The 105,074-nt window shown below is 37.4% G+C and overlaps 3 protein-coding genes and 2 pseudogenes across 3 annotated transcripts; 1 reads left to right on the top strand and 4 right to left on the bottom strand.

Annotated features, from left to right (window-relative positions):
- Positions 1 to 279: 279 nt before the first annotated feature.
- On the bottom strand, positions 280 to 13,976 carry LOC130220588 (ketosamine-3-kinase-like; annotated as a pseudogene).
- A 524-nt stretch (positions 13,977 to 14,500) lies between these two features.
- LOC130220587 (zinc finger protein 750-like) lies at positions 14,501 to 16,386 on the top strand (annotated as a pseudogene).
- Positions 16,387 to 18,639: 2,253 nt separating this feature from the next.
- On the bottom strand, positions 18,640 to 29,611 carry LOC130221651 (tubulin-specific chaperone D-like). Its single transcript, XM_056454212.1, has 11 exons — positions 29,136 to 29,611; positions 27,049 to 27,099; positions 26,461 to 26,558; positions 26,258 to 26,359; positions 25,734 to 25,880; positions 25,528 to 25,583; positions 23,656 to 23,788; positions 19,182 to 19,227; positions 18,973 to 19,106; positions 18,741 to 18,884; positions 18,640 to 18,656 (listed from the first exon to the last, which is right to left on the bottom strand). Exons 1-10 carry the CDS (start codon positions 29,293 to 29,295, stop codon positions 18,852 to 18,854), a joined length of 960 nt encoding a protein of 319 aa, XP_056310187.1. The 5' UTR covers positions 29,296 to 29,611; the 3' UTR covers positions 18,640 to 18,656; positions 18,741 to 18,851.
- A 1,998-nt stretch (positions 29,612 to 31,609) lies between these two features.
- Positions 31,610 to 46,982, bottom strand: fn3krp (fructosamine 3 kinase related protein). The gene is made up of 6 exons (XM_056454209.1): positions 46,670 to 46,982; positions 43,707 to 43,858; positions 40,701 to 40,792; positions 40,545 to 40,615; positions 39,417 to 39,539; positions 31,610 to 34,838 (listed from the first exon to the last, which is right to left on the bottom strand). The coding sequence occupies exons 1-6, from the start codon at positions 46,943 to 46,945 to the stop codon at positions 34,500 to 34,502; spliced, it is 1,053 nt and encodes a 350-aa protein (XP_056310184.1). The 5' UTR covers positions 46,946 to 46,982; the 3' UTR covers positions 31,610 to 34,499.
- A 1,220-nt stretch (positions 46,983 to 48,202) lies between these two features.
- si:ch211-207b24.4 (cytolytic toxin-alpha) lies at positions 48,203 to 75,443 on the bottom strand. Its single transcript, XM_056454208.1, is given in 7 exon segments — positions 48,203 to 49,506; positions 49,600 to 49,629; positions 49,744 to 49,850; positions 66,353 to 66,733; positions 66,736 to 68,046; positions 68,230 to 68,694; positions 75,352 to 75,443. Coding segments are annotated over 6 exon segments (2,265 nt in total). The 5' UTR covers positions 68,321 to 68,694; positions 75,352 to 75,443; the 3' UTR covers positions 48,203 to 49,161.
- Positions 75,444 to 105,074: the final 29,631 nt, after the last annotated feature.

Here is a 105,074-nt window from a genome sequence, read left to right as displayed (position 1 = left end):
TGTACATGCAAAGCATAATGATTCATTGTGCTTTCTATGAAAAAGGTCTATATTTAATCTCAAAAACAGGCTGACTTGCATAATACAAAATCACCAAAACCACAGATTCAGCTAAAAATATTCATTAATGTTCTACTGAAGCAAAAAAAAAGGCTTGACAGTGAGTAAATTAACTGTAAATTGTCAAGTTTGGTGAAACTATCCCTTTAAGACTTTAGAGTTCCTCACCATGTCAATGCATTTTCATTAGACTGGTGAAGCTATATTAAAATTCTGTTGGTCATGCTCACAGTGTGTGGCTTAATTTAACATCCACCTTTATTAATGAAGACTTAAGGTGATCTGTTATTGAATCACGCTGTTAGAATCTACTTTGTTAGATCCTTCATAATGCGTAGAGAAGACCCCCTGTAGCCTCCACCAAAATGATTCCAGTGATTCAGATAGTGAAACAGCTGATATAGCTGATGCCTCTTTGCAAGCCAGCGGTCTTGGGGATCTTCTCGTGGTAGGCATTGTAAAACGAGCTCCCAAAACCACCAAACATGCCGGCAATAGCCAGCTCGTACTCCGAATGGCCATAAAATGAGGCGGGGTCAAAGATGACGGGACCATCAGTGCATTCGGCTACCGTTTCCTCCTCCCCACAGATCTCCATGCAGCAGAGCAGGAACCAGCTCTACGTCTGTAAATAGCAGAGGAATCTTCAGCTAAACAAAGAGAAAAAGAGAGATTTGTGTGCCATATACACATGCAGCATTAAACACTGGCTTGCTGACTATATTACTTAAAGTGTCTTCAGGCAAATCCAAACAGTGTGTGTGTGTGTTTCTTTTACACAAGAGAAGACAAGTGGCTAACCAAAGACTGTTCTTTTCCACTTTTCCTCTCCACAAGACTTTATTATAATTTATGTGCACACAATAATAATAATAAAAATAGATTTGTATATAGCGCCTTTAAAACTTAATTCTCCAATCGCTTTAAACAAAAAAGATACAGATATAAAACAGTTAGAACATTCAAAACATTAAAATATCTAGAATCATAAAACAAACCAAAAATACCACATCTCACGAATAGGCGAGGATAAAGTAGTGTGTTTTCAAGGATGATTTAAACAATCTAAAGTCTCGTACACACCGGGACGCTTTCGTTTGCATTTATCATCAGCGTTTTTTGATACATTTTTTAAGATTCAAACCCAAGCGATATTTTTTAATGGCCGTCGTGCAGAAGAGTTTGCTAATCACTCCTTGACGTTATATGGCGCTACACAACGTCTGACACCCGCTTTGTAACACAGAAGAAGAAGGCAAAAAGTTGACACGCTTGTTGTTAAAGTTACTGGCGATTCAAACAAGCATGGATGGTTCAAGTAGCAGCTCCAGCTCTAGCGATAAGGAAATGATTATTGTTCACCAGTGCAATGTGCACTCGCATTGACAATTTTGCACTTGAGCGCCTCCAGGTGCTGTTTACCAAAACTTCAGCAGCTCCATGCACGTAAACAAAAGAGCCAATCTGATTGGTGAAGGTTTTGACGCGGCGCGTATGAGGCGTTTCTTTAAAAAATTACACTTTTACGCCTGGCGCATTGGTGTGCACGACCACATTTGCGCCCTTTATTAATCACGAGGCGTTAAAACGTTGACGGAAAACGCGAGTTAAAAGCTTTTCGTTTACGCTTATCGTCAGCATTTTTCGAGAAGTATTTCTGCATTCAAACCCAAACGATTTTTAACTGCCGTCGAGCAGAAGAGTATGCTAAATCACTCCTTGAAGTAAGATAGCGCTACACAACTTTAAACTTCCGACAACCCGCTTGTATCACAGAAAAAGAAGACAAAGTAGACAAGCTTGTTGTTATGGAGGGTTTAAGCAGCTCCAGCTCTAGCAATGAAGAAATGATTACTGTTCAACCAGAGCAATAAGCAGCTCCACGTTCATATCGCCTCTGGGTATCTTCTTCAATGTGCGCTTGCATTGACAGTTTTGCACTTGAGCGCCTCCAAGGGCTGTTTACTGTAACTTCAGCAGCTCCGTGCACATGAACGAAAGTGCCGATCTGAATGGTGGAGAAGGTTTTGGCGCGGGGAGTCAAAACAAAAAAAAACAATCATGAGGCATTTCTTTAACAATGAATTCAACAGTGTTGGTGTGCACGACACATTGGCGCCCTTTATTTAGTCACGAGGCATTAAACATTGACAGAAAACGCAAGCAAAATGCGTCCCGGTGTGCACAGTAGGGATGGCTGACGTGAAACTGACGTCTCGACACAGTGTCGAGATCCCGAAGCGCAAGTGTTTCGAAACACTGTACCGAAGCATGATCCGAAACAACCCAGGTCACATGACTAAAGTGTTTCGAAAACACCTGGTCACGTGACTAAAGCAATTCAAAGCATTGATCAGTTCAGAAGCGTTTCGAGACCTGGAGAATCTGCATTTGACTGACAGAGTCAGTTGAAAATTTCTGTCTTGTATGGCCTAGTGGACCGTCCATGTGCGTGTTGTTACAGGCTTCAAGTGACTTTTGGGTTCGATTCCCGACTTGTACGAATACTCCAAAATCATGATTTTATGTATTTTAATCATGTTACTGTTATGGTGTAGTCTAAATAGGATACAGTTGCAGATACGCAATCAATTTAGAGCATCATTTTTAACTGTAAAACAATAATTAATATTTTTACAGTACTGTGATGGTTGGGTTTAGGGTTGGGGTAGACGTTCATAAAATACAATAAATGGGAAATTTAATGAATAATATAAATAATTCTTGTTAACTTCTGTCCACAACTGTATCTGATCTATCAACAGCCTGTTTTATGACCAAAACAAGCCATATTTATTCACAAAGTGTTTTTTTCGGATGTCAGACCAATGTTGAAAACAGAACGATGCACGAACAAAGAATCTCAAACTGATATTAAAGCATTCAAAACAGCTATATCAGCCAGGATTCGAACCAACAATCCCTTATGGTAGTCAGGAAACCCTAACCACTCCACTATATCACTTGAGGGGTCATTCTTACAAAGTGGGGTTTAATACCTCAATCTGCTCAATTGTTCTTTGCTGAAGCTGTTCCAGTGCAATACATAAAAAAATGACCACTAGGTGTCACCGTAGAGTGGGGTTTCGAAACATTTCGAAGCTTCGACACATTTGCTTCAACTGTTTCAGTGTTTCATGAAGCCTCGCTTTGCCCACCACTAGTGCACAGCCTTTAGGCTGCATTTACACTGCATGGGTTAAGTGACCCAATTCCGATTTTTTTCTCCCATGTGGCACAGATCGAATATGGCCCATGTACGTGCAAGCAGGAAAAAATCATATGGATTCAGATCAGATTCAGGCCTTGTTCATATGTGGAAATTTATTCAATATGAATCGGATCTGTGCCCTCGTGTCTGCAGTGTAAGCAGATAGATCAGATTTTCACCAGTAAATGCGAGTCGGGCGTCATTAAAAACGTAGCGAATGAGTCCTAAATCTTAAATGTCGTATACTAAACAAAAAAGCTTTTATATTGTCATATAGCTAGGCATGGGTCAATAACTGTTTTCAAGGTATACCGCGGTTAGAAAAGTCAAGGTTTTAAAACCGCAAAATTTCCTGTAATATCATTCCTAAGGTATGTGTAAATTTTTTATTCACATTTTTCAGTTTGTTTTACTGCTCAAAACATATTAAATCTTTAAAAAAATAAATATATTGTTTTTAAAGGGGAAAAAAGTTTTGTTTTTTACCCAGACATTTAAAAAGAAGATATGTTAGAGCAGTATTCACAATATAGTGATACTGTGATATTTTTATCCAAGGTTGTCATACCATCAGAATCTTATACCGGCCCATGCCTACATATAACACGAGTATTTAAGCGTGTCAACAAAAGAAAGAAGAGAGAATGAGAGAGAGCGCAATATACGCCACGTAACAATATAAACTAAAACTGTTGCATACATCACCTACATAAATCACGTAATGGAAATGACATTAAGATTCCTACTGGTTTAAAAAAAAATCTTAGAAGTTTTTTGCCATAAACTATAGCAAAATGTCAAAAAGAATAATAAAAAAATGAAACCCTGCAAACAAGTTAAATACAGGAATGAAGAAAAGAGCACACTTTAATTATCAGCGGTCAGTCAGCGCCTGCTATTTTTTTCCTGGTTATTGCACCTTTGCATTGTGCTGTGTAAATGCAGTCAATCGGATACGAGTCACTTTTAAATGATGATGTAAGTGGGCCGTCAAAAAAATCAGATACAATCCAAAAAAAATCTGAATTGACCATCAAGATCTGCAGTGTAAATGCAGCCAAAAAAGATTCAAATGGAAGCAAATCTGTATGGTTGCCAAATATCCTATCTTCTTTTATGTTCCCAGAAAAAAAAAAAACATAAGAATGTGAAACTATTGACATTTTAGATTTTTAATAAAGACTAAATTCTTGTCAATTAATAATATTTTTTTAATTGTATTATTAAGCATCATTGCATAATTCATGTGGTTTTAGACTGATTTGGGATTTTAAGTAGTAACTGACTGGATTTGGAAAAGTGCTCATTTTATACTAGAAAAACGTCTGATGATTGGAGTGGAAATGTTGGAAAGTAAGCTAATTTGAGATGATTTGTTAAAAATAATTATTTGGTTAAAATTCTTTTATTTACCTGACATTTTTATGGCTTTTAGAATTGTATTTATGTTTTGTTTTTATCTAATTTGTATTTTTTTATTTATATTATCTATTTATTTTTTATTATTTACATTTTAATTAAAATTAACTAATTTATTACATTTTGTGTTGCTTATTTACTGAATCATTTCTTTGAATCTGATATTTTATGGTGGGTAGCGCTTCGCCAAAAGCAAGAAGGTCGCTGGCTTTCATCTTTTTATTTTACATAAATTTGTGCTAGTCTTCTAGTTTATTTATTTAGTTTTTAACATTTATTAGTTTATAACATCTATATAAATCTTATTTATTGAATTATATACATTTTGTTTACCCTTTCTCCAGACTTTCCTTGAACAATCCCCTTTGGTGATTACAAAAACGAAGGTATTTCACAAAGCGAAACATGTAAAAAAGTTTACATTTGGGTTTTACGTCGACTTGCTATGCTTGTGTAATATATATATCAATGATTATAATTATTATTTTTTTAATCCAAAGTTTTATCCATGCGTGTTTTCATTGAAAACTAGATACAAATGTGTGTGTATGTTCATTATTAATCTGGTTTACTTGGAGTTTGGCCCACAGTTCTCTGGCCTCTCGGTCTCCATATGACTGCTCCACCAAACCCAGCTGATGCTGCAGCCTCTGCTGGGAGTAAAAGGACACCCAATCCTCCTGCCAATCATTCACCTGAAAACCAGTAGATGGATCAAAACCGCTCACTGCAAACATCAATATAAAATCACACTGCATTTGTTTAAAGGAACACTCCACTTTTTGGGAAGAGGCTCATTTTACAAGTCACCTATAGTTAAACAGTTCAGTTTTACCATTTTTGAATCCATCCAGTTGGTCTCCTGGTCTGGGAGGAGCACCCTACTGAAAAAACAGCTTAAACCAGCCTAGGCTGGTTGGCTGGTTTTAGCTGGTCAATCAGCCTGGTTTTAGAGGGGTTTTGGCCATTTCCACCCTGGTCTTAGCTGGTCAGGCTGGAAAATGACCAGCTAAAACCAACTTGACCAGCCTAGCCAGGCTGGGAGCCCAGCCAAAACCAGCTATGTCCAGCTTAAACCAGGCTGGTCAAGCTGGTTTTAACTGGTCATTTTCCAGCCTGACCAGCTAAGATCAGGGTGGAAATGGCCAAAACCCCTCTAAAACCAGGCTGGTCAACCAGCTAAAACCAGCCAACCAGCCTAGGCTGGTTTAAGCTGGATTTTTTAGCAGGGCATTTATAGCTTATTTTACCATAGATCATTCAATTAGATTAGACCATTAGGATCTCACTCCAAAAAAAAAAATCCAAAAAAGATTTTGATAATTTACCTATTAAAAACTTGACTCTTTGGTAGTTACGTTGTGTACTACGACTGACTGCTGTAGGAACTACACATTTACATATATATATATATATATTATATATATATATATATATATATATATATATATATATATATATATATATATATATATATATATATACTTTTCAAGAACTATACTTATACTATACTATACTTTTCAAGAACTATAACTAAGCTAAGTTAAAAGTGCTCCGGCCAGACCCAGAGATCAACTGAATGAATAAAAAAAGGTACAACACAAGTTTATAACTCTAAGGTACTTCTAAAATAAGTCTATCTGCAAATAAAAAGAGGGGAATGTTTCTTTAAATTATGATATGGGCTGACCTGAGGGATATAACCACAGCATGTAGCCACCTCAAATCCAAACTTGTTGACTGCTACAACTTCAGACTTTCCTTAGTTAATACAAAAATGATAGTGAATAATTATATCACTGAGAAGTGTACTAAGAAATGCCTACAAATAACAAAATAGCATTACCAACAGTCTGCTGCTCCTTCCTTTGTTTCTCCATCTGTCTCTTGTTGTAAAGATGCAGGTCAGCCAGCTGTTCCCCCAATTTTGATGAGTATCTACATACATAAACATTAAATATTTTAAAAAGCAAATTTTTTAAGCTAAATACAGGTGCAAGCTTTGAGCTAAACTGAATCCAGCACCTTATTTTGGTCACATTTATTTATTTATTTGCCACATCAGCAACTTATGGCTATTTCGTGGCAAGATGGATATACAGTACATAAAAATACTACATGATAAAAACAATTTTGTATTACAATAAAAAGTTACTTAAATAAATATATAAATAAAATAAATACAATTCACACACAAAATATATCCAAAGTTAAATATGATTTTTCAGTTCAATGTTTGATAAATAATTTTTTTTCTTCCTGTTGGTACCTTTTTAAAAATGTCCATCACAGTACTCTCCTTATAAAAATTGTGTCTAATTGTATTCAAACTTCCACATTCCAACAGAATCTGTTTGATAGTAAGAGCAGCCTGGCAGTAATTACATTTAGGTGGGTCTTCGTTATTGAGTAGATACAAATGAGTCAACCTAGAATGTCCAATTCGACATCTACTGTAGTATTGACAGTTTGATCATGCCTGGTCTCAAAATTATAATTTTCTTAGTGTTTTATTTATTTTCAGGTTAATTTCATGTAATTGTGGGTTTCAAGTCCTCAGGAGGAGTTAAACATTCTGTCACATTCAAGGAGATAGCCTGTTTTGCTGCTTCATCTGCCAGTTCATTTCCATGTAGTCCCATATGGCCTGGAATCCAACAGAAGATAATGTTGAACTTCTTATTTTCCAGCGTTTTCATTTTCTTTACAATCATGGAAATTATGGGGTGATCACACTTTGAAGCTTCAAGTGCTTGAAGATTTAGAATCTGCAGATTAAAAAGTTATGGTACTGTGTCCTTTCCATTTGTTCTAACGTCATATTTATTGCGTAAGCTTCTGCTGTGTAAAATTAGCTTTCTCCTGGAATCCAAAACCTCATCTTTAAAAACTACTGCTGCAGTTACTCCTTTATCTGTTTTCAATCCATCTGTATATATGGGTTCATGATGAGGGAGACTGTCTGTTATTTGTTTGATTTCTTGTTTGTAATCATTTGGGTGAGTCAAGGACTTTCTGTTTGGTTAAGTTCTATAAGATTTTTGTCACACTTTATTTTGATGGTCCGTTTGTTGAATTTAAATTACATTGCATCTACAGTACATGCCAACTAATTCTCAATAGATTATCAGAATCAAGTGATTTGAATCTTCAAGATCCTTGAAATGAGCTAATAAATCCCTGATCAATCTTTTAACATAGGTTGATCCCCTACACTGTTATTAAAATTGCATTTAATATTTTTCTCAAACTTACTAATTTTGGGTTTACTAATATTTAGACTGTCATTTATCCATTTTCCTTCAGCTTGCCTCTATTTTAGAGGTCACAACGCGAAATGAACCCCCAACTATCCAGCATATATTTTACGCAGCGTCTTTCAGCTGCAACCCAGTATTAGGAATCACCCATACACACTCACACAAACATACACTACGGCCAATTTAGTTTATTCAATTCACCTATAGTGCATGTCTTTGGGCTGTGGGGGAAACCGGAGCACCTGGAGCAAACCCACGCAAACTCCACACAGAAACGCCAACTGGCCCAGCCAGAACTTTCTTGCTGTGAGTGACAGTGCCTACCACTGTGTCACTATGCCGCCCTTTTTTGGAACTGTGATCTTTTTTCTTTGATTAGTTCCGGTTTTGGCTTTGGTTTTTAAAAGGCATCTCTCACAAAAATGCATGCGGTTTTATTGGAGTCAAGGCTTTTGGCAAGGTGATGAACAAGCACTGCCAAGACAACAATCAATATATTTTTAAAGGCAAATGATGTATCATTTAAAAGTTTAGTGCCCACATCTTAATATTGTGCATGGTCATTATTATAACATACTGATTGCATATCTGCATACATCTACCTTCATCTCTTCACTAATTCAATTCCTGAACTCATTTAATAATGCTTGCAGATGCCAATAACTAAGCAGCACTCAGTGGCACGTTATTGCAATTGCCATGTGAATCAAAAGTAAAGTTGGTGTAGTTAGGGCTGGATGATATGGCCAAAACTGATCACAATATACATTTTCTTTCATCCACACTCAGAATATAATAATTATAACAATGATTTCCACAGCTCTATTTCATTCCAGTTTAAAGTCATCAAGTCTTTAATCTTTTCATGTAAAGAGCATTTCACATATCTGAGATATACTTATAATGGTAAACATTTATAAATCTTGTATTGTCAAATCATAAAATTTCGGAAGCATTTTTTTCATACGAAAACATCTTAAAAGGAGAAACTTTCTTAACTTGCTTTCTGGTCTCTGCATGTCGTAACGGGTGATGATAAATCAAGAACAGGTTTTGTTCTCTGACTAAAGCTGCATTTACACTTTAGATCTTGATGAATAATTCAGATTTTTTTGGATGACCCGCATATACCTTTTAAAAGTGACTCCTATCTAATTTCTGCATTTATACTGCACACACAAAGATGCAACATCCCAGAAATGAAAAGTTAATTTTTCTCCATTTTTTTTTCTAATTTCTCCATTTCTGAATTTAATCTGTTTGCAGGGTTTCATGTTTTATTTTCTTTAACAAGTTGTTTTGCTATAGAAAGTTCTCATTTGGCCATATTTGTTTAATCTAGGCTTTTTGAAACCAGTAGCATTTTAATGTCATGTCCATGACATAATATATGCACTTTATGTATGCAATGGTTTTTATTAGTTTATTTTGCCAACACAGCAGATTTTGTGCTTGCACATGCTTTCTTTCTTGTTAACGTGCTTAAAGGAATTAACTTGTGCTACATGGCAATTGAAAAGCTTTTTTGTTGTCCTTCTATATGAGATTTAAAGTTTGGGAAATGAAAACATCAGAGTTTACACACCATTTTTAATGATAGGTGACTCGCATTGACGAGAAAATCAGATATACCTGCTTACATTGCAAACGCAAGGGCACGTATCTGATTCATATCAGATAAATTTCCACCATGAACAAGTCCTGAATCTGATCTGAGTAAATCGGAAACCAATGTGATTTTTTTGTCCTGCTTACATGTACAGTATGGTGGGCCACATCCGATCTGTGCCACACGGGGATACAAACAAATGGAGTTATTTGGGTTACTTGAACCATGCAGTGTAAATGCAGCATAAAAGACAAACGCAGAAGTAAAATTATTTTAATTTAATTTTTCCATTTCATGCGCTGTACTCAATTTGGCCAAAAGCGAGTTTTCATTTGCAGACCCTTAGCAGATAATCTATAATTACCTGCCAACATAAAAAGTTTATTATTAAATTAATATTGTCATCGTCTGAGAAATGGAACCCCTAACGCCAGGGGAGCACGAGCACAAAGCGCATTGAAAATGGTGGAGGAAACCACGGCCTCGCACTTTTCACATGCTTTTAGACACAATATGTAAACGGACTCAGGTTGGGTGTCGCCATCGCCACTTCAGGTCAGAATAACACACGTGAAAAATAGTGTCGTGACTAGCAGCAGTGAGGAGATTGTAAATAAAAAAAAGAATGTAAGGGATGTCGCCAGAGTGGCTTTTTGGTTTCTTTTCTTGTGGATCCCAGCCACTAGCACCTCATCTGAAAGATTTTTTTAGCATTGAGGTAATGTAGTCACTCAACTTCACAATTTGTAATGCTGCAATATGTATTTGAACAATGATGGTTGGTTCCTTCACTTGAAAGCTCAGGTTTGATTATCATAATCTGTGTTTTGACAGAGTTTGAGGTTTACTGTATCATTATTATTCACACCTTAAAGTTTTGCTTTGATTGTTCAGCATTTACACTTTACCATTGCACACACTTTGTAACATTTAATTTGTCAAGTTTAAGGTCTCTTGAACACTTGTGTTTATTTTATTTTAAGACATAAGAGACGTTTTTTTTTTTTTTTGACTATTTGCCTTAGTAATGTTGGCAAATTAAAATGAAGTGGTTAAATAAATAAAAAATCTTAATATTCCTGGATTGAAACAAAAATACTGAATGATATAAAAAGATTATATGATATATATATATATATATATATATATATATATATATATATAATATATTATATATTTTTATTTATTTATTTTTTGCTGTATCGCCCAGCCCTAGTACTATACTGTATGTGATTTTGGACGCAGTCATTATACATTTTAAACATTTGGCAGGCATGTGTATTTTAGGTTCGTAACACTTGTTGTAAACATTAGTCGTCTACAACAGTTCAAATAAAATCAAATTACATTAAATTTTAAAGCTTGTTATCATTGACTTTATTTCAGGGATTGCAAAGATGGTGTTGGCATGAGAATGAAATCATGAACTGCTTGTGCTTAATTTGTAAAAAAAAAAAAAAGTCACTCATCAAGCACTAAAGCTTTGTCATTTCTGCTTGTATAATCAACTTCTTTCAGGTCTGTCCAAGCACAAAATTACAGTATAGGCACAACTTAAATGTACATTACAGTTAATGGTCTAATGTTCTAGCTGTACTTCCTCAGCAGGGAGAGGTTGTGAGCTGTGAGAGGTGTATAAACTGGTTTTAAGCGGTAAATAACTACAGGCGGGCAAACAGGTATGAGAAGTGGCTGTTGAGCATTCTTGCACATTTATAATCCTAGCCCTAACTTCCCTAAAATCCAACTTCCGCAGATGTTCAAGAAGTGAAAAAGAATACCAAATGTTGGGATGAAAAAAAAAAGCTTTCTTTTAAATATAATCCGCTTTGACAGCAGAGAGGGATTTTTTTGCTTATAGCTAACAAGCAGTGTGGAGAAAAAGGTCAATTTTTCTTACCACATATCGTGGGGCTTACTGACTAAAAAACAGACAACCCTCAGTACGTGGGCTGCAGATTAGTTGCCAGCCACACTAGTCAAATTCTACAGCTTAACCTCACTTACTTAAAAAAAATATTTTTATTGGAGAAACGAGATTGAGCCCATGTCCATGTGTTGTGCGATAAGTCCACATATTGATTATTGTGACAGGCCTAATAAGAAGTATTATGTTTCAGTGAAGCACAATGGTTGATGTGGTGATATTGGGTGCATACCTGGCAATCTGGTTGACATAAGGCTTTAGTTCAGTTGGGTCATAGGCACGAGCGAAAGCCCAGCACACGTAGCAGCCTGCATCTCGCACATTCGATCCCAAGCTGCACGCTCCCCTTTTCTCATCATATGTCAAGCTTTCAGAATCAGAGGCACCACTGGAAGATACATGAGGACGAAACATTAGTATGCAATAATCATTTGATTTGAAATGTTGTGAAATTTGGAATAACTGATTATTTAAAGAATAAACAAGGTAAATACATTATAATTTGTAACCAAATCACAGTATATTTAAAATATAATTTTTTCTTGTGATGCCAAACGCTTGCCAACATTTTCAGCAGTATCACGGAATTGTGACTTAACCCTTCCAATGTAACTGTAATGTCTATTTAGTCCATTTCAGGGTTTTTTGTTTTTGTTTTCCATGTTATATATATTAGGGATTGCATAGACTAGTCGACTAGTCGAGCAGTAAACTACTTCAACCACTAGTTCTCGCTGTCAGAAACAATCAACTACTCGAGCGTGCATTTACCATAAACGAAATCAAAATGACAAAAGTAACAATCATCACGATCCAAGGTTGAAGCAGCCAACTACAACTGAGGATTAATTTCAAGAGTATTTTTGACATTTCTGACATTAACATCATGGGGAACCCTCTCGAATGGTGGTCATGTAATGAACACTGGTTTCCTCTATTATCCAAGCTGGCGAAATCATTTCTAGCTGCCCCTGCCACCAGACGAAGTGAAAGAATTTTTCTTTGGCCGGCAACACTGTAACATGGCAAAGAACAAGTCTGCATCCCTCTCACGTGGATGCACTTGTATTTCTAAATGCAAACCAGCAAACCCATATACATATATACATATATGTATTGAATGTACTAAACATGGTACATAAAAAGTGGTACATACAAGTAGACAAACATGAAAACACTAAAATTAAATACTCATCATTTTTTTGCAAAGACATTACAAGGAACAATTTTCCTAAAATGTAGGTGGGGCTAAAATGAACATTATTCATGGTTTATGATTCATGCTGTATATGCAAGTACAGTATTGTAAATAAATGTGAACGTATTTCAAATAAAACTAACCCCTTTTGTACACACTACGATCCAGATGCAGCATATATAACTGTAAGCTCAGAACAAGAATTTTCATAATCACTCTGAAAGACACTTCACATCAAGCGCAGCACACATGCAAATCTCACTGGTTGTCCTGAATATTTCCACACCCCTCTGACAACATCCTCAAACCTGCTTCACACCTAACTCCACCACTCCTGAGCTAATTCAACCATTTAGGCAAACAAAAGGCTCAAACAGTCTTGTCTGGATTTTTAAAGTCCATGTGGACTGTCACAAGCAGGTGAGACAGGGAAGCAAACTAGCAACGTATCGTGGCTTGGGGCTTGCCTAATAGCAGGCGCATTGATGCTGCCTCAGGGCTCTACTGCTTGGGCACAGACTCCACCCCACAGAGTCAACACCTAAGTGAGAAAGCGAGAGACTCATCAGACTCATCAGAATCAGACGGAGCACCCAAACGAACAGATACTCGATTTCGAGGACAAGCACGCCAGACAAACTCTTTCACTTCAGAGACTTCTGGATGACCACTGTGGATCTACATCCATCAACTACATCCAACATCGTGAACGCAGAGTCCGACAATAGGTAAGACTTGACAACGTCGTTAAGATTTTGTTCCTGTTGTTCATATGTACATGTGTATGTTCAAGCTGTAACATTTCTTAAGGCTGATCTGTTGATGTCATATCAGCAGGTTTTCAGATGCACCTGTTAGACTACACCTTGTAAAAAAGTTCTTGTCATGTGGTTGTACACACATGTACTGTTCAGGCTATGCTTAAATAACCAAAGTCTTTCATTTAGAACAGAAAACGTTTTCCATTTCACAAAAAAAAAAAAAAAAAAAAAAAACTCAATATATCGGGTTATTTACAGAATTAAAACCAGGAAACAATAGATAATGCAGCAAAATTAAATTTCACAATGCAGCAAAAATGTCTTTTAATTTGTGCCTTGAGGAGGGGCGGCTTCGTATGAAACATGGGAGCCAAAACCTGAGCCACCACTTCTTGCGACAGCGTGTGACAAACAGGTTCCTTAAGGTGGAGTCATTTTCTGCATAACTTGCCTGACAATCTCTTTCTTCAATCTTCTGTGCACCAATACAAACCTTCAGGCCTCAAAATCTTTGCACACTTACCAGACCATTACGTATCCTCATTGTAGTGATGAACTGTACAAGTAAATAGTCCAAGCACTGAAGAAGTCCATGTTGTTCTAGTGTTATAACATCAGATTTCAAGTTAACCGTTCTGGTAGCTTCTCTACATTTACAGTGCGAGTTAGATCAACATTTAAATATCTTGTATCCTGCAGGTAAGGTCATGGGAAACAGGTGTATGAGGTTTCCCACGCCATCAAATTTTGAAGAAGGGGAGCATGTTTCTACAGGCCTACACTTCAGGCTTCGGTAGTGCAGCTAGAGTGTGTCATGCTCAAACGCAGTCCAGCAAACATTAGAGAGCAGCTAGATGCTAGATAAAAAGTTTAAGAGACAATGAATTTGCTATATTTATTTCCATTACTAGTAGTGTGACCCAAAAACAAATGAAGAGTGCTGCTCTTATGGGTGTGGCAGAACTGTTAATCATATATATATATATTTTTTTTATTTCCCATTTGCAGATAGGACTGACAAACCAAGCAGCAGTGGATTGAACAACTGCACCACTATGGATAACCTTCAAGGAAGAAAACCGAAAGAAACCCCATTACATTCCTCGTCCTCCTGGCAAACCTTTCAAATATCAGTGTTTCCAATGTCCATTCACCTGCAACATCAAGTCTCACTCTTCAACCACATGAACGGTATAACCTGTGCAAGAACTCCATCTCTCTGGTGTCTCAGCGCATGGAGCAGACAGGGAAAGCATCCAGAGCTTCCCAGCATAATCTAGCTTTCAGTCACAACAGCAAAGAGCTACCACTGGATCTGAATCCAGCAAGCCATTAGAAAATGTCAAGATTGAGAAAGCGGTGATTAAGGAAGCAAGAGAAAAGCCTCAAAGTCCCACCAAGGAGGTCACTAAAGACATCCCTGAGCCAGCTCTTGAGGCCAAGGACAAAAGTGAAGACATGGACACTGCACAGAACAAAATATCTTCAGCCTTCTCGCCAGTTGCAACGGACATGTGAAAGCGAAAGTTCTTTCTTTGTCTCCACATAAGGATGATCAATCAGCCATTCCTCAGTTCTACCAACAAATTGCACCTTGGGTAACATCTGCTTCCCCAGCACAGCTTCTTCCTCCAATACCAGACTATCCTCCATTCATGGTACCTGAAAGGTCCTTGCCTTCCCTCTATGCACCCTAACCACATAACCAAGCAAGCACTCCAGCCTACCAAGTCACGCCTCGAGAGACCCAGAGACCACTAGTGCCATCACCTTTAATCCCACCTAATTCTTCTCTACTCCACCCTTATCAACTACAGATATAGTCACTCTGTTTTCCCCAGTCCACCTCTACCCTACAGCTTCTATCAACACCCTGAACTCTCTATGTCCCTTACAGAGATCCAGGTATCTTCCTCTAGATGTGTACAGCAGCAGATTTTATCCTCGAGAGTATGGAGGGCACCTGGTCCCCCTAACGCATCCTGAATCTTACAGCAGGCTTGCTGAGGACAGGGCAGTCCAGGAGCATAATACAGGAGACAAAGGTACTCGTGAGAGTCCTTTAGAAGGATGTGAATGCCTCTGGGTCTCCAGACAGGCCCAGTACTGGCAGATGTCACCCAGCGTATACCTGTTGGACTCCTGCTTGCTTCCCATGGGGAGTCTCTCTCAGGCAAGCCAATCACATATTATATCAGGGCCGACTAAAGCAACTGATAACTTACCCAAAATGCCACGTGGACAAATTCAAGAGAAAGTGTTACAAAAGACCGAAAGGTAGCTAAATCTAAGTGGTACAAATAAATATGATATGAACATGATTAATTTCATCTTAAATTCATTAATTAACATCTTGTCTCCTCTTTATAGGTATGATTCACAAACCACAATTTCTCAAGAAGCAGTGACATTTCAGACAAGGAGGAGGATGAAGAAACCGAAGAGGAGATAGGTCCCCTTAACCTTTCAAAAAGGGACCAGGCCACATCCAGCACATGACACATCATCACTACCCTGACCGAGAGCTGCATTATGATTCAGAAAGTAGTCAAGAAGAGGCACCGCTCACCTCTGCCTCAGGGTACAGTCCAACAACCAAGCCTTGCCCAACACCTCTGAAACTCCAGAAAGAGAAACCATCAAGCAATGCTGAGTATCCACAACTGAGTCACCCAGTGAACACGATCTAGACCCATGTGACCAAAGGCAGACAGCAGCCTTTGCTTTATGCCAGTTAGCTAGCTCTAGGCACATCATTAATGACACTTCTGTTAGCCAACAAGACGCAACCGAGAGCCAGAACACTCAGTGTCTTCCTTCTCCTGACAACTACTCTGTCAAAGACAGTCCTAACATACTCAATCCAAGCACGCAAACACAGGGACAAAAAAGGGCAAATAATAGACCCTTAAGACACACTAACAAACGAGGCAAAGGTTAAAGAACCATCCCGTCCTCAAGAAAGAGGTCACAGAACTGCTGATAAGAGATGTTAAATAGTGGACTGCTGCAATTCAGATGGTTGAGAGAAAAGCGGTCCAGTGAAAATATCAACACTAAAGAGAGACTTTGCAGAAATATGGCCAGCAGCTACTATCCAGTCTTGAAATATTATAGTATTTATGGCTGTAAAAATTACTTGAGTTATGAATTTCAAAGTTATGAATGAACTAGCAAAGTGTATACCTTCAATGTAAGTTACTTTGAATAAAAGCATCTTCCTTATGCATATATGTAAATAAACATATTTAACACAAGTATTCTTGATGTATAAACATTATGCACTGACTGGAAAAAGACAGCACCCCAGATTACTGAAAAGCTTGTTCGCTTTGACAAATATACAATCTAATGTACAAAAAGTGAGTGGGTGGTGGCATTTAATGTTTTCAATAAAGAATCAAGCCAAACTTGTAATATTGAATAAAGTGTTTGAATAAATTTTATTTGATTTTTCACTGAGTATTTCTGAAGTGGAGCATGATAGGTACAAAGAACGTACATTATACTCAGATTAAGATTAATGACAATTTGACTACTTATTACCGTGGCCTAGAGAGCTTAACATGCTGCAATTTAAGAAAACACATGCAATTACAAAAAATGCCAGCAAAATTAGGGAAAAGATCTTCATCTGTTGACAGCACACGGTGGCAAACTTCCCACAACACATACAGTGAAGTCAGAATTATTAGCCCCCCCTTCAATTTTTTTTCTTCTTTTTTAATATTTCCCAATTTTGTTTAACATAGCAAGGAAATTTTCACAGTATATATGATAATATTTTTCTTCTGGACAAAGTCTTCAAAGACAAAGGGTCAAAATTATTAGCCTCTTTAAGCTAATTTTTTTTTTCTATAGTCTACAGAACAAACCATGATTATACAGTACTTGCCTAATTACCCTAACCTGCCTAGTTAACCTAATTAACCTAGTTAAGCCTTTAAATGTCACTTTAATCTGTATAGAAGTGTCCTGAAAAATATCTAGTAAAATATTATTTACTGTAATCATGTCAAAGATAAAAGAAATCAGTTATTAGAAATGAGTTATTAAAACTGTGTGTTTAGAAATGTGTTGAAAAAATCTTCGCTCCGTTAACAAAGATTGCGGAAAAAGTAACAGGAGGGCTAATAATTCTGACTTCAACTGTATATATTAATAAATGTGCTGCATTTTCTCACAACACAACATTTTACAATAACGCACTTCATTTCTCTGACAACGCAAACAATTTACCAAAACTTACTGCATTTTCTCACAACACAACGTAAATGTTTCAAGGGGACCCAAAAACGTGACGGATGCCATTGTGCCATGACTATTGCTTAGTGAAAGGTGAATTTTTTGTTGTTTTCTTTAATTTAATATCCCAATTCCCAAGTCTTTTGTATTTATTAGCCTAAATAACTACTACCTGTATAGCCGGGTCTGTCACGTTTTAGGGTCTCTTTACAACATTTCTGTAGTGTTCCGAGCTATTTGAAAGTGTAATCCAGAAAATGTTTTATTAATATGTTTGCCTTGTGTGAAATTGCAATGCATTTTTTATGCGCTTGCATTGTGACAATTTGCAGCACGTGTGCTGTCAAACAGATGAAGATCTTCTCAATTTGCTGGCGTTTTTTGTAATTGCATGTGTTTTGCAGCACATTAAGCTCACTCAGCCAACATTCCTTATGTTGGTATGGCAGTTTTAAAATATAACAGGATAAAATAACTAACCATCTGACAGACGTGAAGGAAGCAGGAGTCCTCTTCGGCCTAGCTCTGCCAGAGCCAGGCAGCCCCCATGCCAGGCATTATCTGTTTCCTGAAAACTGCATATAGCACAATACAAATATATAGTGTAATATAATAAAATTCCATATTTGATAATGCTTCAACCATAACCTCACATCTCAGCTATGTAATTTCATACCTGAAACACTCTAAAACAGATTCAACCACGTCATCAGCAAGCTCTTTAGGCAGTCTACCAGTAACCCTTCCAATCCTGCAGGCAGATAAAAAGAAGAATACTGGTTAAAAAATAATAATAATAATTTGCTTTTGCTAGACATATTTTAGAGAGAAACATGGCACTATGATATCCAGCTCATGTAGGCCATGTAAAACAGTGTAATTTAAGAACGTGACTATTCTCACCCTTTGGGCAGAAGACCATCGAACTATTGTCCTCTTTGTCTTTCAGTCCTAACAACAGTTGTTCTACAACAGAATAGGCGAATTAGCTTTATAAGAGAACGTTTATTTTATTTTTCAAGAGAATGTTAAAAACAAATAGTTACTTACCAATGACAGTCTCGACCTCCTGAGGTATGTCATAGTCTTCATCTTGGCTCACAGGACTCTAGATCAGGTTTTGTAGCCTCTACACTTTCAGTGACAGAAGACTGGGCCAGGTTAACAGCAAGTGACCGACTTCCTCTCTGGTACCTGTTCATGAAAAAACACTTTTTGACACACATTTTTTTTGTTTTTGTTGATTTCTTCATGTTGTGTCAATCCTTTACTCTTCAATTACCTCCATTTGGCCAAACGTGGTTTCAGAAAAGTTAAGCCAAGTCTCTGGACAACTTTTACTCCAAGTTTTACGCAATGTGGCCTGGTTACTTTCAGCTATTTTCTTCTGGTTCAGGCACTGCAGAACTGTGGGGGCTGCGATTGTGAAGAGATTGGTAAACATTTGTCTAAATATATTTTGGTATGATAGAAATTAAAAAAGATACACACCATACTGGAGAAAGTCATCCCGTTTCCCATGTTTGAAGAGCTGGGCCTGGTAGGAAATCATCACTTGATTAGGATTATGAAACATTTGTTCTATACCATGTGTTTAAGTTATTTTATGCAGACTCTGCATAACTACTTGAGGCCCTGTTTGGGAAATGCATAACTTCCATAGCTAACTTTAAAAATCTTGCAATGCATCAAACGTTGATGTGAAGTCAAATTTATTAAACACATTTGCAAAATCCAGTTAAGCTTAATGCCAGCAGCAGTGCCTTAAAAAGCATTTATCGAGCATAAAAGTGCACCGCACATGTTTCTGCTCATTGACCCCGTGGCATTTAAAGCTAATATGCAAAACGTCGATGGCAGTTTTAGCACCTCAGGCATTCCCAACACACAGAGCCAGTTTTGTGAGCCTCGAGCAACAGAGATGCGCTTCACAAAAGAATTACAATAGCAGGATCAATTTCACGTGCATGATGTCCCAATGCAAAGTAACAAACTCTGATAAAGATCAGGCATTAAATGAGCAATTACCAGTGCTTTATCTTGCAATGTAACCCTCTTCTGGCTTTGGCAGGTATCAACTGATATTTAGCTATTATTAAACAATGCAGGAATTACAAGCTTTAAAACCCATTCACAACAAGCATGCTAACTATAAAACCTAATGATAACATTACGTTTCATATTCATACATATCCAACCATATCATTTCTGTGTCTGTCATATTGTAAAATCTGCTGTTGGCTCCCCTATTCTTAATATATTAGATCAATGTTCCTCAACCAGGAGTATGTGGACCCCTAGTGGCTCTTAAAGCAATTGCAGTGGGACCAAAAGGTCATGAGACCTAAACCCTTTTGTAATTCATGTCAACATATGAACGCTTCAATGATTGATATATTCATGCCACATAATAAGTAAATTGCTTTTAATAGGGGACCTATTATGCCACTTTTAACAAGATGTAGAATACGTCTTTGGTGTCCCTACAGCAGGGGTGTCCAAAACTCGGTCCTGGGGGTCAAGTGTCCTGCAATATTTTAGTTCCAACCCCAATTAAACACACCTGAACCAGCTAGTCAAGCTCTTTCAATGTATACTAGACACTTCCAGGGAGGTGTCTTGAAGGAAGTTGGAGCTAAACTATGCAGGACACCGGACCTCCAGGACCATGTTTGGACACCCCTGCCCTAGAGTGTGTATGTGAAGTAATCTTCACACGAATAATCTTTTATAACTTTTGAAACTGTCCATTTTAGGCTTCAATCTAAATTGTACCATTTTGGTGACTGAGATTGTGCTCCTAGCCCTCTTTTCTATAAACCGAAAGCACCAACTGTCAAAAAGGGGAAAATCTGCATCCCAATGCTGAGATCTGACAGTTCTTCAAATTAAGCAACATAATTTAAAGAAACTGTTCATGCAACATATACATTTGAATTATGATTTAATTACATCGTTTACCTCTAATTTCAAACGAGCAGATGCATTTGGCTTGAGGCCAGAGATCTAAAGCATTTAGTTCCTAGTTCTACCAAGAAAAACATATATAATTTTGAATCAAGTATATTTTTGAGAGCATGAAAAAAAGTTTCAGATTTAAAGGTGCTCCAGAACTGAAAAAAGGTTGAGAAGCACTGTATTATATTGCTTATTAAAACATTACAGTTCCAATTACCTCTGCATTTGTTGTTTTGCCCATATACATCTATGGAACAAAATATGAAACCATGTGACATTTCTTAAGATTTTATGGCTGTATTGAAGTTAGTTGATTTGTGCAAAATTGAGTAAAATGCTACATTTTATTTTATTCTGTAAAAAACTGATAACATTTCTTTTCTTTTTGCCTTTAAAAAAAAAGTTTTGCCTTTTTAGTAGAAAATTACAATTGTTCATGATCGCAAATGTTTTCATTTGTTGTGATTGACAGTGTTAGAACACTGGTATTGTGTCCAATAAAAATTAATACAGTGCTTCCCAAAGGTTTGTAATACACTTGCGGTGGTAGCTGGATTGAAACATACCATTTACCCACATCACATAAATAGTTAACTACAGCTGAAGTTGTGCTACAGTTGAATAATTAAACCCCCTGAATTATTAGCCCCCCAGTTTACTTTTCCCCCCAATTTCTGTTTAACAAAGACCAGATTTTTTCAACACATTTCTAAACATAATAGTTTTAATAACTCATTTCTAATAACTGATTTCTTTTATCTTTGCCATGATGACAGTAAATAATATTTGAGTAGATATTTTTCAAGACACTTCTATACAGCTTAAAGTGACATTTAAAGGCTTAACTAAGTTAATAAGGTTAACTAGGCAGGTTAGGGTAATTAGGCAAGTTATTGTATAACGATGGTTTGTTCTGTAGAAAAATATTATAATAATAATAGCTTAAAATAATAGCTGAAAGGGGGTAATAATTTTGACCTTAAAATGGATTTCAAAAAATTTAAAACTGCTTTTTTTTCTAGCCGAAATAAAACAAATAAGACAAATAAGAAAAAATATTATCAGACATACTGTGAAAATTTTCTTGCACTGTTAAACATCATTTTGGAAATATTTAAAAAAGAAAAAAAAATCAAATGGGGTTTAATAATTCTAATTTCAACTGTATATGCAACAAACAAAAGATAATTTAATTTTTAACAATAATTTTATTTATTATGACAGTGCTTTACACTTTCTTTTCAATGGGTTTAAGTAAAAAAAGACTATTGAGATAAAAAAAATCCACTATTTCTGTTACTTTTATGCTATTCAGGAGTAGGCATGGGACGATAACCGGTTTCAAGGTTTACCGTGGTTTGATAAAGTCAAGGTATTAAAACCGCAAAAATGTTTTGTTATACCGTTTCTAAGGTCTATGTAGAGGTTTTTTTAAGTGTTTTTAACATGTTGTAAAAAAATCTGTGTTTTTGAAACTAATGAAGATAATAGAAGTCAATGGCTTATTTTAATTATGTAACCTGACATGTTTACTGATCCAAAATATTTTAAATGTTTCCTAAAATGTAATATATTGTGTTAAATGAAAAAAAAAGTTGTTGTTTTTTAACTCAGACATTTTTACTAAGACATTTTTACAGCAGTAAACACAATACCGTGATACTGTGATACCGTGAAACTGTGATATTTTTATCTAAGGTTAACATACCGTCAGAAACTTATACCGGCCCATACCTATTCAGGAGCCATGTGCACCCACTGACAGGTCAAATCTGCTTCTCTCTCTCTCTTTCAAGTTCAAAGTAAACTTGAATCCCAAAGCATTTTAGTATGTTTTAGTATCTTTTATGTGAAGCTGCTTTGACACAATCTACATTGTATAAGCGCTATACAAATAAAGGTGAATTGAATTGAATTGAATTGAATGTATATAAAATATGACAGAAAAAGGAATAAAAAAGACAATATCTCTAAAAATTATCTATCACTTGTGAAGCAAGCGGAAAGTAGTTTAGAAAGTAGCTTTAGAAAGCAAAAGCAAAAGTTGAATCCTGGACATTTTAGGAGATTCAGAAACCCGGGCCGGATGAAATTTGAAGTCCTAAAAAAGCACGCCTCTGTGTGTCTGCAAAGCATGTGGAACTGTCTGTAGGAGTTCTGACAACGAAACGGGTAAACAAGAGAAGATTTTCCACTACTTAATCGATCATGGATGTTTGGTTATATTAAGCGGATACAATAAAGTGTAAAAGGATGTTAATAATAGTAAAAAACCATGTCACTAAATATACTTGGGCGGCCGTTAACATACCTGGGGGGCCTGCTCAAGTAAAGATTATGTGTGGGAAGCACTGGTATTTGTCAGAAAACCTAAAAAACAGCAATCCTGGATGAGCCCCCAATTGTTACGAATTATATCAAGAATCCTTAATCAAAAAGAAGTTAGACTAAAGATGTAACAAGAAACAAATTAAAAACATAATCCCCCTCACTCCCCAAGATCTCAAAAACCAAACTCACAGACCACTGAGAATTATCAAGAAAAGATTAGTTATTTACATAAAAATAAGAACGTCCGAAGGGGTTAAGCCAAAGTAAATGACAATAAACAAAAGTAAATTACAGAAAACTTCCCTGGAAAATAGATTTTAAATAAAACATGGAAAATTTACCTCCCTACCAACAACACAAAAGAAAATGAAAATAATAAACAAGGCACCAACCTTGTTAATGCTGTTGTTATTTTGACCAATTGTACGTTTATGCTCTAAATGACATTTGTATTTTAACAGCAAAAATGTCATCAGTAGAAAAAAACTCAAAAACAAATCTATTATCGAAAAATACAAAGAAAAAAGTGGAATCTCTTTTTTCCTGTAGCTGTAAATGTGTCCGTTTATAGACCAACATTCATTACATCTACACCCACGCTTTTTATGTTACTGCAAGTGGAAGTTGTACTGTACGCAGCCCTATATGTGAAATAAACAGTGGTTTGGAGGCTCACCAGAGATTGTAGAGCTCCATCAAGGATCACAGTCCCCTCCATGGTCATCTCACTGCTCTGAGAAATGGTGGTCAAACACCAGTCCAGAAAATCACCCAGACGCTTCTGCTTCACATCTGGACGGGTCACAAACCTTTGCAGACAACATACAAACTCTTAAAACAAAGAGATCAAGTGTTCAAACAGCGCCCTCTACTGTTCAGTGAGTAAACTAGTCAATACAGAGCACCTCAACACCTGCTTTTATTTCCCACATATAAGGACAAGATAAAATTGCTAACACAAAAAGAAAATCCTGTAAACACTTACTTACTGTAACGGTGTTCCAAACATATAAAACTTTTTTTTTCATAATTCTAATTTTACAAAATGGTTTCTTTTTTAATAAAATCTGAGAGATTTCATAGCACTGGAATTCTATACACCCAGGAAGTTGCTAAGACTTTTACCTTCCACGTTTTGCACTATTTTGCCCTTTTTCAGTTTTTCTTTTTCAATAAATCTGCAAAAATGTCAACAATTCTGTGTTTTTCTGTCAATACGGGATGCTGTGTGTACATTAAGGGTTCAGTTCTGGGTCATCTGCTATTCATCATCTACTTCTTTCACTTGGTTATATTTTCCACAAACACCAAATTCATTTTCATTGCTATGCAGAAGACACACAGCTCTACCTATCAACCAAACCTAACCTCAAACTACCACCATCATCCCTTACCAACTGCTTCTCTGACATCAAATCCTGGTTCACCTCAAACTTCTTGCAATTAAACTATAATAAAACCGAACTTCTTCTCATAGGTACGTGATCCACTTTAAACAAATCACATAACTTTTCTATTTTCACAGATGATTCTGTCATTACCCCCTACCTTCAGGGTAAGATTCTGGGGGTCATCTTTGACAGCACCCTTTCAATCACTTCACATGTTAATAATGTCACCCGGTCCGCTTATTTCCACCTTCGAAATATAAATTGTATAAGTTCTTCCCTCACACCTCATTCAACTGCCATTGTTCATAGTTCAATTCAATTCACCTTTATTTGTATAGCGCTTTTACAATGTAGGTTGTGTCAAAGCAGCTTCACATAGAAGATTATAGTGAATTGAAACAGTGCAGTTATGTTTTCAGAGCTTAAGTTCAGTCCAGTTTAGCTCAGTTCAGTGTGGTTTAATATTCACTGCTGAGAATCCAAACACTGAAGAGCAACCATTTCCCCGTCTGGCCAAACGTCTTGTGCAGAGCTGCAGTCTAGGCACCGGAGTTAAGTCACATCCCATTGACCTCCGTAATAAAATCTTCAATAAATTACAACTGGTACAAAAATGCTGCAGCCCATTGGATTCCCATCTTTTTTAGAATTATAATTATTTATTAACTAAATATTTTTCATATCAACACACCTCAAACAATCAGATCTTCTTCTTCCATTCCCCCTGTCTGCCTTGTCACCATTGGGAGCAGAGCCTTCAGCCACTCTGCTCCTCAGCTTTGAAATTTACTTCCGCCTGATCTCGTAATCTAAACTCTCTTTTACAATTTAAATCTAAACTCAAAACACATTTGTTTAGAACAACTTACTCTCTTTAACTGCATTTCTTTTTTAATTGTATTGTATTCTATTGACTTTTATATTTTTTATTTGAACTGACTGTCCTTGCTGTCTTGTACGATGACATTGAGTCTCAAGAAAGGCGCCTTTAAATAAAATGCATAATTATTATTATTATTATTATTATTATTATTAAGGAACTTTAATGATTTTAGCATATGGCTGCAATATAAAACATATGATTGAAAAATTTAAGAGGGTCTGAATACTTTCCGTACCCACTGTATATATAATAAAAATATTCTTATAGCACTTACTTTGATACCAGCACTGATGCAGCGTCTCGAGATTTGTCACTGACTCTAAGAAAGGACTGGCAAAAAAATAAAATAAATTAAAAATCAAACAACTGCTTCAGTCATCAATTTATAAAATTAATAAAACTAAATACAGTTATTACTAAAATTATTGATATTAATCAACATGCTCAAGTAAATGAGTGATGTGTTGCTGGGGGCTTTACCTTGGCAACCTCCAGAATACGATCCATGATGGGCTCTCTGTTTGTCCCCGGGACAGTGGACAGATGGCCATCCAGACGAGACAAGTCAAAGGGAATAAGACATGTCATAGACAGCCAGAGGAGGAGTATGTAGCGCGTTTCCCACGTCTAATAGAGAAAATTACAATCATTAAATGATGAACAACTTTTGTGCTTTTAGAAATTTAAACAGCAGAAAAAAAAGATACTGTAGTTTGTTTTAAACCAGAAATTACTGACTGCATTTGTTTTTCCTACTAAGGAAATCAGTGGTAACATAATTGAAAATATCTTATTTCGTGTTCAACTGAAAATTAAAAATACACCTAAAGGTTTGGAACCACTTGAGGGTGATAAAATTCACTTTTGGGTGAATTATCCATCTAAAAAAGATAAATGCATTTGTGCATGTAATACTTAATTGTTTCACTTGAGTAAATAACATATTGTTTAATCTACTGGATCAGATAGAGGAAAAAAGAGCCAATAACCAGTGATTAACTCACCTCAGTGTCTTTTTGGTCCTGTCTGCATAAGAGGTCCAGAACTGGCTGAACATCTGACACTTCATGAGGGAAAAGCTGCATGAAGATTTTGTAGCCTCTGACCTGCAAAAACACCAGAAATTTAGCCACAAATCAAAACGATTCTCAAGTGGAACTTATATAGAGAGAGTATATAGTGCTTATAGTGCTGTGCATCATCTTGCCTTTGAGATGATGTAAAGGAATTTAAAACAGAGATGGACCAGAAGAGGTGGCGACTTCTCACTGCGGATCATCTCCAAAAGCATGTTTAGCATCCACTCTGCACAGCGGCAAATCCAGAATTATTAATAGGGTATATGCAGCAGAGCTTTTCATTTTCAGTAATTTAGTTAAAGCTCTTCCAGTGGACTGTATGCCATTATAAAATCGCCATGCCTAAGGTCTGTTTTCTTTAAAAACCAATGATCTTCACTGCCTGATTTATATACAATATAAATTGGGTTTCAGACCGGACAAGAAGCACTGTATTAAATGACATTTTTCAGCACCATGTTTTTAAAATATGAAAATTAATTTTACTTCAGTATTTTCAATGGAGTTCTGCGATAGCCTGCTGATATTGACAGCATGTGCATGTAAACGGCTTTACACTTGAGCAACTAAATGAATGCTTAAGTCTATTTAACTTATTGTACTTTAATTACATTACAAAATTGATGCTGTAAAGAAACCCTATAAAAAAGTGAGTGTTCAGTCAGAAAGCACATGCATTATGTCCATTACACAGTGTACATGAAGCTTTATCTCACCTAGATGAGGGTCCAGTAGATGTGGCTGCTCCTGGTAGCGATCCATGATAACTGCAATTACAAGCCAATGCACACTAATTGTTTTGTCATTTTATGTAATAGGGTAGTATACAAAATATAGCAGAACAAAAAAAGCAAACCGACAAGACAGACACAGGAAAAAGACAAACTACAGACAGACAGCGGACTGACGCACACCACAAAGCAACAACAGCAGTGCTTCCCACAGGTTTGAAATATACTTGCGGTGAAACACACCTTTTACCCACAGCACATAAATAGTCAACTATATGAAACAAAGAAAACGTACTTAGATTTTTAACACTATTTTTTTTTTCTGTTTTAAACTTTTTTGTCTTTTCAATAGGTCAAAGCTAAAAAAAAAAAAAAAACATGCTGAAATAAATGCAAAAAAATCCACTATTTCTCTTTTATGCTATTCAGGAGCCATGTGCCCCCACTGACAGATAAAAAAATATGCATCTCTCTATCTCTCACTCAAGTTCAAGTTGCTTTATTGGCATGACATTTTGGGATGAAAACAGACAATATCTCTAAAAATAATAATAATTACAAAAATAAAACATGTAGATTGTTTAAATAAGACGAATGAGTTGATTAGCCATTTCTAACGGTGCACAAATATTCTGCAGTCAATTTAGATGTAATTACATCCTCTCTGACTATATAGATATAGTTTAGATTAAAGAATGAATTATTTAATGTCTCTCTCGCTCTCGTGGATGTGCACATAAAATTAACGATGAAAATGAAAGTAAAACCAAATCCCGGACATTTTAGTAGATTTAGAAACCCCGGCCAGATGCAAAAAGGTGCGCGTGTTGGTATGCAGAGCTCATGAGATTGTCTGTGCAGTATGCATTGACAGTTGACAGTGCGCACACAGAACAAGCAGCATGAAACAGGTAAACGAGAGAAAATGTTCCACTAATCGCTTGCGGATGTTTGGTTACATTGGCCGGATACAAAAAAGTGTAAAAGGATAATAATCATAGCAAACAACAAAAAACTTTGGCCTGCCGAAGTAAAGTCTATGTGTGGGAAGCACTGAACAGACAGACAAAACAAAAATAAATACCAACAATAGACAGACACACACTACAGACTGCTAGACAGACACAGACAACAGACAGACAACTAGACAGACAATTGACTGACAAACACAATAGACAGATTTAGAATGTATATCAGCATGTCAGACAACTGACAAGTACCCACATCAGACAGACACAACAAAAAGACAGACCAAAAACGGATAGACACAATAAAATAACAGACAGACAAAAGACAGACACACCACAAAGACAGACTGAAATCAGACAGACACAACAAAATGACAAACCGACATGGTCTTGCATGTATTTAGCCCTTTTTTTTTTACATATAACAACTTATAGTTCTGTGTTTTTGACATTATTGCAAGTTCACTAAAAGCTGAAATTATTAGATAAATAAAACTTAAAATATATATTTACCTTCCTGCAATATCCTTATTGCAATAAACAGTAGTTTTTAGGCCTGTTTCATTTTAGTAAAGAAGTATTAGATTCATAGGTGTGCATTTTAAGTTATTATGTATCAAATGTGCACTCCAAACTTGTTCTTGATTGAGACATGTTCAATTCTTCTTTCATCATTTGCAATGTTTCCAAATTACATGTTTGTAATTTTTAAATTAAGTACATTAATTGTAAGTAATGTAAAAGCTGCACACGTTGTGGATAAAAAGATATACAAATAAATGTTCATTTTTAGCTTGTACAGTTCAAATAATTGTTCAGTTTTTTTTATTGCTGTCATTAAAAAAATCAAATTAACACAATGACACCTTGTGTTTGTGTCAGTCTGAACAGCCGCGCAAAAAAAACTATAAACCTAGGGGAAACAATGTTATTATTATTATTGTTAATCCCAGAATGTGGATTGTTAAATACACTGTTAATTGTAAATTACCAATTATATGTCATTTCTTTTCATATGTTATGTGTTCATACGTTATGAATGTTACAGTTATCATGCTAATAAAGCAAGTTTGAATTGAATTAGACAGACAGACATATTCTTACCCACAAACTTCTCGATGGTGGCCTCTCTGCTGACCGTGTCGTGATGAATGTCTGGTAGGCTGCTGATGAGAGCTCGAGTCTCGGTGCTCTCTGTGAACTCAGACAGCACACACGCCTGAGCCAAAACCTCCGCATCCTCCCCATTACACGCACCCTCCATCACTACCAGGCCTGCTTCTCACTGACCAGGTTTAAATAGTGCTAATCGTGCGGGTTAAAGTAACGTTAGATGCAGCAAGTCTCTGAGAGCAAGATCTAGATAGCTGAAGTGTCTGCCGCTCACATTAACACATTCATTTCACTTTAAACTTCAGGTAACTACTTCACGGTTCGTCTGATGTCGTGCAAAACTTAGGTTAAAAGTAACTCAGTGTCCACTCCACAAGACTGACGAATTGTCTTACATATGACATAATCAGAAAAGAACTGCGTTGAAGGTGTGTAATGCATGCCGCGTATTATGATGCTCGCGTCGCTTCTGTCGCACACGGCAACGTCAACGGCAAGTCGCGAGGAACAAAATAAATCAAAACGCGTTTTAATTTCAAGTTTGAAGTCTTCATATGTATGTGAAAGAAATCGCTGAAATCATGCTTAATAAAGCTGCTACTTTGTTACATATTGTTTCATTAAAAAATTACAGGACATATAAAGTTGATATATATATATATATATATATATATATATATATATATATATATATATATATATATATATATATATATATATATATATATATATATATATGTTTTTTTTTCCTTTGTTTTTTTAGATTTTTTCAACACTCTAATCACAATAGTTTTAATAACTCATTTCTAATAACAGATTTATTTTATCTTTCTCATGATGACAGTAAATAATATTTTACTAGATATTTTTCAATATACTTCTATAAAGCGTAAAGTGACATTTAAAGGCTTAAGGTTAATTACGTTAACTAGGATAGTGTAATTAGGCAAGTTATTGTATAACGATGGTCTGTTCTGTAGACTATACTGAAAAAAATATATAGTTTAAAGGCGCTAATAATTTTGACATTAAAATGTGTTTTTTTTTTTTTAAAATAATACCTGCTTTTATTCTAAGACAAAAAAGACTTTCTCCAAAAATAACAATATTATAAGACAAACTGTAAAAATTGCCTTGCTCTGTTAAACATAATTTGGGAAATATATAAAAAAAACAAAAAAAAACAAAGAGGGGCTAATTATTCTGACTTCAACTATATTTAACTGAACTGTCCATAGTGTATGTTTGGGAATGAATGTGTATGGATGTTTCCCAGTGATGGGGTGCGGCTGGAAGGGCATCCACTGCGTATAACATATGCTGGATAAGTTGGCGGTCCATTCCCAGATTAATAAAGGGACTAATATATATATATATATATATATATATATATATATATATATATATATATATATATATATATATATATATATATATATACACACACACACACAGTATATATATGAAGAATTTAGATCATTTAGATCAGGGGTCACCAATCTCGGTTCAGGAGGGCCGGTGTCCCTGCAGGTTTTAGCTCCAACTTGCCTCAACACAGCTGCCTGGGTGTTTTAAATATACCTAGTAAGACCGTGATTAGCGTGTTCAGGTGTGTTTGATTAGGGTTGGAGCTAAAATGTGCAGGACGAACCAAACAAAATTTAGATGCAAAAACCTCTAATTGCCATCTGAAATTTCCAGAGAAAATGAATATTTTTTTTCTTAACCACCTTATGTTGAGATATTTCACTTTAAAGAACAGGAAAAACACTTATTCTTTGCCATAAAAGTGATATTACTGAACATGCACACAGGAGCCTGATAAAAAGCCCATTTTAGAGAAAAATTTCAGATGGCATTTCGAGGTTATTGCATCTTAACTCTTCATATATATATATATATATATATATATATATATATATATATATATATATATATATATATATATATATATATATATATATATATATATATATATATTTGACAATTTGAAAGTATTTGGAAACATAATTTAAATTATCATATATAATTATATTGGACATCATTACATAATTGCATAATAAGCAAAAGAAAAAACTAATTGACTAAAAAACAATTAGTATAAAAAAACTAATTTGGAGCAAAAAAAAAAAAAATGTTGCATCATGTGTGTCACTTAACTGACAGCTGATTGGTTGTGTTTTGTTTCGCAATCTCTAACCCAAAATAAAATCTGCTCCTGAACAGGTAAGTTGTGCATCTCAAGTTACTGTGGTGACAAAACCCAATTAATACCAACCTCCTTTTTGTAGCCTGAAGACTGGATTTGCTCAAACTAACTGCAAACTTGTGATTTTTATGTCCTTGACCACTTCGACTAGGGTCGTAACACTTGGTTAAAAACCCAAACCAGCTTTGTGCAACAGGCCTCAGGTCATACTTGTAAACGCAAACATAGTTCTGCAACCACATGACAAACAAAAACATAATTTTAAAAACTTTTTATTTGAATATCCATACATAATATACTGTATGCGTGAGACTCCTGCAAACTGAAAAGTTACATGACATCACCAGCTCAATAAACCATATTCAGTTGTTTCTCAGCATCACTATGCTAAAAATTAGTAATACAGAAGTTAAACAACTTTCTGTTATCATATAATGCTACTCGGTGCACACATTTTCAATCAGTAAATCTGAAGAAGAAAAAACGCTTTCTTCAAAAGCATATGTAGTTTAGTTAAGGGCACACTAACCAATTCTAGACAAAAAATATTGTTATTTGAAAGCTCCAAAGCAAACACCTACTAAGCAACAGGAACCAGCCCCTATTTGATATCAATTGTTACTGAACATGCCCCTTACTGCTGATTTGCTGCAAGTGTATTTTGGGACATTTCAAAATTCACTTAGTACACCTTTAAAGTGCAATCCTTAAAATGGAATGATGCAACAACATCGTTTGGCAATTAGCCATAAAATACAATTTATCCACTTTTTTCTGTGCAAATATTTTCAAATGGATAGTTCACCCCAAAATGACAAATTTATGTAAATTAACTCACCCTAGATCATCCAAGATGTAGTTTAAAGATTTTTTATCTGAATCCAGTCCTCTGTGATTTGTATAATGCAAGTCAATGGTCAGCAATGTTTGATATTAAAAATAAACCAATCCAAATGAATCCCCATTGGTTAAATTGACACACTGAGGTCTTACAATATGAAGCAAAACGATCAGCCTGTGGAAAAAAATCAAACAATATTTGCAATATTATTGTGTGACCAAGGGCTTAGACTTGAGTTCTGTTATCATAAAAAAATGCAGGGTTCTACACAATTAATTTATGTTGTCCCAACACCAATCGATTAAGTTAACTTAGCAAATTGTGGATTTAACAAATAAGTGGCCTCATTTTAAACAAGTCAGTTATTTGAAAATCATTTTTTGAGTGGAGCATAATTTATTATCAGTAGCCACGTCTTGGGCATTCTCAGGTATAAACCCTTATAAATAGTTTGTCTCATGCATACACCATCAAATGCAATTTGCTCACTGTGGATTAAAGCTAATAATATTGTAAATATTGTTTCATTTCCCATAAAGACCAATTTACTGTGCTTCACAAGACCTCAGCGTATCATCAGGAGCCACTGGGATTAATTTGGAATTGCTTAAATGCGTTTAGAGACCTTTGTCTTCACTGCTGTGTGGAGGGTGACACCAGTCTATGGGTGACACAAGCGCTTTCCAGTAGGATGCTTCAAACTTTTGTTTAGAATCGTCATCACCTTGAGCAGCATTTCTCAACTGGTGGTTCTCAATCTAAAAGTGAGTGACTATACTGTTTTGAGTGGGTTACAGGTGGGTTCTTTTTGTAATGAACACTTAAAGCGGTTTTTCAAGTACAAGAGAAAAATCATTCACCTAATTTAGTGTCTGCCTTTAGATACAATGTTGAAATACAGTGTCAACACTTCTGACCTGTCAGCTGTCATACTGTGCTCAGCAGGCTCTTGAAGAGCATGCACACATCAATACATCACTGCATTATAAAGAGCAACCCATATTACTGGCATAACTCCATAGGTTTGTAACTAGGCATGGAATGATAACCGGTTTCAAGGTGTAACATGATTTGGAAAAGTTTTAAAATCACAAAAATGTTTTGTTACTGTTTTTACGGTATATGTAAGTTGTTGTTCTTTTATGACTATTTTATTTAGTTTTTTTAGGGCAACAGTACATCCAGCAGAAAAGGAGCCCCCTCATCAAAAGCTGCCGTTCCAAAATATTGTAAATGTTACTTAATGTAAAATGTATTGTATTAAATGGGGAAAAATGCTGTTTTTTTACCCATACATTTAAAAAGAACATATTTCAGAGCACTAATTGCTAATATTGTAATACCATGAAACCATAATATTTTTTTTCCAATGTTATCATACCATCAGAATCTTATGCCAGCCCATGCCAATATATGTAACCCATCCAATTTTTTAAAATTACCAATAAATGTACCTTACTGATACTATGCTGGCTGATTTGCATGTTGATTTTATTAATCGGGAGCAGTTTATATTCCAGTTAATTAGTTTGCATTGTGTATTTACCATGATTTATGTTTTTTCTGTAATTTAATTGTCCATTTTCACTACGTTAGTAAAGTTGGATAGCTTGTGTGTCAAACAGTTTGGGGAATTACATTTATTTTGGTTGGTTATATATTTGGATAAAAAAAGTGTACAAGAAAATAAATTGCTCACTTTAGCAATGTCAATGCTCTGAGGGTAAAAGACAGTAAGTAGTTCATAGCACTTGTTTTCCATTCCCATAACATCACATATTTTAAATAATCAATTCAGGAGGTGGCGCTGATAAGCAGTATTTCTCCGAAGACGTTAAAAGCAAGTAAAAATGATTAAAACCATCATTTCAAAACTGTCCAAATGTGATTCTTTATATGCATCAAGCTCCCAAACGGATGTCCGGGGCATCCTTAAGTGTACATGCAAAGCATAATGATTCATTGTGCTTTCTATGAAAAAGGTCTATATTTAATCTCAAAAACAGGCTGACTTGCATAATACAAAATCACCAAAAACCACAGATTCAGCTAAAAATATTCATTAATGTTCTACTGAAGCAAAAAAAAAGGCTTGACAGTGAGTAAATTAACTGTAAATTGTCAAGTTTGGTGAAACTATCCCTTTAAGACTTTAGAGTTCCTCACCATGTCAATGCATTTTCATTAGACTGGTGAAGCTATATTAAATTCTGTTGGTCATGCTCACAGTGTGTGGCTTAATTTAACATCCACCTTTATTAATGAAGACTTAAGGTGATCTGTTATTGAATCACGCTGTTAGAATCTACTTTGTTAGATCCTTCATAATGCGTAGAGAAGACCCCCTGTAGCCTCCACCAAAATGATTCCAGTGATTCAGATAGTGAAACAGCTGATATAGCTGATGCCTCTTTGCAAAGCCAGCGGTCTTGGGGATCTTCTCGTGGTAGGCATTGTAAAACGAGCTCCCAAAACCACCAAACATGCCGGCAATAGCCAGCTCGTACTCCGAATGGCCATAAAATGAGGCGGGGTCAAAGATGACGGGACCATCAGTGCATTCGGCTACGTTTCCTCCCCACAGATCTCCATGCAGCAGAGCAGGAACCAGCTCTACGTCTGTAAATAGCAGAGGAATCTTCAGCTAAACAAAGAGAAAAAGAGAGATTTGTGTGCCATACACATGCAGCATTAAACACTGGCTTGCTGACTATATTACTTAAAGTGTCTTCAGGCAAATCCAAACATGTGTGTGTGTGTTTCTTTTACACAAGAGAAGACAAGTGGCTAACCAAAGACTGTTCTTTTCCACTTTTCCTCTCCACAATGACTTTTATTATAATTTATGTGCACACAATAATAATAATAAAAATAGATTTGTATATAGCGCCTTTAAAACTTAATTCTCAAATCGCTTTAAACAAAAAAGATACAGATATAAAACAGTTTAGAACATTCAAAACATTAAAATATCTAGAATCATAAAACAAACCAAAAATACACATCTCACGAATAGGCAAGGATAAAGTAGTGTGTTTTCAAGGATGATTTAAACAATCTAAAGTCTCGTACACACCGGGACGCTTTTCGTTTGCATTTATCATCAGCGTTTTTTGATACATTTTTTAAGATTCAAACCCAAGCGATATTTTTTAATGGCCGTCGTGCAGAAGAGTTTGCTAAATCACTCCTTGACGTTATATGGCGCTACACAACGTCTGACACCCGCTTGTAACACAGAAGAAGAAGGCAAAAAGTTGACACGCTTGTTGTTAAAGTTACTGGCGATTCAAACAAGCATGGATGGTTCAAGTAGCAGCTCCAGCTCTAGCGATAAGGAAATGATTATTGTTCACCAGTGCAATGTGCACTCGCATTGACAATTTTGCACTTGAGCGCCTCCAGGTGCTGTTTACCAAAACTTCAGCAGCTCCATGCACGTAAACAAAAGAGCCAATCTGATTGGTGAAGGTTTTGACGCGGCGCGTATGAGGCGTTTCTTTAAAAATTACACTTTTACGCCTGGCGCATTGGTGTGCACGACCACATTTGCGCCCTTTATTTAATCACGAGGCGTTAAACGTTGACGGAAAACGCGAGTTAAAAGCTTTTCGTTTACGCTTATCGTCAGCATTTTTCGAGAAGTATTTCTGCATTCAAACCCAAACGATTTTTACTGCCGTCGAGCAGAAGAGTATGCTAAATCACTCCTTGAAGTAAGATAGCGCTACACAACTTTAAACTTCCGACACCCGCTTGTATCACAGAAAAAGAAGACAAAGTAGACAAGCTTGTTGTTATGGATGGTTTAAGCAGCTCCAGCTCTAGCAATGAAGAAATGATTACTGTTCACCAGAGCAATAAGCAGCTCCACGTTCATATCGCCTCTGGGTATCTTCTTCAATGTGCGCTTGCATTGACAGTTTTGCACTTGAGCGCCTCCAAGGGCTGTTTACTGTAACTTCAGCAGCTCCGTGCACATGAACGAAAGTGCCGATCTGAATGGTGGAGAAGGTTTTGGCGCGGGGAGTCAAAACAAAAAAAAACAATCATGAGGCATTTCTTTAACAATGAATTCAACAGTGTTGGTGTGCACGACCACATTGGCGCCCTTTATTTAGTCACGAGGCATTAAACATTGACAGAAAACGCAAGCAAAATGCGTCCCGGTGTGCACAGTAGGGATGGCTGACGTGAAACTGACGTCTCGACACAGTGTCGAGATCCCGAAGCGCAAGTGTTTCGAAACACTGTACCGAAGCATGATCCGAAACACCCAGGTCACATGACTAAAGTGTTTCGAAACACCTGGTCACGTGACTAAAGCAATTCAAAGCATTGATCAGTTCAGAAGCGTTTCGAGACCTGGAGAATCTGCATTTGACTGACAGAGTCAGTTGAAAATTTCTGTCTTGTATGGCCTAGTGGACCGTCCATGTGCGTGTTGTTACAGGCTTCAAGTGACTTTTGGGTTCGATTCCCGACTTGTACGAATACTCCAAAATCATGATTTTATGTATTTTAATCATGTTACTGTTATGGTGTAGTCTAAATAGGATACAGTTGCAGATACGCAATCAATTTAGAGCATCATTTTTAACTGTAAAACAATAATTAATATTTTTACAGTACTGTGATGGTTGGGTTTAGGGTTGGGGTAGACGTTCATAAAATACAATAAATGGGAAATTTAATGAATAATATAAATAATTCTTGTTAACTTCTGTCCACAACTGTATCTGATCTATCAACAGCCCTGTTTTATGACCAAAACAAGCCATATTTATTCACAAAGTGTTTTTTCGGATGTCAGACCAATGTTGAAACAGAACGATGCACGAACAAAGAATCTCAAACTGATATTAAAGCATTTCAAAACAGCTATATCAGCCAGGATTCGAACCAACAATCCCCGTATGGTAGTCAGGAACCCTAACCACTCCACTATATCACTTGAGGGGTCATTCTTACAAAGTGGGGTTTAATACCTCAATCTGCTCAATTGTTCTTTGCTGAAGCTGTTCCAGTGCAATACATAAAAAAATGACCACTAGGTGTCACCGTAGAGTGGGGTTTCGAAACATTTCGAAGCTTCGACACATTTGCTTCAACTGTTTCAGTGTTTCATGAAGCCTCGCTTTGCCCACCACTAGTGCACAAGCCTTTAGGCTGCATTTACACTGCATGGGTTAAGTGACCCAATTCCGATTTTTTTCTCCCATGTGGCACAGATCGAATATGGCCCATGTACGTGCAAGCAGGAAAAAATCATATGGATTCAGATCAGATTCAGGCCTTGTTCATATGTGGAAATTTATTCAATATGAATCGGATCTGTGCCCTCGTGTCTGCAGTGTAAGCAGATAGATCAGATTTTCACCAGTAAATGCGAGTCGGGCGTCATTAAAAAAACGTAGCGAATGAGTCCTAAATCTTAAATGTCGTATACTAAAACAAAAAAGCTTTTATATTGTCATATAGCTAGGCATGGGTCAATAACTGTTTTCAAGGTATACCGCGGTTCAGAAAAGTCAAGGTTTTAAAACCGCAAAAATTTCCTGTAATATCATTCCTAAGGTATGTGTAAATTATTTTATTCACATTTTTCAGTTTGTTTTACTGCTCTAAAACATATTAAATCTTTAAAAAAATAAAATATATTGTTTTTAAAGGGGAAAAAAGTTTTTGTTTTTTACCCAGACATTTAAAAAGAAGATATGTTAGAGCAGTATTCACAATATAGTGATACTGTGATATTTTTATCCAAGGTTGTCATACCATCAGAATCTTATACCGGCCCATGCCTACATATAACACGAGTATTTAAGCGTGTCAACAAAAGGAAGAAAGAGAGAATGAGAGAGAGCGCAATATACGCCACGTAACAATATAAACTAAAACTGTTGCATACATCACCTACATAAATCACGTAATGGAAATGACATTAAGATTCCTACTGGTTTAAAAAAAAATCTTAGAAGTTTTTTGCCATAAACTATAGCAAAATGTCAAAAAGAATAATAAAAAAATGAAACCCTGCAAACAAGTTAAATACAGGAATGAAGAAAAGAGCACACTTTAATTATCAGCGGTCAGTCAGCGCCTGCTATTTTTTTCCTGGTTATTGCACCTTTGCATTGTGCTGTGTAAATGCAGTCAATCGGATACGAGTCACTTTTAAATGATGATGTAAGTGGGCCGTCAAAAAAATCAGATACAATCCAAAAAAAATCTGAATTGACCATCAAGATCTGCAGTGTAAATGCAGCCAAAAAAGATTCAAATGGAAGCAAATCTGTATGGTTGCCAAATATCCTATCTTCTTTTATGTTCCCAGAAAAAAAAAAAACATAAGAATGTGAAACTATTGACATTTTAGATTTTTAATAAAGACTAAATTCTTGTCAATTAATAATATTTTTTTTTAAATTGTATTATTAAGCATCATTGCATAATTCATGTGGTTTTAGACTGATTTGGGATTTTAAGTAGTAACTGACTGGATTTGGAAAAGTGCTCATTTTATACTAGAAAAACGTCTGATGATTGGAGTGGAAATGTTGGAAAGTAAGCTAATTTGAGATGATTTGTTAAAAATAATTATTTGGTTAAAATTCTTTTATTTACCTGACATTTTTATGGCTTTTAGAATTGTATTTATGTTTTGTTTTTATCTAATTTGTATTTTTTTTATTTATATTATCTATTTATTTTTTTTATTATTTACATTTTAATTAAAATTAACTAATTTATTACATTTTGTGTTGCTTATTTACTGAATCATTTCTTTGAATCTGATATTTTATGGTGGGTAGCGCTTTCGCCAAACAGCAAGAAGGTCGCTGGCTTTCATCTTTTTATTTTACATAAATTTGTGCTAGTCTTCTAGTTTATTTATTTAGTTTTTAACATTTATTAGTTTATAACATCTATATAAATCTTATTTATTGAATTATATACATTTTGTTTACCCTTTCTCCAGACTTTTCCTTGAACAATCCCCTTTGGTGATTACAAAAACGAAGGTATTTCACAGACAAAGCAGAAACATGTATTAAAAAAGTTTACATTTGGGTTTTACGTCGACTTGCTATGCTTTGTGTAATATATTATATCAATGATTATAATTATTATTTTTTTAATCCAAAGTTTTATCCATGCGTGTTTTCATTGAAAACTAGATACAAATGTGTGTGTATGTTCATTATTAAATCTGGTTTACTTGGAGTTTGGCCCACAGTTCTCTGGCCTCTCGGTCTCCATATGACTGCTCCACCAAACCCAGCTGATGCTGCAGCCTCTGCTGGGAGTAAAAGGACACCCAATCCTCCTGCCAATCATTCACCTGAAAACCAGTAGATGGATCAAAACCGCTCACTGCAAACATCAATATAAAATCACACTGCATTTGTTTAAAGGAACACTCCACTTTTTTGGGAAGAGGCTCATTTTACAAGTCACCTATAGTTAAACAGTTCAGTTTTACCATTTTTGAATCCATCCAGTTGGTCTCCTGGTCTGGGAGGAGCACCCTACTGAAAAAAACAGCTTAAACCAGCCTAGGCTGGTTGGCTGGTTTTAGCTGGTCAATCAGCCTGGTTTTAGAGGGGTTTTGGCCATTTCCACCCTGGTCTTAGCTGGTCAGGCTGGAAAATGACCAGCTAAAACCAACTTGACCAGCCTAGCCAGGCTGGGAGCCCAGCCAAAACCAGCTATGTCCAGCTTAAACCAGGCTGGTCAAGCTGGTTTTAACTGGTCATTTTCCAGCCTGACCAGCTAAGATCAGGGTGGAAATGGCCAAAACCCCTCTAAAACCAGGCTGGTCAACCAGCTAAAACCAGCCAACCAGCCTAGGCTGGTTTAAGCTGGATTTTTTAGCAGGGCATTTATAGCTTATTTTACCATAGATCATTCAATTAGATTAGACCATTAGGATCTCACTCCAAAAAAAAAAAATCCAAAAAAGATTTTGATAATTTACCTATTAAAAACTTGACTCTTTGGTAGTTACGTTGTGTACTACGACTGACTGCTGTAGGAACTACACATTTACATATATATATATATATATATATATATATATATATATATATATATATATATATATATATATATATATATATATATATATATATATATATATACTTTTCAAGAACTATACTTATACTATACTATACTTTTCAAGAACTATAACTAAGCTAAGTTAAAAGTGCTCCGGCCAGACCCAGAGATCAACTGAATGAATAAAAAAAGGTACAACACAAGTTTATAACTCTAAGGTACTTCTAAAATAAGTCTATCTGCAAATAAAAAGAGGGGAATGTTTCTTTAAATTATGATATGGGCTGACCTGAGGGATATAACCACAGCATGTAGCCACCTCAAATCCAAACTTGTTGACTGCTACAACTTCAGACTTTCCTTAGTTAATACAAAAATGATAGTGAATAATTATATCACTGAGAAGTGTACTAAGAAATGCCTACAAATAACAAAATAGCATTACCAACAGTCTGCTGCTCCTTCCTTTGTTTCTCCATCTGTCTCTTGTTGTAAAGATGCAGGTCAGCCAGCTGTTCCCCCAATTTTGATGAGTATCTACATACATAAACATTAAATATTTTAAAAAGCAAATTTTTTAAGCTAAATACAGGTGCAAGCTTTGAGCTAAACTGAATCCAGCACCTTATTTTGGTCACATTTATTTATTTATTTGCCACATCAGCAACTTATGGCTATTTCGTGGCAAGATGGATATACAGTACATAAAAATACTACATGATAAAAACAATTTTGTATTACAATAAAAAGTTACTTAAATAAATATATAAAATATAAATAAATACAATTCACACACAAAATATATCCAAAGTTAAATATGATTTTTCAGTTCAATGTTTGATAAATAATTTATTTTTCTTCCTGTTGGTACCTTTTTAAAAATGTCCATCACAGTACTCTCCTTATAAAAATTGTGTCTAATTGTATTCAAACTTCCACATTCCAACAGAATCTGTTTGATAGTAAGAGCAGCCTGGCAGTAATTACATTTAGGTGGGTCTTCGTTATTGAGTAGATACAAATGAGTCAACCTAGAATGTCCAATTCGACATCTACTGTAGTATTGACAGTTTGATCATGCCTGGTCTCAAAATTATAATTTTCTTAGTGTTTTTATTTATTTTCAGGTTAATTTCATGTAATTGTGGGTTTCAAGTCCTCAGGAGGAGTTAAACATTCTGTCACATTCAAGGAGATAGCCTGTTTTGCTGCTTCATCTGCCAGTTCATTTCCATGTAGTCCCATATGGCCTGGAATCCAACAGAAGATAATGTTGAACTTCTTATTTTCCAGCGTTTTCATTTTCTTTACAATCATGGAAATTATGGGGTGATCACACTTTGAAGCTTCAAGTGCTTGAAGATTTAGAATCTGCAGATTAAAAAGTTATGGTACTGTGTCCTTTCCATTTGTTCTAACGTCATATTTATTGCGTAAGCTTCTGCTGTGTAAAATTAGCTTTCTCCTGGAATCCAAAACCTCATCTTTAAAAACTACTGCTGCAGTTACTCCTTTATCTGTTTTCAATCCATCTGTATATATGGGTTCATGATGAGGGAGACTGTCTGTTATTTGTTTGATTTCTTGTTTGTAATCATTTGGGTGAGTCAAGGACTTCTTCTGTTTGGTTAAGTTCTATAAGATTTTTGTCACACTTTATTTTGATGGTCCGTTTGTTGAATTTAAATTACATTGCATCTACAGTACATGCCAACTAATTCTCAATAGATTATCAGTAGACTGTTAGGTTGGGGTTAGAGTTAGTGTAAGTTGACATGTACTTGCAAAGTTTCTTATAGTCAGTTAAATGTCTGTTGAAAGAGCAGTATCAATAGATATTAAGCAGACTAATACTAATACTCAAATGGACCATCAAAAGTGTTAAAGTGTTACCCTTATTCTTATAAATTTCAGGGTCTGCTGTTGATGTTTTATGCTTGATGATCACTTTATTTTAAAGGAAAACGTTTTTATTAATTAAGGCTCACTTTAAAACTCCTCAAAAGTTAAAAAGTTCAGTTTTACTACTTTAGAATCTATTCAGTCAATCTCCTGGTATGGCATTGCTGTTATGTGAAGTAGCATTGTCTGACTAGGGTCAAGATGTGGGTCAATGACACCATAATCAGGTCCATAGCCAGGGAGGGGTTGGGTGGTTCGAAAGACCCACCCCACAGATAATAGGTCCAGAATTTGTCCCTTACATGCTCATTTGTCTAATTTTGACTGCTTTGCCGTCATAAATTGTCAAAATAGCCCATCAAAGAAGGCTTCCATTGAATGCAAACAATTATCCATGAACTTACAAAATGTACTTTTTTAAGAGACTAGAAAAATCTTCAAGCTCTACATTATTAATATTATTATGTTTTAATTATTTATTATTCAAAAGCCAATTCTGACTAAGGAAAGTTGAATGTGCTGGCCAGTTTGTTATTTGCCCAATAAATGACAATAGGTTACAAGTTTGTTTTTCCATTTAAAACTTTAACTCCTTTTTTCTAATGATATATGATGTAATAAATTTGTATTTAAAACTATGTTTATTCTATATATTGAGCAAATGTTTTTGGTACCTCAAACCGTGAGGTTGATGACCATCTGACAAGCTAATCTAGATAAAACAGTGCTTAAAATATCACTAAAATCCAGTATTTAAACCTCATAATTCAAACGAGGCGAATGACTGCAAAAAGGTCCACTTTTTGCGAAAAAAAAAAGAACCACCCCTTTCACCAGGCTGGCTATGGGCCTGATAATTTCAGTTGCAGTTTCCTTCTCCCTACATGCCAGATCTGCCTCCATTAAACTTCTTTATACAATACATTTGTTTTACATTACTTTATACAATACATTTGTTTTACATTGTTGCTATATAATACATATATAGCTAAACAAGCTATTTGGGGTGTTATTGGGTATATGCCGAAGTATGCTAGAGGACTTTTAATTTGTCAGTTACCTGGCTTCAGCACTTCCAATGAACTGTATGACATTACAAAATCAGCGTGTTTAAGGTCTGTTTACATTAAAAATCAGCGATCTCCACTGGCTGAGTGATATCTGATATAAAGTAGGTCTCAGATTGTAAAAAGAAGCACTGCATTAAATTACATTTTCCTCCACCATGTCTTTAAAATATGAACATTTATTTTACCCCATTATATTCAATGGAGCTTCAACGTTGGCCTGCTGATTCTGATGGGCGCATGCGAGCAAACAGCCTTTTGTCTCGTTTTATGCTTGAGCAACTAAATGAATGCCAAAGTCTATTTAATTGATTGCATTGTAATTACATTACAATATCGATGCTGTAAAAGGTACCGTATAAAATGGAAAAAAGTCACATTAACTGTTCACCGGAAGTTTATCAGAATGGGAAAAAAACACTAGCTCCGCATATACCCTATTGACCCAGTTCTCACTCCAATTACAACAACCCCAAACATACTTATTTAAGCTCTTCATATCCACATGCTCCATAATGAAAAGAGCTCCACTTCTCTCAAGATCCACAACCTTTACTGGCCTGGGCACTTTCACAGTGTTTGAGGACAGAATTGCCTCCAAGCTCGCCTTTTCTCCATCAAACATTCTCCGAGCCTACAGGGAGAGAGATTTGAAAAAAGTCAATCAATTTCACTTTCAACAGAAATGACATTGACACTTTATAATGCAAGCATATGCAACCTTGAGGATAAAACAGTGGTCAACAAATGATACATTTGTGCATAAGTTAGGTCTGCACAATATATTGGAAAATTATTATCGTTATTTGGATAATAGTATATGCAATATTCATATTGCAAGAGAAGTAAAATAAATTTAACTTAGTTTATGTGGCAAGCATTTGCTTGTAGCATGTACTGTATAGACTATTTATGCAGATTTTATCAGATTTGATTTACTATCTTTTCACCTGTCCCAAAGTGGTGCTGTTATGCTATTGGCTTGACCGCATGGAAAGGATAACCTTGAGCTCTGAGCAGAAATCTGAAAATAAATACTAATGGGCGAAAAAAGTCAAGAGAGAACAAACTCTGAGAAGAATCTGAATATCTGCTGAGGTTTTCAGACTTTTTAAAGTCTTTTAAATGTCTTGACTATGTCAATTTTATATATATATATATATATATATATATGGGCTGCACGGTGGCGCAGTGGGTAGCATGTTCGCCTCACAGCAAGAAGGTCAACGGTTTGAGCCCCGGCTGGGTCAGTTGGCGTTTCTGTGTGAAGTTTGCATGTTTTCCCCATGTTTGCGTGGGTTTCCTCCGAGTGCTCTGGTTTTCCCCACAAGTCCAAAAATAAATTGTACGTAGTGTATGAGTGAGTATGGATGTTTCCCAGTGATGGGATCCGCTGCGTAAAACATATGCTGGATAAGTTGGCGGTTCATTATGCTGTGGTGACCCCAGATTAATAAAGAGACTAAGCCGAAAAGAAAATGAATGAATGGATGAAATATATTACCAATATATCAATTACATGTGTATTTTAGTTTAATCATTACAGATATAAATGATTTTTCAAATAGCTAATAGAGAAGCATTTTCTCAAGAGAAATGTTATATTGAAAGAACCATTCCTATCGCAATACTCAACAATATCAGTTCCCTAATATCGTGCAGCCCTACTTCAAATAGTTATAATACATAAATGATAATGTAAATGTGCAAATGATTGGTTGGCACTGTACAAGTTACTATTTGCACATTTGCCTATAAAATGTATGCATTATTGCAATACATCATATTAGGCAAATGATTTGTTTAATGCACAAATAAGTGCATTTTCAGAACAAAAACTGCAATTACTGGTATTAATAGGCTTACTATAAATTAATTAATTTCAAAATAAATAATAATTAAATAAAAAAACGAAGATGTTTATGGGTTTTATTTTCAAATCAATTAAAATGTCCCTGGTTTTCATGTATTTATTTATTGAAACTACAGGGCCATTTTTAAAAATATATGTTAACACATTTATCATGCATGATGCATTATTTTAAATTTGTTTGTGATTATGTTTCTAAAATGTAACGTTATATAAAGTTCAAATGTTACTTCACACTATGAGTAGGCATGGGAGGACGATAACCGTTTTAAAGGTATACCACGGTTAGGAAAAGTCAAGGTTTTAAAACTGTCAAAAGTTTCTGTAATACAGTTCCTAACGTATGAGTAAGATTTTTTATTTACTTTTTTTGGTTTGTTTTTTAGGACAAAGAAATCTGTTTTTAAAGAGAGCAGAAGTCAATAATTCATTAGATTTTTTTTAGCCTGACATGTTTACTGCTCCAAAATATTTTAAATCTTTCACAAAATAAAATATATTGTCTTCAAAGGGGAAAAAGTTAATTTAGTTTTTAACCCAGACATTTAAAAAGAAGATATTTTAGAGCAGTATTCGCAATGCCGTGAAACCGTAATATTTTTATCCAAGGTTATCATTAGGCATGGACCGGTATAGGATTCTGACGGTATGATAACCTTGGATAAAAATATCACGGTTTCAAGGTTTGACGGTATTGTGATTACTGCTCTAATATATATTATTTTTAAATGTCTGGGTAACTAACATTTTTTCAAATGACCGAGATTGAGAAGATTTTTATTTGCCATATCAAAAAAATCACTATAATTTTATACATTTAATAATACAATACCTTAATATTAATTAAATTTTATTTTTTAGCAAAATAATTTAAATATTGTGTAAAAACAAGCAAGCTCTAGTTGTATCCATACACTTTTTTTACAAGAAGCTTTCTTTAAAATAAAAGAAAAATGAACAAATGTTTTAAAAGTTTTAAAAACTGTAATAAACTAAATTTATGCACAATAATCTGTCCAGGTCAGTGTCTTCAGCAGTAAATACATGGAGCACTTTTAAACAAATATTATTTTAAGGAAAATAATTAAACCATAATGATAAAGTTAAAAATTACCTTTTTAAATAAATAGTTTAAAGTTTTATTGAGATGATTGTATGGTTTTTGGCCAGATTTGGTAGCAATACATGAACAAAGGAAAATTAAGACCTGTTTAAAAACAGTACACAATATTTCAGTAATTTTAAGACTTGTTAAGGCCTAAAATTTGAATTTTAAGATTTAAGACATTTTAAGACCCTAAAACTTGAATAATATAATAATATATTGAATAATATGATATATAACTTATATTTTATTATTACATATAAATATTTTTTACTACTGTTACTGTGTTTTTATTATATATGTATGCTACTTTTTATGTAAACTTTATGAATGCTTTTGCAATACATTTGTAACGTGTCATGCCAATAAAGATATTATTGAATTTAATTTAATTGGAGAGAGAGAGAGAGAGAGAGAGAGAGAGAGAGAGAGAGAGAGAGAGAGAGAGAGAGAGAGAGAGAGAGAGAGACCTCATTCTTGTGGTTGATCTTGACGAACACTCTTCCCGTGTCCGTGTCAAAGCTCTGGCCTTCACTAATGCAGCCTCCTCCTGAATGACCAGTGCTCTTCAGGACAGATGTGGCCAGCTCTCTCTTCAGCAGCGCCTCCATCTCAACCATACAACCACAACATCGACGTAAAAACGATAACTTTCTGCAAAACTGCGTGACGCTGCTGTAAGCTACTAACGTACTGGGTAAAGTCTCTGGATGATTACATGCGCGCTCGAACAACAACACAGGCATGTGCAGGATTGCTGCTGCTGCTCCGTGAGGTGTCAAAATAAAAGTCCATTTGGCGCAGACGTGAGTGCTTGCATATGTCTTCAACAATGTCTGAAACGGCAGGAACATATCTAGTCTGATTAAAGACAACAAAGGGATCGATTTTTAACTGTTTTGATCATTATAAATAAATTCCAATGGCATTGGGACCAATGCATAGTCTTTCCTTCGTTTACGTGAATTATTTACTTTATAACCTTGTAATAAAAAAATAATAATTATGTGTTTTAAATGTATTTGTATCTATTATTTTAATTATGATTTAAGTTTTGTGACGTTTCACAGACTCAAGGTAAAACACTTTATTTGTTTAATTGTTTGTTTTTTCATGCACATGTTCATTTTGAGATTTTAGGATTTTCATAAACGTTTTTTTTTTCAGTCCAACGAAAGGGGGAAAATTCCAAAATGCTTAATTTTAATGTTTATTTTGTTGCTTTATCGACTTTTGTCTGCTGAATTCTAAAATAATGTTGAACTATAGGTATAAACGCCAAGCAAGATTTATTCATGCAAATGAATTCATTTTTCATATTTAACACATATTTTGCATGTTTAAACATGGTGTTGTATAAAACATGTACTACAAAAAAATGCAATTATTTATATTATGTAATGTAACATATGTATTAGTAGTAATGTATTATTTTGATCAAATACAAAAATATTGTCAAATTACGCCCCTTATATCACTTTTTAATTATGATTTTTGCTTAGTCTCTTACTATTGTGAACAGAAAAAAATATAATTTAGTTTTAAAGCAGCAAGAGATATTATTATTATTATGTATTTATTTTTTTATTTTTTGCAGTCGTGGTATTTAGATTATTTTGTAATTTATGTTACAAAAAATAACAAATGACAAACGAAAATCACTCAAACTCAAACAAACAATACATAAATTATAGATTTAACAGAAACTGGTGTGATCCAAGCAGTTTTCTTTTATATGATTGTAGTTATTATGCTCTATACTCTGAACATCAAACATATAATAATTGTCCAACTCTGGACACCAGATCCTTTCAGGAAATATCAGTTTGTTTGGTCTAAACAACCAGGCAGCACAGCTTTTTAAACCCATAAGCCTGTTATAAATTGGTACATGTAGTACCAAACTGCAAAAGTGTAAAACTGCATCATATGTTGATAAGTAAATAATAAATAAATAAATAAATATTGACTGATGATAGTAATGATGATTCAAAAAAGTTTTATTAAATCTTGGTTAGCCTATATGTTTCACTTTGACCAGTAGTTTTATTATACTATAAACAAGAGAAATGGACAATTACTGCTTTGCAACATTGTCCAGTGACATTACATTATATTGTACATTGTCCAAAGTCATGTGAAATCAAAATTAACAATGTTTATTTTTCTACCACACATTATTATGTTATTATTTAGGTAAACAAGTTAATTCATGCAAGTTAATCCTCTGATTTTTTCCCCTACAATATTCTTAACCACACCGCTCTTACTGTTAGTTGGCTTAAAGCAGGTATGTCCAAGCTCGGTCCTGGAGGGCCGGTGTCCTGCAAAGTTTAGTTCCAACCCCAATCAGACACACCTGGGCTAGCTAATCAAGCACTTACTAGGCTTTCTAGAAACATCCGTGCAGGTGTGTTGAGGCAAGTTGGAGCTAAAATTTGCAGGACACCGGCCCTCCAGGACCGAGTTTGGACACCCCTGGCTTAAAGAGACTAGCCCTTTTCATAGAGTGATACGGGAAAATTCAAATTATGCGCAAAAAAAGCCCCCCCCCCCACTCAATATTCTGTTCTAGTCTGAAGTACATCTACACACTGAAAAGCCTCAACAACTTCCAGTTCATGTAGGCTTTAAATAACCCAATAATCAAATGAAAAATATAATAATGACTAATAATTAAACACGATTATTTGATTAAATGAAACCATTAAATTAATGAATTAAAAACAACACATCAAACACAACAAAAATCAATTGCTTTTCTAAACTACAATTGTTACATTACAATGAACCTCAAATTTTAGATTGTGTGCATGCTTGAAAACATGCACAAGTATTATTTATTGATTCAATTCTCACACTATGCTACACACTGCTATATTTTGGCCATAAAATCTGATTCATGCATTAACTACGCTGTTTAGCATTTCATCTCTGCATTATTACTTTCAGTATTGAGAATCTAAATGAAGTAGAATCCTAACGCTTGGAGTTCATATTCTCCACATCTTGCTGTAATGCCGAAACATTTTCCAGACTTCACATTAATCTTCACAGGCTCAGACAGATCTGTACACTTGGCAGAATATGTTTTTACTGGACCATCACTGTTGGCGACCTCAAATGTGAATCCATTAAGATATCTATTTTCTTTATTTTGCCACATTGTTGCTGCAATGATTTTATCATTGTCCTCAAATATAAATTCTTCTGTAGTTGTTCTTCTGGAAGTGTTACCAACTTTGATCATGTGACCAGTGTTGAAAAATACCGTAATGCCTTCCAATCTGCTGAATAGTTCGACCCTCTGCGCAGATCAAAATAACAGAAACAGTGTTACAAATTATTCAAAATAACAAGATGAAATGGAAACAATATGGATTCCGGTAAGTACTACCACGTTCTTGTCAGCCAAGTTTCTGTTAATTATCTGCAAGGGCACACAGAAGGTAGGTCATACAATCAAAACAAGTTATTGAAAATAATGTTATATTGTAGGAATTAAAAAATAAGCTGAATTAAGATGGAAACAATCTTCACACACCAGAAAACTTCGATAACCATGAACCCTGATCTTCTTAATGGTGGTGATAGATGGAGTCATAAAGGTAGTTTCACTGTCTTTTAGCAATCCCACGATCACAGGCTGAGCTAAAAAAATACAAAATAATTTGTTTATTTTTGTCTATATTAGCATGAAAACCTCATTAAGCCTTTAAATTGCACTTTAAGCTGAATACTGTATCTTGAAAAATAGTATGTACTGTCATCATGGCAAAGATAAATAATAAATCAGTTATTAGAAATTAATTATTATAGTTTTTTCTGATTGCTTAAGCACATTTTTTAAATTAAGGCTCATTTTGTCAAAACACTACACACTATTTCCACATCCACACACAAACAGCAGAACACATCAGAACTTTTGCAAAATGAAACATTTCATCCAAAACTTTACAACACTATAACAAAACACACTTTTAACACCGTACAGATCACACACGCCTCATTCAATAGAAATCTTTTGCTTCATTTACACACTGCAGTAATCAATCTTAAACGCTTGTATCATTTTTAACTGACTAATACTGATATAATCAGGGTTTGAGAGATAGTGCTATAAAGTACAGGAACATATTGTATTCACCAAACAGTGATAGACTGATAGCTAAATATTGCCCTATCCTAACAAACACCATACAACAATGTAAAGCTTATTTATTCAGCTTTCTGGTGATGTATTTCGATGTAAAAAAAATAAATAAATTCCAACCCCTGTCTCCTGTTTACCAATCTTCCTCACTTTCGTGCTTCCTCTTCCATACTTGGCTTAATTATTGATTGAAGATTAATATTTATAGCTCCTGTAAACATATTTATTAAAGACTACTATTTATAGCTATACTACTGTAAACATGTTTATTGAAGACTAATAGTTTATACCTATTGCTTTTTTATTGTGGTTACAGCTGATTGGTGTGTCTACAGTTTTGCAGCAGTGTGTGTAGACACCTGGTGGCTGTTTTTAACCTATGATTCATGTGTGTGTTCATTTGAAGGCCTTTGCTTCGAAATTGCAAGAAAATTTCGTTATGAAAAATGTCTGTATCAAAAGCATCCCAGTGTGTTTAGTGATTTGCAAATCACTGTCTGTTATGTTTTGCAAAAAGTCTGAAGCTGACTATGTGCTTACAGTTGTGCAGATCTAGCCTTGTGTTTTTCTCCTTGAGTGTACGGTTTTGCTAATTATGGGAAAAGTAAAATTTTAGTGTGTTAGCAATAATGAAAAACTGTAATTATGGTTAGAAATGTGTTGAAAAAAATTATAATTCTGACTTCAATGTGTGTGTGTGTGTGTGTGTGTGTGTGTGTGTGCGTGCGTGCGTGCGTGTGTGTGTGTGTGTGTGTTTATACAGTTGAAACGAGAAGTTTACATACACTATATAAAAAGGCACAGAACCATAAAAAGTCAGATGTTAATGTAACTAAACTTTTTCTCTTTAGGTAAGTTAGGATTATCAAATTTGTTTCTGTTGTGCTTAATAGCAGAATAAGGAGAGAGATATTTTGGAGAAATAGTTATAACTTTTCTTGAAAGTCAAGTTTACATACAATAAGATTTGAAAAAGCTCAGATGATGGTGTCAAGGTTTTGGAAGTTTCTGATTGGCTAATTGACAACATTTGAGTTAATTGGAGGCACAACTGTAGAATAGTATTTAAAGAAAACCTCAAACACACTGTTTTATTGTGTGACAACATGAGAAAATCAACAAGCCAGAATCAAGAAAAAAGCCAGATTACAATTTGCTAAATTACACTGGGTAAAAGACAAATTTTTGCAGACATGTCCTGTGGTCTGATTGAACTAAGATTGAACTGTTTGGCCATAATGACCAGTGTTACACAAAGGGGAAAGCTTACAAGCCTAGGAACACCATCCCAACTGTGAAGTATTGGGGCGGCAGCATCATGTTGTGGGGCTGTTTTGCTGTAGGAGGGACTGGTCCACTTCACAGCATAGATGGCATCATGAAGAAAGAACATTATGTAGAAATACTGAAGCAACATCTCAAGACATCAGCCAGGAAATTAAAACTTAAAACGGACCATGACCCTAAGCATACTGCCAAATTAGTTCAAACATGCTTTAAGGACAACTGAGTGAATGTTTTGGAGTGGCCATCACAAAGCCCTGATCTCAATCCTATAGAAAATTTGTGGGCAGAGTTGAAAAATCTTGTGCAAGCAAGACAGCCTACAAATCTGTCTCAGTTACACCAATTCTGTCAGGAGGAATGGGCCAAACTTCCTTCAAACTATTGTGAGAAGCTTGTGGAAGGATACCCAAAACATTTGACCAAAGTTATAGTTTAAAAGCAAAGCTAAAAATATACCAAGGAAATGTAGGTAAACTTTTGACTGTCTAGAAATTAATAATAAAAAAAAAATAATAATTTAAATAAATATCTCATTATTCTAGCATTAAGCAAATGTAAATGATTGAGGTAAAATCCTAACAGACCTAAAATAGTAAATATTTAATATGATTTACCATCAGACATTTAAAAAAAAACATGGTTGATCCTTTTGTGTATGTAGTGTATGTAAACTTCTGGTTTCAACTATATATATATATATATATATATATATATATATATATATATATATATATATATATATATATATATATATATATATATATATATATAGTAGGTATCGCCACTGGACTTATTTTAATGTTGTCTTATTTTCTTGTCATCTACATCAGCAATCCATCCGTTATTTGTTCAGTTCACTCATTCTCCCAAGTTTTTTGTAGTTCTTCTTTAACTGAAAGAGTCTCAGTTTACCCCCTTAGTGAACACTAGTACACCATAAGTACACCATATTTAGGTGTTTAATAATTCTAAACATCCTCTGCATTTCCACCTGCACCACTGAGACTGAGAATGATATTCTGAAACTTATCACCTTGTTCTTAAGGAATGATATTTTATGTCATCTCATTTCCTAGACAAAGATACTGAATTGTATACTATAGCCATTATATATTTCCAACACATTGTCTTGGTAATTTGTAACTTTTTGATTTAGTGGCTAATTCATATGAATCTGTATCTCTTTTGTACAGTTTAGTACTATTTGCGAATATGTACGAACTAGCCATACACTGACAAAACGTAAAATAGTTAAATCCTTGTGAGATCAGACTGTATATTTCTGGTCTTAGCATTTCTCAGTAGCTATTTTCAATGGTTGTCAACTTGCTCCTGAATATTCCTCCACCATTTATATATGGGAGCTGAGCCCGCCTAAAATGAAAATCCTAAAATCGCCCCTGTGTGAACATAAACAACATCTCTGAATGTAAAATGCTTAAAGTTCAAAGCAAAGGGAGAGTTTGGCTTTTACAGAGTTAGCATAGCAAAGCCTACAGCGAACAAAGAGGTGCAGTGAAGAGGCATGGCCAGAGGCGCTGTAATGTTAAAAGTTAAAATGCTGTCCAAATGCTGCAATTTTCACAAGAGCTTATTCTGTTTCTGTATTTGGGCCTCCAAAAAACATGACACAAAGGGAGAAGTGAGAAATAGAAGAAGAGAGAAGAAATAAACTAGCAAAAGATATGTGAACGTTTCATATTACACATGTTTATATCCCAAATATATTTGAAAGACACTTGTCAGATTTTATTTTAGAGAGCAGGCTTGAGGTTCAGCGGTATCCTCTTTATTTTCTGATTCAGGCTCAAACTGATGTGGCTAACAGTTACACTGACTGACAGTATTTACACAATGGCAAAGTGCATGCTAGTAGAGGCATGATGAGAAGTGTTTAAAGGACTCAACACTGAATCATATGTGTTCTCTTTTTTTGGTTGTTTTCAGGCATTGAGGCTAGGAGGCAGTGGTGGAGCCAGAGGGGTGTCTGGGGTGGATTTTATTTGCTGCTGGCAGTTCCTAATGCTGATTGACATCTCATTTGTCCAAACACTTTTTTTAATTTTGCAGGCAACGCTCAAGCCATTTTCAAATCAGCAATGAGCCAAAGACAAGAGCATGGCTTCATAACATAATATTTGAAATATATTTTATAGTTTATTATAAGGTTTGTTTGCTGAGGAACGTTTATTATCCACTGTGCAAGTTAACGAGGCACCGGCGATGACATCAGTTAACTTAATGAGAGAAATCATACACATGCACATTACATGTATGCAGGGGTGGACTAGCCATCTGGGCAGTTTCCCGCTGACTGACATATTTTTTGGGTTGGGCTGATCATTTTCTTATAATCTGATCAGCCCATAAAACACTTAACAACCTGTCATTTTTTTGGGCTGACACAATTACAAACTCCCATTTTGGGCTCTGTGTGAGCGTGCAACTTCGGTGTGTCAAAATAGTTGAGAATCACACCTTTTCACGTGCGCATATGGAGAGCAGAAGCAGCGCACAGATCAATCTATCCCTGTCTATTCTATCTAGTTACCTATCTGTCTAAATTTAAATACTTTTTATTTTTACTTTTCATCTGCACCAAGCCCCGCTGCAACTTCCTCCTGTATCCTTAACCTGCAACTCTTTATTTTACAAATGATATAGATCCTAAAGAACTATATGTTTCTCAAGCTCTATGAGGATTGTCATTCATGTCTTTTAGACAATCGCCTCTGACATGTTATTTTGTTTTTTGATCATCAGCATGATGTAGGCCTATATAGTTACAATAATATTTATACAATATGGTTATAATTATATTTATACATGATCAAACTAGTGTGCAACTTAAGCAAAACTAATACAATTTTTTTATCATTTAGTTTTGTAGTTCGGGCCCAAACATATATTTGTTGCATTATTTTTAATCGTTTAAGTTCATTTGATAGACTATATACAGTCTTTAATCTATGTTTGATATTTCACTGTTGAGTTAAACATTTGTTACATTGCTTTTATTATTTAACTTTATTTTGGTAATCAACATTAACTGTGTAAGCTCCCTAAAAACACACAGACACACACAAGATGGACTTCCAGTGTGGATTATAATTTTATTATAATAATAAAGGACATTTTTAAAGTTTTTCAATTTGTCAACTCTCATTATTTTCTATATCTGGCTTTTGAGCTTTTATAGAATAGGAGTGGGTAAACATATTCAAGGGCGTGCACAGATGGGTAGTATTTTGATTGTAGTAGTGGGCCACTCTGGCCCAAAATGCCAGGGCCCACTTTTTATTTTTTTTTTGTCCCAGTCCAGCCCTGCATGTATGTAAGTTATTACATGTAATTTACGATGCAACAAAGTGAGCAGATGGTGAGTAAACAATTTTTTTTTGTATTATATGTTGGTAATGAAATAGATTTTGGTTTTCTAAACACTTTCATTGTGTTTGTGTGTGTGTGCATCTTTGTATTTAAGTACAATGTGTGTGTGTGTGTGTGTCCGCGTGTGTGTGTGTGTTTACCCCCTAAAATAGTAGTAGCCACCCCATGTAAAAAAATGTAGCTCTGCTACTACTCCTTGCTTCCTGCTTCGCTACTGTTCGGACGTCTTTGCCTACTGCTCCGCTCTCTGCTCACTTGCTTTTATATCTTAAACCCCAATTTTAACTTGAGCCTATCAGCACAGTGCTCAAACGACACAGCTTGAAGATCAGCATCGATTCTACAAACTTTCTAGAATATAGCTTTACTAACAAGAGGGGAATTATCGTCTAAACAATCCTCCCGCTACCAGCTATCAGCTGCTCACATTCCTGAGACGGGAAAACACGGCTGTGAAAATGCCTCTGGATCGGATTAATTCAGATTCTCACTGCTGTACAAACTGCCACAAACTTCTATAAAAGATTGCAGTTCTTGAAACAAAGTTACTTGCGATCCAACCAGAACTGCAGCGTCATTGTGGACGCTCACAGCAAATAGCCGGTGAGTCCCATAAATCTATTCCTACCACTATTGCGAGCACAGAAAAACAGAATAAAACTGTTGAAAATGAGCATTGGCATAAACAAGGTGCGAGACCAAAGGGTACTCGTGGGGTCAGATCATATGCTGCCGCATTAGCGTCCTCTACCCCAAATAAAGCTCGGACTCAAATACAGCTTGAGAACAGATATGAAGTATTGAGTAATATGGGTGAAGAATCCCCAAATGCAGTCAGACAGAGATCGCATGACTCAGCAGCTAACGCTGCATGGAACAGAGGCTCAAGGCCGACTAGACAGCGGCATTCTGCTCCGATCGCACCTGAGATAAGAACACTAGTTGTAGGAGATTCAATAATCAGGAATTTTAGGGGCAAATCTACAATGACATACTGCTTCCCTCATGCAACAGTTTCTGATGTAAACAAAGAACTTAAGGAAATTCTGAAAAAGCACAAGACTGCAAAACGGATTATCATCCATGTGGGGAAGAATGATATTCGGAAGGAACAGTCAGAACTGCTCAAGAGAGATTTCTGTGAGCTCTTGGAAACAGTTGAAAGAGTGAAAATTCAGCCGTTCATCAGTGGACCACTCCCTGCAAGAGGGACAAATATGTTTTCACAGCTTCTTAGTCTAAATGTATGGCTGCAGAAAGCATGTAACAGGAAAGGACTGAATTTTATTGACAACTTCAATCTCTTCTGGAACCAAAGACAACTGTTGACATCAGACGGCCTTTACCCAAACAAACTTGGTGCAAAGGTGCTAAAGGACAATATCTTCTTCTCCCTCCATCATCCATCAGCTGTGTGTGCCACTGACCTCAATCCAAATGGCACATACACACCTAGCAAATGTCTAGATGACCACAGGACCTCAAATCAGCTCCCGAGTGGACTTGGGGCTGATGCATCACCCAAGGACAGTGATAACGCTACGCAGCCAAAACACCCACTGTTGATAGAGACACTATCGCTGGCCCTCTGCTCAACACAGACAGACTGTGACGCATCAGAACAGCATCATGTCTCGTCACTAAAAAATGATCCTCAGGAAAACACCCAGGAAAACATATTTCAGCACCCAGAATCTCCAGAGCCACAGCCTCTGTCACCAGACACGTTCTCATTATCACCTTGCTCGCCTCTCTTGGGTTTCTCAAAAAAGATGGAGGAACTGGTGCATGCTGGAACTAAACTTTCACACTCTATTGCCGCAAGCCCCCAGTTACCAACCAAAAAGCGGCCTGCTCCACAACCACCTCTGAGCCCACCTGGAAGAGCCCTCCGACATTTGCCCCACCGCCAGGGCCCAAACAACAACGCACCATCTTCAGCTGGTGAACAAAACTGCTCTCCATGATGTGTCTCGGGTGCCTGCTTAGATAACAGTGTCTTTATCAGATGTTTACAGAACAAGCAGGAACCCAGTGTGCCTGTAGCTTTCTCTACACATATATGTGTTGTATTACGTGACAGAAAACCGAAGACTTTTTCAGGCCGTATAGCAAATCACTCGAATCTTGTGTCTATTAAATATAAATCTGAGACTACTGTAGCAAAAACAGCTAAAACTGTTAAGTTAGCACTTTTAAACATCCGATCACTTAACAATAAGTCACTTTTAGTCAATGATTTTATCAGCTCAAATTGCCTTGATTTTATGCTTTTAAATGAAACTTGGCTAGATGACAGCTGTAGTGCAGCAGTTCTGAATGAAACAGCTCCTTTAAACTTTGACTTTTTGAGTGTTTGCAGAGCCAATAGGAGAGGTGGAGGCATTGCTGCCCTGTTTAAAGATGTCTATGAGTGTAAACAAGTGTCATTTGGTGACTTTTTGTCTTTTGAATATCTGAGTATAGCACTAAAAGGTGCTCCACGTATCTTACTGATCATTATCTACAGACCTCCATATTATTCTCCAACTTTTATTGATGATTTTACAGAGCTGTTATCATTAGTAACCTCTGAATTTGACTATTTTACCATTGCTGGGGATTTTAATATTCACATTGATAATCCAGAAATCAATGCTGTAAAAGAACTGATGACTGTTTTGAACACTTTTGATCTGACTCAGCATGTTCAAGGACCCACACACAATCGTGGACACACTCTTGATCTACTTATAACTAAGAGTTTACACATTTCATCAACTGTTGTTAAGGATGTTGCACTATCTGATCATTTCTGTATTTTCTTTGACATATTGATCACTCCAGCTATTAAAGACAGATCTGTCTCTGTCAGAAAGAGATGCATAAATGAGAACACTAATGAGCAGTTTATGAAGGCCATATCGCTAGCACCAAGTATATCTGCAGACTCTGTTGATTCTCTCCTTGATTTGTTTAACTCTAAAGTTAAGAATGTCATAGAAGACATTGCTCCTGTTAAAGCCAAGAATATAACTAGCAGGCAAAAGGGATCTTGGACTATGTCCCCAAGACTACAAATGACGAAAAGACAGTGCAGAAAAGCTGAGCGTATGTGGAGAAAGACGAAACTAGTAGTCCATTATAATATCTATAAAGACAGTCTTCGTGCTTTTAATATGGAACTAAAAACTGCTAGGCAGACTTTCTTTTCAAGCCTTATAAACAGCAACGTAAACAATGCTCGTAAACTCTTTGCAACGATAGAGAAACTCACAACCCCCCCCCAGTCGGATTCCCAGTGAACTACTCTCTGAAAGCAAATGTAATGAGTTTGCTCATTTCTTTACTGACAAGATCAATAATATCAGAAAGACCATCAGCTCATCAAATCAGCCAAGTTGTGTCGACGTCAGACTAGCTCAACCACAACTTAAGAAATCAGACATTATGTCCGATTTCATGGCAATTAATGGCAAAATCTTAGAAGAGATCGTGCAAATTATGAAAACATCAACCTGCAGTCTTGACACGCTCCCCACATCATTCTTTAAAACGGTGTTTACCTGTTTAGAAATGGATCTTCTAAAAGTGGTAAATGCTTCACTTCTCTCAGGGATTTTTCCTAACTCACTTAAAACTGCAGTTGTTAAATCCCTCTTGAAGAAGAGCAACCTGGATAACACCATATTGAGCAATTACAGGCCCATCTCAAATCTCCCTTTCATTGGCAAAATCATTGAAAAAGTTGTTTTTAACCAGGTTAACGAGTTCTTAAACTTCAAGGGGTGTTTGGACAATTTTCAATCTGGTTTCAGACCACATCACAGTACAGAGAGCGCCCTTATAAAGATAATCAATGACATCCGCCTAAATACAGATTCAGGCAAACTAACAGTGCTGGTACTGCTCGATCTCAGTGCCGCATTTGACACTGTCGATCACAGCATACCTCTGGATAGGCTGGAAAACTGGGTTGGGCTGTCTGGGACGGTCCTCAAATGGTTCAGATCTTACCTTGAAGGAAGAGGTTACTATGTCAGTATAGGTGACCATAGGTCGAGGTGGACACCCATGACCTGTGGAGTCCCACAAGGCTCGATTCTGGCACCACTCCTGTTCAACCTTTATATGCTCCCTCTGAGCCAAATAATGAGAAAAAACCAAATCTCCTACCACAGCTATGCTGATGACACTCAGATCTACCTAGCCTTACTGCCTAATGACTACAGCCCCATTGACACCCTCTGCCAATGCATTGATGAAATTAACAATTGGATGTGCCAAAACTTTCTTCAGTTAAACAAAGAGAAAACTGAAGTGATTGCGTTTGGGAAAAGAGATGAGGTTCTCAAGGTGAATGCGTACCTTGGCTCTAAGGGTCAAACAACAAAAAATAAGGTCAAAAATCTTGGTGTGACTCTGGAGTCAGATCTGAGTTTTAATAGTCATATCAAAGCAGTTAGTAAATCAGCATACTATCATCTCAAAAACATTGCAAGAATTAGATGCTTTGTTTCCAGTGAAGACTTAGAGAAACTTGTTCATGCTTTTATCAGCAGCAGGGTGGATTACTGTAATGGCCTCCTCACTGGCCTTCCCAAAAAGACAGTCAGACAGTTGCAGCTCATCCAGAACGCTGCAGCCAGAATTCTGACCAGAACCAGGAAATCAGAGCACATCACACCTGTCCTCAGGTCTTTACACTGGCTCCCAGTTACATTCAGAATATATTTTAAAGTATTATTACTGGTCTATAAATCACTAAATGGCCTAGGACCTCAATACATTACAGATATGCTCACTGAATACAAACCTAACAGATCACTCAGATCTTTGGGATCAAATAGATTAGAAATCCCAAGAGTTCAGTCAAAGCAGGGTGAATCGGCTTTCAGCTACTACGCCCCTCGCTGCTGGAATCAGCTTCCAGAAATGATCAGATGTGCTCCAACATTAGGCACGTTCAAATCAAGACTGAAAACACATCTGTTTAGCTGTGCCTTTACTGAATGAGCACTGTGCTACGTCCGACAGATCGAACTATTATGTTTTTCTCTTCTTTTTAATTCTTTTATAACACATTTTATCAGCTTTTATTTTATTTTATTTCTATTTTTACCATTTCTATTAATTGTTTTTATTTATCTTATACTTGTTTCTTTTATTCCTGTTTATGTAAAGCACTTTGAATTGCCACTGTGTATGAAATGTGCTATAGAGGACTTCCGGTATGCAGTTAGGAGAGTGAGACGTGTACGGGAGCCGCTCCGTAAATTCGATTTAATTTAGGCAGTAAAAAGGGACACTCTGAGCTTTTAAAGACTAAAAGTGACGTCCGCAAAGGTAAAGATCCTTTCGAATCTAGCTAGAACCAGTTCTCATTATTACGATGCCTAAAACCAAGCGTGTTTCTCCTGGTCCTGCTGAAACTGACGACGACGCCAAAATGGCTGCGCTTTCTTCAGATTTAACGCCAGCTGTTTTAAAAGAGTTGCTCATTACAACTATACGTCAGGAAATAACTGAGTTGAGAACAGAATTCCTCGCTGAAATACGCGCCTCTACAGCTACCCTTCAGGCCACCATTTCCTGTCATAGCACCAAGATCGCAGACATTGAAACATTGCTGAACAGCGTGGACGAAAGGCTCGGCGCACTGGAGCGTAAATGCCAGTCACTAGAAAAGGACAACGAGGAATTGAAAACTAAAGCGGACGACCTGGAAAACCGCTCGCGGCGTAACAACCTTCGCATTTTGGGTATCCCGGAGAATATGGAAACGTCTAAGCCCTCTCATTTTATGGCAACGTTTTTCACAGAACTTTTTGGAGATAAGATATCTACAGCGCCAGAGATTGAACGGGCACACCGGTCTCTCGCTACTAAACCGCGGCCTGGCGCACCTCCAAGACCAATGATTGTGCGCTTTCTTCGCTTCCAAACAAGGGAGGAGATATTACGTCTGGCACGGGAACACGGAGAACTGCGTTACAAAGAATCAAAAGTTTTGATTTTCCCTGACTTTTCCGCGGATCTCAAGAAACGGCGAGACCAGTTCAAGTCTGTTAAGACAGACCTACACGCCGCGGGGGTTAAATTCAGAATGGTGTATCCCTGCAAACTCATCCTTTCATTCAACGGAGAAACGCGCAGTTTCGATACACCTGGCGCTGCGCTCTCTTTTTTTGCTACAACGATTAAACCTCAACAGTCCAAGGAGATGCACGCAGCGGACTCGGATACATAGCTGACCACCGACGGAGGATCTTTCTCTTTTGTTAATACGTGAGTGACACTTTATAGAAAATACGTCTATAAGACTAATGTGGACTTGTCACAAAATGGGTGCATGATACCGGACTATTGACTTTTTGTGTTATACTTATTATCCAGGCACCCCGAAGTCGTTATCCTACAATATATGGTAATATTACATCTCACATGAGGTTCCTTACTTTTATTTTTTGGTAATATATTACGGAGCTCTCTCCGAAATGTTCGACGGAGAGATTGTTGTTGTGTGTTAATGGGGAATGTTTATTCAAACATGCAAGGGAGGGTGTTTTTTTTTTTTTTTTCTTTTATTTATTTATTTATTTTCTCAATTTTTTATTTGCCTTTTTTTTCTTCCTATTATCAGTATTTCACATGCCAAACTCAGAAGTTGCTATCCCATGTCTTTTTACTCGGCCAATTTTTTTACATCTATTGCCAGTCGTATAACCTATGACCAGTAATATTAAGCAAGGAAGCTCATGCGTCCGTTTCACCAGTTGGAATGTTAAAGGGTTAAATAGTATAATAAAATGTAATAAGGTTCTGTCACATCTGGAACACTTAGATACCCATATTGGTTTTCTACAAGAAACTCACTTAAAAAACTTAAATCATAACAGGTTGTGTAAGAAATGGGTTGGACAAGTATATCACACCAAATTCAACAGTAAATCCAGAGGGGTAGCAATTATTTTAAACAAATGTGTTCAGTTTTCCCCTTCAGATATTTTAACTGATCCTGGGGGAAGATATGTAATTGTTTCAGGTGTTCTATATGGCGCACCTGTTACACTGGCCAATATATATGCACCGAACTATGACGATGAACACTTTGCCCAGAAAATATTTTCTTTACTTCCTGATTTGAATACACACTGTCTTATTATGGGAGGTGATTTTAATTGTACTCTGAACACCTTACAGGATCGCTCTTCCATAAAACCTATTCAATCTTCTAAAATGGCTACTAAACTTAAGTTGCTCCTAAACACTTGTGGTCAAGTCGATGTATGGCGCTTTTTTAACCCTTCAGCACGACAGTATTCTTTCTTTTCACATGTCCATCACAGTTACTCCCGCATTGATTATTTTTTTTTAGACAAGAAGTGGCTATCTAATGTGAAGGACTGTTCATATAACAGTATTGTTATATCAGACCACGCCCCACTTACACTGTCTATCAGATTTCAGAATAAGATGCTACATTCTGGAAGTTGGAGATTTAACCCCCTTTTTCTGTCTGATAAAGAGTTTTGTAATATATTACAAACTCACTTAGATACTTTCTTGGACATAAATACAGTGCCAGAGACCTCACCATCTATGATTTGGGAAGCCCTGAAGGCCTATATGCGAGGGCAAGTCATCTCTCACTCAGCCTATATAAACCGTCAACGACGAAAGAATTTAGAAGAACTGTCCATCAAAATCCTTCAGCTTGATTCGACCTATGCAATCTCTCCAGATCCTGGGATATATAAAGAGAGACTGAAACTGCAGTCTGATTTTAATATATTATCAACTCACCAAGCTGAGAAGTTACTGCTTAAGTCTAAACAAAAGTCTTTTGAATATGGGGAAAAGCCAAATAAACTTCTTGCATTTCAATTAAAAGAAAAAATCGGCTCAAAATTTAATCTCTCAGATCCGCTCCCCTGCTGGTGATTTGATTATCAATCCTGTAGATATTTCTGCTCATTTTAAAGATTATTATGCTAAGCTATACAATTCAGAACCCCCAACCTCGGGATTCCTTATGGAGAGTTTTTTTGAACAGCTGTCCATACCTACTATATCAGACACGATGAGAGAAGAATTAGAATTGCCTTTTTCTTCTGAAGAAATAACTCTAGCTATTCAGAATATGCAAAATGGTAAGAGTCCTGGACCCGATGGATTCCCTGCAGAATTCTTTAAAAAGTTTTCTCAAACACTTAAAACGCCTTTTTTAAATATGCTTGTAGACTCCTTTGATAAGGGCTGCCTACCTCCAACCCTTCGACACTCCAGTATCTCTTTGATTTTAAAAAAAGACAAAGACCCACTTGAATGTGGATCTTACCGGCCCATTAGTCTCTTAAATGTAGATATAAAAATTCTAGCTAAAATGCTTGCAAAGCGCTTGGAATCTGTTTTAACTACAATTATACACGACGATCAAACAGGTTTTATTAAAAATAGATTATTGTCACACAACATAAGAAGATTATTAAATATAATTTATACTTCTGATTCTCAACAACCGGAGGCTCTTCTCTTGCTCGACGCAGAGAAAGCCTTCGACCGCGTGGAATGGGATTACTTATTTTATGTATTACAGAAATTTGGCTTTGGTAATAAGTTCATATCCTGGATTAAACTTTTATATTCTTCTCCAACATCCTCAGTTTGCGTAAACCGGATAGCTTCCTCAAACTTTCCTTTGAAAAGAGGTACAAGACAGGGCTGCCCGCTTTCACCACTGCTTTTTGCATTGGCAATCGAGCCTTTGGCGATTGCCATTCGTACTGAGCAGACCATACAAGGCATTGGGAGAGCTGGCACAGACCACAAAATCTCACTATATGCTGATGATGTGTTACTTTACATGTCAAACCCGGATGTTTCTTTACCCGAAGCCCTTAGAATTATAAAATCTTTTAGTCTTTTCTCTGGCTATAAATTAAATATAAATAAAAGTGAGATATATCCGATAAATTTTCCTACTTCTAAATTACCCCCAAGTATTTCAATGCTCAAAGTGGCCACTCATAGTTTTAAATACTTAGGCATAACAATTACTCGTAAATACACAGAACTTTTTAAAGCTAATTTCACTGCGCTTCTCCTGCGAATTCAGGAAGACTTCATACGATGGTCAGTTCTCCCTCTGTCACTGACTGGTCGAGTAAACACAGTGAAGATGAATGTTTTACCCAGATTCCTTTATTTATTCCAGTGCGTTCCCACTTTCATACCCAAATCATTTTTTAAGATTTTAAATCAACATATTTCTTCCTTTATTTGGAATAAAAAACCGGCCAGAATACGGAGAGAAGTACTGCAGAAACCGAAGCTTGAAGGTGGGCTTGCTCTTCCTAATTTTTTACATTACTACTGGGCTGCAAACATACATCCCACACTTTTCTGGTTTCAGAGCCACTTCGGGCTCTGTGACTGGACTCCGGCTTGGGTCAGTATAGAGGTAGGGTCTTGTTCACCAGCCTCTCCGGCCGCATTACTTTGTGGTCCCCTCACCGCCATCTCACGATGTCCCTTTGGAAACTGCATTGTCCGACACTCATTACGAATATGGTCTCAACTTCGGAATCATTTCGGTCTTCAACGTCTTCCCTTGGTATTACCTATTAACCATAACCCTGCATTTCCCCCATCACTTAACGATAAAGCATTTAATATTTGGCAGAGAGCAGGAATATCCACTGTCAATGATATTTATATTGATAATATTTTTCCCAGCTTTTCACAATTAATACAAAAATTTTCTCTTCCTAGCACTCATTTCTTCAGATACCTACAAATTAGAAACTTTGTTAAAAACTCATATCCAGATTTTCCGAACCTTCCACCAAAATCTCAACTTGACCAAATTTTTGAAGTACCCTTAGATAAAAAAGGTATACTGTCTACTTTATACAGGCTGATCTCCTCTTTTTCTACTACCTCTCTTTTCTTTATTAAACAACAATGGGAGTCAGACCTCAATCTTACATTTGAGGATGATACGTGGGACCAGATTCTGTCCCGCATTCATACCTCCTCTATCTGCGCACGACATAGCCTCATCCAATTAAAATTTGTTAATCGTATATATTGGACAAAAGTGAGATTGGCAAAAATAACTCAAGACGTGGATCCTATATGTGACCGGTGTAATCAAGCACCTGCAGACTTAATACATATGTTTTGGCTGTGCCCATCAATCACTTCTTTTTGGCTATCAATTTTCAAGTGTTTCTCTTCTGTGACAAAGATACACATCGAACCATGCCCTCTTATTGCACTTTTTGGACTTTCCCAGAATTTAGTAGGGTTATCAAGCCGTACTGCAAATGCCCTTGCATTTTTGACACTGTTAGCAAGACGTTGTATTCTGTTATTATGGAAACAAAGATTCCCTCCGAGTTTTGACAGCTGGTTGCGGGACGCAATGAGCTTCATCCACTTGGAAAAAATTAGGTTTACAATAAATGGCAATACTAGGGCCTTTTCTGAAACATGGGATCCATTTAGACTTTTTTTTTCTGAGCATATCACATGACTAGGTACTTTATAAATATCCGAGGACTCATTTTTTAATATAATTTTGAGTTATTTATTTATTTAATTTTTATTCTTTATAATGTATTCATTTTATTTACTAAACTGTTTCTATTTATTTGATTATTATTTTGTTGTTATCATGAGTAATAATTTTTTTTTTTTTTATTTATTTATTATTTATTTTTTTTTTTTATGATAAATGTAATTTCAACTTATGTTATGCAGAGGGTAGGGGTGGGAATAATATTTGTTTAAATTTCTCTGTAAAAATACTATGTTATATCTGAAAAGTTTAATAAACAAATTAAAAAAAAAAAAAAAAAAAAAAAAAAAAAAAAGAAATGTGCTATAGAAATAAACTTGCCTTGCCTTGCCTTACTGGGAGGCTAGCTGGTCCCTATCACTGGCAACGAAAAAAGAGTGTGGATTGCAGTGCTGTGTGGATTCAAGTTTCACACTTTGTGAGGGTGTGTGCTTGTGGTGGTATGCGTGAGTGTTTAACTTTAATTTCCACTTAAACTAGCCTACCCCAGCCACTGAACAACCTATGCCTTTTTTGTGTCCATTTACCATTATTTTGTTTGTACACAGAGCTGCCATTCATTTTATGGCTATTGTGACCTGATGCTTGACGTTGCCATTTGAGAGCTTTTACTCTTCATTGTAAACTTCAATATAACTTTATATATTGTTTCCCCATGTCAAATATTTTTTTTACAATGAACAAACAAACTGTGAAAACTATCTTTTAGATATCAATGCTGTTTGTCTAAATGATCACAAAATTTAAGATGACACTTACGTGACAACGGTATAGGATTGACAGTCTCACTTGCTTCACTTACTCCCACTCTACTCACTATCCTGTAGCGAATCATGTACGGCTTTCCTGACTCCAGTCCAGTTAGAGTAAAGTCTTCATCAGTTGTGTTTATGACAAGCCACTGTTCTTCAGCTTCAGCTTCTGCTTTTACCTGCTTGTACTCCACTCTGTACTGCACTGTTTCTCCAGTTGGAGACTTCTGCAGTTTCAAGGACACAGTTTGTTTCTGGACATTCTTCACTATCAGTTGTGGAGGTTTGGACACTGGCTGGAATTCTGTGCTTTTCAGTTTCCCTTTTTCATACAGATAGATGGAGGATCCTGGGCTGAGTGTATTGGATATTGCAGAAATAATGAAGCAGATTCTGTTTTCATCTTTATTTGCCTCTGAAAAGCTTCTGAAAGGGATAAGTTATCTCTCATCTTTATTATGATAGCAGAATCATTGAACCACTTTGTCGCAGAAGTCAGTGACACCCTATTTTGTTTACCATCTAACTCTTTAGATTTGTCAGATTTTAAAAACTCGTTCAGACTTTCAAGATATGAGTCTTCATTCAGAGATGTGAGGGTCAAGCACACCACAAAATCAATATTAGGATCAAGGAGGACAGTGTTGAGATTGTCTGAATCTTCAATTTTGATTCCCTTAATGTAAAAACTCAAGAGGTTAAATTCAGATTTTGCATCATTCAACCACTGCTTAAACATGCCAGGGAAGTCGCGGTGGATCAAGATTTCTTCTAGTGATATTTCCTTCATTTTTCCTCCTCGAATAGCAGGCAAGATTGTGCCGACATCTTTAAGGAGCTCTTCCTTATATATATTAAAAGTCTTCTGAAATGAGTGCAGCCTCTCTTTGATGTCGCTGAAATGATTTACCAGTGTATTTCTGGACAGGTCATTATATGTCCTCTCTACTTCTCCTAGCTCCTCCATTACACATCCAATGTCAGAAACCAGACCTGTGCTTATCTTTGCCTCCAATTGCGCTGCTTTTGAATCCAGTAAATGAAGAGGATAAAGCCAGACTTTGATTGGAACTCCATTCTCTGGATTCTCCTTCAGCAGAGAGGGGAGCTTCTTGAACAAATCAAGAGCCTCCATGTAAGAAGTTGGGCTTTGCTGAAGGTGAAAGTCACCATAAAACTTGCAGGTAATCTTCTCAATCTTATGTGTGTCATCATCTGTCATTTGTACAGCTGCACTGCCTTCAATTGAGAATTTGGGGATTTTCTTCACCATCAGATTCAGTTCCCCCTCAATATTCTCCTTGTTTTCCTCTTCTGAAAATGTCCGATCAAACACCATGAAGGCCTGAGCTCCGTACAGTACAGCTGTGACCACATGAGTTGCAGTTTTCTGCTCAAACACCTGAGGGTAGGTGATTTTGCCCAGATGGGTCATAGTGAGCTGATCAAATCTGGTGGTTTCACTGAACTGCATTGTAACTCTGGACTGTTGGTTTGATGATTTGGTGTCATGCAGGAACTTGGCAGATCCCCCCACCTCCACCAGACCCCCCAAAAAACTGGCCTTCAAGGAAGCACTCACATCCAGGAGACTGGACTTACTAGAGAAAGAGTCAGAGCTACTGAAGTTCAAATCTGTCTGGAGCTGTGAATGACTGTCCAAATCTTCACGCAGTGATTTTTTATCCCACAGAGTAACACCTAATGTGAAAAGTGGCAGAGAAATGCAGAAACAATGAACAGTTGAAGTAAATGTCCATTAAGACTATTTAAAAATAATTCAATATTTGTGTGCTTCATATTATTGCATTTAATAATCCTATAAAAATTGTTTGTTTATTGACAAATTGGTGAAATGAGAAAAACCAAGCCATGGTACACAACCTGGAATGAAGGAATCCTTGCGGCAGTCATATAACATGCCAGGAAACAGAGGTCTTCCAAGCGCTGCCACAGTAATGGAATCTGATGTCATATCTATGAATAAAGATATTATTTGTGAAGATAAATTTAAAAACAGTCATCCTAAAATAATTGTTACAATGCAGTTAAAATTATTTTAAGTACACATAAAAAAATTTATCACAAGCAAAATTCCCATGCAACAAAATTGTTATGGAAGCAGACGGACAAACAAGGTGAGTAAGTATAAACGATGTTTATTCCAACAGTTGAGCAGAAAAGGATAAATTATGAGAGGTGAATGGAGTTCGGTGGAACTGATGATCCTTTGTGGCAGGTGGGATGACAGACACCGAGGATGACCGAATGCACACACCAGAGGGCTTGCCGGGAAGACAGACTGATGATACACACAACGCTGACAGGACACCGGGAACACTGGACAGACTGGAAGGAAACAGAGTTTGAGTAAATAAATATGCTGAGATCGAAAGCTAGTGATACCCAGGAGGTGCTCACTAAGAGTCGGCTTCGTAGGAACGAGACCGGACAATGAGTGAAGTGAGGTGTGTGCTTATATAGTGTGTTTGAGTGATTGGGTGCAGCTGTGCATGGTTAATACTCAGGTGAAGGTGCTCGTTGCGTGATACTGGTGGAGGAGCCTGGCCAATCCGTGACAAAAATATTGTATTAATTATTGGATCAATGTTCTACTGAAGTGTTGTTTTGAGACGACAATTTTAAAATTACCATTCCACACAGACTGATATATTTCACACTATTATTTGTTTTAATTTTGATGGCAACTAATGAAAACCCTAAATTCAGTGTCTTAGAAAGAAGACACCTGGTGCCACACTCTAATCAGCTAATTAACTCCAAACACCTGGAAAGACTTGTAAAGCTGCGGTCACACTTGGCTTTTCCTTCCATAGACTTCCATTCATACGCAAACGAATACGTCAGACCGTAAACGCGGGGTCATGCGTTAAGTTTCGCATGTTGCTGCGGTGCAAAGTTCAAGCTTGGTGAACTCTGACCTGCGAAATCGCATCACTTGGCTGCATGAGACCAATCAAGGATCAAAACAGGACCTCTCTGGACAGAAATATAAAACATGAAGCAATCACTCGCTTTTTTAAATGTCTAATAAGCCTGTTTAACCCCGCCCCTTTTCGCAGCGCCGCACGACAGAATTTCGCACACACTAAGCCCAGTGTGACCGTAGCTTAAATCGTCTCTCAGTCTAGTTCTGCAGGATACACAATCATAGGGAGGATGGCTGATTTGACAGTTGTCCAAAAGATTACCATTGACGCCTTCCTCAAGGAGGATATCACAAAATATCATTTCAAAAGAGGCTGACTGTTCACAGAGCTTTGCATCCAAGTACATTAACAGAGAGGCGAGGGTAAGGAAAAGATGTGGTGTAAAAAAAAGTGTAAAAGCAATAGGGATAACTGCACCCTGGAGAGAACTGTGAAACAAAACCCATTCAAAATTGTGGGGGAGATTCACAAAGAGTGGACTGCAGCTGAAGTCACTGCTTCAAGAACCACTATGCACAGATGTATACAAGACATGGGTTTCAGCTGTCACATTCTTTGTGTTAAGCCTCTCTTAAACAACAGACAGCGTCAGAAGCATCTTGTCTGGGCTAAAGACTGGACTACTGCTGAGTGCTCCAAAGTTAAGTTCTCTGATGGAAGCAAATTTTGAATTTCCTTTGGAAATCAGGGCCCCAGAGTCTGGAGGAAGAGAGGAGAGGCACACAATCCATGCTTGCCCAATATAAAGTTTCCACAGTCTGTGATGGTTTGGTGCCATGTCATCTGCTGGTGTTGGTCCACTGTGTTTTCTGAGGCCCAAGGTGAATGCAGATCTGTACCAGGACGTTTTAGAGCACTTTGTGCTTCCAGCTGCAGACCTTTATGGAGATGTAGATTTCATTTTCCAATAGGACTTGGGACCTGCAAACATTGGCAAAGCTGCCAGTACCTGGTTAATTGGCCAGATCGGATAACATGTATTCCTATTTTGGTTCTTGCAACACATTTTAAAAAATGTTGGGACAGAAGCAATTTAAGGTGAGTAATCAGGAAACTTGGAAAAATAATGATGTGATTTGAAACAGGTGATGTCAACAGGTGATTGTAATTATGGTTTGGTACAAAAGCAGCATCCAAGAAAGGTCATTTCCTTTCGGAGCAAATATGGGCAGAGGATCGCGTTTGCCAACAAATATATGAAAAACAATTATTGAAATGTTTAAAAACCATGTTCCTCAAAGAAAGATAGGAAGACATTTGGATATTTCACCTTCAACAGTGCATAACATCATTAAAAGATTCAAGCAATCTGGAGGAATTTCAGTGTGTAAAGGACAAGAACGCAAGCCTAAACTAAACAACCATGATCTCCGATCCCTCAGGCAGCACTGCATGAAGAATCGTCATTCATATAAAAATGATACCACCACATAGCCTCAGTAGTTTGGCAAACCTTTCACAAGTACCACACTTGCATAGTTACATCCACAAATGCCAGTGAAAACTGTACTGTGACAAAAGGAAGCTCTATGTTAAAAGTGTCCCGAAGTGCCGTCGACTCTTCTGGGCTTGGAGGCATCTGAGATGGAACATCGCACAGTGGAAACATGTAGTGTGGTCAGATAAATCAGTATTTCATATATTTTTTGGGGTGAAATGGACATGGAAAAGATAAGCATACAAAGAAGTGTAAAAGCCAGGGTCTGTCATTGTCAAGTGCCCTTGGGAAAGCTAACTTGCACTTCTGTGGTGGCACCATTAATGGTGAAAAGTACAAAGAGATTTTGGAGCACAATATGCTGCCTTCTTTTCCAGGGACACCCATACATATTTCAACAAGCCAATGCATAACCACATTCTGGAAACATTACAAAGTCCTGGCTGTCGACGACGATGGCTGCCTCCGTGTTGTGCTCTGCAGTTGCTTTTGTGTTTTTGTTTTTTGTCCTGTCTTTAGTCACATTCCAACAATTAGTTTTACCAGAGATGAATTGTTGGACATTCGGATGCATACACCACCAAATATTTTTCCAGACTTAGATTTCTGTGATGTTTTGCTGGACATTGTAGTCGCCGGAGGCACGGTGCTGCTCAAACGCTTTCGGGCTCACAGACGGGTGAACTGAGCAGGCGTGTTTGTGAAACTCAGACAGCGCAAATAGACAAACTCATTCTGCTCTCTCAGATAAACAGGATTTTTTTTTGCATTCTGCTGCTGTGTTTCACGAAAACCTGGCTGAATGACGCCATACTGGACAACGCGCTTCATTTACCGGACTATCAGCTGTTCAGTGAGAATCAACGGGAAATCGTGCGGTGGTGGCACATGCTTTTACATCAATGAAAGGTGGTGTACAGATGTAACAGTTTTAAAGAAGATGTGCTGTCCCGACCTAGAAGCACTGTTTATTAACTGTAAGCCTTTCTTCTCGCTGCATGAGTTCTGCTCGTTCATCTTCATCAGTGTTTACATTTCTCTGCATGCGCACGCGTGCCTAGCGATACAGGAACTAGCTGATCAGATCACGGTGATAGAGCAACAACATCTGAGCACTGTAGACAACAAACAACTTGCAACTGACCTGAATGAGTTTTACTGCAGGTTTGAGAAAACACCCCACACCCATTCTGAACTGCTCTTTACATCACCATTAACACCTCCACCACCCCCCCGTCTCCCCCACACCTGCACTTCAGTTCAGTGAAGATGATGTGCACCAGGTTTTCCAAAAACAGAAGAGAAAAAAAAAAGCACCAGCCTGTCTAAAATCCTGTGCTGACCAAAAATCCAAGCTTGATCTTCAACAGATCACTGGAGTTGTGTGAAGTGCCCTCCTGCTTCAAATGCTCCACCATCATCCCCATCCCAAAGAGTTGCCATGAAGTCTTATGAAAAACTGATGCTGGCCCACCAAAAGGACATCACTGAACCGTCACTGGATTCTCTTTAGTTTGCCTACATAGCAAACAGGTCTGTGGATGATGCAGTCAATATGGAACTGCATTATGTTCTGCAACACCTAGACAGGGACCATAGTGACCTATGTGAGGAACTTGTTTGTTGACTTCAGCTCGGCTTTTAACACTATCATCCTAAAACTTCTCCTGCCCAAATTAACTCAGCTCTCTGTGCACACCTCGGTCTGTCAGTGGATAAACAGCTTCCAAACGGACAGGCAGCAGCTGGTGAAGCTGGGAAAATTCTCAGCCAGTACCTGCACAATCAGCACTGACACCCCCCAGAGGTGTGTCTTCTCCCCTCTGCTCTTCTCCCTGTACACAAATGACTGCACGTCAAAGGACCCCTCTGTCAAGCTCCTGAAGTTTGCAGATGACACTACATTTATTGGTCTTATTCAGGACGATGACGAGTCTGCTTACAGACAGGAGGTTATGAAGCTGGTTGTCTGGTGCAGTCACAACAACCTGGAGCTCAACACGCTCAAAACAGTGGAGATGATAGTGGACTTCAGGAGAAACCCCCCTGATCTCCCCTCACAAAGCATCATGAACAGCATTGTGGCAGCAGTGGAGTCATTCAGGTTCCTGGGCACCACCATCACTCAGTACCTGATGTGGGACACTCACATTGACTCCATTTTCAAAACAGCTCAACAAAGGCTATACTTCCTTTGTCAGCTGAGGAAGTTTAAATTTCCAAAGAAGCAGCTGAAACTGTTCTACACCTCCATCATTGAGTCAATCCTCTGCACTTCAATAACTGTCTGCTTTAGCTCAGCTATCAAATCCGACCTCCGAAGACTACGTCAAATAGTTCAGACTGCTTAGTGAATCACTGGTACAACTCTCCCTTCTCTCCAAGAACTGTACTTATCCGGAGCGAGCAAGAGGGCTGCCAAAATCACTCTGGACCCATAACACCCAGCACACAGCCTCTTTGAACTTTTCTCCTCCGGTCGATGCTAGAGAGCACTGCGCACCAGAACAGCCCGACACAGAAATAGTTTCTTTCCTCAGGCAATCCATCTCATGAACACTTGATGATAATAATAGTGAAACAAACATCACTACTTGCTATATACTTTTTATACACATATACACTTATTTAAAAAAATACTTTACTTGCCAATTTGCACATAACAGCTGCACAGTGACCCTGTAATGGTCTGCCTTTTTGTCTGACAAACATAACAAACCAGGCAAAGTAGAGAACTGTCGTACTGTTGTAATCCTTATTCCCTGAAGGAAGGACATCCTTATTCCCTGAAAATTGTGTTGAACGGTGCTGCGAAAAGGGGCGGGATTGAACAAGATGATTAGACATTTACAAAAGTAAGCGATAGATCCAAATAAAAAAATTCTGTCCAAGAGGTCATGTTTTGATTTTGCATGTGATTTTGCAGGTTAGACCCTACTGAAAAAAACAGCTTAAACCAGCATAGGCTGGTTGGCTGGTTTTAGCTGCTCAACCAGGCTGGTTTTAGAGGGGTTTTGGCCACTTTCAGGCTGGTTTTCAGCCATTTCCAGCCTGGTCTTAGCTGGTCAGGCTGGGAGATGACCAGCTAAAACCAGCTTGACCAGCCTAGCCATGCTGGGAGCCCAACCAAAATCAGCTATGTCCAGCTTAAACCAGGCTGGTCAAGCTGGTCATTTTCCAGCCTGGCCAGCTAAGACCAGGCTAAAAATGGCTGGAAACCAGCCTGGAAATCGCCAAAACCCCTCTAAAACCAGGCTGGTCGACCAGCTAAAACCAGCCAACCAGCTTAGGCTGGTTTAAGCTGTTTTTTCAGTAGGGGAGTTCACCAAGCTTGAACTTTGCAATGCAGTGAACTGCGAAACTTGTTGCACAAGCATGTGTTTCTGGTCTGACGCATTTCTATGGGGAGAAAAGTCCAGTGTGATTGCAGCTGGATGAGGCACCTCCAGGTGCTGCTTATAAACTCCCCGATTAATGAGCGGTTTCAGCTAATAAAAAGACGCACTAAAATACATTTTTAAGTCCGCCACTTTTTAAAGCGCTCTATTCTTGGCAACTAATTTGGTGCTTAGTGTACTAAAGTTGATATTAAGTACTTTTAAAATAAACTTAAGATCAACTAAGTGTACTCAAATGTGCTGTTTTGAGAATAGTAAGAATAAGATGATAATAATAATATACAATTATGTATTTTTTTACTTTATTATGGACACAATAAACTAATTAAAAGACAAAATACAGTGCTCAGCATAAATGAGTAAAACCCTCACAAATGTATTTTTTAAATTTATATTTTCTTAGGGTGCTATACAATATTATTTTTGTACATTAGATTAAACTAAAGCCAAAACTGAAGATAATCAAACAAAAACACTTACAATAATTTTCCAAAATTTGTACACTCAAATTAATGTGTTAGGGAAAAATATTAAATACAAATTTGAAAAAAGAGGAAAAATCAAGAGAATCAGAAAATACTCCAAAATATATGACCTATATTCACCGAGAAACAGATAAAAATATTCATATTCATAATATATTCATAATATATTCATTTTCAAAATGTGGTGCACTCATTTATGCTAAGCACAGTATCATTTGACAAAATAAGTCATGTTTACACAGATTATGACAACAATAGTTCTAAATGTGAATCATGATTTGTTCAAAAATATTAATTTATTAATTTATTTAAAAGATACATAAAAGAAAAAAGTATAATTTGAGCTGATTTGTTATTATTTTTTCTTCCTTTCTTGTCCTTAAAGGATTTTGAAACTGTCATTATTTTGGAATCTAAACCATTTATAATCTGTGGCTCCACATTCTCATTTTGTCTGTAGCCTTCTAACTAATGTATGCTGTTAATAATTTAAGCACATAAGTCATAATCAAGTCATGTTTATAAAATTCATACGCCACTGCATGCAGACGCAGACATTTTAAAACGTCATGACAAAAAGACATTTATAGAGACATTCCAAATGATGTATAATGGCGGATTATAAAAGCACTCTTTCACTTTCGTTTGAATTATTTCCAATTTCTATTCTATTCTATATTCAGTACAGTTCACAACTTGAAAACCATTACACAATTATAGCCTACACCACCTACCTTGACTACTGTACTTCCAAAGAAGCCAACAACTCTATTCAAATTAAAATATCTTCAGCAACGTTACGCTCTGCAATGTTAGAGTAAGAGTTTACCGGTCTGTAGCAAAGGAAGTGAAGATGACATTTGTTGAATAACTACTTAAAAAACAGTGATACGATGGCAATAAGCAAGACTGATGAAAATAATGTTGACGAAAAAAGGCAAAACATTTCCTGCAGAGGAAGCCTGCATGCAATGAGATGGAAATAGAAGTTTTTTTTTTTTTTACATATACTTTAACCCAGCGGTGGTTTGCCAAGTACACCCATCTGCAGCCTGCAGATTGGACTCAAGTACACAGTAAAGCCTAGATAGACTACAACTGCGGATACGCACATTAATATAGCATCATTTTTGTGAAACTGTATTACAATAATTTATATTTTTACATTACTGTGATAGTTGGGTTTGGGGTAAGGGTAGACGTTTATAAAACACAGTTAATGGGAAATTTAATAAATAATATAAACAATTCTCATTAACCTCCAGCTACAACTGTATCTGAGCTAGCAACTTTCCAAGTTCATATCTGTAGCCTGCAGATTGTATAGTAACAGTAGGGCTGAACATGTCACTCCGTTTACACGTTTTTCATTGGTTAGTATGGAAAAATAAAAAAAGTCCTTTCTTTAGCTGTGTGTAGTGTATGGTTGAAAATAAATGTGAAGTTTTAAAGCCTTGTAATAAAAACAATGTTTGCTGTGTTGCAAGAAAGCGGACCCTGTTGCAGCAAAGAACAAAACAAAGGTGTTTGATGCACAAGTAGACAGAAAAGGGGATGACAAGGTCCAAATTGTAGGGGCAATAACACAGGAAAGCCAGTGGTAGGGACAATATGGCTCCAGAATCCACAGCCAGCCAGGGGTAGAAGCAACGTGGTCAAAACCGGAAGTAGATACTGGGAGCAAGCCACATAAACTCCAGACTGGCAGGCCAAGGAAGTTAGGACACAGGATAGGACTGGAAAAGTATAAGACACAATACAGGACTGTAAATAGCTAGCAATAATTATACAATAAAATAATAAAACAAACTAAATCTAAAAAAAAAAAAGAAATTAAATAAATATTAATCCTAGTAAACTAAACTGACTTGGGCAAAACAGAAAAAAGAATCTTGAAGAGGAAAATCAAAAAGACAACTAATCAACTACAAAAACATGACTGCATTTGTTTTGCATATGGATGCTATGCAAACCAGGGTACTTCCAAATGTAGCTTTATTATGAGAATGGTCAGACAGGCAGGGATCAAAACCAGTGTAGTAGAGAATCCAGAAGCGTAATCCAAAAGCAGGTGAAAGATTCAGGGCAGGCAGCAAAGAATCAAAACACAATAAACCAAATAAGTCCAAAGTAAAAAAAAAAAAAAAAACCCAGGAAACAGGTAAAACCGCTTACGTTAAAAAAAACAGCAACAACTAAACAATAATCCGCAACGTGTGCAGAACAGAGGGGTTTAAATAGTCCAAATAATCAATCTGTGAGCAGCTTCAGCTGTGAGAGAGTAATCAGTCAAGATCTGGAACTGGTTGTGTGTGTGTTGCATAACTGGGTGTTGTAGTCCATAACATGGCGGATTTGTAGTTCTTGTGAGTGTGAATGTTTTCCAGTGTGGAAATATAAATTTATATAATGTATATATAACTGAAAAGTTGTTTTTAAGGTGTGACAGACCTTAAAATGTCTTGGTTTCCTGAGTCCTGACAGTTTCTGTCTCCAGAACATCATTTGCACACTGTTTTAATGCTAAAATGTATTGTGAATGGGTACTTATATGCTGATGAGATCGGGCTAAAAGGCAACTTACCCTGCCGTCAACAACACTTCATTTGCATGCTTGTAAAATGTATAAAAACTTATTGCCTGCTGTACAGTTGAGAGTGTTTCTTTCGATGATGCCACAGCCATGCTGAGTTCTTCTTATTAAAGGATTCTGCTTTGAAGATAACCGAAAGTTCTCCCTGGTTTTTTGGGCTCGTCTTAGAATTTCACAACAGTTTGGTGCCGTGAGCCAGACTAGAGAAATTCACAACACCAGCGATCTCTGGTGGTTAGATCACTGGTAATCATGACACACTGACAGAAAATGGAACAAAAATGATTATAAAGATACACACACACACACATATATATATATATATATATATATATATATATATATATATATATATATATATATATATATATGTGTGTGTGTGTGTGTGTGTGTGTGTGTGTGTGTGTGTGTGTGTGTGTATATATATATATATATATATATATATATATATATATATATATATATATATATATATATATATATATATATATATATCATGCTATATTTCTATTAACTTGCTTTCATACATGTGTGAAAACAAGAAGGTGGCAGTGCAAGCTCACACGAAATATTTTTGCATTTGACTGTGTCTTTTGTAACCTAATGTAAGGAACTACTGATTTTCATAGAATGCATTTAGTCACTTATTCATCCTCTATGCTTGATTTGATCTCCTGATTGTGATTGTGACAGTGATGTGTGCATTAAAGTAAGCTACTGCAGTGTCATAATCAAGGGAAGAACAATTACATCGTTCCTGCTCCCTGTAGAGAGAGTAAGTAAGACTTCACGCTGACAGACTCGCTATATAGAGCAATAGGTTTTTCTACTCTTTGTTGTTGGAGAGGGTAATGCTAAAGTAGAAGGGGAGCTACAAATAGAAGCATTAAAACATGCAGTTGAATGTTTAAAAAATGGTTATAAATATTACTCTTTAACATATGAATGATTTTTTACTTGCATTCAAAGTTATTGCATTCCATTATTATGAGGCTGCAGGCTAACAGCAACATCATTTGTGTTGTAATGACTGAGATGGTCAATCAAAATTAAGATAATGGGGCTTTACAGCAATGAGGAGCAAATAATTAAAACATTATAATGGTCAGATTGTGGAACAGTCCTCTGACAACTCAAGGATTCCAGCAGGACAATTTAGTTTTAAAATGCTTTGTCAGTTAAAAGTGCATTGATTTAATTTAGAATCATTCATCATCAATTCATGACATATTTTATTTGAACATGTCATAATAGGGGTGGTCCTAGCTGGGTCAGTTGGCATTTCTGTGTGGAGTTTGCATGTTTTCCCCTTGTTGGTGTGGGTTTCCTCCGGGTGCTCCAGTTTTCCCCACAGTCCAAAGACATGCAGTGTAGGTGAATTGAATTAACTAAATTGCCCATAGTGTATGTGTTTGAATGTGCGAGTGTATGGGTGTATCCCAGAAGTCTGATGCAGCTGAAAAGGCATCTGCTGTGTAAAACATGCTGAATAAGTTAGCGGTTTATTCCGCCGTGGCGACCCCTGATGAATAAAGCGACTAAGCCGAAGGAAAATTAATTAATGTGTGATATACAATTGTTTATTCACAATAATAATAATTTTTGTTTCATTATTAATGTATCTATTTATGTATTTATTTATATACTGTTAAAAGTAATTTATTATCACTACTAATGACTGTGTTTGAAACAAAATAACTTCAGCAGTTGAGAAAGCATGTGCTGTGAGTTACCATAGCAATAATCATTGTGTTTACTTCAGATGCTGCTAAGCTGCGCCTGGGGAAAGACACTGAAGTCTCAATGTGATTTTGTTTCTTCTGATAATTCAGGCACTTTTAATCCCTCTATGAGTTCTATGTAAGGTTTGAGTTCAAGTGTAAGTATTGTATTGAGTGTTTTGCATGATATGCTCTGTGTAATGTGGGATACGCCAGTGATGTTGAATAGTACTGCTCTTCCTTTTCGCTCCAAATGGGATTAATTCTTTTGTAGTACTGCGACAGTAGTATGAACACAAGCTCCTCCAAGTTACTCTCAATTACGGAGCCGTCCGGACCGACCTCCCCCCTGTTAACCCAAGAGATGATGTCCAGGAGTGTTTTGATCTTAGATAAGAATGGGTCACTGTGGACAAGTTTTGCCTGAGGCATCTCTGAGCCAAGTCTGGTCTTGTGGCCTAGGAAGGGTCGCTGTTGTCTGACATCCCAATGCTCTGATGTAGGCCTCCTCAAAACTGGTTTATGAGGCATTAGTGTATAAGTGAAATGGTTGCGTCTGACATAAATATCTGCAGAGGCTAAGGACTCATTCACTACTGTGACCATATGCAGTAACGCCAGCATGGTAACACTGACAACAGGTTTACCCCAGAGGGCTCTGAGACAATGAGCCATCTCTGTGCTGCATTCTGTTGGTCGCCAATACTCCCCGGTCCCAGCACCAGACCGATACTGTGATCTGCATCACCGTTGCAGCTCGAGCTCACCACGCAGGACCCGGCACATGATGCGCAGTGTATTCCCTGGACCTCACCGTAAAATCAACACATCTTTGATAGAAAGAGGTCTCAAACCATTTGACGATCTCCTCTACGAGCACTTTTGGAGTGCACGTGAAGATGGAACTAAATATGTGTGCATGGTATTGTTCGGCGGATGACATGCACTTCACCACGCGGTCTGACCAGTCATCTCCAGCTGCCTCCAATAGTTTCCGCATCACCGGTGCCAGGGCGGGCATGACCTCCTTACCTAGGAGACCACTAGGTAATGGGGGTTTCTTGATCGGTAAGCTGTATGAATCTCTTAGTAACATCTCAAAGCTATCCTCCGCTATTGTGAAGGTCAGTGACTGCGTAAGTATCTGACCCAACCCCTTATGAAGCCCAAGGTGTGTTGTACTAAGTGAAGGAACATTGGCAGGTGATCATTCTCTGCTCGCATATGGAAATTCGCCAAAAATAACACAGGCAGGTCACCAACACATGACGATATGAGCATTGCACAGTGGAGCTCCTCATCTGTGGCACCTTCCCACTCCTAGTGTGTCAACAGGTGTAGATAACACCAGAATAAGGTGACAAAGTATGCTGCATATGTACACAGCATTGTCTTTGCCACTGAGTGAGTGTTGCTGAAGACAGACGAGATGTAAACGTCCAGTGTCGGTAGGAAAGCATTAGTTGCTCCGTAGCACTTTTGGATCTTTCTCACCCCTTGGGGCATCTCCACTCCGTGGACAGAGGCATTCCTGCAGAAACTCATGTAAACCGGACCTAGGACCAAGTTGAAACCCCAGGCAGCATCACTACTGACGTAATGGAGGCGGGTACTTTCTCTTTTTACTGCTACCCTCCCTTACCTCTGCTCGTGTTCAAACCAAACTGAGATCGGCGCGGTGTTTCTTATGGCGGGTTTTTATCCTTGATACATGTTGAGAGATCGAGTTGATCGACTTGATAAGGGAATATGTCTTGACACAGACGTGACTTAGTAAAGTGTGAAGTCATGTATGACTTTAATTAAAAAGGGAATTAAAAAGGTTAATTAAAAGGGTAAAAAAGAAAAATAGAATAAATATCTATATGTGATGTAGTGCAGCTGATATTGATATTGGAGTCAGTCCAAATGTGATGGTGCTGCGCAGCTGATTGACATTGACTTCATTCGTGCTGCGCAGCTGATTGACATTGACATCACTCAATCGGCATGTAGCACCGCCTTTTTAAAGCCTGATTGGTTGTCCCTTGGGATGCGTCACGTCCGACTCTGACGCACTTTGTTTGGGTGTCCGTCTTCGCAGCTACAGGTAGAGGCATTGTGTTCGTTCTGATAATTTTTCATTTGCTTGAATGGGCCAACGTTAAGTTACTTTTGGCATTGTTATAGTGCATTGTGGCTGTGGCATTTTTCTGGGCTGGAGTGGCTGGACGACTGTTCATTGTTGCAGTAGAGATACTAAGTCCTGCACCTCGCTGTATTTGTATACCTGACCAACAAGTGCTCAAAGCATCCGCTTTGTGCACCCATTGGATTCTCCCTTGTTCTCTCTTGATCCCTTTTCTCTCAATGTCTAAATCACTTTATTAGCCCTTGTTCCTCGCTATTGCCGTGGTTATTGGAGGTCGTCTGGGCGTGTGCTACTGCTGTTATTCCACGCTGCTAATACTAACGCCGGTGTCATTGGCTATCGTACAGACGCCACCAACACAGCTGTTTAAAGGGGACTGCCCATTTTGACCCGTGTGCTGCTTTGTGCTCCCCTTCATTTATTTGTTTGTTTAGGATGTATTGATTTGCGTTAACATTTTTGGTGCTCTGCTTTTTGTTTAGTGAAATTGTTTTTCGTTTAGTTATGCAGAGCATTTATTTGGTTTTTGTTATTTAGATTTCTTATTATTATTATTATTATTATTATTATTATTATTATTATTATTTTGAGAGTCAATTGTTTTGATTCAGAGTGTGTGTGTGTATATGAGATGTTGTAATCACAGCTGTAGCTGTCTCAACCAGATCATAGAGTAGGTTTGTTAACCTGATTGACTCCTTTATTGATGTTAGTTATTTTCTGTTTATTTACTTTAATTTTGATTTATTTCAGGAATTGAGGTTTCTCCTCGGTGGATGACTGGTCCTTCCAACTGGTGGTGGTGCTTCTTTCCCGTGTGCTGTGAGACACTGAGTGCTTGATAGTGTAATTCGAGTGCACTGTGGTGTGCGTGTGCTGGGGTAAAGTCAGTCTGCTTGTATCCAGTCAGTGGGAACCTCAATCCTGTGTGTTTTTGATTTTTGTTTATTTATTTTCCTTTTATGAAGGGGGAGTTTTTGATGTGCTTTTTAACAAATGAGTACAACCTTACATTTTCATTAAAATAAATATTTTTGTACTTTTTGTAATTACTCACGCCTCTGTGCCTTTTTGAGGGGAAACGAACCTGTGTGTCTTTTTCTAATAGAGTTATTTCCCTGGGTCACTCCCAGGGTGGCGTAGTCGGTTATTTTGATTCAAAGAGTTCTAACTCGTATCCATACCCTCGTCACATTCTGGCGTAGTCGGCAGGGTTCCCCTCTTATTGTGTGCAGAGACGTGGGTTGTATTTTTTTCATTTCTGTAGGAACTGGATTGCGGCAGTCCCCCCTGGTGGGTCAATACAAGTTAATTTTTTCACGTGTACGTTTTAGTTCGTGGTTGTAGCGATGGAAGACGAATTACGTGAGTTAAGGGAGTTGGTAACTCAATTAAAAGCTGATAATGAGCGACTACGGCAAGAGCAGGTGCCAGCTGCAGTGCCGGGACCATCTAACATTTCTATTCCTGTTTCAGATCCTCCACTCATTGATGCTGGTCCCTCATCAACCGAACGATTTGTTTTCGTTCCTCGAGACCGTAGATGTCCAAAATTCAGTGGGCGGTCAGGAGTTGACATCAATGAGTGGGTGGAAGAAGCAGAGGCTTGCATGCGTCTTCGCCATTTGTCTTCAGCTGATCAGGCATTTTTCTTGTTTGATCACCTGGAGGGAGAGGCAAGAGAGGAAATTCGTTATAGGCCACAGAGTGAAAGGGAGGATCCAAAGCGAGTGATTCAGGTATTACGCGATTTATATGGCTGTACTAAGTCCTATGTAGCTCTTCAGGAGTCATTCTTTTCCAGAAGACAGCAGGAGGGGGAGACTCTGGTGGAGTTTTCCTTGGCCCTTATGAGCCTTCTGGAAAAGGTTAAAGGTCAGTCACCTCATGGCATGCCTAATGCAGAAACTTTACTGAGAGATCAGTTTGTGGAAAATGTTAATGATTGCACCCTTCGTCGTGAACTTAAGCAGTTTGTGCGCCGTCAACCTACTGCCACATTGGTTGACGCACGTGGTGAAGCACTTCGGTGGGAAAGAGAGGGCATGCCTGGGGGAGCGCGGGGCCGAAGTCAGTCTGTTCCATCAGCGTACGGTATTCAGTATGGGGTGCAGGGGAATCGGAGCGTTAGTAGTGGGGCAAAGTCTGAAATGACTGAATTGCGGGACATGTTGCTGAAGCAGCAACAGCAATTGAATCAATTGGCTCAAAGTATGACTCTGCTTCAGAATTGTTCGTCTAAATTGCCGCCACATAAAGTCAATCCTGTTATTTGCAGGAGATGTCGTCAGCCAGGCCATTTCGCTAGAAATTGTGATGGCGAGCGGATACCAGTCCGTGCACCATCAGCCTATATTGATTCTGCTGTAACAAGACGTGAACAGTCGTCCTCCAGCCAGCCGTCGGAAAACTAGTTCCCACCAAGTTACAGGGCCATAACTTGGTTGGGAAAAGGGTAGGCTCTAATGATTTTATGCCGTGTTTAATGTCTACTTGTCCAAAGCTCGTTGCATCTATGGGTGGGGTTCAGGTCCCTTGTTTGGTGGACACTGGCTCCATGGTGTCCACCATTACTGAAAGTTGTTTCATGACTAATTTTGGGCTTTGGGGTCAAGAACAGCTTAGATCATGTCATTGGTTACAGCTTCGAGCTGCAAATGGTCTTTCAATTCCTTATATTGGTTATTTGGAATTAGACATAGAGCTTTGTGGGCGAGTAGTTTCAGACTGTGGAGTGCTGGTTGTTAAGGATCCTCCTGGTGGCATGTGTGCACAAACACCTGGTGTAGTGGGTATGAATGTTTTAAGCCGCTGCTACCAGGAGTTATTCGGCCAGCATGGTACAGGCCTTTTTGATTTACCGGCAGTATCACAGGCCCCCAGTTTTATCATTCAGGCCTTACAAAATTGTCACCAAGCTGAAGTTCAGCCAGTTACAAATGCAGAGGGACAAGTCAGGGTGCGTGGACGTCGGGCGTGCCGCATCCCAGGTGGCACTGTAAAATTTGTTGCCACTACTTGTTCGGTGCAGTATTCGGGTAATGCCGTACTGTTTGAACCTCCAATTTCAGGTCTCCCTGCAGGTTTGCTGGCCTCTCCTGCGCTCCTAAAGATGGATGGTGGTACTGTTTATGTGCCTATAGTTAACGTGGGCACTATAGATGTGCTGTTGTATGCCAGAACTATTGTGGGCGTTGTAAGTAAGGTTAATGTGGTTACATTACCCCCAGAGGTCGTAGAGGTAAACATGGTTGCAGCTGAGGTAAGTGCACAGCCTTCTCCCTCTGTGCAGGAGCAAATAGCTACCTTAGACCTGTCAATACTGCCTGAAGTAGAACAAGGTAAGGTTAGGGCATTGCTGTTTAAGTATTTGCCAGTGTTTTCCAGTCACGATGGTGATTTGGGTTGTACAAACCTGATATCTCACGATATACCCTTGTTAGACGATATCCCTGTCCGGCAGCGGTTCAGGCGCATCCCTCCGTCTGAGTATGAGGTGGTAAAGGCACATATTAACCAACTGTTAGAGACCCAGGTCATTAGAGAAAGTTGCAGTCCTTATGCCTCGCCCATTGTTCTGGTTAAGAAAAAGGACGGTGGTCTGCACATGTGCGTAGACTACCGTCGTTTGAATGCGAAGACCAGAAAGGATGCATTCCCTCTACCACGTATTGAGGAAACTTTGGACTCGCTGGCTGGGGCCTGTTGGTTTTCCACCATGGACCTAGCCAGTGGGTATAATCAGGTGCCTGTAACTGAGAAGGATAAGCCTAAGACTGCCTTCTGTACCCCTTTTGGTCTTTTTGAGTGGAATAGGATGGCGTTTGGGCTGTGTAATGCCCCAAGCACCTTCCAACGATTGATGGAACGGTTGTTTGGGGATCAACAGTGCCAATCCCTCCTCCTGTATTTGGATGATATTGTTGTCTTTTCCTCTTCTATAGATGAACATCTGGTGCGGATGGAGGTTGTCCTAAGCCGTCTGCAGAGGGAAGGGTTAAAGGCCAAATTATCCAAGTGTGCTTTCTTTCAAAGGGAAGTGCATTATTTGGGTCACGTTATTTCATCTGAGGGTGTTTCCACCGATCCACGTAAAGTGGAGGCCGTGGCCAACTGGCCTTGCCCGGCCAGTGTTACAGAATTGCGCTCGTTTTTGGGATTTGCTAGCTACTACCGCCGTTTTGTGGAGGGGTTTTCCAAGTTGGCTGCCCCTCTCCATAGGCTGGTGGCTCTACTGGCAAACCCAAAACATCGAAAGGGCAACGCCCATGACTTTGCGGCTTCTTGGTCTGCAGAATGTCAGAGTAGCTTTGAGGGGTTAAAAATGAAGTTAACTAGTGCTCCAGTGTTGGCTTACGCTGATTTTTCTCTGCCTTTTATTTTAGAGATTGATGCCAGTCAGGGAGGCTTGGGGGCAGTCCTCTCACAGGAACAACAGGGCAAGGTGCGTCCAATAGCGTATGGCAGCCGCAGTCTTAGGCCCACTGAGCGTAATCCATCTAATTATAGCTCAATGAAATTGGAGTTTTTGGCACTCAAGTGGTCCATGACTGAAAAGTTCAGGGAGTATTTGTTAGGCCAAAAATGTATTGTTTTTACTGATAATAACCCCCTTAGCTACCTGAATTCTGCCAAGTTAGGTGCAATGGAGCATCGTTGGGCTGCTCAATTGTCCGTATTTGACTTTGAAATAAAGTATAGATCGGGTAGGAGCAATCGTAACGCAGACGCTTTGTCCCGGCAGAACTTCTCAGGTACAGGAGAAGTACAAGACCGGTGTCCAGGAGTGGCTGTTCCAGTAGTGTTGCAGCAAACAGCCCCAGATGGATTGGTGACCCAGGTCAATCAGGTAACAGCCTTCCCCTGCCCCTCTGGCAGTGACATGGGTGCTCGACAGGTAGCAGACCCAGTCATTGGTGAGGTGTTGGTGTTTTGGAGGCGCAAGTTGCTCCCCACTTCGGAGGAGCGTAAGAAACTCTCTCGCTTGGCAGTCATCTTGCTTCGCCAATGGGGCCGCCTGGTTGAAATGGAAGGGGTGCTCTATCGGCGTGTGTTGCGCCCGGATGGCGGAGAGGAAGTTCTCCAAGTGTTACTACCAGCCCTCATGAAAGCTGAGGTCCTGACCCAGCTGCATCAGCAGCATGGACATCAGGGGGTTGAGCGTACTTCCCAGCTGGTTCGCCAGAGATGTTACTGGCCGGGTATGTTCGCTGACATTGCACGCTGGTGCCAGGAGTGTGAGCGGTGCCAGTGTGCTAAAGGCACCCCCTCAGCTCCCAGTAGTTACATGGGACATCTTATGGCTTCTCGGCCTAACGAGATTTTAGCTCTCGATTTCACCTTGTTGGAGCCCTCAAGGTCTGGCCTCGAAAATGTGTTGGTCATGACTGACATATTTACGAAGTACACCTTAGCTATACCTACTAGAGACCAGCGAGCCGAGACTGTAGCCCAGGTCCTTGTGGCTGAGTGGTTTTGTAAATTTGGTGTGCCAGGTCGCATCCACTCTGACCAAGGTCGTAATTTTGAGTCTACTCTTATTCGGCAGCTTTGTGGGTTGTATGGAGTCGTAAAGTCACATACAACTCCATACCACCCTGCTGGGAATGGCCAATGTGAGCGTTTTAATAGAACGTTACACGATCTTCTGCGTTCCCTTCCATATTCTAAAAAGAGTGATTGGCCATGCTGTCTCCCTCAGGTTCTCTTTGCGTACAACACTACTCCTCACCAGTCAACTGGGGAATCTCCTTACTATTTAATGTTTGGACAAGAACCTAGACTTCCTATTGATTTCCTCTTAGGTAGAGTTAGAGAGCCGTTAGCCGGCAGTGTTCATGGGTGGATTGTAGAACAGCAAGATCGGTTACAAGTCGCTTTTGAAGGTGCTCGTGAGAGATTGGGTGCCGCCGCTGACCGGCGGAAGGCCCGGCATGATCTCCAGGTAAGGGAAGCACCACTGAAGGAGGGTCAACTGGTTTACCTTCGCGATCATGGGGTGCGAGGTAGATGTAAAATCCAGGACCTGTGGAGCTCAGTGGTCTACCAAATCCTAAAAGCGCCTACTGAAAGTGGGGTAGTTTATACCATTGCCCCGGTTGCAGATCTGAGTAAAACCAAACATGTTCACAGATCCTTGCTGAAGGCCCAGCTTGGTCAGGATCGGCCTCCTAGTCTACCTGAACCTGCAAGGGGAGAGTGCATGCAGCCTTTGGATGAGGAGTGTGATGGAGATTTGCTGGTTCTAGTTCCCGAGACACCAGAGCTTAGAGGAAGGTCAAGGTCACAGGGTGCTGTTCCCCCTGTCCCTCGGGTTGTAGACGAGGTACTTGAGGGTCCAGCAACTGTGGGGACTTTGCAGCCGGAAGTTGTGCCCGCTGACCCTGTAAGAGCAGCAGAAACCGTGGTAAGGAGAACTGGGAGAAGTACAGCAGGTCAGCACTCTAACTTGCACCACCTTCCACGAGCTGTAGGTATAGGGACTGTGTCCAGTATAGTGAGTAACTCGTTTGGTACATTCTTCCGCCCTTGGAGTTAGACTCTTAGGTCAATTGTATGTTTGGTTCACCGTCGGGGCGACGTTGCAGAAATTGGGGGTGGAATGTGATGTAGTGCAGCTGATATTGATATTGGAGTCAGTCCAAATGTGATGGTGCTGCGCAGCTGATTGACATTGACTTCATTCGTGCTGCGCAGCTGATTGACATTGACATCACTCAATCGGCATGTAGCACCGCCTTTTTAAAGCCTGATTGGTTGTCCCTTGGGATGCGTCACGTCCGACTCTGACGCACTTTGTTTGGGTGTCCGTCTTCGCAGCTACAGGTAGAGGCATTGTGTTCGTTCTGATAATTTTTCATTTGCTTGAATGGGCCAACGTTAAGTTACTTTTGGCATTGTTATAGTGCATTGTGGCTGTGGCATTTTTCTGGGCTGGAGTGGCTGGACGACTGTTCATTGTTGCAGTAGAGATACTAAGTCCTGCACCTCGCTGTATTTGTATACCTGACCAACAAGTGCTCAAAGCATCCGCTTTGTGCACCCATTGGATTCTCCCTTGTTCTCTCTTGATCCCTTTTCTCTCAATGTCTAAATCACTTTATTAGCCCTTGTTCCTCGCTATTGCCGTGGTTATTGGAGGTCGTCTGGGCGTGTGCTACTGCTGTTATTCCACGCTGCTAATACTAACGCCGGTGTCATTGGCTATCGTACAGACGCCACCAACACAGCTGTTTAAAGGGGACTGCCCATTTTGACCCGTGTGCTGCTTTGTGCTCCCCTTCATTTATTTGTTTGTTTAGGATGTATTGATTTGCGTTAACATTTTTGGTGCTCTGCTTTTTGTTTAGTGAAATTGTTTTTCGTTTAGTTATGCAGAGCATTTATTTGGTTTTTGTTATTTAGATTTCTTATTATTATTATTATTATTATTATTATTATTATTATTATTATTATTTTGAGAGTCAATTGTTTTGATTCAGAGTGTGTGTGTGTATATGAGATGTTGTAATCACAGCTGTAGCTGTCTCAACCAGATCATAGAGTAGGTTTGTTAACCTGATTGACTCCTTTATTGATGTTAGTTATTTTCTGTTTATTTACTTTAATTTTGATTTATTTCAGGAATTGAGGTTTCTCCTCGGTGGATGACTGGTCCTTCCAACTGGTGGTGGTGCTTCTTTCCCGTGTGCTGTGAGACACTGAGTGCTTGATAGTGTAATTCGAGTGCACTGTGGTGTGCGTGTGCTGGGGTAAAGTCAGTCTGCTTGTATCCAGTCAGTGGGAACCTCAATCCTGTGTGTTTTTGATTTTTGTTTATTTATTTTCCTTTTATGAAGGGGGAGTTTTTGATGTGCTTTTTAACAAATGAGTACAACCTTACATTTTCATTAAAATAAATATTTTTGTACTTTTTGTAATTACTCACGCCTCTGTGCCTTTTTGAGGGGAAACGAACCTGTGTGTCTTTTTCTAATAGAGTTATTTCCCTGGGTCACTCCCAGGGTGGCGTAGTCGGTTATTTTGATTCAAAGAGTTCTAACTCGTATCCATACCCTCGTCACATATACTTTTATATTAGACACACATCTGATGCTTGTATTTGCAGCAGCTCCACGTCTACAATTTCACGCATTGGGTTAAATTAAGCTTTACAGTCTCCTTTACTTCCATTGTTTCCATTCAGTGGACGAAACTCAACCAACCCGGTGACGTCAGACACAGCGACATTCCAAGATGGCCGCCCTAGGTCTAAAATCTATTGTAAAACATGCTTTTTTTTGCTAAATGGTTACATTAATCGAGTTTGTTTAATATATTTTCATTAAAGTGGAATCCATTGTACAAAATAAGGTTAACTTGACTGAGTGCTTCATTTCCCCTTTAAGTGGTCGTGGTGTATGACAGAAAGTTTCAGTCACTGTCTTTCTTGCTTGAGAAAATGTCAAAGTAAAGCTGTACTAGCAGTTCACATATCATATGAGGAGCACTTCTCACAAAACAGATGCTTTATACACAAATACTTGTGTATAAATGTTCATTACTAACCTTTCTATGAACAGTATTTCATTTTAACTGCAGATCAAATGACAGTACGAAATAGCCTACTGTAACGTCTGCAATTATATAAAATAAATATATAAATGCAACATATATGAACACATGCAGACCCTTACAGTCTCCAATATGTTACCAATTACAGAAAAACTACTCACAACATACATTTAGTCCTTATTTGGGTTCAATAACAACACAAAATATCACCCACAGTCAGTGCAAACCTCTCATATGTGTCTTTAATCTTCAGCAGCATATGTAGCCTCTGTTAGAGAGTAATTTCATCATTCCCAGTTCATAATAGTCCAAAAGGTGATGCTAATACTTAAACATGGCAGTTTGTTTATGTTTTAGGTTGCAGCAAGAAGCATTTGCTGCTTTGTTTTTTCGTGCGTCAGTCTTGCGTTTGTCCTTTTCTAAAAGGATCAGATATCTGAAGCACTTCAATAATCATGCACGTGTTATTAATATGAGCTCAAGAAGTTGATTATTTCAAATATAAACGTGCGGCGAGCTCTCTGGAGAAAGTGAAACCGCTGACGGTTTTAGACAGGCTCATAAAACAACAACAGGACATGACAGATTTTGTTCTTCTTGACTTTAAGGTTTGTTTGCACTCAGGTTGATCATGGCTCGTTATTATATGTATATATTATTACGGTGTAATGTCTCGGCTTTGTATTTAAAACATGGCGAGTGACATATCTCTGTAAACCAATAGCGTTCAGTTACGCGTCTAGCACTGTCTTTTGGTACCCTTTAGTCCTGCTAGGCAAAGGGTAACCAAAAAGTGGTACAGTACAGTTCGCTTTTAGGTCCCTTTTGACAGGTGAAACGGCCATAAAATCATACCAAACCGTACCGTACCAATCAGTGGAAACGGGCTATAAGTAAATTGGGTAAACAAAATTGGTTTTACTGTACTAGTGCGTGTGTATATAGGTGTTTTCCAGTACTGGATTGCGGCTGGAAGGGAATCTGCTACGTAAAACATATGCTGGAATGGTAGACAGTTCATTCCGCTGTGGTGACATCTGATGAATAAAGGACTAAGTCAAAGGAAAATGAATAAATGAGTAGAATTTTACTCTACTACAATAGGCCCAGCGACGCTCACCTGGTAACATGCAGCAGGCTGCAGTATACACTTTTAGTGGATTCTGCCCACTACCATTAAAAGGGAGAAAAGTTCATCAGATCGGGGCATTTAAACCTGATCAGGACAGACCTACATATTACTTCAAATGAAATGCTTTCACATGAATAAGTATGTAAACAAATACCTCATTAACTAACAGAGACAAAAAAACACTGATATTTAACATAAGATCTCACAAATCAATGTTTTCTCGAGGCTCAAAATCAGATTTACTTCAAAATTGTTTTAACTAACTAATATTCAGATAAAAAGTATATATATATATATATATATATATATATATATATATATATATATATATATATATATATATATATATATATATATATATATATATATTTAAAACAAATACCAAATGCGTAACCATTCATAAAAAGCATCTTTTAAACTAGAACATTTCTGAAGAGGCTTATCAGGAGCAAAGTGTAGATTTTAATCTTTCTTTTGAAAACTCTCTGCACAAAAACAACATAACCAAGAAACTCTGCGGTGCTCGGCAGCTTGGTGTGATGCCAGTGCTACTGGGCCCATCTAGACAGAACTGTAAGTGTTTCATCACTGAGATGCATTTATCTACGTCGATGACTTCCCCTTGGTGAGAGCTCTAGCAAAGTATCTTCTTTTGAGCAGACATGAGGCACTGTACAGCCGGTACTTCAACTGAAGGCGACATTTTGAAGTGAAAATCAGTTCATTCCCCGCTGAGCATGCTTGCTACAGCTGTGATTACATCAGGCGACACAGAGTATCAAGTGCTCACGAATCTCTACCAGTGAGAGATTAGAGAAGCCATGGTCCTAAAACTCTTAAACCCACCAGACTTGATGTTGTCTTTGTTGATTTATTAACTATTTTCCAAGATTAAAGAAAAAAAGCACCGTCCAATGAGTTCTGAAGTATTTGGCTTAATATGAGCAGAAAATATTGCCTGAAACACTTCAGAATTCATCCTGCTGCTTTTGTCAGCAGTCACATCATCGATAAATACAAGAGAACCAGTTCCATTGACAGCCATACATGCCCATGCCATGTCACTACTACCACCATACTTCACTGCTAAGGATCATGGGCAGTTTCTTTCTTTCCCAATACTCTTCTCCTCCCATCACTCTGGTACAAGTTGATCTTGATCTCATCTGTCCATAGGATGTTGTTCCAGAACTATGAAGGCTTTTTTAGAACTCTAATCTGGTCTTCCTGTTTTTAAGGCTAACCAATGGTTTATATCTTGTGGTGAACCCTTTGTATTCCCTCTGGTGAAGTCTACTCTTGATTGTTGACACACATACACATACATCCTGGAGAGTGTTCTTGACCAATTGTTATCAAGGGTGTTTTCTTCACCAGGAAAAGGATTCCTCTGTCTTTTGGTGTTGCTGAGCTCATTGGTGCGTTCTTTCTTTTTAAGAATGTTCCAAACAATTGTTTTGGCCACGCCTAATGTTTTTGCTATCTCTCTGATGGGTTTTTTTTCAGCCTAATGATGGCTTGCTTGACTGATAGTGAAGGCTCTTTGGATCTCATCTTCAGAGTAACAGATTCCAAATGCAAATAGCACACTTGAAATGAACTCTGGACATTTTATCTGCTTTGTAATTGGGGTAATGAGTGAATAACACACACCTGGCCATGGAACAGCTTAGAAGCCAATTGTCCAATTACTTTTGGACCCTTAACAAGTGGGAGGGACACATGCAAATTGTTGTCATTTTTACATCGCTCACATGATTTGGATGTAAACACTCTCAAATTAAAGCCGACAGTCTACAGTTAAAGCACCTTTTTTTCTTTCATTTCAAATCCATTGTGTTGGTGTATAGAGCCAAAAATGTGTCCTACAGAGTTTAGCTCCTACCGTAATCAAACACACTTGAGCAAACTAATCAAGGTCTTACTAGATATACTTGAAACCTGTGGGCAAGTGTGCTAAGGCAAGTTGGAGCTAAACTCTGCATTGACAACGACCTTCCAGAACTGGCATTGGTCACCCTGACATAAGGTGTTGCAAGGTTGCAACAAATATGGGACTCGGAGTCTCAGAGATTTTGTAAAATTGTATTCAGTGATGGCAGTTGTAATGATCTCCCATCAGTAATGATCTTCCTTGAAGATGTGGGTGTCTGTGGTCTTGACAAACAGTAAGGACCATCTCATCACAAAATGCAGTGGAAAGTCCTACATGATGGTAATAGTTTGTTTATGGTGTTTACATATCTGTACTGCACTTCAGTAATGCGACTAAAATAGGAATCCTCCACGTCCTAATTTTATTAGTGTCATATTCGTGTTGACTTCATTCACATAAAGGAAATCAAAAACTGTTTACATGGTAGAATCTTAATCAGTATGCTATTGGTGTTCATGTGCACATACTAACTGATTCTTCTTATTAGCAGGTGTTTATGCACAATTCTTTAAAGCACTTGATTTGTCACTTAATTATAAAAATAACTTCATCAATGCCTCTTAAATCTGTTACTTTCACTGAAAACAAACATTATTTGAGATTGCAAAGCTGATAGAAATTCAGTAAAGTTTCAACCTTTTTGCTGTTTATTCAATGTTATTTCGGCATACATTATTATACAGCAGGTAACAGAGTTTAAAATGAGCCAGATTTTAGTTATATAAGAGGTTTGTAAGTTTTTAAAAGAATTACACAAAAATAAATGTAGTAAGAAATGTGTATTTACAAAAAACACAATAAAACAAGACACTTAGTCTGCTGAAACAATACAGTTTATGCACCATAGCCTAAAAACAGTCCAAAAATAAAGGTGTGCTGTAATTTTTGCAAGTCCTTAGTGATCGTAAAGTACACCAGTGAACAGAATATATGATCCAAAACAGTATTAACACACAAGAGTTTAAGTCTTGGCTAACAAATCTTCACAATCCAGAAAAGTTTGAAAGCTGTTAGTATCCCACTTCTGTTGACCATGCTGCTCTCTGTATGTTGTTTCCTGCCTCCTGTCAGGTGATTGGTCTTCTTCCATACTGTTCTTAAAGACATACACACACTTAAACGTTAAGAGAAATAATATAGACTGACAACATGGTAAAGCCTGTCTTTCATGTGACAATGTCACTTATTCACGCAGTGTCTTTTATGCACACTAATCAGGAGATTGAGCATTTTGAATCTTCAATTTTCAATATTTAAACTTCAAATTGGCGTCTGCCCAATCAGGGCCAATGTGAGCCTAGTGAGAGCTTCCTGGGGCTAAGTGAGGGTTGCCCATGAAGGGCCAAGACTAATGGGCTAACGTTTAGCCATTGAGCAAACTCTCAATGGTCCTGTGCTGGCAGCCTGCTCTGGGCCCGAATGGGCTAGCCCACACTAGGCCTGTCATGTAGCTGTGGGCCATTTCTGGGATATCTTGCAATGAGCCTGAATACATTTGGTGCGGGATTGCCTGCAAAATCCAGCATGGGCCTGGCATAACCTTTTTTTGAGGGGTTAGCACTGGTAGATTTCCCATGCACTACCATTTGAGCTACAGCTAATAAAGATTTTTAAATTACACGGTGCAGTTTCAGCCATGTTTTGGTCATCTGAGACAAATTTGGAAAATCCTAAAAGATTTATGTAATCCTTGGCTAAAATCTGTGGTCTTTGATCATTGGTTTGACATATCGTGGTCAATTTCTTTAATGAAGTTCTGGCCGTGTCAGAAGATTTAAGACACCCTCCTGCAGTGTGACTTCACCTATGAGGGTCAAACAAAACAACATTGCATTCCATCCAGAAAGCATCATCCCTATGTCATAATCCCTTCAAGGCAATGAAGGCTGTAGGGGTAAAAAAAAAATATTTTGAAACATATTTGCATCATCTTAAGACCATCAAGGAGGTTTTATTCACTAGTTGACACCCACAAAACAATGAGTACATGCTGTGGTCCACAATATTTTATTTCATTCAGTCGTAATTGCAAGAGAAAAATACAATGCATGCATTTATAGGTAAAGTCATACTTAGAGCCTCCATTAGTCTTTTGGCCCCCCCAAAAAAATAAAAATAAAAAATTCCCTGCACAAAGGATTATGGGTGCCCTTCAAAGTTTGAAACGGCACTTCAACGTGGCGTTCATAGTTGTTCACTCCCAATGCCCTTCGGAGGGCATCATGTCCTGTTTGGAATGCACTGCAAGAGCCAAAAGAAGTCTGAGACAATCAGTCTGACAACTTTAAACCACCATGGGCCAATGTTAAACTGGCTCTTTCTGATTTTATTATTGAGGCCTGTAAGAAATTAGGAAGGTAATTCTGACTCGCAGGGGGAGTGTCAGTCAAAACACTTGAAACAAGATTCATTTCATTGGATTTTATTCACCAATGCCAGTACATAATTCTTCACATGGTATCAGACTGGTATCTAATCATAAATACAAAACACAGACCAAACAAATAAATCAAACTGCTTAAACAAACAATACTCCATAAATAAACTAGAAAAGCTGCATATACAATCAATACTTCATAAATAAACACTACAAGAAACCATGGCGGTTTCTGAAAACCAAGTACACAAAGTTTGGAAGTTCAGACTTGGTGAATGGCAGTGTACTTTATAACATAACTTACCTCACCATGGATTCATTGGTTTCACTGTACATTAACAATAAAATGATTTAAATATATAAAGCACGGCCCTATAATTAATATTATATTAATGTTATGAATATTTTTGATTTATGAAAATATAAACGTAAATATCCATACATGTGAAGTGAAATGTTTTTTTTTTTTTCACAGACTAGTGTCTTTTATTATCATATTTAATAAACTACAATGGACATTGTACAAGTATAAAGTACAAGACGTGAATAATAGGAAATAAAGATAACGTTAGTCAATTTGGTAAACAAAGACAAACAGCTAACAACACAGTAACATATTTAAAGAAAATTATAAAACATAAAATAACACTGCCAAAATAATACACCTAAGAACAAAAATACATTTAAAAGACCCAAAAACTGTCCATTAAAATATGCACAAGATGTATTAAATATCATGTTTTAACTATAATAGAGAGATGAGATCCAGAGGTACATCTGTGATGGACTGGCCGATGTAAAGCTGCTTTCGGCAGGGGATGTGATGACGAAACTCCCGCAGACAGGCTGGGGGTCAGAGACCGCATAAGCTGAGGCACGTCGCCAAAGACGCGCTATTTCTATAAATAAATTGCCAAGTTGAAAACCCCTCAAACTTTATTTCGTGACACAACAGAGGAGTATTTTTAAAACCGTGCGGGTTTTCTCCTCCGCCATTAGCCTTCATTGGTTATGCTGCATTGCATTTTGGGATATCTGTGCTTCACAAGTTCGCACAAGTCACCTGTCGATGCATCCTTGGGGCAGAACAAGTACACATCTGGGAATTTTATCTGTACTTGGCAAGATGTGAACTTTGAATTAGAACATTACTTCGGCGACAGTTGCTGATGTTTCATGAGGACACAAGAACGCAAGTACAGACAAGAACGCATACTGAGAAACAGCCCATAACTCATATTTGCACGCAGCCACAACACCACATGAGGAGTCCAGAGCAGTGAAAGAGAAGAGCATAATGCTACTCTGAAGCCACACTGCTTAAAGGGCTGATTATTAGGGTGATAAGGTGCAGCTGTGAACCATGTGGCAGGCCTTCAATGTGTGCATCACAGAGGTTCAACAAACAGTGGACAGGGCTTCAGAGATCATGTCACATTGTGAACACAATTACTGCTGCAGTTAGTTTGTGTTTGCTTTGAGGTATCATTTGAGAACACTGGTTAGGGAATGTCAAAGATGAATGACATCAAACTCTGGGTGAGATTTCTTGCATGTCCATATTTGTCACATCTTAAGTGTCATTCATTCTAACATTATGAAAACTGAGATCTTCCAGTGTGACATGCGAGTCATATTTGTTCAGTCTGACATTCTAGAATCATTTAGTGTGGGCTGGGCTTTAAAGAGATCACATTCTATGGGAAATCATGTCATTATTTACTCTACCTCTACTTGTTAAAAATTTATTTGGAGTTTCTTTCTTTTGTTGAACACAAATTAAGATATTCTAAAGAATGTTTCCATTGTGTTCAGTAGAAGAAAAAAGTTCATCAGGTTTTTTTTTTAAGTGTGATGGAAGGATGCAAGGAAAGAAAACAAAGATAAAGGAATTAAAAGAAAATGTACCCATGCATTGGAAGATTGATCATTCAAGTATCCCCTTTCGTGTTCATTTTCAGTTAAAGCAGAGATTGTTATTTTTGTTAATATTTGGAGCTGTATATTAAAAGGCTAAATAGTAACACTTTACAATAACAGTACATGAATAATGATGTGTTAATATATAAACTAAACTCTAAACTTTATTATGAACTGATGATGAGTTAATGTATGTGCCAATCATGAACTAACTTGAACTACAACAGGAAAGAGTTTGTGTGAATAACGGCTAAATTAATTACTTATTCGAGTTCGTGTGTTAGAGTAAAACATATAAAAATAAAATGGACTGGGTGCTTTTTAAAATGAATGACTTTGAATGAAAGTCAAACCGATGAGCCGTCTGACGACAAAAAAAAATCAAAAAAAATCAGCAGGATGCCCTATTGGACCTTTCACTTACTTTTAAGACATACTGACTACGTTTACATAGACATCTGTAGTCTAGTCATTTGCCTTAATAGCCAATATTAATTAAGGTGTTTACGTGAAGTGCTTTCATGTAAGAGTTTCATGTAATTTTGGGTGACTTTACATATATACTTATACATATACACACACACACACACACACACACACACACACACACACACACACACACACAGTTTAAAATTCATGTTTAACTGAATAAAAAGTAAACATAAGTACATCTTATTGAACAATTTATTTTCATAGAAGAACAGTTTCTCAAGCAGTTTGTGATGCATTTTGGAAACAGGAGATAAGCCCCTGGTCTAACGCGCCACCTGGCTTGAGAAACCCGTTCTCAAAGACTTACTTTTAGTCATTATTTGAGTAGCACACACATTCTGAATGCTTTTGGCAGAGTTCAAATTTACCATTTTAAATCTAGATTAATTCCAAGATTACAGTTAGATTAATCTAGATTAAAAAAAAATCTATGCCCACCTCAAATATTAATACATCATTATTCGTGTATTGTTATCGTAAATTGTTACCGGTGTTCTGTCGATTTGTCCTACCTTGTCAGATTGTCCTACCTCTCATTCAAAAAGTAGGTAGCACATTTTGATGATGCAATATGCTACCCATCAGATGTTACAAACAGTGTAAATTTTTTGTGGATTAGTGTGATATGAAGCTGTAATAATGCCCTAACCCAGGGGTTTTCAAACTTTTTAATCTCAGGGACCCCCAAATATGATGTTTCCTAGCAGGGGACCCCTTTGCCTAAAGTTAAGGCACTTATGTATTTCAAGTTTAAATATGTAAACTAAAATTCGGTATTAAGTAAAGACATTATAGTTCATTTTTTACAGGCATGCAAAATGGTATTGCTTTTAAAACTATTTATTTTTATTAGTTGGCAATTCACTATAGCCAAAAATGATTCTCAATTTTTATTTCATAAAAAACAACAACGAAATATTTACATTAACTGAACAAGATAGATTTTCTAATTAAGGCACTAGTAGATGAAAAAGTTAAACCTGGACATTTGTAACATTTGTGGTTTCTGTAGTTTTTTTTCCCCGTCTTGTAATTACTGAAAACTGCAAAATGTTTACATTGAACCTATGCGTCTGCTTTCTGTTTTGTCTGACAAAGGCACACAATTTACCTTTCGTGCAGCTTTCTCTCCAAATAACTCTTTGACGATGTCTTTGGTAGCTGGTAAGAATGCGTCGCAAACGGTGTGTGGCTTCTTAGCACGCACGATGTGGAGTGATGCCAAATATGATGCTTTTAAAACACCTCTCGGGGACTAATGCTTGCTGCCGAAAAATACTAGCCTGCCGGGCCAGACACAGCTCCTGATGTTTGAAATAGTCAGTCAATTTTTCTGCCTCCTTGGGATGTTTCTGCTGTAGATCCATGGACCCCAGTTTGAAAACCCCTGCCCTAGCCCACCTAACCCCAACCTCAGAACCATTCAAATACAGTCTTAGTAGCATAATCTGATGGGTAGGATAACATGTCAGGACACCGGCTAAAGAATCAAATCATTTTCCAAAGTTTTTGTTCAACTTCATATTCACAGCAGTCACGGTCACACAAGGGTGATTATCACTTTTCATCAATTTATTCAAAACTATGTAGAAAGTGCAGTATAAGAAGCAGGCAGGTGATATTCTTGGTGGGAGAGCAGGGGTGTAACCAGTTCACAATGCAAACAAGGATCTTTTTGCAAAAACCAGAGTATAAAGTCACTTCCCTGAATCACAGCTTGTGCATCCGCAGGTTTAGGAGAAACGTTCTTTGGAGAAGGGAAACATCTATGGAAGAAGGTGAGCCAGGGAGAAGGTAAAGTGAACCATCTGACATCGATTCCAGCCACTGACTGACTGGAATCGAGGAGGCCTTATAGGGGACTTGATTACGGGTGAGGGTGTGTCTGATCAAAACTCAGGTGAAAGTGCTCGGGCGTGATGAGAGGTGGTTCGTGAATGAGAGCAATGATTGGAACTGAGGAAATGAGCTGGTGAGGGAGAATGGGTGATTGGTGCTGCAGGAACGAGCCGGGGATGTGACAACAGCATACATTTTTCAATTAATTAACACTATTATTTTATACTCTAAACATCAAGCCATTAAAAAGTTAGGGAAAACTTTAACCATTCAGACCATTATGAACTGTTTACTCTTTGTTCCTTAATGATGCTCACTACATAAAGATGCAGTGGTACACTGTAAAAAATTCAGGGTTCCACAATTCATTCATGTTGTCCCAACACACATTGATCGTTAACTTAACACTTTTACCAGATTTATGTGGATTGAACATAAAAAAATAAGTAGTTCCAATGAAATCTCAAGAATTCTGTTTCAGCTCATTTTAATTAAGTAGTTTGAACACGTAAAAAAAAATATATTTTTGAGTGCAGTACCACGGATCTCACTCTCGACTTTTCCCTGACTTTCACTGACTAAAAAGCTGAATTCCCATGAAAACATGCAGCTGTTTTGTTGAGCAGTTTTGTGATTCTGTGATCACTGAATTTAACACAACATCAAGCAATTGGCACAAAAGAAGCTTCCATTTTTTTTTTGAATGCTTCAGATTTCCTGTGGATTTTGGCCAACTAGGAGAGTGTTCAAATTTCTTCTGTGCCATCTACATTGTTTTATATCTAATAACATTGTATTCACATATAGAAAGTCATCTGGTGTGAGATACCTTGAGTTGTAGCCACTCGTATTAGATGTCATGTAATAAGTCGGTCACAATTTATTTTGATGGTCCTTTTGTTGAATTTAAGTTACATTGCATCTACATGCCAACTTCTCATTAGATTATAAGTTGAGTGTTAGGTTAGAGTTAGTGTAAGTTGACATGTACTTGCTAAGATTCTTATTGTGTTAAATGTCTGTTGAAGGAGCAGTATCAGCAGATATTAAGCAGACAGTCTACTAATGCTCAAATGGACCATCAAAATAAAGTGTTACTAATGTAAGTAATGCAGATCAGCACAGGTGTGAAATGAGAATGTGTTTGTTCTATGCATTGATCACTAAAATTGGAAATGTTCACAATTTTTCTAGTATTCTTGTTTGGGAAAATTGAACCGTTTTGTTTATTATGATCGTATAAGTGATTCATATATCAACTATGATAGGCTTTTATGGTTGAGGTAAACTCTTTCTTTCTGTTTCTCTCAATGGTCAATTTATATAAAATGTATAAAAATAATTAAGATGTGTAAATTTGTGTATTTTCCACAGAAAAATAACAAACAAATAGCATAGTTTTTTTTTTTAATGTTGCCAAAATCATGAAATTTTTCTGCAAAATCTAACAGCCACATATCATCCTTTAACGGTTATAGCCAACTGCATTTAATTGTAATAAGTGGTTGACAAGTGGGAATGGAATAAGTACATTTTGATAAATGGGAAGTAAAATTTTCAATTAAAATCAAATTCCATAATATTCCATGACTTGGACAAAATATATTTAGAAAAAGACTTTCAATGTCTTCAACTATGGAGAGAGATTAGACTCAATAATAATTCACGCAAAAGACACGATGTACACATGCGTAGCCAAATTCACGTACGTAAAATATTTATTTATACTTACAAAAACAATTCACATGCACAAAATAAAAATACATTTTCATAAAATACGTTTCACAAATGCAAAACACCATTTGCAAATATATAAGAGTTTACAAAAAGTTTTGAATGTTTAAAATTCACGAGTTCATCCTGAATGAGAATGTGCAAATCCTCTCTCACGTACGACTCACCCTGAATACGAGTGTGTGCATTTTTGAGACTTTCCTGTCAGCACACACCTCCCACGTGAGTCACTCGTGCCCTGTAGCCAATAAGATGCGAGCTTACTGTTCAACCAATCACAATCAATCACAACTCACCATTTGCGCAGTCTGACTTAATTAACAATTAATTAATAGTTTTGTTATGCTAAAAACTGTTATTTAGAAAAAGAAAAAAAAACTTTCATTCACATCAGTTGATTAAAAACATGAAATTATAAATAAATTCTACAAATAAATACTACAAATATGAAATACAATGAAATACAATAAATTTACAGTTGTCCAAATGTTTCTGTCAGTCCTGTCACATTTGCATTAAATTTAACATAAAATGCATTCAATACAACTTTAAGGCTATGACCCAGAAGTGTGATATCATTTGACAGAGAAGAAGCTGACAGTGATCAAGGATGTGTTCTATCATTGAATTGTATGATTTTATGTTTGTTGTTGTATGTGTTTTTGAAGACGACAAGCTTAAGTCAGGCCCGGTCACGTTTTTTATAAGTGAAAATGTACGTTTCTGATAGAATGTCTCCTAAATAGTATATAAACAACTATGAATCTGTCAGAAAGATTTCCATGAGTGAGTATAGCCTACAGTAAGTGTGTTATAACAAAAGCGCCCACCGGGTGCTGCTGTGCCTCCATGCTCGCAGCATTAGTCCACAACAACTGGACTGAAGTGAACATGATGTATTTCCAAACACAAGGGAATAACTTCTGTTTATTACACTTCAATGTACAACTTGAGCAATAACACAGACTCTCTGTTGCTATTCAGTGGTATATGACAAACAAACATGATTTTTATGCTACTAATTCACTGGCCGCATTTTGGCAGAGCATATGCTTAGACAGGACCTTCCTAATTAGGCCCCATGCATGAAATTAATGAGTTTAAAGAAAACGTGTTACAGTCAAAATGGCAGCGCTGCTATTTATTTGAAGGGAATTGGACTTATGGGTATTATGGTATATAGAGAGCCCTTTATTTCTTAATAACAAGAAGCTGGTAGTAAACTGAGAGAAATGTTAGGCTGCGTGTCTTTCTTTAGTAATCTTGGCCACCATGGGTGTGATTACATGAAAGGATATTCTCAAAGACATTAATTTTCTGTGCTAAAGTGACTGGACATATTTATTTTAGCTTGAGTTTCTCCAACAGTTTATTAATGTAAATTCCTCACTGAAACACGTTTTCTACCAGTGTTGGGGAGGTTACTTTGGAAATGTAATAGATTACAGATTACAAATTAGCCTATTTAAAAAGTAATAAGTAGTGTACCTTTTCGATTACTTTATAAATATAAAATAACTGATTACATCCGATTACTTAAGTTTCTAATGGATATTTTTAGATAAATCATTTTCAAGCATTTATACCAAGCAGGTGTGACCTTACAGTAGCTCTGTTTACTGTTAGAATTTCAAAATCTTTCATCACTTGATTAATTTAATTTTAAAGTACAGCCACCACAAAACCAGACCTTATAAAAAATGTTGTTTACTGTTGTTACAAAATCTAAATGTTAGTTATTTGTGCAGTTGACTTTTGTGGCATTTGCAATAAAAAAAAATAATTTTTGCAATTTTTAATTTTAAATCAAAGCAACGTAAATCCAAGTCAATCATATCTTAGTGATCAATAAAAACTGTCAATAAAACATATGAGGGATAATTGTTCAGTTATTTACTGTAAATAATATGCTGTACTAAACAGAAATAAATTATAGTATAAAACAACAAAAACAAAAAATCCAATAAAAGCAGGTGTTACACATTTAAAATATTATAATAATTTATAGTAAAGGGAAATTTTTAGGATGAGCATTATATTGTGTATATATATATTAACACACTTTATTAATGAATTACATTACATAATGTAGTATCATTAGTAAGTATCATGAACTAAAAAAAACAGAAAACATATGCTGGATAAGTTGGGGGTTCATTCCGCTGTGGCGATCCCTGATTAATAAAGGGACTAAGCAGAAAAGAAAATGAATGAATGAAAAAATGTTTTGATCCACTTAAGATGTTGAATGCTGTATATTAACATTTTGATAACATCTTAAATAAAAGCTGACACAGATATCATAAGTATTTTTTAGTTTGAGTTAATTTGTTATGCCGGACTTCAGTTTATAAGACAAAAAAAAATATTTTCTTACAAATTTCTTCTATCAAATTTATCGACACAATAGATACAACGTGTACATCTGAATGACATATTGTAAAGATTGTCTAGTCTGGAAAACATCTGCCGCGCTCAAAGCAAATGTCTCAAAAAAAGTGTGTCTCAAGAGTTCACACTTAGCTCATGATTGATTATAAAGCTTGTTTTGCATGCTGTCCCGGGAGAGAGCCCTGAGCTCACAAGATCCTTGAGCCCGGGGCTCCCTCCCGTTTGCAATGCGAGCGGGGAGTTTGAGCTCAGGTAGAACTCGAGAACTCCCCTGCTGTAGTTGTTAATGATTGAGTGATTGCTCTTAAGAGATAACTACTTACTAGGTGCATGTCTGTGGTGCCGATTTGGTTAGTCAATTAACTTAAGTTGCATGTTTTTGGATGATGGAAGGAAACCATAGAACCCGGGGGAAACCCACGTGAGCATAGGGAGAACGTGTAAACTCTGCAAAGAAATGTCGGCTGGCTTGGTAAGGACTAGAACCAGTGAGGTTCTTGCTGTGAGGCAACAGTGCTAATCACTGAGCCATCGTGCCACCCATCTAGAAAAGATGGAGGAGTAGGGGGGATTCTTCAAAATGAAGATGTTATATGGAACTTAGGGTATTTTATAGTGGCTTAGGAATCGTGTGATTGGTGAATCATAAATTTGATAATGCGGGCCCGGCTGCAAGCAATCATAAGCATGTGATCCTGTCAAAATTTTATTTTAAATTTTAAATTTTTATAAATAAACTTCACTTTGTGAACATTCTAAATAATAAACATCCTTAAGATGTCATCTAGATGTCTAAATGATGTCCAAGAGGAGATATTTAATAGACATATTGCAGATGAGCAAATGCTCTAATATATAGGCTATATACACTTACTGGTCACTTTATTAGGTACACCTTACTAGTACCGGGTTGGACCTCCTTTTGCCTTCAGAACTGCCTTAATCCTTTGTGGCATAGATTCAACAAAGTATTGAAAATATTCCTCAGAGATTTTGGTCCATAACAACAATACTCAGGAAGGCTGTGACGTTGACACAATGCTCAATTGGTACTAATGGGCCCAAAGTGTGCCAAGAAAATATCCCCCACACTATTACACCACCACCACCAGCCTGAACCGTTGATACGAGGCAGGATGGATCCATGCTTTCACGTTGTTGATGCCAAATTCTGACCCTACCACCTGAACGTTGCGGCAGAAATCGAGGCTCATCAGACCAGGCAACGTTCTGGTATCTTCTGTTGTCCAATTTTGGTGAGCCTGTGTAAGTTGACAAGAGTGGCACCCAGTGTGGTCTTCTGCTGCTGTAGCCCATCCGTCTCAAGGTTGGACATGTTGTGTGTTCAGGGATGCTCTTCTGCATACCTCGGTTGTAATGAGTGGTTATTTGAGTTACGGTTGCCTTTCTATCAGCTCTGGCATCAACAAGGCATTTGCGCCCACAGAACTGCCACTCACTGGATATTTTGTCTTTTTCTGACCATTCTCTGTAATTCCTAGAGATGGTTGTGCGTGAAAATCCCAGTAGATCAGCAGTTTCTGAAATACTCAGACCAGCCCGTCTGGCACCAACAACCATCTCACATTTAAAATCACTTAAATCATCTTTGTTCCCCATCCTGATGCTTGGTTTGAA

This window comes from Danio aesculapii, chromosome 3 (genome assembly GCF_903798145.1).
Source record: "Danio aesculapii chromosome 3, fDanAes4.1, whole genome shotgun sequence".
Taxonomy (NCBI): Eukaryota; Metazoa; Chordata; class Actinopteri; order Cypriniformes; family Danionidae; genus Danio; species Danio aesculapii.
Note: the sequence above shows the minus strand (reverse complement) of the source record. Positions and strands in the feature narration are given on the sequence as shown.

Excerpts from the sequence above, each read along its gene's own strand:
- fn3krp (XM_056454209.1), bottom strand. The coding sequence starts at position 46,945 with ATGCCTGTGTTGTTGTTCGAGCGCGCATGTAATCATCCAGAGACTTTA. Across the intron at positions 40,793-43,706 it reads GATATGAAGAGCTTAAATAA|ATACTCATCAAAATTGGGGG; the intron begins GTATGTTTGGGG and ends TTATGTATGTAG. Across the intron at positions 34,839-39,416 it reads AACTGTGGGCCAAACTCCAA|CTGAAGATTCCTCTGCTATT; the intron begins GTAAACCAGATT and ends CTCTTTGTTTAG.
- LOC130221651 (XM_056454212.1), bottom strand. The coding sequence starts at position 29,295 with ATGGAGGGTGCGTGTAATGGGGAGGATGCGGAGGTTTTGGCTCAGGCG. Across the intron at positions 27,100-29,135 it reads CACCATCGAGAAGTTTGTGG|TTATCATGGATCGCTACCAG; the intron begins GTAAGAATATGT and ends TTGTAATTGCAG. Across the intron at positions 26,360-26,460 it reads TCCTTTACATCATCTCAAAG|GTCAGAGGCTACAAAATCTT; the intron begins GCAAGATGATGC and ends GTGTTTTTGCAG.